The 144,179-nt window shown below is 43.9% G+C and overlaps 1 long non-coding RNA gene across 1 annotated transcript; it reads right to left on the reverse strand.

Annotated features, from left to right (window-relative positions):
- Positions 1-42,298: 42,298 nt before the first annotated feature.
- LOC137570698 (uncharacterized) lies at positions 42,299-99,323 on the reverse strand. Its single transcript, XR_011031145.1, has 4 exons — positions 99,137-99,323; positions 70,857-70,924; positions 57,923-58,036; positions 42,299-42,365 (listed from the first exon to the last, which is right to left on the reverse strand). It is a non-coding gene; the product is annotated as an uncharacterized lncRNA (long non-coding RNA).
- Between the last annotated feature and the right edge of the window lie 44,856 nt (positions 99,324-144,179).

Raw genomic sequence — 144,179 nt, forward strand, 5'->3', positions numbered from 1 at the left:
TAGAGGAGGACACAAAGGGGCATAGAGGAGGAAAAAAGGGAGACACAAAGGGGCATAAAGGAAGACACAAGGGGGCATAGAGGAGGACAGAGGCTGACACATGGGGGACACAGGAGGACACAAGGGGGACAGGGACAGACAGAGGAGGACACAAGAGGGACAGAGGAGGACACAGGGAGACACAAGAGATACAAGAAGGCATGAGGTACAAAGGGGACATAAGTAATCTCAGAATGGTCTTTGCGCTCAACACAAACGTCCTTCAATGTTTTGCTTCAAAGTCCCACAAATACAATTGCAATGAACCAATTGCAGTAAATTTTATCTTCATTCACCAATCCAACAATCACATAAACAAATTGCGCTCACCAGAGTTCCAGGCTAACCATGTACAAATTAGCAAATGCACATTTGGCCAAGCCATTGTGATCCTCCCTTCTTCAGCAATGCAGAATCTTCACAAACTCAAAGGGGGAATAAGAAGAACATCTATGATGTAGTATGTTCACATAGGCTTAAAACACCTCCAGTGCTCCTGCACACTCCTCACCCCTTGTGTGAACCCTTACCAGGGAAGAATACAATCATCTCACCAGATTGTCTGGCTGAGCCAGCACAGACCAGCAGATTGCGCTTTTTCTTTCAATATACATTCCTATATCTTAATTGTATACCAGCTTGCAATCTTACCTTCAAAACTCAAAGTTAAGTTTAAATGTAATGCACTTACATTGTCCACAATAAATTGTGCATATAGTAAAAATCTCCATGTGTAATCAGCATCTCCCTTCCTGCTAGGCTAGGCTGACTAGTTTTGTCAATTATGTTTTTATGCAGGTAAGTAGTTAGTTCCATTTACAAGTAATATCATTAACCTGTTCTATTTAGATTTGCATTCTTTAAAAAAATGATCCCATTGACTTGCATAAAAATCAATCAATTTTCAAAAAATCCTGATTGTGATGATTTTCCCATGAGTTTAATGCAAGTCAATGGGAGTGTTTTATGAAAAATGTGGACACATCGTTGACAGTCAGCAAAGCACTCTGCAGCATGTCTCAGTCCTTAAAGGAATACTTAAGTCTAAAAAAAAAAAAAGATATTTACTAACCCGGGGCATCCCAGCCGCTATACCACCCTCTATGCTGCTATAGCGTATAACATATACGCTATAGCAGCATAGAGGGTGGTATAGCGTCTGGGAACGCGGAAAATCACTCGCGTTCCCAGCCTGTCGGCGGCTGTCGCCGAACCCGGAAGTGTCCGCCGGCGGGGACAGGACGATCGGAGCGGGGCTGCAAGGGCACCATCCAGCTTCAGGGGGCTGAGGGATGCCCCGGGTGAGTAAATATTATTTTTTTTTAGACTTAAGTATTCCTTTAAGGACTATGCTACAAGCAAATATTAGTGGGGAGATGCCATACACTAACTTTGCTTTCTAGAATGGGAGAAAGTGCCAGTTCCTCTGTAATGAATGAATTAAATCCTTAAAGGGAACCTAAACTGAGAGGGATATGGATGTTTCCTTTTAAACCTTACCAGTTGCCTGAAAGCTCTGCTGATGTCTTTGGCGGCAGTAGTGGCTGAATCACACCTCTGAAACAAGCATGCAGCTAATCCCATCTGACTTCAGTCAGAGCACATGATCTACATGCTTGTTCAGGGGCTGTGGCTAAAAGTAATGGAGACACAGGATCAGCAAGAGAGTCAGGCAACTGGTATTATTTTAAAAGGGAAAATCCATATCGTTCTCAGTTTAGGTTACCTTTAAGCCCTTACTTGGTCACCTTTTCTTCTTAGTTTTCTCATAGGAAATATTTTCATGCCTTATTTGAGCCACTGAGCACATCCAGACTGGTGCTGCTGCTCTCCAAGGCTGCTCCAGAAAAGTGCGTGAGAGAAAAGCGCTATATAAATGTTATTGTTGTTATTGTTATCAATAAAATACCTTATACATCCCCCACCAGCAAGAAAAAATGTCTAAATCAAGTTCGATAATACTTTATTAACTTTGTTTTAGTACTGGATTCTGAAATGTAATTAGGTGGATTCGATGAAAAATTATCTCCTGGGAGAAAAGTTAATTGAATCAGGGTGTTACCTCATTCAGCAACAACTGTTCTAGAAACGTCTACTAGAACTTCATTCCAGTTCTTCAGAAGTCAGGTAAACCCAAGTCCACCGACCAGTGCCATAAAGACTTCAAAGTTTTTCTTCCTGCAGATGATTTCCAACAGTTAATAAAGGGTGACAGTCTTTTAATTTAAGCAGGTGAATCAAGACAGCTTCAGACCTCGGGAAGAGTAAGCCATCAGGCTGTATCTGTCAAATCTTTAAGTACATATTGAACTGGTTAAATTACTTTTTTTGATCTTCAAATTTCAGAAGATGGCCATTATGTATTAAATAAGAGATACTCTTGATATTAAAATGTGTCCAGATTTGAGAGTCTTCTTTATTCAATAAGATGTGCAAAAAAACTGTTATGTGCATCATTTTTACCTATTTTCACAGAACCTTATTTACATGTGTACCATGTATAAAAGATTAGCATGTGCATAAAGCTTCTGCACATGAAAGTATCAGTAGTAGAGCCTTTTGAGGTGAAAGGTTTCTGACTTATTTGAGTAACCATTGAATACAGGGTGGCTCAATGATAACTTTGCTACAAGGTTCATGAAAACTGGACTGGTGGTTGTTTATTTTAACCACTTGAGGACCCACCCTTTACCCCCCCCCCCCCCCTTAAGGACAAGGACCAGTGCTGTTTTAGCTGATCTGTGCTGGGTGGGCTGTGCAGCCCCCAGCACAGATCAGGGTGCAGGCAGAGTGACCAGATCGCCCCCCTTTTTTCCCCACTAGGGGGATGATGTGATGGGGGGGTCTGATCACTCCTGCCTGCCTGGGTGTTGCGGGGGGGGGGGGGGGCACCTCAAAGCCCCCCTCCCCGGCGAAATTCCCCCCTCCCTCTCATCCCTGTCCCCCCTGGCAATCTGGGCTGCACAGGATGCTATCCATCCTGTGCAGCCAGTGACAGGCTGTCCCCTGTCACATGGCGGCGATCCCCGGCCGCTGATTGGCCGGGGATCGCCGATCTGCCTTACGGCGCTGCTGCGCAGCAGCGCCGTACAATGTAAACAAAGCGGATTATTTCCGCTTGTGTTTACATTTAGCCTGCGAGCCGCGATCGGCGGCCCGCAGGCTATTCACGGAGCCCCCCGCCGTGAATTGACAGGAAGCAGCCGCTCGCGCGAGCGGCTGCTTCCTGATTAATTAGCCTGAAGCCGGCGATGCAGAACTGCATCGCTGGTCCTGCAGCTGCCACTTTGCCGACGCGCGGTATGAGTGCGCGGTCGGCAAGTGGTTAATATGTTTTTGCAGTTATTTTGTCCAGGTGCATCTTATGTTTCCTATGCTACATTTGCAAAACTTTTAAATAGAAAAATAATAATAGTTGCTAAATAAAATCATGAAGTTATCACCTATCCAAAGAAGTGGGGATAAGTTGTACTTATTGGCTGCTAGTTGGTACAATGATACATACAGTGCTGAATGTTTTTGAAAGTTGCACGTGTTAAGAAACACAAGATGCACATGGTGAGACTTTTTTTTGGCAAATCATTTGTAAAGAAATGAACACAACTATAACTTCTTGTATATAAGCATAATTAAGTTATCACCTTTTCTAGTTAGTAGGAATCTCCACCTTTACTGTCTTGCTCAAGGTCTTACGGAGCCAATGCTAAGAATCCTTTCCAGGTTCATCTCATGTTTTGTATCGAGCGCAACAAGATAAACAGAATGTTAGGTACACACTATCCTTTTTGTGTCTTTTTTTCTACACATCATTCCCCCCCCCCCCCCCCCCGTCCCTCACCTCTGGCTTTCCCCTCTGTGCTCTCCTCCAGCTTCAATAGCTATACTAGTGCAGCGGAGCGGCGGGCAGCGGCACTGGCTCTACTGTCTATGTGTTCCATAAGACACACAGATGTTACCCCCACCAAAGAAAATACAAACATTTTATGTATTGTCTTTAAAATGTTTCCTCTGACTAAAATTAAAATTTTTGCAGCGAAACTGGTTTCAGAATTTTTGTAGCCACATCTCTATAATAATGTTAACAGTTGTATAGCACTTTCCTCCTGTCAGACTCAAAGCACTTGAGAAATGCAGACACTAAGGGCACCCTGGATAGTTGTGAGGGAGTCTTGCTTGTGTCAAAGGTGGTGCCTTTAACCAGTACACTATCCAGCCACCCTCTCTTCAATGGTGTTCAAGAATATGGCCAAAGAGACAGAGAATGCAGATCCTCTACAGTAAATATTACACTGCTTATTACCATACAGGAAGTCTCCAACTTATGAACGCCCGACTTACAAATGACCCACCGATATGAGCAGCATTTATTCTGTGTTTCCATGGGAACAAGTAAAAAAAATTCAAATTGGACTTTTAACCACTTGAGGACCGCCCCCAGCCGATGGGCGGCGGCAAAGTCCGGGCCCAAACGACCGCAATACGCCCATCGGCGGGGGCGGCTGCGGGAGTGGCTATGCGGCGATCGCGTCATTCGTGACGCGATCAGCCGCCGGGGACTGGCTCCGCCCACCGTTCGCTGTAACCCGCCGGCCGTTCGGAAGCGCCGGCGGGTTACTAGCAAACGGATCGCCGCTACACGCATGTATAATAGGCTTTGTAATGTATACAAAGCCAATTATACTGGCTGCCTCCTGCCCTGGTGGTCCCAGTGTCCGAGGGACCACCAGGGCAGGCTGCAGCCACCCTAGTCTGCACCCAAGCACACTGATTTCCCCCCCCCTGCCCCCTGATCGCCCACAGCACCCCTCAGACCCCCCCCTGCCCACCCCCCAGACCACTGTTTGCACCCAGTCACCCCCCTAATCACCCATCAATCACTCCCTGTCACTATCTGTCAACGCTATTTTTTTTTTTAGTCCCTAATCTGCCCCCTACTCCCTCCTGATCACCCCCCCACCCCTCAGATTCTCCCCAGACCCCCCCCCGTGTACTGTATGCATCTATCCCCCCTGATCACCTGTCAATCACCTGTCAATCACCCGTCAATCACCCGTCAATCACCCCCTGTCACTGCTACCCATCAATCAGCCCCTAACCTGCCCCTTGCGGGCAATCTGATCACCCACCCACACCAATAGATCGCCCGCAGATCCGACATCAGATCACCTCCCAAGTGCAGTGTTTACATCTCTTCTCTCCTCTAAACACCCACTAATTACCCATCAATCACCCATCAATCACCCCCTATCACCACCTGTCACTGTTACCCATCAGATTAGACCCTAATCTGCCCCTTGCGGGCGCCCAATCACCCGCCCACATGCTCAGATTGCCCTCAGACCCCCCCTTATCAATTCGCCAGTGCAATATTTACATCTGTTATTCCCTGTAATAACCCACTGATCACCTGTCAATCACCTATCAATCACCCCCTGTCACTGCCACCCATCAATCACCCCCTGTCACTGCCACCCATCAATAAGCCCCTAACCTGCCCCTTGCGGGCAATCTGATCACCCACCCACACCAATAGATCGCCCGCAGATCCGACATCAGATCACCTCCCAAGTGCAGTGTTTACATCTCTTCTCTCCTCTAAACACCCACTAATTACCCATCAATCACCCCCTATCACCACCTGTCACTGTTACCCATCAGATTAGACCCTAATCTGCCCCTTGCAGGCACCCAATCACCCGCCCACACCTCAGAACGCCCTCAGACCCCAGCCCTGATCACCTCGCTAGTGCATTGCTTGCATCTATTTCCCCCCTCTAATCACACCCTGAGACACCCATCAATCACCTCCTGTCACCCCCCTAGCACTCCTATCCATCAGATCAGGCCCAAAACATCCTGTCATCTAAGAGGCCACCCTGCTTATGACCGGTTCCACAAAATGTGCCCCCTCATAGACCACCTGTCATCAAAATGTGCAGATGCTTATACCCCTGAACAGTCATTTTGAGAAATTTGGTTTCCAGACTACTCACAGTTTTGGGCCCTTTAAAATGCCAGGGCAGTATAGGAACCCCACAAGTGACTCCATTTTAGAAAGAAGACACCCCAAGGTATTCTGTTAGGTGTATGATGAGTTCATAGAAGATTTTATTTTTTGTCAAAAGTTAGCGGAAATTGGATTTTTATTGTTTTTTTCACAAAGTGTCATTTTTCACTAACTTGTGACAAAAAAATAAAATCTTCTATGAACTCACCATACCCCTAACGGAATACCTTGGGGTGTCTTCTTTCTAAAATGGAGTCACTTGTGGGGTTCCTATACTGCCCTGGCATTTTAGGGGCCCTAAACCGTGAGGAGTAGTCTAGAAAACAAATGCCTCAAAATGACCTGTAAATAGGACGTTGGGCCCCTTAGCGCACCTAGGCTGCAAAAAAGTGTCACACATGTGGTATCGCCATACTCAGGAGAAGTAGTATAATGTGTTTTGTGGTGTATTTTTACACATACCCATGCTGGGTGGGAGAAATCTCTCTGTAAATGGACAATTGTGTGTAAAAAAAAATCAAAAATGTGTCATTTACAGAGATATTTCTCCCACCCAGCATGGTTATATGTAAAAATACACCACAAAACACATTATACTACTTCTTCTGAGTACGGCGATACCACATGTGTGACACTTTTTTGCAGCCTAACTGTGCTAAGGGGCCCAAAGTCCAATGAGTACCTTTAGGATTTCACAGGTCATTTTGAGACATTTGGGTTCAAGACTACTCCTCACGGTTTAGGGCCCCTAAAATGCCAGGGCAGTATAGGAAAATCACAAGTGACCCCATTTTAGAAAGAAGACACCCCAAGGTATTCTGTTAGGTGTATGATGAGTTCATAGAAGATTTTATTTTTTGTCACAAGTTAGCGGAAATTGATATGTATTGTTTTTTTTTTCACAAAGTGTCATTTTCCGCTAACTTGTGACAAAAAAAAAATCTTCTATGAACTCACCATACTCCTAACAGAATACCTTGGGGTGTCTTCTTTCTAAAATGGGGTCACTTGTGGGGTTCCTATACTGCCCTGGCATTTTAGGGGCCCTAAACCGTGAGCAGTAGTCTAGAATCCAAATGCCTCAAAATGACCTGTGAATAGGACGTTAGGCCCCTTAGCGCACCTAGGTTGCAAAAAAGTGTCACACATGTGGTATCGCCGTACTCAGAAGAAGTAGTATATTGTGAACTCACCCTCCTTCTAACGGAATACCTTGGGGTATCTTCTTTCTAAAATGGGGTAATTTGTGGGGTTCCTATACTGTCCTGGCATTTTAGGGGCCCTAAACCGTGAGGAGTAGTCTTGAAACGAAATTTCTCAAAATGACCTGTGAAATCCTAAAGGTACTCATTGAACTTTGGGCCCCTTAGCGCAGTTAGGGTGCAAAAAAGTGCCACACATGTGGTATCGCCGTACTCAGGAGAAGTAGTATAATGTGTTTTGGGGTGTATTTTTCCACATACCCATGCTGAGTGTGAGAAATATCTCTATAAATAGACAATTGTGTGTAAAAAAAAATAAAACAATTGTCATTTACGGAGATATTTCTCCCACCCAGCATGAGTATGTGTAAAAATACACCCCAAAACACATTATACTACTTCTCCTGAGTACGGCAATACCACATGTGTGGCACTTTTTTGCAGCCTAACTGCGCTAAGGGGCCCAAAGTCCAATGAGCATCTTTAGGCTTTACAGGGGCGCTTACAAAATGCCAGGACAGTGAACACACCCCACAAATGACCCCATTTTGGAAAGTAGACACTTCAAGGTATTCAGAGAGGAGCATAGTGAGTCCGTGGCAGATTTAATTTTTTTTTGTCGCAAGTTAGAAGAAATGGAAACTTTTTTTTTTTTTTTTTTGTCACAAAGTGTCATTTTCCGCTAACTTGTGACAAAAAATAAAATCTTCTATGAACTCACCATGCCTCTCACTGAATACTTTGGGATGTCTTCTTTCCAAAATGGGGTCATTTGGGGGGTATTTGTACTATCCTGGAATTTTAGCCCCTCATGAAACCTGACAGGTGCGCAGAAAAGTCAGAGATGCTTGAAAATGGGAAAATTCACTTTTGGCACCATAGTTTGTAAACGCTATAACTTTTACCCAATCCAATAAATATACACTGAATGGTTTTTTTTTTATCAAAGACATGTAGCAGAATAACTTTCGTGCTCAAATGTATAGGAAATTTTACTTTATTTAAAAAATGTCAGCACAGCAAGTTAAAAAAAGTCATTTTTTTGCCAAAATTCATGTCTTTTTTGATGAATATAATAAAAACTAAAACTCGCAGCAGCAATCAAACAGCACCAAAAGAAAGCTGTATTAGTGACAAGAAAAGTAGGTAAAATTCCTTTAGGTGGTAGGTTGTATGACCGAGCAATAAACCGTGAAAGCTGCAGTGGTCTGAATGGAGAAAAAGGCTCTGGTCCTTAAGGGGCGAAAAGACTGTGGTCCTTAAGTGGTTAAACTTGTATAAGCTGGTGCAGAGGGCAGAGAGGTGACACAGAGGGGGACACTGGAGGCACAGGGAGGCACAGAGGAGGTACAGCGGACAGGGCACAATATTCCGACTTAAGAACAGATTCAGGTTAAAAACGAACCTACAGTCCCTATCTTGTTTGTTAACCTGGGGACTACCTGTATATGTCCCTGTTATCATAACTTCAGTCAAATTAACTGAATAAATCTCTAGCACACAGATCAAAAACAACCACCTATGTATACTATTGGAAACTGGTCATAGACAAACTCCCTGACTCCACTGACAACTGCAATGTGTCAAAAGAAATATTTACCCATCAACATGATCAGAAAATGTGTAACACTATTATGTACAAAGTGGATCTATTAAAATCCAGAGTCTGTATTTCAAGTACTTTTATTACACTGTAAATCAAAAGAAGCCTGGCCTCTTAATGCCAATGTAGTGCTGGTGGGTCATTCTTATTTATGTTACGTAACTCAAAACATTATAAATAAAAAGAGAACAAAGGCAGATTAGGTAATCCCATACTTCCATTTTGGATGATGATCAGGCAGATTGCTGGCCAAGCAGATTTTTTAAAAGTTCACTCATCTTTTCCTGCCATCCTTTAACATTTAAAGACACAGCAGTCAGTCTCTTCTGAACCTTTTAAGCAATATAGGTTGTAATGCAATGCACAGCAAAAATTAACAAAATGTCAGCTATTATACATCTCCAAAAAGAGGAATTTAACATTCATATTTATGAAATTTTCCACTGCATCTTTTGGATGATATACATTTTATTTTTCCCTAGAACAGGGATTGTATTTCCACAGTCTATGAATTAAACTAAAATGCCAATTCTCACCAGGGGCAATGAGCATCTCTTTCCATGCTGAACCTCCCAGAGGGTGTCCAGGAAAAGGTTCTTAATTTTCCTTTACAGTATTCTGTATACTGGCCTTACTCACATGAAAGGAATGGAGTTTACTACAATGGTTTATGTGTGCTGTAAGTTCATTGCAGACTGGATTATTATAATAAATTTATATAACACCACTTCTTCTGCATTGCAATATTCTGCATTGCATTACAGAGTACATTGAATAATGTGTGTCATTAACTGCTCCTCAATAAAGCCATTAAAGGGGACTATGGCGAAAAATTGTAAAATTTAAAATATATGTAAACATATACAAATACGAAGTACATTTTTTCCAGAGTAAAATGAGCCATAAATTACTTTTCTCCTATGTTGCAGTCACTTACAGTAGGTAGTAGAAATCTGACAGAAGTGACAGGTTTTGGACTAGTCCATCTCTTCATAGGAGATTCTCAGGGATTTCATTTTTTTCAAAAGCACTCAGTGAATGACAGTTGGTCCATCCAATTGCCAAAAACTGTGTAGCGAGCAGGGAAGCTGGCCAGCATCATGGTTTAAATCCTTTTTAGTGAATATCTTTATAAAGGCCATGCTGAGAATCCCCTATGAAGAGATGGACTAGTCCAAAACCTGTTGCTTTTGTCAGATTTCTACTACCTACTGTAAGTGACAGCAACATAGGAGAAAAGTAATTTATGGCTCATTTTACTCTGGAAAAAATGTGTTTCTTATTTATCTATGTTTACACATATTTTAAATTTTACAATTTTTCACCATAGTGCCCTTTAACCCCTTTGGCGGTATTGTTCTTTCCAGATTTTAGGGTCTAAAAGCGGTGCAATTTTGTTTCACCCTTTTAGACCTTAAAACCTGGAAACATTCATGCTGCCAGGGAGATCTGCAGCATTTCTGCAGTTATGCCTCCATCCTCCAGGTGGTGCTGCAACTTTAAAGTGAAATTGCCGGCTGTTGTCATGACAATAACCGGTGATCTCACCAGCAGGAAGCAGAGCCCCGGAGGAGAGGAACAAGAATGGCGGCCGATGTTGGGATCCCCAGGGGAGGTATGTAAAACCGCCCGCTGCGTGCTATACTCTGCACAGACCTCCCGGCAGCTACCCCGAGTAGACGTTAGGATTATCACTCTTAGCTGTGGTTTTCCACCCTAACCCTAGCTCGGGATTACCACCAAGGAGGTTAAATAAACTAACATCCCCAGTTTCTTAAATACCAGTCCTCAGATAGAAGCTGTCAAAATGTAATTACCATTAGTAATACTGCAGAAAGCCACTAGAGGGCATCGTCTTTCTTAAACCCTCTCCTCCAACACACATGTAAACACAATCAGTTCAATAGGAACTAATGTAAATACACTATGATCAATGTATTGCATTAAAGTTAAGCTGCAGGAAGCATTCTTCACTGAACTATCTATGGAACGTTTTTTATTCTAAAATAGTAAATATGGCTTGCCCTGTCACTAAGGATGATGAATGAGATGCACATAATTCAAAGCTCATGCAGATTGTATGCACATTTTTATGCAAATGTATGCAGCTTGGAAATGGACCAGGTTATTAAGCTGCATATATTTGCATACACATTTTCATACATTTAGCATCAATTCATAATTGTTTGCATATTCATTGACCATTCATACCTGTCCCCTTCTTTACAATATATGGGACTGTGGCCTTTTTCCTGCCAAGCCATATCACCATACATAGCTGTTGGCATATCAGGTGCTTTGTAAAGTCAAAGGACAATTGAAAAATTTTCAAACCCCTTATTTTTTCACAATAGGTAAAAGTATCACAGATGTACCTACAGTGTTTAAATATGCTTTCGTTTGATAAATCAAACACAAGTTTTAAAATTAACATTGATTTCAAGCAATCCAGTGGCAACCCCATCATCCAGTTATGTAAATACATCATCGACCACAAAGTCTCCATTCTTGATGCGGAGATATTTCCTAACAGTATTTATTTGTTCCATTCTTGATGCTCAATTACAGAAATCCTGGTTCAGGCTTATCAAAAAAGCTGGCACTAAGGTCTCTGTCATTAAACAGCAAAAAGTGGAAAGAGAGTCTCGACTGTCTCCACAGCAGGTTAGCTGGAATTTCTGAGGGTGCAAGTGCTATGTTCACCCCCCACCTTTTTATATAATGCCATTTTACATTTTTACCAATTGGTCAGGGAAAACACCTAATGTAAAACCAGCCAGCTGATATTAAGCTCAGAAATGCTGCAATTTTTATAAAATGTAGCATGGTCTCCATTCCAATGGCATCTATTATAGAAGTTGCTGGTGACCAAAAATGATCTTGCTATCCTGTAAAAAGAGTCTTCATTCCTTACTTGGACTCTATCAGATTATAGTAAGGGTTGCTCAAAGAAAAAATGACCTTAGTGTAATAAGCAGCCAGCCATATCAACATAACACTGGATATTGGATGAAGGGGTTTATGACTTGCCAGTTGTCTTTTTTCCTTTTTAAGGTCTGTAGATTTTCTTTTTTTTTCTTAAACAAATCATTTTATTGATTTATAATAACGGCTGTAGGGTCAAATACAACATTAACTTACCAACTGTAACTGTAAATTGATGTTAATAATCATGGATATACCAATAATGTATGAATTTGAGTCATCAGGTAATGATAGTGTCATCCCACTCTGTAGAATAAGAGGTTAAGAATTAAGAGGTAGAGTATAGTAAGGAAAAGGGTAAAGGGAAGAAGAAGGAAGGTAGGGAAAAACAAGGGAAGGGTTCCAGACCAACTCCTCAACCCCCCATATCATTCAGCTAAATATTGTCTCTAGTAGACAGTTTATGATGGAAGGATACATTCTTTGGTGTAGAGTGCCATCTACAAAATAGGTATGTAGGCATGAAGTCTAATCAGGGTTTTCCAAGGTTAATTCTGGATGGTTAAGCCAAGGGTACCATACTTTATCAAATTTTGTAGGGCAATTCATAATCATATAGATCATTTTACATAGCGGGATGATTTTGTTTACGTTTCATTTCCAGTGATTGACAAGGTCTGTAGATTTTCTAATTAATGTTATCATTCTTTCAGGGGGGGAATAGGAAGTATGTGGCTCTATTTGTCCTGCTTCCAATTATCATTTTACAGTGCTGAAAGAAGATATGCAATTCAAAAGATTAAAAAAAAATATATCACACCAAATCTGTTATGATCCAAGATGATTTCCAATTCTGGGATGTCTTAAACCAGACTTTATCTCTTCCTCATTTTAATGACGTACAGACTAACCAGCAAGCTAATGGTGAACCAGAACAATGGTTAATTTGCATATATTCAGCAGTGTTGCACTGGGAGACATCTCAAGCTCACTCCAACCTGAATTATCGCAAATTCTTTCTGTTTTAAGAAAGCAAACTTTTGTTTTTCATTTTAATGAGAAAGCTAATTTATGTAATCAATAATGTATCTGTTTAAATGATTTGTAAATCACCTCGTCTATTTAACCCAAGCTACCTGAGATTGCTGCATCCATCTGTTTCAATAAGTACACTCTGGGATTTGCTGTAAATCACTAAATGTGAGCAATTTCCCAGACATAGCTTCTTAATTTCAGAATGTCATAGACCGCAAAGTACAATTTACAAGTTTCATGAATGAGATTTAGCATTCCTTCTCAGAGAAGTTTAATTTGCTGTAAGCAAATACGGGAGTAAATGATTTGGTTGGGGCATGCATAGGAATAAAATGTAATCAACTCAACAGCAGACATGGGATACTTCAACATTTAGAAATCGTGCCAGCAAATCTGTCAAAATATTTTTCAATGTCTTTTCCTTGTGGACCTCTATAATAAATGTGTGATAGGCAGAAAACAGATTATGATTCATTGGTACGATTTCCACTTATTTACCCATCAGAACAGATTAATAAAAGTGATTTCAGTAATGTTCCCAGACAGTATGGAGTATGGCAGAGGCCCAGAAAATGTTGCTTTGTGGATACTTGCCCGCACCTCCTTCATAATGGGAACCAGATTGAAACTAGTTCTATATTCATATGTTCGCCTTTGTGCTATATTATGTTGATAAAGCAAAAATGGCTTTTTTACATGATGAAAAGATATCAAAGTTAAAGGGTTTCTGGAGCAAAAACAGAAAAAGGCTTTACACATTATCATCCATATCAAAACTGGACTCAAATAAGGGCAGTGAGCAGATACTTGCTGAGGTTCCCCTTTTTCAGGTTCCCATTGTCTGGCTTAGTGTGCTGAAAAGAAATATTTCAAACTCCCCTTTGGTTGTCAGAATGCTTTCATACACTCAGTTTTACAGAGATCTTGATTAAGCCATGGAAAACCAGGGCAACCATGATTTTGTAATGGAGGTAAATTAATCTAATATATATATATATATATATATATATATATATATATATATATATATATATATATATATATATATATATACAGTATATATATGTTGTTATTCAGCTCTATAAGACAGTAACTCCTATGATGCCTCAATGAGTGAATATGCAAATCAGTAATTTAGGTTCCTCAAAGCCAGATAGACATCCACCTGATCAGCTGGTAACCAGAACATCTACAGTCTCTTAATTTTACACAGTGGCGTACCTAGGGCATTTGACACCGAGTGCTGAGTATTATAAGACACCCCCCAATAAAAAAAGTAAAGGAGGGAGTGCAGCATACCTATCGCGCCCCAGCCAGGTATAGGTGCTCCAGTTTAAATAATATAGTTGCCCCAGTATAGGTAGTATAGTTTCCCCAGTATATGTAATAAACTTGCCCCAGTATAGGTAGCTAGTATAGTCGCCCCAGTATAGGTGGCTATTATAGTTGCCTCCAGTACAGGTATTATAGTTGTCCGTAGTATAGTTGCCCCAGTATACTAGTATAGTTGCCCCCAGTATCGTTAGTATAGTTGCCCGTAGTATAGTTGCCCCAGTATAGGTAGTATAGTTGCCCCAGTATAGGTAGTATAGTTGCCCCAGTATAGGTAGTATAGTTGCCCCCAGTTTAGGTAGTATAGTTGCCCCCAGTGTAGCTAGTACAGTTGCCCCAGTATAGATAGTATAGTTGCCCCAGTATAGATAGTATAGTTGCACCGAGTGTAGGTAGTATAGTTGCCCCAGTGTAGCTAGTATAGTTGCCCCCAGTATAGCTAGTATAGTTGCCCCCAGTGTAGCTAGTATAGTTGCCCCCAGTGTAGCTAGTATATTTGCTCCAGGAGGGGGAAGCAGCGCAAGAAGGAGGGGCAGCGGAGACAGCAGCCAGATAGACATCCACCCCCAGAACCCCCTCCCTCACCTGGTTCCCCTTCTTCTGCTCTCTCCCCCTCTAGGCGGGTGGCAAGCAGGCATGGCAGGCGGAGAATTACTCCCCTGACTTTTGTGTTCCAAGCGCTAGAGAGCAGTGTCAACTTCACCACGTCTCCGCCTTCAATGTGCTCACTGTGCTTCTGCTAATCAGGAAGCACAGTGGGCGCCATTGAAGGCAGAAACGCTGTAATTCAAAACCGATGAATGCCACATTTGCGCTGATAACAGATTAATACACAGTGGATTCAGGGAATCATACGGACACCAAGAATCCTGAGTCTAGCCCAAGTGGTTGCACCAAAATTAATAACTCTGCTTAGGAATTGGCTACGAACTCCCACGATCACTTAAAACGTGCGCAATTTCAACTGTGCCTAAATGTGTTATTTTAGTAGAGATAGTCAGTGGCATTCTGCTACAATCTTACCAAAAAATGACTGGCTATATTTTCACTTTGGGCTGTCCATACGACAAAGTCCTGCTTTGTTGCTGCCGTTCTTTCTATGGGACTGCAGTTTCTGAATAGGACCCCTACTGTGGGTTTTCCTTACTATTCCTGTGTATGCTGTCATTCACAGGTAACTGCGAGGAGCTTAATTACCTGGCCAGAGCTGTGACAGGTATGTGTGAACTGTCTTCTGGGCTCCATGCATTCTAAAGTAGGCTAGGCCACATGGGGCTTGATTCACAAAGCCGTGCAAACTGTTTAGCACGGGTGTGCTAAACAGTTAGCACGTGAAGTGCAGTTTGCGGACTTTTGCACGCGCAAAGTGCCACGATTCGTGCGATCCCGGACTTTTGCGCTCGCAATTTGCCGCGAATCATGCGAATCGCGGGAAATTGCGCGCGCAAAAGTCTGCAATCGCGCGAGTCGCGGCACTTTGCGCGCGCAAAAGTCCATGGACGGCACTTCACGTGCTAACTGTTTAGCACACCCGTGCTAAACAGTTTGCACGGATTTGTGAATCAAGCCCCTGGTATCCTTTTCAAATGGCAAGCTCACACTTAGCTGTGATCTGTCTGTGACAGGAAATCCTTTGTTCCTTGCTAATTAAACAAAACCTTGGGACAGTCGCAGACAACAGGCTTCATGAAAAGGCTTCCTCTAGCAGCTATGAAAGCTAGATTTCCAAAAGAAGACCCCCTAGACATCAAATCTTGATCTGGCAATGCAAAGAATCGGTTCAGGAAACTGATTGCGATTGCATTTTCTGGTCTCATGGCTCTTCCGTGACACCTCCCCCAAGGATAGAGGCCTGAGCCATGCATCCACAAGATGTGTGGAATTGCCGTTAGCCTGCGATATCTGGTCTAGTTCCCCATTGCAACGGTATAACTCATTGGGGCCTGCGGCTTGGGTCACCTGGACAGGTCGCTGTCTGCTACCCTCAGATTTGACCCGACATGGACCTTTCTGGACAAGGCGTTTGCGCCACCGCGTTCGGATGTGTCGTCTGCCAGGACTGCGGACAACAGGCAATAGGTCGGGCAGGTCAACAGCCAGCCCATGCAAGGGTTCCTTGCTAAGTGGCTGTGGACCTAAGGGAACCCTGCGGGAATCCCTGTACCTTACCAGCTCCTGACAGATGGCACATGCCTTGCAGCATCTGGCTACATCCCTGTTCATCCTGGGCCAATAAAACAGTTTTTGAATACAGGCAAGTGTCTTGCGGACTTCCAAGTGCCTGGCCAGTGGGCTGTCATGTGCAGAGTGCAGCACATGGCCCCTGAATGCTCTCGGTACCACAAGCCACTTGGTATTCACCTGTGGCTTACCTGTAGTGGGCTGCACAGCCTCGCTGTACAGTCTTCCACTTTTCCAATATACCTTGAAAGCGGCCCCGTCTGCGAGGGGCTCAGAGGCTTTCTGCCTGAGCGCCCCCAGGCTTGGGTCACTTTGTAGCACTGCTGTGGATGCAGCACTGTCAGTTTCAGCCAGTTGGCTCATGTCACATGAAGTCAGCGGCTGAAGGCTCTCACTTCTGGGGTCAGCACTGAACGAAGAGTCCAGCACTGAGCCCACAACCCTTGCAGCACTTTCAGTTTCAGCCAGCTGGCTCATGCCACTATCACAAGCCCTCTAGTGTCCGGACCGCACAATGCCTTCCAATCGGTTTCAGCACACAGACCATGCAATCTGTGGCCACAATCGATGCACAGAAACCGATTTGGATTTTGGCAGCAGATCGACTAGAAGGGAGCTTGTGAGTTACGGTAATACAATTTACACACTATTTCAGGGTATAACTGCCACCATCCTACAGAAGGGTAGGAGTCCTAACTATACTGAGACTAATACCTGCAAATAAAAACGGTTAAACACACTCTAATTTATCTAGCTATCTATAATATAATTACTTTCTTTTTTTTTCAGGAAGTCGGTGGCAGCCGAGGATATAGTGCTGTCCCCCATAAGTGAACAGAGTTGAGAGTAATATAATAGTGCTCTCTCCTCTCTTCATTTTTCTGAGGATGTTCTCCTCCCTATTGATCTTTAATTATGCTAACTATGTTATTGGGCCACGTTGGCCATTTTTTTTGTTGTTGTTCTTTAAATGTCAGTTATATATGCAGGAATATACGATGCTGGTCGGCCTGGGAGGGTGGGCGGTGGCACCTGGGTGGGGGGAGATAGCGGGACTACTAGAACTTGTGGAGGCTAATAAGGGCAACCCAACCTGCTTAATAATATGACCCAGGTCAATATAATATCTCATAATGCAAAGGGGCTAAATTCCCCGTCTAAAAAAAGAAAGGCCTTTTTGGACTATCAAAAGTGCAGTCCTGATGTGATATGTATTCAGGAAACACATTTTTCAAAAACCTCATTCCCTAAATACTTTCATACGCAATACCAACGACATTTTGCATCGTCAGCCACTACTAAGCACAGAGGAGTCCTCACGCTCCTTAAAAACACGTTCCCCCTTGTCCTTGAGAACACGATTACAGATGACGAGGGTTGCTATACTATGCTAATGGGCACCATCCAAGCGCAAAAAATATGCATAATTAATCTTTACGCCCCCCCCCGGAAGCTCCGATGACTCCAATCAATGCAATTCTTAAACAAATTGAAAAACTCCCAACCCATTCTATTATATGGGCAGGTGATTTCAATATTGCCCCTAACCCCATTGTGGATAGATCACAGCAGCCCCCGTCATCAAGACAAAAGCAACTCTCCAGATCCCTGAATAGAGTTTACACGGATTTTCACCTCGTTGATTCGTGGAGAGAACATAACCCAGCCCTACGAAGTTATACCTTTTTCTCCACGGCACATCATAGCTACTCTAGAATCGACACAATTTTATTATCAGCAACTTTAATACCTAAATTAATCTTTGCAAGACATATGATTAGTTCATGGTCAGATCACGACATAGTATGGACGGCATGTTCATCCTTAACTACACCTATCGCTAGACCACCCTGGAGGCTTAATGAAAGCCTGCTGGCGGATGGAGAGGTAGTCCTAGAGGTCGAGGAGCAGCTCAATAATTACTTCCAGAGCAATGATACTGAACAAATCAGGCCTGACATACTATGGATGGCCCACAAACCAACCATTAGAGGGCAACTTATAAAAATTGCCTCGCAAAGGAAAAAACTCAAAAATGAAAGGCAGCTCAATCTTGAGCATAAGCTGTCTCTGCTTCAGATGGTGCATGCCTCCTCCCCCTCGGGATACCTCTATAAGCAAATCCAGGATATTCAAAACCAGATTAATGTCCTCCTTTCAGCTCGGACAGAAAAGGCCATTAGATGGACAAGATCTAAAGTCTATGCACAATATAATAAACCAAATACTTGGCTTGCTAGAAAACTTAGGCAAACCCACTCCTCTAACAAAATCCTACAAATAAGAACCAAAAAAGGCGAGATTACCTCGGACCCACTTAAAATTCATTCAGCATTTGCAAACTACTATAAAACTCTATATGCTCCTAAATCTACAGAAGCACCTGCCGCTGTGAATAATGATTTTTTTCATAATCTAGGACGCCAGTCCTCCTCCCGAACAAAGCCTCGGCTTTGAACAACCCAATTTCAGACCTTGAAATCTTCCTCGCCATCAAAAGGTTAAAAAATGGAAAGGACCCTGACCCAGATGGCTTCTCAGCCATCTATTATAAAAAATTTAAGAAAATACTCATACCTTACCTCAAAAGGATATTTAATTTTATCTTAGAAGGTAAAACCCCGGCACCTGAATTCCTCCAGTCCACAATAGTAGTGATCCCAAAGCCTAAACGAGACCCATTAGACATTAAAAATTATAGACCTATATCCCTCTTAAACCTCGACTACAAAATTTTAACAGCAATTCTAGTGGCCCAGTTGAACAAGGTCTTAGGTCCACTCACTCATAGAGACCAGGTAGGTTTTGTACCCCATCGCCAAGCCCCCGATAATCTTAGAAAAGTGATTAATATACTGCACATAGTTAAATCCTCCAGAACCCCATTTGCCTTGCTATCCCTCGACATGGAAAAGGCGTTTGACACAATAGACTGGTCCTTTATGCACGCCACCTTGTCGAGGGCTGGAATAAGCGGTTCCTTTCTAAATGCTGTCACCTCTTTATACTCTAACCCAGTGGCACACCTAAAGCTCCCCACTGATTCCCCTGCTCTAATACCTATCCGAAGAGGCACTAGGCAAAGCTGCCCCCTATCCCCAGCCCTATTCGCGTTAATAATCGAGCCCCTAGCGAATAAAATTAGGTCATCCCCTGACATTCAGGGCATAAAAATTAAGAACTCTGAATACAAAGCCAATCTCTTCGCAGAGGACTTACTTTTAACTCTCTCTTCCCCACATACATCTATCCCAAATTTACTTCAAACAGTCAAACAATTTGGGCAGCTCTCCGGTCTTATCTTGAATATCAATAAATCAGAGGTACTTTTTGCAAATCTCCATAAACGCAGTGCAGAGGCTCTGGCTTCTAAACTTGGCCTATCCCTCCAACCCAAGTATATTACATATTTAGGCATAAAAATTTCTACCGAACCATCCGACCTATTTGCATTAAATTATAAACCGATCCTGTCTGAGCTGAAGAAGGATATGCTGAGGTGGAATTCATCCTCGATTTCATGGTCTGGACGCATTCAATCAATACGTATGAACCTTTTGCCACGAATCCTGTACCTATTTAGATCGCTCCCGATACAGGTAACTAAAGCCTCCTTAAAAGACCTCCAAACTTCAATTTTTAAGTTCATCTCGAATAATAAAAAGAATAGAATAAGACAATCAGTTATGTATCTTAATAGGGAGAGGGGGGGTTGGGGGTCCCTGATCTTTTCAGTTACTATAGAGCGGCTCAAATAGCCCAGATGGCACAGATACATGCTACCCATAACAGGCCACTCTGGGCTGAAATAGAAGATGATCTATTATCACCAATTAGCCTAGCGGCCCTTCAGTGGTCTCCACGCCTATCTCCGGTAAAATACAAAAAACAATCACCCCTATCAGCCCATTCACTCTCTATTTGGCAAAGGCTGAGATTTAATAAAAAAACTGCAATCTGTAATTCCTACCCAAATGCCAGTGTTTGGCAATCCGGATTTCCCGCCTGGATGGGACCCACGTCCATTCCATTGGTGGGTCTCCCATAACTTCCTCACACTGGCAAATTTTCTTATCAACGAAAAATTTCCAGATTGGTCTACATTCTGCTCGCACACTACGTTTCCACCTACTGAAAGCTTTAGAGCTGTTCAGATTTACCATTATCTAAAAGCTCTCATACAATCGAACTCTATTCCTACAACGCGCACTATATATGAGCACTGGTGTGGTCGGAGACCGCTGGAGGGCGGACTTATATCTTATCTATATTCCATCATATCCCAACCTCTGGAAATATACAAACTTCCATCTATGATAGCCTGGGAGGAGGATCTGGGACAGGAACTTAATTTAAAACAATGGTCCAAATGTTGTCTTACACTAGCCAGGGGAAGTAATTACTTCACACACATTGAGACCAATTATAAAATTTTACATCGAACCTATATAACCCCTCAGAAACTGCATATTATATCCAAGGAAAACTCCCGCTTATGCTTTAGAGGGTGTGGACAGGTAGGCGATTTTGCGCATATATGGTGGTTCTGCCCAACAGCAAAGAACAGTGGTGCTCAGCAGAGCTCGAATATTCGAGTAGCTCGAATATTCGAGCTCTTTTTCAGCTATCCGAGCTCGGTATTCGAGCTCCGAATAGCTGTAGCTATTCGAATGGGCTATCCGAGTACACTCGAATAGCCCATTCACTATTCGAGCTATTCGAGCAAACGGCGCTATTCGAGCTCGGTACCGAGCTCGAATAGCGTCATAGCCCAGATTGATGTCCTTAGAGCCAATCAGAGGGCTCCCAGGCCCTCTGACGGCAGCCAATCACAGAGGGGGACCCTGGCCAGCCCCTACCCTATAAATAGCGGCCGCCATGTTCCGTTTCTCCATGCTTGCCTGAGACTTGTACAGAGAGAGAGTTGCTCCTTTGTGCTTTGGCTTAGCAAGTGCTCTATTGTGATCATTTACCTAGCGTTTTTGCTCACCTACACCTGCCATATACACCTATATTGTTGTTAGTTAGATAGACATTGTATTTTAGTTAGTAGCTTGTGTGTTACATTAGAGACAGGCAGCTGCTGCAAGCTTACAGGTTTAGGCCTCAGGGGGGCCTTGCCTCTGTGGGCAGCTGTCCTCTGTTTATTTCTCTCATCTATACCAGTATTTCTGCTGTCCTTTACTAATAGTATTGTAGTTATACTGTACTAGGAGTAGGACACTCACTGACTGTCCCTGTTTATAGGCTACTAGCTAGCTCCTGCGTGTGTGCACTCACTCACTGTCTGTGTGTACACACACTCTATTTCCTTCTGATTACTGATAGATTATTGTTAGTTAGTTGTACTTACTGTTACTACTTACTCTTACTGTACTAGGAGTCTAGGACACTCAGTCAGACAGTCACTGTGTTCATAGGCTACTAGCTCCTGCGTGCGGTCACTCACTGTCTGAGTGTACACACACCACCCACACTCCATTTCCTTCTGATCGCTGATTGATTATTGTAATTAGTTAGTTCTACTTACTGTTACTACTTACTCTTACTGTACTAGGAGTCTAGGACACTCAGTCACTGTGTGTTCATAGGCTACTAGCTCCTGCGTGCGGTCACTCACTGTCTGAGTGTACACACACCACCCACACTCCATTTCCTTCTGATCGCTGATTGATTATTGTAATTAGTTAGTTCTACTTACTGTTACTACTTACTCTTACTGTACTAGGAGTCTAGGACACTCAGTCACTGTGTTCATAGGCTACTAGCTCCTGCGTGCGGGCACTCACTGTCTGAGTGTACACACACCACCCACACTCCATTTCCTTCTGATCGCTGATTGATTATTGTAATTAGTTAGTTCTACTTACTGTTACTACTTACTCTTACTGTACTAGGAGTCTAGGACACTCAGTCACTGTGTGTTCATAGGCTACTAGCTCCTGCGTGCGGTCACTCACTGTCTGAGTGTACACACACCACCCACACTCCATTTCCTTCTGATCGCTGATTGATTATTGTAATTAGTTAGTTCTACTTACTGTTACTACTTACTCTTACTGTACTAGGAGTCTAGGACACTCAGTCACTGTGTTCATAGGCTACTAGCTCCTGCGTGCGGTCACTCACTGTCTGAGTGTACACACACCACCCACACTCCATTTCCTTCTGATCGCTGATTGATTATTGTAATTAGTTAGTTCTACTTACTGTTACTACTTACTCTTACTGTACTAGGAGTCTAGGACACTCAGTCACTGTGTTCATAGGCTACTAGCTCCTGCGTGCGGGCACTCACTGTCTGAGTGTACACACACCACCCACACTCCATTTCCTTCTGATCGCTGATTGATTATTAGTTAGTTCTACTTACTGTTACTACTTACTCTTACTGTACTAGGAGTCTAGGACACTCAGTCACTGTGTTCATAGGCTACTAGCTCCTGCGTGCGGTCACTCACTGTCTGAGTGTACACACACCACCCACACTCCATTTCCTTCTGATCGCTGATTGATTATTAGTTAGTTCTACTTACTGTTACTACTTACTCTTACTGTACTAGGAGTCTAGGACACTCAGTCACTGTGTGTTCATAGGCTACTAGCTCCTGCGTGCGGTCACTCACTGTCTGAGTGTACACACACCACCCACACTCCATTTCCTTCTGATCGCTGATTGATTATTGTAATTAGTTAGTTCTACTTACTGTTACTACTTACTCTTACTGTACTAGGAGTCTAGGACACTCAGTCACTGTGTTCATAGGCTACTAGCTCCTGCGTGCGGGCACTCACTGTCTGAGTGTACACACACCACCCACACTCCATTTCCTTCTGATCGCTGATTGATTATTGTAATTAGTTAGTTCTACTTACTGTTACTACTTACTCTTACTGTACTAGGAGTCTAGGACACTCAGTCACTGTGTGTTCATAGGCTACTAGCTCCTGCGTGCGGTCACTCACTGTCTGAGTGTACACACACCACCCACACTCCATTTCCTTCTGATCGCTGATTGATTATTGTAATTAGTTAGTTCTACTTACTGTTACTACTTACTCTTACTGTACTAGGAGTCTAGGACACTCAGTCACTGTGTTCATAGGCTACTAGCTCCTGCGTGCGGTCACTCACTGTCTGAGTGTACACACACCACCCACACTCCATTTCCTTCTGATCGCTGATTGATTATTGTAATTAGTTAGTTCTACTTACTGTTACTACTTACTCTTACTGTACTAGGAGTCTAGGACACTCAGTCACTGTGTTCATAGGCTACTAGCTCCTGCGTGCGGGCACTCACTGTCTGAGTGTACACACACCACCCACACTCCATTTCCTTCTGATCGCTGATTGATTATTAGTTAGTTCTACTTACTGTTACTACTTACTCTTACTGTACTAGGAGTCTAGGACACTCAGTCACTGTGTTCATAGGCTACTAGCTCCTGCGTGCGGTCACTCACTGTCTGAGTGTACACACACCACCCACACTCCATTTCCTTCTGATCGCTGATTGATTATTAGTTAGTTCTACTTACTGTTACTACTTACTCTTACTGTACTAGGAGTCTAGGACACTCAGTCACTGTGTGTTCATAGGCTACTAGCTCCTGCGTGCGGTCACTCACTGTCTGAGTGTACACACACCACCCACACTCCATTTCCTTCTGATCGCTGATTGATTATTGTAATTAGTTAGTTCTACTTACTGTTACTACTTACTCTTACTGTACTAGGAGTCTAGGACACTCAGTCACTGTGTTCATAGGCTACTAGCTCCTGCGTGCGGGCACTCACTGTCTGAGTGTACACACACTAAATTTACTTGTGATTACTACTGATTATTGTAACTGCTAGTTGTACTTCCTGACTGTTACTACTTACTTACTGTACTAGGGGACACTCACTCAGTCACCTCACCAACCAACCCACTCCATTAAAGTACCCCACTTTTCACCCGCCCTTTTAAAAAACTTTTGTCTATACGCCCAAAACATTGAAGATGTCTGGAAGTGGCAGCCAGCGCGGTTTGGGCAAGGGGAAGGGCAGCAAGGGAATCAGGAGGAGAGGGAGCAGCATTGTGGCAAGCCGCGGCCGCGGGCGCGCCACCATGCACAGTTCCGCAGCAGCAGCAGCAGCGTCAGTGGCTAACATTCCTCCCATAGCCACTGGCCGTGGACGCCTTGGGCGCCGCCCAGCAGGAGCATCTGCAACTCACGCTGCAGAGACACAGCAGCAGCAGCGTGTAGCACCTGCTCCCATTTTCCTCCAGCCGGGTCGGAAACGTCCCATTGAGGAAAAGGATGCAGACACTGTGGTGCAACTCATGACGGAGGATGAGCAGCCCGCCATCAGCTCTGCATCCGAGGCCTCCACCCTCACCACCACCACCACCCCTGTTCGCAGCAGCCGCCCAGCAGGGTCTGGGGAGGAGGCCAGTTCACCGTCACTCGCCGACCTGTCATTCAGCAGTCTTTTGACCCCAGGCATCATGAGTAAATTGTCTGCTGTTGTTGGCGATCTTGAGGAGGAGATGCTGATGGGCACTTTGGGGGATGAGGGATTGGACAGCAAGACTGTGGCGACAGTCAAGCAGCCCATCCATGCATCAGGAGAGGAGTTTGGGGGGTCCTCATCCCAGCAGGACATGTTTCAGGAGGGGGAGGATGATGATGACCCGGTGACAGACAGAGACTGGGTGCCACCACCTCCAGGGGATGTCGTCCTCAGCAGCTCTGAGGAGGAGGAGGAGGATGCGCTTGTGGGCCTTGCAAGGAGGCGCATCATTGCAAGCATTGGCAGCGTCCCACACCCTGCTGGTGTCTCAGGCTCAGCAGCAGCAGCATCAGCCAGTACCACCACCAGCACCCAAGCCCCCCCCCCAACCACCACAGGGAGACAGGCAGCAGCGCTTCCATGCCGTAGGGGGATGTTTCTGTCACCAATCTGGCGCTTTTTCACCATGCCCACTGTGTACAGCAAGTACGCCACTTGCAACCACTGTCAGCGGAAGTTGAGCAGAGGTGCAGACCCCTTAAAGTTCAGCACCAGCTCGCTCATCAACCACCTTGCGGCTAAACATTTCCACCAGCATGAGGAGTTCCAGAGGCTGAAGGCATCTGGTGCTGGCAGTGGCACCACACCCATCACTGCACAGCCTTCAGCAGCAGCAGCAGCAACAGCAGCCACCCGCCCTCCTGCTCCTCCAGCAGCACCAGCAGGAGTGCGGAAACGCACTGCTCCTCCCCCCTCTGCAACTCCTGCCGCCGACACTGAGGCCTGTTCTGGCAGCCAGTCCTCAGTGGCCTCCTCTGCTGTGTCTGCTGATTCCCGTGTCAGCAAAAGGCCACGCCAGAGCCTTTTGAGCGAGTCCTTCCAGGGGGTGGTTAGGGCTCTGCCTCCCAGCAGCCGTCGCGTGCGGCAGCTGAACGGCTTGCTGGCACGGGCCATGTGCTCCCAACTCCTGCCGTACACGCTCGTGCAGGAGGGGAGCGACATTCGTGCGCTGCTTGCTTGCGCAGCCCCAGACTGGCAGCTCCCCAGCAGACACTTTTTCTCCCGCAAGGCCATTCCTGCACTGCACCGCTTTGTGATGGCCAATGTGGAGCGAGGGCTGGAGCACGCGGTTGGTGAAAGGGTCCACGTCACCATGGACTCCTGGAGCAGCCGCTTCGGGACAGGCCGCTACCTGTCCTTCACTGTCCACTGGGTCAGCTTGGTGGAAGGGGGTGAGGATGGGAGAGCAGCAGCGGGCACAGCAGCAGCAGCAACACAGTGGGTGGTGCCACCCCGCAGGCTCAGGGGAACTGCAGCAGGTTCCTCCGATCCTCTGCCATCCTCCGGCACACCTGGCCAAACCCCCCGCCTCAGCAGCAGCGTGAAGGCCCGCCACTGCCAAGCGCTGCTGCACTTGGTCAGCCTTGGGAAGACCAAGCTGACGGCAACCCATGTGTTGGCCAAACTCCAGGAGCAGGAGAGGATTTGGCTGACCCCCAGAGGCCTCAGAGTCGGAGAGGTGGTGGCCGACAATGGGGCCAATCTGGTTGCCGCAATACACAGGGGAAACCTGACCCACATCCCCTGTCTTGCCCACGTGCTGAACCTGGTGGTGCAGAAGTTCCTGCGCACCTACCAGGGGATGGGCGAACTGCTGGAAACGGCAAGGAATGTTGTGCGTCACTTCCGGCGCTCGGCTGCAGCCTGTGCGAGCCTGGAAGACGTGCAAAAGGAGCTGGATCTGCCACGCCATCGGCTGATCCTTGACGTTCCGACTCGCTGGAACTCCACCCTGGCGATGTTGGAGCGTCTGGTTGAACAGAGGCACGCTGTCAAACAGTACCTTGCCCTGGCCACTGTTTCCGCAGCTCTGAGAAGGGACAAGACCAGCAACTTCCCGTCCATCGTCCCCGATGATGACTGGAGGCACATGCAGCAGGTGTGCTTAGTGCTGGCTCCCTTCCTGCAGGCCACAAACATGGTGAGCAGGGACCATGCTATGGTCTGCGAGTGGGTGCCCCTGGTTTCTCTGCTGAACAGGGCCCTCGATGCTTTGCTGGAACAGGGAGCGGCAGCCTTGGACCAGCAGGAGCGGCAACCAGCTGCGCAGTCCACCTCTGAGGGGGAGGAGGAGGAGGACTTGGTGGAGGTCCCTGACCTGGCTGCTGATGAGGGGGATCAGCACAGCGCAGCTGAGTTGGTGCGGGGGTGGAGAGAGGATGAGGCGGCAGAGGAGGAGGATGAGGACAGCACTGACGTCGATGTGCCAGCAGACGTGGCCCGCCTCTTCCCAATGGCAGCGCACATGCTGACGTGCCTGCGCAGGGACCCCAGGGTGATCCAGATGAAGCAGAGGGAGGACATCTGGATCAGCATGATGTTGGACCCACGCCTCAAGGGGAAGTTGAGCCAGTTCCTGCCGCCTGCAGGAGGAGACCCAGCGCAACAAATAAGGAGCTTGCAGCAGGCCCTTGTTGAGCGCTTGGAGGAAGCCTTCCCCCAGCCTTCCACCCCCACTGTCCAGCAGCCAGCACAGAGGCAGCAGCAGGTGCCTGCATCCAGCAGCAGCAAGCGCCCCACAGACCTGCTGTCTCTCAGCCACGAGCTTTACAGGACTGTAGAGGCTCCGGCAGCAGTGACTAGAGAGGAGATGCATGCAGCAGCATCCTCCTCCGGTCACAGCCAGCGCCTGACCCGCATGGTGGCTGACTACATGGGGTCGTACAGCGGGCTTGACAGCGATGCCCCTGTTGATCCCATGGAGTATTGGGTCAAGCGCATGGAGATCTGGAGCGAGCTGGCGCAGTACGCCCTGGAAGTGCTGTCCTGCCCCCCTTCCAGCGTGCTGTCCGAGCGCTGCTTCAGTGCAGCTGGTGGCGTGGTCACCGAGAAACGCTCACGTCTGTCTCACAAGTCTGTGGACAGACTGACGTTTCTCAAGATGAACCAGGCGTGGGTGGAAGGCGAGTTCCTGGCCCCTGTTGTCGGCGAGAGGGGGACATGAACTGGCTGCCGGAACCATCGTTAATGTGCCTTACCACCCTTTACCACCTCCTGGCTCCTGCTCACTAAGCCAGCCTGGTTCACTTTGACTATTACGTCGCCTGCAGCCACACATTTTACACCTACAGTGGGCTGCTGTGTACTGCCCTTCTGCTGTCTGTCTGTGTTTCCCACTGCCAGGGTATACAGATGATTTACCTTCTGCTGCCACTCTGCCACCAGCTATTACGTCAAACAATGGCTATATTGGTTGCAAAACCAAAAACCAAAAAACCATAAAAAAAAAAAAAAAGGTTTAATTTTTCTGAGGTGCCCGGGTTGAAAACTGTGTTGTCCCAGTTGTGTATTGGACACAATGTGGGCTGCACGACCGCTGTCTGGGACCTCCTGTTGTGTTTATTTACAGCCCTGGTATCACCGCTAGGTACCAGGGCTATTATGTCACGCTGCCTACCTGCTGCCACACTCACACTGCTCCTCCATACCTCCTCCTGCTGCTGCTGCTGCTGCTGTCTGTCTGTGTTTCCCACTGCCAGGGTAAACAGATGATTTACCTACTGCTGCCACTCTGCCACCAGCTATTACGTCAAACAATAGCTGCTCGCCTACTCCTCCATTCCTCCTCCTGCTGCTGCTGTCTGTCTGTGTTTCCCACTGCCAGGGTACACAGATGATTTACCTTCTGCTGCCACTCTGCCACCAGCTATTACGTCAAACAATAGCTATATTGGTTGCAAAACCAAAAACCAAAAAACCATAAAAAAAAAAAAAAGGTTTAATTTTTCTGAGGTGCCCGGGTTGAAAACTGTGTTGTCCCAGTTGTGTATTGGACACAATGTGGGCTGCACGACCGCTGTCTGGGACCTCCTGTTGTGTTTATTTACAGCCCTGGTATCACCGCTAGGTACCAGGGCTATTATGTCACGCTGCCTACCTGCTGCCACACTCACACTGCTCCTCCATACCTCCTCCTGCTGCTGCTGCTGCTGTCTGTCTGTGTTTCCCACTGCCAGGGTACACAGATGATTTACCTTCTGCTGCCACTCTGCCACCAGCTATTACGTCAAACAATAGCTGCTCGCCTACTCCTCCATTCCTCCTCCTGCTGCTGCTGTCTGTCTGTGTTTCCCACTGCCAGGGTACACAGATGATTTACCTTCTGCTGCCACTCTGCCACCAGCTATTACGTCAAACAATAGCTATATTGGTTGCAAAACCAAAAACCAAAAAACCATAAAAAAAAAAAAAAGGTTTAATTTTTCTGAGGTGCCCGGGTTGAAAACTGTGTTGTCCCAGTTGTGTATTGGACACAATGTGGGCTGCACGACCGCTGTCTGGGACCTCCTGTTGTGTTTATTTACAGCCCTGGTATCACCGCTAGGTACCAGGGCTATTATGTCACGGCGAGCTGCCTGCCTCATTGACTGCCTGCTGCCACACACTCATCCTCCTCCTCCTGCTGCTGAATTTACCTCCTGCTGTCTTTGTGTTTCCACTGCCAGGGAGCACATACAATGGCGCTTCCAACATGCGTGCGCCCACCAGCTATTTGTTACGCTCAAAAATAGCTGCATTTCTTTAAAAAAAAATTGAAAAGAGAAATACGTGAAGAAGACGATATTGAAAAGGAAGGAGAAGATGAAGAAGAAGAAGAAGAAGAAGAAGAAGATGAAGAAGAAGAAGATGAAGAAGAAGAAGATGAAGAAGAAGAAGAAGAAGAAGAAGAAGAAGAAGAAGAAGAAGATGAAGAAGAAGAAGATGAAGAAGAAGAAGATGAAGAAGAAGAAGATGAAGAAGAAGAAGATGAAGAAGAAGAAGATGAAGAAGAAGAAGATGAAGAAGAAGAAGAAGAAGAAGAAGAAGAAGAAGAAGAAGAAGAAGAAGAAGAAGAAGAAGAAGAAGAAGAAGAAGAAGAAGAAGAAGAAGAAGAAGAAGAAGAAGAAGAAGAAGAAGAAGAAGAAGAAGAAGAAGAAGAAGAAGAAGAAGAAGAAGAAGAAGAAGAAAAAGAAGAAGAAGAAGAAGATATAGAAGAAGAAGAAGAAGAAGATATAGAAGAAGACGATATAGAAGAAGATATAGAAGAAGATATAGAAGAAGACGATATAGAAGAAGATATAGAAGAAGACGATATAGAAGAAGACGATATAGAAGAAGACGATATAGAAGAAGACGATATAGAAGAAGAAGATATAGAAGAAGACGATATAGAAGAAGAAGAAGAAAGATAAAGAAGAAGAAGAACAAGTATATACAGTAACACTACTGAACAAAATTAAGGACACAACTTCTCTTTCCACATTTTCTTTTAAAGGAACATCCCCACATAATCACTTGCTGTTGTTACTTGGAAAAAAAGAGGTTTCTTGCATCATTCACCCTCAAAACAAGTGTTGGAAGCTATTTAAGGCCAATTCGAATAGTCAGCTCGAATAGTTAGCTCGAATACCGACTCGAATAGTGAGCTCGAAGTCCGAGGTCGAATCGAATAGTAAAAATTATTCGACTCGAATATTCGAATGACCTCGAATAATTTACTATTCGAATTCGACCAAACTCGAATTTTAAAAAGGGGTATTTGAGCACCACTAGCAAAGAAGTATTGGGCCCAGGTGGCTTCAGCCATAGGCACAGCTCTTGAGATATCCATACCTCCAGATCCCCTCCAATTATTATTAGGACATAAACCCCAGAGATGGAAATACCCACAGCACAGATTGGCTCAGCATGTGGCAAAGGCGCCTCGTCTGCACGTAGCTCGCCAGTGGTTAAAACCCAATCTTTCATTCGAAATGACGGATGCCATCATTATGGATATACTTATATCTGAAAGATTGCTAGCAATAATAAATGATACAACGTTATCCTTTACACGCACGTGGCAACCATGGCTCTCAGCCTCTGGGTCTCTGGGACTGAGGTCCTGTGCTCTCACCTTCTAGGGGCTATGCCCGCCCTTGCGGTTATCCTGCATTGTTAGATAACAAACTGACCTGCATACTATTTTTTGTTTGTTTATATGTTTGTATGTTATGTTGTTAAACTGAAAGATACCCTTTGCTAAGGGAAAAAACTAAAAGCTGTAAGTTTTCTATTGAATTTCTTAATAAAATTCTTTGAAACTAAAAAAATAAAAATAAATTATCTAGCTATCAACAATAGTAGCGACTCTTCAGAAGTTAGAGTTCAGTTTGTGCAGCTGAATAGCAGGTGTAGCTGAACAAATAAAATGACTTTTTATAAAGTCTTTATTATAAATGCAATATAAATAATTAATATATACAGAAAATCATTAAAATCAACAATTATAGAAACATTAGTAGCGCAGTAATAAAAAAATAAAAGGAAAGAAAATACAGATACTTAAAGCCGGGTGAAATATGTCCTCTCTGGGAAATCTGAGCACATGGAAAATGTCCTTTCAGTTCAGGCAAAATGGCCACCAGCCACATGGTCCTGTGGCTGGCTTGATGATCAGGTGATGGTACACAGGGGAGGACTGCCCCTCCTTGTATGCATCCTGGTTTTATGGAAGCTAGTTTTGGGGTGGGACCAAGCCCGCCCCTCTTGTTGACAAACCAATCACAGTTTAAGTCCTTGGAGAAAGATTTAGGTTTAAACTTATGAAACGCTATAATTCAAAACCGATAAATGTCACATTTGCGCTGATAACAGATTAATACACAGTGGATTCAGGGAATCATACGGATACCAAGAATCTTGAGTCTAGCCCAAGTGGTTGCACCAAAATTAATAACTCTGCTTAGGAATTGGCTACGAACTCCCACGATCTCTTAAAATGTGCGCAATTACAACTGCGCCTAAATGTGTTATTTTAGTAGAGATAGTCAGTGGCATTCTGCTACAATCTTACCAAAAAATGACTGGCTATATTTTCACTTTGGGCTGTCCATACGACAAAGTCCTGCTGTGTTGCTGCCATTCTGTCTATGGGACTGCAGTTTCTGAATAGGACCCCTACTGTGGGTTTTCCTGACTATTCCTGTGTATGCTGTCATTCACAGGTAACTGTGAGGAAGTTAACCTCTTTGCCGGTTATCCCGAGCGCAGCTCGGGGTAACCTGCGCAGCAGGATTTCTCAGGCCCCGCTGGGCCGATTTGCATAATTTTTTTTCCCTACACGCAGCTAGCACTTTGCTAGCTGCGTGTAGTACGCGATCGCCGCCGCTCGCCGCCGATTCGCCGCTACCCGCCGCGCCGAGCTGCCCCCCCCCCCCGCCCCAGACCCCTGCGCAGCCTGGCCAATCAGTGTCAGGCAGCGCTAAGGGGCGGATCGGGGTTCCCTCTGACGTCACGACGTCTATGACGTCGGTGACGTCATCCCGCCCGGTCGCCATGGCGACCGGGGAAGCCCTGCAGGAAATCCCGTTCTCAACTGGATTCCCTGCATACTCTGATCGCCGAAGGCGATCGGAGTGGGTGGGGGGATGCCGCCGCTTAGCGGCTATCATGTAGCGAGCCCTGGGCTCGCTACATGATTTTAAAAAAAAAAATTAAAAAAAAGTGCGGCGCTGCCTCCTTGCCGGATTTTTTAGACTGGCAAGGAGGTTAATTACCTGGCCAGAGCTGTGACAGGTACGTGTGAACTGTCTTCTGGGCTCCATGCATCCTAAAGTAGGCTAGGCCACATGGTATTCTTTTTAAATGGCAAGCTGACACTTAGCTGTGATCTGCCTGTGACAGGAAATCCTTTGTTCCTTGCTAATTAAACAAAACCTTGGGACAGTCACAGACAACAGGCTTCATGAAAAGGCTTCCTCTAGCAGCTATGAAAGCTAGATTTCATAAAGAAGACCCCCCAGACATCAAATCTTGATCTGGCAACGCAGCGACAATCGGTTCAGGAAACCGATTGCGATTACATTTTCTGGTCTCACGGCTCTTCCGTGACACACCCCCAGGCATTCAGCAGCTGCTGATCTGTGAGGTATAGTGATAGTGTTTGTGTGTGCAAGCAGGGGGGAAGTGAACTGTGAAGCAGAAGCAGCATAGAGCAGGGACAGGTCTTAGTGAGTCTGTGTTACTCAATGCACTGGGAAAGGGGGGTTGATGGAGGGAAACATGCTGTGTCTGTGTGTGCTGACAAGGCTGTAAGCAGCCAGGAACACGGACACATCTCAGTGAGTCTAACTCACTGTGCATTGCATCTTATCTTTCAGTCAGCCTGCAGATGTCCCCTGATCTCCTGGGAGAGGGGGCTGAGGGATAGAGACATGCTGTGACTGTGTGCAAGAAAAGGTGAATGGGGTGGTGGGAGACATAATGTTGAACTGTTTTAATAATAATTTAAAAAAATGGAGGGAGTGGGGTTGTGGACTGAGGAGGAAGAATTTTAGTGCAGCCTGCATATTAAAAGTGGAAGGGGCCATGATGCTTAAGCACTGTTTTTAAAGTACCCCCGAACTGAGAAAATCTATTGAATGAAACCCATGGTGGGCTAGATTACCTTTTGAGTGTTGTGACGCAGGTTGTTGTCCCTGGGGTGCCCCTCTTTCCCAGTTCTCTTACCTCTACAGCCTTATGGCAATTGCTCTGAGTGGTGCAGAGTGATTTTAAACTGCGCAGATATGAGTTTCAGACTGCCCCTGCACAGTGATAGAAAGCACTCATGGACGAGCGCTTGCTTTCGCTGTGCACTCACGGCTCCCAACTGCACCTGCGCGGTTCTCAATCGTGCGTCAGTACTTGAGGGAACTTCCTGACTAAGTATTGGACTGGAGGATCCTATTGAATACTCAGGGCCCGTTTCCACTTGAGCGGTTTTCGCTCCAAATCTGCAGAGTTTCCCCGCAGGCAAATCACACAGGGAAACTCTGCTATAGAGAACAATGGCACCACCGGCCGAATCACTTGCGTTAGTGATTATGCCAGCATTTCCATCTGAATTTGTGCAAATCCCATAGCCGTGCATGGCACAGCTGATCGGATTCGTCAGCGTATCCGCAGACTTGGAAGTACAGCTGTGCGTCTTGCAGACGCATGCGGCTCAAGTTGAAACGGGCACTTAGAGGAACGGGGCACCCCGAGGGCCACGAGCAGCATTAGGATAGTATAGATAGTGTTTATGGTGGTGGTGTGTGTGGGGAGTGTGGACACAGAGTCTCTTGCCTGGGTGTCAAATAAGGTAGAAACAGTCCTGCTCCCTGAGGCCAGTGCACATGTAGCTGCAGATGAATCACTCACCTGTCCCAGTGCTGGGCCACTGTCTGGGCTGTCTTCAGACACACTGTTTGCTTCTCCTCTGTGACCCAGCACGTTTCACATAACACACCGGATGGAAAAGAGGCAGGCAGTGTGGTTCAAAACAGCCCAGACAGTGGAGCAGCCCCAGGACAGGTGAGTGATTCATCTGCAGCTACATGTGCACTGGCCCAGTGAGCAGTGGGGGTAGCAACTTGGCCAGGTCTCATGGTGCGGAGCCCCTGCAGTGGTCAGGAGGAGACTGTAGGAGGGCCCCACAGATTTTGTTTGCCCTGGGGCCCCAGGGCCCCATAAACCGGCCCTGCTGGCTTACAGTATTTGCTCAACTTAGTCATAAAGACTTGTAAAAGTAGAATTACTCTTTAATGCAACAAAAATCTACACCTTTTATCTTGTTTATTATTTACTAGGATCATTTTTAATTTGACTACTTAGGGAAAATATCAGCTGGGTGTTCGCATTTCAAGTACATAAAACAATATGGAGCGATATGGTGCTATTTATGTTCTCTGGGAGCGTTTTTAAGGGTATCAAACTGTGTCTTATGTGTTTATGGTTATCACTGCTTATTTTAATTAACAAGCCAATTATTAATATGAACTATTGGATGTCTCTTTTACGGTATCCCCTATTGATATACATATGAATATGGAAAGCACCATTAACCTGGTAAAAGCTTGCAGAGTACTAACTATATTCAAAATGACAATTCATGTAATTAATAAAGGAATATCTGATTGTTATGTTAAATGAGACATAAAATACAGTTGTGGAACCAACAAATAACTGAACCTGTCGTTCGTAGAGAACCTTCCCATGACAGTTTTTATTTTAAATCTACACAACAATAAGCCATTCTGTGTATCATGGTGCATTGATTGCAATATCATTACTCATTTCAGGAAGTTATTCCGCTCTTCAGTTCAATTACATAGATTAAGCCGATGACGGTGTCAGCCACATCAATCACATTTTGAAAGGCTTGTAACTAATATTGTACTGATGAGAAAAACAATATGTTACATCATGCTTGATATCTATTCCATAAAGATAGATAAAAAGATAAACAGACAGACATGTAGTGGTCAAAATAACCACAGTTTTGCTTCTCTTCAGAAGTAAGTTCAATAACAAGCATATTGAAGAACTGGGAAGAGGAGTTTACATGCAGTTAATAATCCTGTCTCTGCTTAGTCCAGAATTCTGCTGACCTTTTCTTTAATTCCACTGTGCTGTGCATATTTTATTTATTTATTGTATTTATAAAGCGCCAACATATTACGCAGCGCTGATATGTAGGAACACTGTCTCTTTAATAGATATGAAACACAGTAAGTGGATGTAAGATTTAGAGCAGTACATGTTTCTTAGTGTCGGGTTCAAGCACTCACTATTGATGTTTTAGGGGTTAGTTGGCAAAGAAGTGATCACCTACATTTGGACTTCAACAGTTGCTCTCCCACAAGAATGTCACAAATAAGTAGCATGCTTAGTGCTCATTACCAAGCAGCACCTGGCTTATAAATGACTGCAGAAAAAGCCTCTCGGGAAATTTAAGTGCACAGCATGTGCAATTACATCTGCAGTACCAGAAACTTAACACATAAGCATTTTTATGTGACATGGTCATCGCCAGAGTCAATATCCCATCCTTTGCATGGTACATGTATTAAATCTGATTGTGCAATGTTTTGTGGACAAGTACCCCGGATTCCAGGATGTCATGATGCAGGCCAAGAAAGTGGCTTCCCATTTCCGCCAATCCTACATGGCCATGGCTCGCCTTCCTGAGATTTAGCAGTATAAAATGCCTGTGAAAAACAGAAAAAAGAAAAGAGAGGAGCGCTCTCTGGTGTATTAACCTTTTAATAATGCTTCTTAGCGCAAGGTGATAAAATAACACTTACAATGTGCATATAAAATCAAAGCTCATCACATAAGTGAAGTACGTCACCACGTCCTGATGTAAATTCAACCGCCTGGTTCGCCTCCACACTATGGCCAGTAATGCGGGGATCCTACGCGTTTCTGCGTTCCACGCCTTCGTCAGATCTGAGTGGTGCAGAGTGATTTTAAACTGCGCAGATCTGACGAAGGCGTGGAACACTGAAATGCGTCATGATGCAATAGACGCAGGGCAGCTGCCGAGTCTCCGTGTCCCAGATCCCGCTGGGGCTTTTCGATCCTAGCATTCCCCGCATTACTGGCCATAGTATGGAGGCGAACCAGGCGGTTGAATTTACATCAGGACGTGGTGACGTACTTCACTTATGTGATGAGCTTTGATTTTATATGCACATTGTAAGTGTTATCTTATCACCTTGCGCTAAGAAGCATTATTAAAAGGTTAATACACCAGAGAGCGCTCCTCTCTTTTCTTTTTTCTGTTTTTTACCAGTCTTTTTACTCTACTCCCTGAGTAATATTGGAGCAACACTCAAGTGTGGACATCGTGATAGATTGAGCGCAGTGGAGCTGTGTACTTTGCTTGTTTTTGTAAAATGCCTGTGAGATGCCTTATTTGCGACAGCCCACCAGATGGAATTCAACCTTGCTTATGTTGGATCGGCTGTACCAGCAACGTGCTGTTAGCCATCTGTAAAAGCAAGATTCAAAACGTATTGCTTGTGCTGTTAATGAGTACTTGTGTGCACAAGCTAGTAGGACAATCTCTGGGGAGATGGTTATTTTTACCAAGGGAATGGGTGCTCATACTCGATGCCTGCAGACTGATTCATCCTTTTTAGGAGACCACTAATCTGCTAATCTGCACAGCGAAGGCATCATCAGTGACATCATGCCTTACATCTTTTTTTTTTTTCTGGAGAATGCCATACAACGTGTCCTAGACCAATCCATGGATGAGCTGGAGTTTGAAGCAGATGAGGATATCTGTTGCCAATTGGAGATGGGCCAATGAATCCGCTGTACATGGGCAGAGGAAGGAGTCTGAAAATAAGACAGAGGAAGAAGATGATGGCTGTGGTGGTGAGGGAAACGCTTTATGGGGGCTTTTTACCTTTCTGGGGACCTGGTCTTGTCCAAGGCTAGGAAGAATAAAAACATGGTGGGGGATGTTGCCCTGGATGAGGAACAGCAGCTGGAGTCCTCTGCCTCAATGCTCATTAGAATGGGGAAGTTCATGCTGATGTGTCTGAGGAAAGACCCCTGTATCAAAACCATGAAAGAGATGGACCTGTATTGGGTGGCAACTTTATTAGACCCTTGGTACAAACAGAAAATTGCGGAGATGCTACCAGACTCAATGAGGGTGGCCAAAATGCAGCACTTCCACACCAAGCTGAGACAGATGCTGTATTCTGCTTTTTAAAGGTGGCAACACAGGAAGAGCAATTTCCAGCCAAAGCGGTGCCAGTAACCCTCCCCCACCAGCAAGAATAGGGTGATTTCATGCTGATGGTGATGTGGCACTCATATCCGATATGAGGTCCTTCCTCTGTACAATGCCTCAAAAGGGTGCTTCAGGATTTACCCTCAGGGAACCCCCCCACCCAACAGGTATCTGACTACCTTGGGTTAATGATCACTGTGGACACTCTGAGGAGAGAGAAACCTCTGGACTTCTTGTTGCGCAGGGTTGACCTTTGGCCAGAGCTGTCTCAATTTGCCATGGAGTTTTTGGCTTGTCCCACCTTAAGTGTCCTGTCAGAAAGAACATTCAGTGCAGCTGGAAGGATCATGACAGACAAGCGCAGTCACCTAGCACACAGCAGAGGGTTACAGCATGCACATGTAAAATGGTTATTTATTTATTTTTTTGCTTAAACATCCATGATTGGACACATATTTTATGGGATAAAAAGTTTAAGATCAGACTCACCTGAGGTTACCTGCAGAGCCATGGGCCCCTAACCTCATGGGGTACAGTCAGACATGTGGGAGGGGTACTACCAACAAAATGTCCCATGCCACTGCAATAAATTAAATGATGTGTACTAAGCTTTCTCAATCAAACATTTTGAATGTAATTTAACCTTCCTGGCGGTAAGCCCGAGCTGAGCTCGGGCTATGCCGCGCAGGAGGATTTCGCAGGCCCTGCTGGGCCGATTTGCATAATTTTTTTTTTTGGGTACACGCAGCTAGCACTTTGCCGACGGGGAAAGCCCTAATGGAAATCCCATTCAGAACGGGATTTCTGGACAGGCTTGATCGCCGGAGGCGATCGAAGAGGGTGGGGGATGCCGCGGCACAGCGGCTGTCATGTAGCTAGCGCTAGGCTAGCTACATAATTTAAAAAATAAATAAATAAAAATAGTGCTGCGCTGCCCCCTGGTGGTTTTAATTGACCGCCAGGAGGGTTAAAAAAAAGTGTTGGCTGGTGCCTTACTTTCTACAGAATGTGTACCTTTACTACATGTTTTAAAAAATGAAAAATATAAATATGATTTACTTTTATCATTGCATATGAATACATGAATTCATTTTCTATATTCTTACTGTTCTTGTCTCAAACTAATTAAACATATTTATTTTTTAGCTGTTTTTTTTATTTTTATTTTTTTTATATAGCTAGTTAGCTACCAATTGCTGAAAAAAAGCATTATTGGTATTTATTAACATAAATGCTGAATAAAAAACATCATATTTTCCTGTGACTTCCGCTTCACCGTAAGAGAAAGAGAGAACTTGAAGGATGGGATTAGAAATGTCTTTACTCCTTTTAAGGAGGATTACGTTTGCTGACAATATGTGCTGATACATTCCCTCATTTACCACTGATATCTCTTTGAACTTTCCATGCATGTAAGATATTTATAAACAGCCTGCAGAAAGGCAATACAATCGAACCCCTTTAATAGTCTCAAAGCAATTAAATTTTCATGAAGGTGGATTATGCTGCTTTGAGTAAATGGCTTTATTTAGCAGACTTTTTGTAGATTATGCATTATTTTAATTTATATTATCAGGAGATAGAACATATTGTCATCATTCCTTTACCACCTACAGACCACACAAATCAGTTTGGGAATGAAATAGATGTTTAAAATCCCTTTGAAGGATTGTAAGAGGTATTTGTTTTCAGAAATGCCTATAACAGCTATGGGAAGTTAGCTATGCTATTGTTATCCGAAACTAAACATTGTTTGTTAATCTATAGACTGTTTCGTTGCTTAGGCTAGCTTATTTCTTTCCCTGCTGTTAGCAGTTTAGTGTTTTCCAAAGGACAAGTGCATTTTTTGCAGATACTGGGTTCTCTAAAATTATTAAGAGTGAAACCTATTACTTGAATATACTGACTATGACTACCACTTTAGAATGGGAGGGGGCAGTGGAAATATGAACTGATACCGCAATTTTTAGATGCTGTAGCACACATTGGTCTGGCACAGATCTTTTATCTGTGAACATCATAAATAAAAGAGTTGGGTCTTCTGACCTAAGTTGTCAATGCTCCAGTCTATTGTAGTCACATGAAAATAAGTATGATAGTGTAAAACCAAAAGGCTTAATTCTTTTAGATGGGTATTCACTTGGCCAAAAGAGACATGTAGTAGCTGAGTAATGTTAGTAGTTTTGGTGCAGTTATTTCTGGCGTGCTGTCTCACTAATGGCCTGGTCTTGATTATAAACTTTCTCATTAGGTGATGGAGTCAAGCCTGTAATGGAAAAATGGACAATCTTGCTGCAAGTGACTTTAAGGTTGTGTGCTCCAACTAAACAGCTGGACCTGAAAGGAGGATGAGTCAAGTGAACTTAGGTCACAAACCAGAGGATCACCGAATTAAAACCAGAGTGATTACCTGGGACAGTATCAGAGGGGCAGCAGCAGCAAGTTACAGGATCCATAAAGAAGACCATGTGGCATGAGCGTCAGGGCTTTTGGCCAATTTAAATCTGGTGTGCATGCCAATGTTGTGAACATTAAGTGAGCCTACAAACTGTGCCAGCACATGAATGTGTTGTTAGCGTGTGTATGCTTTGAGCACCCACTCATGCACTAATGAGTAAGAACAACTAGACTTTCAAGGCACTTAACCAGAAAAATATTGGGTTGTCAGGCTTCTTTGGCTACTTGCTATAGGTCAGACTGTATGCTCATATGACTGACCTATAACCCAGCCCTAACACCTGTGTACACTCCTGCCTAACAACAAACTACACAACCCTGCAGGTAGATGTAACATACAACCTGGCACATAGCATTCACCAAACACAGCAAGGTAATGCATACACAGAATACTTGAATAGTCACCTGAGGCCTATAGGCTGAGGCAATCCAGACGAAAATATAATCACAATACAGATGCGTAGTCAAACAGGGGGGGGGGGGTCAGGGCAGGCAGCATTCATGCAAGGTCCTTTAACAATCCGAGGTTTGGCAAGAGGGAATCCCATAGATGCAAGGTCAGGTACAAGCTGGGTCGATAACAGATGATCAGAAGAAACGTAGTCAGGTACAATCCAGGTCGGCAACAAGGTATCAGATCTGCGAGAAGCTTGGTCAAGAGACAGACAGAATCTGCAGCAAGACAAGGCACTTGGTGTGAGCACACTCTCAGTTATAAGCCCAGCATAGGTTATCATGGGCGAAGACTGAGGGCGCTCACCTTTCTCTTATATTAGAACTAACCAATCAAAAAGCAATGGAATCCAAAGCAACCAATCATTCTGCGGCATCAGCAAGTCAGCTGACAGTAATGCTGCTATTGTTTACAGCGGCAGAGCACATACTGCCATGCGCTCCACTGACATCAGAGCTTTGCTGAGACCCAGAGACTTGCGCCTCAGCTTGGTTCTCGGCGTTCCGCTGCCATATGCGGTGAGGTTTTAAATGGTTAGTATAAATTAGTATAAATTGCTCTAAAACATTAATTAATTATGTATACAAATGCAGATCATGTTGGTTTCATTAAAATTCTAAACCATTTCATTAAACAAGTCTGTCTATAATGCAATCAGAGCATGTGTACAGAATGGGGGCCATACAGAATGAGTCCCTCCCCATTCCAAAAATAGAAAATTTTTCAAATTCCAATTCCAATTTGCCAACACTCAAGGTAGAAGAGAAAAGAATGATTAAAAGTTGTTTCGATTCAAATAATTGTCAGTGAAATTAATACAAAAAAATAGGGTTAATCACCATGTGTGTGCCACACACAAACCAAACCTAAACTTCCCTTTTATGGAAAAAAAGAAATATCTGGATCATTTGTAAAAAAAAAAAAAAAAATACATAGTTCAGTTGACAAGAATAGGTCAATGGTTCTATTCCACAAAAGATCAGGAACAAATACCCCAAGTGTTTATATCAACGTAGTATCTAAGTTTTTTTTTTTTTTAGAGAGAATTTTTATTGTTTTTTGCTCAAAAGAGCTAAAAGAACAGACATCACAAATAGACACATCCCCAACAAGTAAAGCTAATTGTACAATTCAACAAATGGTACAATGACAGTACATCAAAAACAGTTCTGTATTACATAATTAAAGGGAAGGTTCAGGGAGGGGAGTGAAAAAATAAAAATCAATTTCCACTTACCTGGGGCTTCCTCCAGCCCGTGGCAGGCAGGAGGTGCCCTCGGCGCCGCTCCGCAGGCTCCCGGTGGTCTCCGGTGGCCGACCCGACCTGGCCAGGCCGGCTGCCAGGTCGGGCTCTTCTGCGCTCCAAGGCCCGGCACTTCTGCGTCCCACGCAGCCGCGCTGACGTCATCGGACGTCCGCCGGGCTGTACTGCGCAGGCGCAGTAGTTATGCGCCTGCGCAGTAGAGCCCGGCGGACGTCCGATGATGTCAGCGCGGCTGCGTGGGACGCAGAAGTGCCGGGCCTTGGAGCGCAGAAGAGCCCGACCTGGCAGCCGGCCTGGCCAGGTCGGGTCGGCCACTGGAGACCACCGGGAGCCTGCGGAGCGGCGCCGAGGGCGCCTCCTGCCTGCCGCGGGCTGGAGGAAGCCCCAGGTAAGTGGAAATTGATTTTTATTTTTTCACTCCCCTCCCTGAACCTTCCCTTTAACTATAAAAAGAAGTTAGACATAACCCAATATTATGACAGTATTAAACACATAGGTCAAGTGCACAGTTAGAGGAAAGATTATATTATCAAAGATGCAGATCTGGTATTACCACATTAATGTCTAGATTAGCTATCGTAGTTGAGGAGTCCTCAACCCACCTTCCCCAAATTTTCTCAAAGACAGCTGGGTGGCCTCTCACCTGATATGTTGGTTTATATAGAGGTAAATTCGAATTTATCAAATTGTTCCACTCACCAAGAGAAGGGATCACTGGTAGCTTCCATTTTAATAGTAACATGTTCCTGGCATATAAGAATAATCCAATAAATTGCTTCTTATGCTTTTCCCCTGACATCAGATAAAGATACAGTAAGATGGAGATTAGTTTACAAGAAGTGAACCACAGATTTCCAATATCCCTGCACCTGAGGTTAAATCCACATGCAATGCATGAAATCTGCTCCCTCCATTCTACATTCAAAACTTTTGGTGTCATGCAGAGGGCTAAACTTAGCTAATTTCATTGGTGCTAGATAGGTCTGATGCAACCATTTAACCTGCCTTCTTTTGTCCTAAGATGCAATAACCATCTTATGGTTAGGGATGGTCGGAATGCCAAATTTCCGATTCCACGGTAAATCCGCATTCTGCCATTGCCAATTACCGATTCCGCTTTCCGCTACCAATTTCCGCATTCCAATGCGGAATTTCCGCCGGAAATCGCGGAAATTCCGCCTGACTTTAACATTGATTTTCTCAAACATTATAAGGTCTTTTTGAAAACTTTTTTTGCATCTTGTTCAGAAGATTCTTTTTAATAAATCCTGAAAATTTGGTGTTTCTAGGACTTACGAGGGCTTTGCTATTAACCGCTAAAGTCGGCGGATTTTTACTGTAATGTAAAACAAAGGCAGATGCAGATTTTCTGCATTTTACATTACAGTAAAAATCCACCGAATTTAGCGGTTAATAGCAAAGCCCCCCGTAAGTCCTAGAAACACCAAATTTCCAAGGTTTATTAACCTGAATCTTGTGAACAAGATGCAAAAAAGTTTTTAAAAAGACCTCATAGTTTTTGAGAAAATCGATGTTAAAGTCGGGCGAAATTTCCACGAATTCCGCATTACCGATTTCCGCATTCCGATGCGGAAATGCAATTTCCGATCGGAATGTCGGAAATTGCATTTCCGCGGAATCCGAATGAGCATCCCTACTTATGGTACCTCTCAGTCAACTTCTTCTATTCCTCATCTGTCAGAGATACCTCCTCAGTACTCCATTTGGCGCATATAAACTCCGTCTTGTCTCTTAAAGTATATTGCAGTTGAAAACTATGATAGCATGTGATCTGTTTTTCAGTATTCTTATTAAGCAGCAGAAGTTCTATATAAGATAGAGCTATATTAACATTGGAAAGGCCCATTTGCTTACTTATAGCATGCTGAAGTTGGAAGTATCTAAACAAGGAACTTTGTGGAATATAGTATGCAATATAATAGCGAAAGTTCACCACCAGGGATGGTTCTCTTTGCTCTTATTTGTTTGTCATAGCAACATCCACACATATCACTAATATTACAATGAAGAGGAAACTGAAGCCAGTATTCGGGGCTCTGGCCGTCCAGACTCCCACCCACGTACCCTCTCTCCCAAGCCCCCGTAAAAAAAACCCTCAGCTGCTGAAGAATTGATTCTTTCAAACACCTGATGGGCTTCTCATTTCATGTTGGTGCATTTCAGAGCTGCTGTTGCGCTCCATCAGAATTTTGCTTATTGACTTCAGTAATGTTTCAAATTAGGTACCTTGCAATTCTTGAACATTTTTATCGATTTTGTCAAACAAAACTTGAAATGTGCACTGCTGAATTAAGTCAACACAAAAGATGGCCAATATCATTACTCCCCACCCAAGCACAAGCAGCATCTAACCTGCCACTCAGATATCTCAATAAAGTGCCTAATGAATATTTTAGAAACAGAGTTTTCTGCCCCATAAAGATGAAAGGGGCACTATGACGTGTTTATATCAGGGCTAGATAAAATTAAGCACGCATATGAGAGAAGTAGCTGTGAAAAAGAATTGATTTACAAAAACCACCAGAGCTGAACTTCACGCACATAATCTTCTGACATCCCAGCTGAAGTGATGTACTGGCCAATCAGCCCATTATGTTATGGGGAACAGCTGGTGTAACTGTTTATTTTTCTCAGATGTGCCCCTTCCTTCATGCCTACATTATAGCTTCCTCCACTCTCGTGCCCCTGTGGACAGTGATAAATCTAGCTAGGCTGCTCTTACTAGTTGTGTATTGTGTCAGGACCCTGGCAGTCATCAAGCTTCTCTCACATGCATGCTTAATTTTATCTAGCCCTGCTATAAACACTGATTCACCATAGTACCCCTTTAACAGGTTTCTGCCACATTCTTCCCCTCCATCAAGCAGCAGCACTTTATTTGCTTACATCACCCATCAAGTGCAGCATCTTCCACCCAAAGCAGATTCCCTATAAAATAGCAGGCATTACTTCAGTTAACATAGCCCTCAAGTATGATTGAAGATGTAGGGTATGGTATAGTATATAGTGGCACACTGGATAGATTCTAAGGATCACAATGATGCAAATCTGGGGAGAAAAAAATTATGCTGAGACATCTATTGAGACGATTGCTCTGAGAAAGAAGTCCTGGGTAAGCATTTCTATGGAGCAGTGTTGAAAATTCTCTTAGGGCCTCAAGTAATCCAATATTTGCTAATGTTCTAACAGCAGCCAATACAGACTGAAACTGAACACTGAGGCAGGAGAACAGCAATTCTGAATGCACTTTGTATTAATAGTAAAAAAAATATATGTATATTAAAAAAGTTGGCCATATTTCTTGCTTTAAGGGAAGACTTTTAATCTAGAATGTATATGTGGGAGCTGCAAATAGAACTGTTAGTCCAATAGCTGACAGCAAATTTCTTTGAAAGCACAAGGGAACAGTAACTATAGACTAAAATGATTCTCTAAAAATATTTACAGTACCTTTAAACACTTAAGTTATTGGAAACCTTCGTATTTACTGTTTGCCATTAAGTGAGTGGAACAGTAAATATATTCTTACAGCTGCAGTTATATGTTACCCAAAGCATAACACTTTGTTCTTTATTTCCATGCTAGTGGGTTTATTCAAAAAACAATATGCAGCTATATCCACAATTTAAAAACCTTGAAGTGTGAGGTCATGAGTGAAGGAGTTTTGACTTCCATTATTTCTGAAATAGACTGAGAGCTATATTAAATACCAGCAGACATTTGATGCACAGCAGATGCAATTTTCGGTCAATAAAAGAGAACAGAGTTAATCAAAGGATGGAAGGGGAAACATTTTATCTATTGGCGAGCACATGTAAGCTAAGTCAAAATAAGATTCAGGAAAACTGAATGAAAGCATACAATGTATGCTGACAATAGCTTATCAAATAAATTATAAAAGGTGATAGTTGTAGAACAGGCTATGTAATGTATGGAAATATTATGAATACATGCAAAATTAAAGCCATAATTGGCTAAGGAATATATGTTAATGTCCTCCATAACATTTGTTTTTTTCCCTTTCACCAACACAAAAGATTTCCATTGCTAAGACCATAATCAAAATCATATGCCTTTTGGTATTTGGACTTGGAGACATGTTTAAAGTTTAAAACCATCTAATCTAGGCTCCTTATTGGAGGCAAGCACAAAGAAAAAAAAATCCATTCTCTTATTTATTTTAATGATGCAATTTTGTCTTCTGCGTGGGCCATAAGTCTCCACCCAGCAGTTACTGGAAGCCATCTGTTTTGGGAAATGCTTCCTCACATTGGTTTTTATTACAGTGGAGGGTAAGTGGCAGTCCAAGCCAAACTCTTCAAACACTGGCCGAAGAAGAAGGTACCAGGGAAATAAATCACACACTAGAGTCTAAAAAGACATGCCCTATTGGTACATACAAAGTGGGGTACACCTTGAATATAATAACCAAACGTTTAATGTGGACCCCACATAGTGTAGGGTCTGAAGTGAACTCCCTTAATAGGGAAAATCTACCCAGTATATATCCCTGTGAGGGTCCTGGCTGACCCACTATATAGTGCAGTAGTGGGGTGTAGCTATTCCACAGGGGGTAGAAAAGAAGTTCACCGGGCAGTGGGTGAGGGTTGCAAAGCAATGATAGGAGACTACCTCTGGCAAAATGTATGCCAGTCGAGCTGACACAGCCAGGGTAGAGATCAGAGTGCTACCTCACACCCCTTCACCCCAAGTAACAGGGATGAGAACAGGGAGGAGTGTTAACAAACGTGCATAGTGTTATACAGACTAAAACCTTGATATGAACATATTTCACCCTAATGGGCTTCCTCAGAAGTTGCTGTACACTATAATACAATGCTATCTAAACATAAAGTACAAATATTTACAAAAAGCCCCCCATTATCATCCCCTACAGCTTAAGTCATAGCTGAAAACGCCAAGTTTGGCGTGTGTTTCAATACCTAATGGGACAGGAAACAGGTGGTGACCGGAGGGCGGGGACTTAGCTCCGCCTCCTCTCGAAAAAGTGCCGACAGTGTAGTTGTCGTGCTTATGCCATATACATTCTTGTCCCCGATGTGTATGTGCAGATGTCCCAAGTAGGGCCGCTTATCAGCGCATGCCGATGCCCCGTGGATTGCGGGGATCGACATGTTCGGGCGGCTTGAAGCATAGCGGGGCAGGCAGATATGTAATTTCCGCCTACGTTGTGTGTGGGCATCAGGCGTTGCCGTAGTGACAGCCCAGCGGTGGCGTCATCTCGGCCCAAAGGCACATTGTCATATGACAGGACGTCGTCACTCGTGAGTGGCCCGCTGGTTAGAGGGGCGTGTCTGAGGCGTGTGCTGTGTGTTGGCACCGCAACAAGGTAATACTTGCTACAATGGGACGTCTACAAAGGGGAGAGACGTACTGGCAGTATATGTAGTATACTAGTATTCTGTATGCCCACCTAATGGCAGAATGTGGAGAGCAGGATATGTAGTTACGCCAGGTACTCTCAAATATGTATGTGTATATGCACCCCACAAGATAAGAGGGTGTCGTACTGATGCATGAAAACATACACATTTGCTGCATGTCACACAGGCTGTCAAATATGTATGTATGTATATATACACCCTACGAGGTAAAGGGGTGTCATACTCATGCATGAAAACATACATGCCTGCTAAATATCACACAGGCTGTCAAAATGCAATCCGTATATGGTAATACAGGTGAGTAACCACCATATCAAGTCCCTAAGGTATACAGGATATAAATGGAGAGAAATAGGGGTGACACAGGCACATATTGAATCTTTAATTAGATAGAGCGGGGAAAAGAAGACTGAATCACAATAAGTTATAGAAGCAATATTAGAGGAAACATGCCAAATTAAAATCTTCATTGAGACCTTTAGGGGCAATGGTATCTAAACGGATAATCCATTCGGATTTGATTTGTGTGAGTTTACGGTCGAAGTTACCGCCCCTCTTATCCATCTTCCAGCACTGTATTCCCCAAAAGGAAATGTCAAAGCGGATGCTGCTGTGACATTCATTCATGTGTCTCACAACTGGGGTGTTCTTTTTATGTTTGATATTGCCGATATGTTTAAGTACCCTTTCTTCAAGACAAACTCTTCATAAGAAATTGCGTGAAGCAAAGAGTCTCTGCTTTTCTAACATGGTGTGCAATACACTACCAACAGAAAAGATTACTTAGAAAGTTATATGAATGCAAGGTGAAAATTAACCACTTCAGCCTACAGGTGTTTTTACCTTCAGTACGCAAGCAATTTTCCCCGTTAGTGTTCCTCCCATTCACTTGCCAATAACTTTATCACTAATTATCACATGTAAATGATCTACCGTACTTTTTAGACTGTAAGACGCTCCGGACTATAAGACACACCTAAATTTAGAGGACAAAAGCCAAGGGATTTTTTTTTTACTAAAACTGGTGCGTCCATGGTGCAGGAGCATCTTATGGACCTTCTCCCTGATTACGTCCCCCCTTGTGCCTTTCTTGTACCTCTTGTGTTCACCTCTGTCCAGTGTCCCCCTGTGTCCAGGTGACTTCCTTTGTCCAGTGTCCCCCTGTGTCCAGTGTCCCCTGTGTCCAGTGTCCCCCTGTGTTCAGTGCCCCCTGGGTCTAGTGTCCCCCTGTGTCCAGTGACCCCTGTGTTCAGTGCCCCCTGGGTCTAGTGTCCCCCTGTGTTCAGTGACCCCTGTGTTCAGTGCCCCCTGGGTCTAGTGTCCTCCTGTGTCCAGTGACCCATGTCCAGTGCCCCCTGTGTCCAGTGCCCCCTGTGTCCAGTGCCCCCTGTGTCCAGTGCCCCCTGAGTCCAGTGCCCCCTGGGTCCAGTGTCCCCCTGGGTCCAGTGACCCCTGTGTCCAGTGTTCCCTGTGTTCAATGCCCCCTGGGTCCAGTGTCCCCCTGAATCCAGTGACCCGTGTCCAGTGACCCCTGTGTTCAGTGTCCCCCTGTGTCCAGTGACCCCTGTGTCCAGTGTTCCCTGTGTTCAGTGCCCCCTGGGTCTAGTGTCCCTCTGTGTCCAGTGACCCCTGTGTCCAGTGACCCCTTTGTCCAGTGCCCCTGTGTTCAGTGTCCCCATGTTCAATGCCTCCAGTGCCCCCCCCCATCCTCTTTCCCCGTGTCCTTCAAAGTCCTGTTCCTATGGCCGGTCCTTGTCTCATGCACATACTTCACTTGCCGGCAGACCTTTATGAGGCAGAACGGTTTGGATGCCCTGCCTGGACCCACTGCAAAGCCTCTTTCCACATGCTCGCCCGCTCTGGCTCAAAGTTCCCCATTCTCCCCACTGTCCAGCCTGCCTGGAAATTAAGAGACGCCCGCACAAATCACACAGTTACACTGACAATGTATTTGCAGTACAACTACCAATCAGGTGGGGGGCGCTGCCCCAGACCGCCTATCACAGCGCTCACTACTCACTACCAATCAGGCTCAGATGCTGTGCAGTGATTGGCCCGAATGGTCCCACCCGTGAGACCAATGCTGCCTGTTATAAAACAAACAGGGAGCAGTGAGCCCTGTGATAGACAGTCTGGGGCAGTGCCCCCTGCCTGAATAATAGTTGTACTCCGAATACATCAGCATTTTGACGGTTCGTTCATGCTGGCGTCTCATAATTTCCGGGAAGTCAGGACAGTGGGGAGAACGGAGAATTTCGGCCTGGAGTGGGCAAGCATGTGGAAAGCGATTTTGTGGTGGAGGTGTCAGAGCTTTTCTGCCTCACAAAGATCTGCTGGTTCAATGCGCTCAGAGGGTCCTGAAGCGTCTCCGGCTGCAGTGTGGACTGTCTGCGCAGATTCACCACATTTGGCTTCCTGTATGGTACACTGCGGGGAGCCTGCGGGCATAGACATTGGTACATTCGGACTATAAGACGCAGGTACTTTTTCTCCCTACTTTTTGGTGAGAAAAAGCGCGTCTTATAGTCCGAAAAATATAGTATATATTATTTTTTTCACCACAAAATTAAGCTTTTTGTGAGCGATACTTGTTTTCAGTAATTACTTTATTTTCTACGCATTTTATAGGTAAATACACATGTAAAAAAAAAAAGAAAAATACACTATTTCTTCAATTCCACCCCCTATAGTTTTAAAATAAGCAATGCTACTATAAATAAAACCCACCCAATTTATTTGCCCGGGACGGCTATCATAACATTTAAAGTATGTTCCTAGTACAATGTATGGTGATAATATATTATTTGAAAATAAAGGTGTATTTTTGTGCTTCATCAATTGTAAGCCCATGACATTTATGTTAAAAAAAAGCTTCATCAATTGTAAGCTCATGACATTTATGTTAAAAAAAAAGCTAAATCCCTAAGGCAACTATTTTGGATTTTTTTGCCTTTAGCTGCGCCTATCTGGACAAGAATACTGGTTCAGATAGGCTTAAGGGGTTACAATTAACTTATTTAAGAGAACTTGTAAATCATTCTTAAAGCAGTAGGATAAGCCATACTATGCCAGGGAAACAAACACATATATAAGTAGATAAATACTTGATCTACTTACATAACACATGTATTGTACTGTCCACGTTTTGATTTCAGTGAATGTTATATAGTAAATGACGAGAATTCTGTTAGTGGTGGGGGGCATGTCTTTTGCCCACAGTAAAGGCTAACTTGTGATGTCATTTCTGCCCTTTACTTTTTTTCTTGTCTCCTCCAATCGCTGGGTCGCCTCAGCCTTGCTTGTAAACACAAGTGAGTAGGGAATTAGGTTTCAGATAAGCAGCTGGCAGGGAAATAAAGGAAAGAGGAGGAATACATTATAGATAAAAAGAACCCCCAGTAAGCAATTCTTTGGCACCGACTACTAAAGGGCCAGTGCTCCTTAAGTATGTGATAACTCCAAATCATAACAGCAGAACAAGTTTTGAAAGTTTTGAATGCAGGATTAGCATCTTTATAACTTAATACACTCAGACCAGTTGCTGTTGAAATTTGATTTTTATGGTGATGATACCGCTTTAACATTGGTAAGTTCCAGCGTCCGGGGAACAAATGTGAGAAGGTGCCACATTTGTTCTAACATGGCTTTTATAAATTATATTATTTCAGGGTGAGTGTAAGAATAAAGTCTAGATTGGAGTTCTTAGATCTCAGCCCTGCTCCCCTTTCAGGATGATGGTAAAAAAAACCCAAAACAAAATAAAAAAAAACAAAAAACTAAATTTTAACCAGATGCTTACACCAATACTTAAAAGTGTTCAGTGACAGGCCTCTGGTATAAAGTAGCAAGTCCTGTCCTTGAACGAGGAGGTCTTCCACCTCTTCATTATTATCAGTATTCAGCATGTAGGGGAGGCCCGGCACAATACGGGACCACACAGTGTCTGGGGACCTTACAGATTATGCAGGTATGCACAACTTTGGAATTTTTTTACATCCCAGTTGCACTTTAAATAGAGCCAACACATTTTACACAGCACTTTAGAAAGTATACCAAAAAGTTTATATCACTGACTCTCTCTCAGCAGGGCTCATAATCCAATGTTCCAACAACAGTTTAGGACCAATTTTGGGAAAGCCATTTGACTTAGCAGTATGTTTTTGAGGTTTTGGAATAAAACTGCAGCATTTGCAGCAGACCTGTTCAAAGATGGAGAAAAAGTTTAAACTGTATGCATGCCATGTCCTGACAACAATTACAACTTAATTCAAACCTAAGTCTCTAGAGCTGCAAACTAAGACTGATAACCACTCAGCAACTATGCCACACTCATCTGTTCTTTCAAAAGCCATAGATTTACAATAAAAGCAAGTTCTGAGTGGCAGACATTAAAATATGTCTGCTTATTGGCCAGACCTTCTATCCAAAAACCAAAAATGTATTTTAGGGCTTTGTTTTTGTTGGTTACAACGATGTTAGTTATTATTTAAAACAATTAGGAATGCAATATCACCCTGCCTCAAAGTAGCAAACCCAAGGCAAACTGAGCCAAAGAATTACAGCATCTGATCTTTTGGCTTAGTAAATTATGATTTTAGCAAAATAAAACATTGTCCATTAACAGTGTAGGTATGCACAGACCGAGCACAGATCTCTTCTTTGATTCTAAAACCAAAATATAAACAAAACTAAAATTAATTGCAGTTGTTATAACCAAATGAAATCAAACATAAAATTCTACCCAGTTAAAACATACTTCTGGCAATAAGCATTCTGAATGATAACACTTATATTTAGTCAAAGCCCTCTGTAAAGTTTGGTTCAGGTAAAAAACAGGACATACCTTAGTGGTTAGTAGAGAATCACATCAAAATTTCTATCGGGTCACCATCTTGCTGATTCTTTTTAATTTCTCTTTAGCATTTTGCCCTCCATTTCATGAAAGTGAGCTTATAAAGTATGTGATACCTCACTGGGATGGCCTCCAGCAGAGGGGAGAACATCACTGACTGCTAAGTAAGGCTAGGAGAGAGAAAAGGTCATTTCTCTTTCATCACAGGGGTGGAGCTAACATAGCACTGTGCAAACTATGGCCCACGTGCGCTGTACTTCCGACCCCCCCCCCCCCCCCCCCCACCTATCTGCAGTGTCACAAGCGGGCGATTAGCGGGGGTTAAAACTCACCTACTCACCGCTTCCTGCATTGTGCCTCCATGGCAACAGGGCATCACATGACAGGCCATTAGGATGTGCCAGCGTATTACACGCTTGCTGCCAATGTGTGATACGCTGGTGTGTCATGTGATGCGTATCACATGATGGCCTGTTGCCATGGAAACACGATGCAGGAAGCAGTGAGTAGATGAAATTTAACCCTGCAAATTGCTGCTCTGCAGGGAAGGATGGGTTCAAAGAGAGAGGAGGAGGCCAGAAATGTTAGGAATGTAATCTGCGGTCCTCAGAATGCAGCCCGGGCTGCGCAAAGTTTGCCCAGGCCTGATCCTATAGAAGGAAACAGGCTGTAACATGACACAAGTAAGAGAAAAAAATGATTATAACTTGTAAATGGCCAGAAGTATGCAAGAAACCTTAGGTTAGAGGGATATGGAGGCTTACATGTTTATTTCTTTTTAAACAATTGAAATTGCCTGGATGTCTTTGTGTTGCCACTAATACTTCTAGTCCTAGACCCTGAACAAGCATTCAGAACAGATGTTTCTTACTGAAGTCTGACTGGATAAGCCACATGTTTGCTTTAGATGTCTGATCCAGACACAACTGATGTTAGGAATATTAGTAGGATTACCAGGCAACTTGTATTAATTAAAGCACACCTAAACTGAGAGGGATATGGAGGCTGACAAATGTATTTTCTCTTAAACAATACCACATGCCTGGCATCCCGCTGATTACTTTGGCTGCTGTAGTATTTAGATCCCACACCTGAAAAAAAGCAAGCAGGTAATCCAGTCAGACTTAAGTAAGAAACATCTGCTCTGCAAGCTTGTGCAGGCTTTATGGCTAAACATATTAGAGGCAGATGATCAGCAGAACAGCCAGGCAACTGGTATTGCTTAAAAGGAAATAACCATAACAGCCTCCATTTGCCATTCACGTCAGGTGTCGTTTAAAAAGAAAAAAAAATGGCAGCCTCCATATGCCTCTCATTTCAGATTCCATTTAAATTGTTTGAGATTATTGAAAGCAGAATAATGGAGAAATTAGATGCCATTAAAATGTATGTATGCAAAATGAGCCAATGAATCAAGTAAGGCATTTTTTAATACATAAAAAAATTAGCTTCATGGGCCTGTGAGCAAATAAAAGTTTTTTTTAAAGAAAAATTAGTGTGCTCAAAATTGTATATCACCCTTAGAATTTAGATGAAATTGCCTCTAAACTTAGCAACAAAGATAACACTGCAGGAGATGTGCAACTATGCAGACACAGACCAAATATGAATAATAAAAGTTTTTAATAAAGTACATGAAAGTGCAGAGAGAAATATCTGTGCAACCTTTATGTAGAACAAAAATGGGAAATGTCTTTACTGGGCACAGCAGAAAAATTACACTGTATGAAAATGTAGGCCTCCGCACAATGTGAGCCAGTAAAATTAATACAAATTTTCTAAAAAGTACATACAAATGGAAATGCACACAGTGTTCTGAGTAATGCCTAATGCAGAGATGCCATACATGATTAAAAAGAATCATTTTCAGCACACAGAAGTCACTAGAATACAGAAAAAAATCATCAGTGCATGGTGACCATCACTAATACAGAGATATAAACCCTGATTTGCTTAAATCGATTTCTTCAACTGTAATCTCATGAGGAGCATTTTAGTCTCAGTGATAAATTAATGCAAGGTGTAAAATAAATTCAGTATGGCAAATGTTTGATTTGCTTTCCTAAAGCAGAATTATTTCACTTAAGTTAAAAATACACAAGTCTGTTTAGTTTACAAACAAAACAATTAAAATATGTTATAGCTTTCTCATTGTGAAACAAAATAAGGACCTTAAGCAGACATCTGTTGCTAAAACAACAAAAATATACATTTAAAGTTATTTGTGTTATTTTTGTCCTCAGTTTTTACAAATCAGGTGGCTAAGCAATATGTTCTACTATTGCTTACATTTTTAGAGCCAAACTGATTACAACTAAATATGCTCCAGCAGAAAAATGATCGCAAGGGAAAAAAAACAGGAATTACCGTGAATGTGGCCTGCAAAAGAACCAAACCCAGTCTCACTACATCCTTAGGCCACAATTTATTGTGCAACTCCATCCACAAAGGTTTTGAAGATACATTTTCTGTACAGCTTTAGTATAAATATGTGTTGTCTGTTTGATCTGATCAAAAAAAAAAATGTTTAATAGTTGGGTATAACTGAGTGAATGTGAAGATTTTGATTTCGGCACTATCAAAAGGTAGTGCTGGCACCCCCCAAAAATATATTGTATTTAGATTAATGTACAGAGATACAAATGATCTAAAATCTACTTGAATACCCACAAGGATAAAACATGTTTTCTTGGTAAAACAAGGCATGTCCACAGAAGAGACTTTGATCTTCATAGCAAATAAGGTGATGTTAGCATGTTTGGAGACTTTGCAATTTATTTAGGAAATGAGAATTGCAGATTTCAATGTATTTCAGTCAGAAAAGTCAAAAGTCTAAATGCAAGTTGAAATTTGGCGCCGGGAAGTTGGGATAGAATCCAAACTGGATTTTGGCAGTTTTACCCATTTCTGTCAGGCACTATCTGCTTGAACAGGGCATTCACAAGTCAACACAGCCACTGGCATACATTACATGGGACCAGATCATACATATCTGCAGTGTGCTGACAATAAACCTTATTAGTAGCGATGGGCTTAAAATTCTCCAAAAACAGATTTTCCAAAGTTTGAGCTGAATCTTGCTCCATCCATTAAGTGGATTTTTTCAAGCAATTTGACTTTGAAAAAATGTTTTTAATATTTTTGTATGAATGTCTATGGGTTGGCTATCTTGGCAACTTTTCCAAGTTGACTGCACATTAGTGATTACTTTGCAAAAGAGGGGTGGCAAAGCTTTGTACAAACCCTTATTCAGTGTTAGTCACATAAGTCTTACTTCACCTCTGGTGTCGAGAAGAAAGTAGGAGTGATGGTATAGGGGTGCCAATGATGGCTTCTGGTTGCCCCTTTAGTAAAATATGTACCCCCACCAGGGTAATAAGCATAGGATTACCAGATTACACCCTGTTCATAGGGCTGATGAATGGTAGTGTTGTCTGTCGTTAAAAACTGAATGCCTGTAAGGGGATCCTGAATCCACATTCTGGCGGAGTAGACATCACTTATTTGCAAACATTTAATTTATTTATTCTCTAGCATGAAATTTCAAGATGGCACTGTGAGAATAAACAGAAAACTATCAGTTCAGTAGCATTTGAACAGAAGTGAGGATGGGTTCATTATTGAACTCTCCAATCAAGACCATTATGAATTACCATACTTTTTATGTAACAGATCCTTCTAACCTCAACCCACCCTATCTTCTAATACTACCCCTCTGGCCCTCTTACCAATATGATTAATGCCTAACATTATGGGCCATATGCAATTAACTTTTTCACCTGAGTTTTCTCCTAAGAGATAATTTTTCATCTTCAATTTGAATTAATTTTTTAGCACTAATTTGCAATGCAAAGAGTTCCAAAAAGTAGGTGAAAAAGTACTTTCAAAATTATTTTGAGTATTTGTTTGCTTGCTGGGGGTGTAAAAGGCATTGTGAAAATATCACCTAGGAGAAAACTTAGGTGAGAAAGTGAATTGGCCTATGGCCCATATGCAATTCGCCTGAGTTTTCTCCTAGGAGATAATTTTTCATCTTCAAATTTTCTCCTAGGAGATAATTTTTCATCTTCAATTTAAATTAACTTTTTAGCACTTTGCAATGGAAACAGTATCAAAAAGTAGGTGAAAAAGTACTATCAAAAAAATTTTGAGTATTTGTTTGCTTTCTGGTAGTTTAAAAGGCATTTTATTTAGAAGTTGTGAAAATATCACCTAGGAAAAAACTCAGGTGAAAAAGTGAATTGCATTTTTCTCCTGAGTTTTCACCTAGGTGATATTTTCTCACTTTGTCATAAAATGCATTTTAAACCCCCAACAAGCAAGAATATACTCAAAATGATTTTGATAGTGCCTTTCCACCAACATTTGGGTACTTTTTCAACTGTAAAATGTTGAAAAGTTAATTTAAAGAGAAGATAAAAATTATCACCTAGGAGATAACTCAGGTAAAAAAGTGAATTGCATATGGGGCTATGTTTTCTCCTAGGAGATATTTTTCCATCTTCTCTTTAAAATAGCTTTACAGCATTTTGCAATTAAAAAAGTACCAAAATACTAGAAAAAGTACTATCATATTGATTTTGTGTATTTTCTTGCTTGCTGGAAGTTGAAAAGGCATTACAATGACAAAGTGAGAAAATATCAACTTGGAGAAAACGAGGGAGAAAAAGTGAATTGCATATGGGGCTATGGGCCATATGCAATTCACTTTTTCACCTGCATTTTCTCCTAGGTTATATTTTTTAATTTATCAATAAAATGCCTTTTAAGCCACCAGCAAGCAAGAAAATACTCAACATAATTTTGGTAGTACTTTTGCACTTACTTCTCAGTACTTTTTCAGTTGAAAAGTGCTGGAAAATGATTTTAAATAGAAGATGAAAAATTATCTCCTAGGAGAAAACATAGGAGAAAAGTGGAATTGCATATGGGCCTATGGGCCATATGCAATTCACTTTCTCACCTGAGTTTTCTCCTAGGAGATAATTTTTCATCTTCAAATTAAAATAACTTAATAAAATACCAAAAAGTGAATGAAAAAGTACTATCACGATTATTTCGAGCATTTTCTTGCTTTCTGGTGGCTTAAAATGCATTTTATTGACAAATTTAAAAATATCACCCAGGAGAAAACTCAGGAGAAAAAAATAATTGCATATGGGCCTATGTCTCTTACCCATACGCCTAACACTAACCTTCCTAATAATATGCCTAACAGTAACCAAAGTTTTCCACCACTTGCCGAATATTCTTAGCAATACACTGAAAATTTGTGCTGCCTACCTTCACCACTTGTCGCCAACTTGCAGCCAAAAGGCACCACCTCCCAGTTTGCCTCATCACTTGCAACCCTTACAGTTATAGCTGCACCCAAAAAACCCTCCTTGATATCCCATATCTGCAATTACCAATACCATTATGGTCTATGGGATAGCAGAAAAGCGCCAAAATAAACGGCTTTGATCCCTAGGGTCTAGTGCTACATGTATGGGGATTGTTACCCCCCCCCCCATTTTCAGGGGAAGATTACAGTGGGGATGAGACCCTAGTCTATAGGGTTGGATAAGGACATCCTTGATGTGATGGATCACGTGTGTGTGGAGCCCTTTGCATTTTGGGCTCTCAAATCCCAGTGGAATGTGCCCTAAAACATTAAAACATCTGACTCAGGGGATATCTGGGTAATATTATCTACCATAAATGGCTATTTTATAATAAAATACTTTGTCCCCTGGGGTTTGATTGCAGGACATTTAAAATACCAGGAGCCTGGTAATTCAATAAATAGTCAGCAAGATATGAAGATACAAGATACAGATGGAAACTTTGCAAACACCCCAGATGATTGCATAAACCTGAACCCTTCTTAGATTGTATTACAATGATTGGGGCACTAATATACTGATTGGGTTATATTTCTGTCATGTACATTTTCATCGAAGAGCTGAGAGATGATGGCTCCCCAGTAAATGAAGGTAATCTCTAGAAAAACCAAACAGAAACACAAAGACCAGGAGCCAAATAGTGCAGTGTTCCTATACATTGGTAAAAGGATGTCAAAATATACTTACAAAGTTGCAGTGGTTTGGTTGCAATGTTTGCAGCCACTACTTTAGCCTGTGTGGAGATTCATGTCCCCCTTGGTCTTTGGGATACTACAGTTCAGGAACTGAATGATCACACTCCTATATGAGACAGAAGTGTACATGATACTATTGAGGCACCCAAAATAATAAATCAAATAAAAACAGTTTAAAAAAGGAGAGGTAGTGTTGGACAATGATATTCTTATAGGACTTTCACATCTATTGCGGTGCGGTGTTGCAGGTTCTGACGCATGCACAGTATGCTGTGCATTTACAGTGGATGTGAGTCATACTTCCATTGTACCATTGCCTCACTGTATGGTAGCACCACAATTCTACCACATGACTTTTCAGCTCTGATGTGTTGCAATTTGATTGCACTACAACTTAACACAGTGTGAAAGGGCTTTCCAAAATCTTTGAGCACAAGAAAATTTCAGTTAACACAAGAGAAATATAATTTATATCTTTCTGCTTGTTGCTAATTATTATTATTATTATTATTATTATGACTACCAAACCATACATGAAAAATATTCAGTGCTCACTTCAGAACCAGCGGTCTCTGGCCCCTTAAGGACTAGTGACCGCTGGCACCAAAAACCCGGGCTGGCCGACGTTATGCTGCACGGAATGGCCACTGTCAACATTCGTGCCGCTCACCCATCACCTCATCCCACTTGCTCAGCCATTGCTCAGGCGGCAGAGCTCTGTGAGCCATTCAGGAGCTGATTGCATTGGCTCCTGACCCTCGGATCAATTTGAGCCAATGAGATTGGCTCACAGTTTTCACGGGGTCAGGAGCCAATTAAACACAGCTCCTGGCAGACTCACTGAGCTCTGCTGTCATACTGACGGCAGGGTGAATGGGCTGCGGTGAGGGAGAGAGCAGCATGATTGGTGGTAGCGGTGAGACCACATGGCGGCAGTAAGTGAAATGTATGCCTTGGCAGGGATTACAGATCCCAAACAGGGTGCAAATTTCAATTAGCATTGTCTGAATGTGGTTAATTAAAAATCTTCATGAAGAACTTGACCCATTGTTCACTTGGCACCACAGCACCTAGAATGGCACTACACAGCACCCAGCATGGCATTACAGCACTCAGCGTGACCCATAGAGGTGCCATAGCAACCAGCATGGCACCACAGCAATGGGGGGGGGGGTTCTGGGTGCTATGGTGCCGCTATGGGGGCATATTGGGTGCTGTGATGCTATGCTAGGTGCTGTGATGCCTTTATGAGTGTATGCAGGGAACTGTGGTTGTTCTATTTGGGGCATGCTGAGTGTTGTGGTGCCTCAGTGGGAGGTCCATGGAAGCATGTAAGGGGGTCCACTCATTACCACACCCACATGCTGGTGTATGGCCACACCCATTTTTCATCTGGTGTGCCCAAAAGTGCCCCGGATCTCTTAGGATCTTGCAACGCCCCCGTTTAATGGTAGTGGTGTACTGATGTATCCTCAGCCCACACAAGTACCAAATATAGGTGGAGGAGTGTCCAACCAGAGCACTTTACCTTTATGGCTTGGTAGTGGGGCAGATACTTTTTATATTATATGGCTGCATTATGGAAGGCAGTGGTATTTGCACTTAATGTGGAGAATCACTTAAAGTTGTCCAAAAATATATGAAGATTTGAACTTTTAAAAAGTATTTTATTTGGCAGGGGATTTAGTAGGAGTGTTAGGTTCATTGCAGTGAAAATGGAAGAGAAAACAAATATCATTCCTGTAGCTGACAAGGTCTTATTAAAACGTGAAAACTGGCAGCAGATGTTTGCACACTCCTGCACTAATATGGCTGTTATTTCACAAACTAAACAGAAGTGTAGGTTTCAAAGGTACCTAATAGTGAACAATGTTTAATATATGTTCTCAATTCATCGCTTTTCTTCTATTCTTCAACCTTGCAGAACACTAGTAAATAAGAGCCAGATTCAGTATTTACATCACATAATTTGATTGCAGATTACTAGCTGTGGAACCAGTCATTTGCAAGAAATTATTAAGCATTTATCCAAATAAAATTTTTTGTTGTTGTTTTGGCATGGATGTAAAAAATGATTTCTGTAATCAAAAGGAATCACATTTTACTTTGAAAATTTGCGCTTCAAATAGTTTTAGGTATGCTACATTACTCGCCATAAGTTTATCTATTTCTTAGATAGACTGTTCAGCTGTGTTTATTATCGCTGTGCATCTAAATTATATATTATTAGCCTTAGGGAGACATTATATGCGCCCACACTTATCTTGTAAAATGTATGGGCTTTTTTTTTTGCTTTTGGTGAGCACAGCTATATTAAATAAGGTCTGGCCAGAGCAGACTGTGGAATATAAAGCCTGTTACTGTCTGACAACAACTACTGACATTTATAGCACAACTCCTGAGGGCCATAATGACCATAATGTCAAGCTGAATCTACTATTTATGTACCTCACTGGTGAAGATTGAATGTTATGGAGTTTTTTATCCTCACTGAGAAAGCACCATTACTCATGTACCCTTTAAGTACAATTGAGTTATTAGAGGTTATGTAATGGAGGGTAAAATAAAATCAATGTCTGACTGCAAATTATATAGTAAAGATAAGTGAAAACAATATTTATTATATAAATGATGCGTTGTGGAATCCCAGCTCTCTGCTTTCATTGCCTTTTTGTTTTAAAACCAAACTTTAATAACCTTCTAGAGACAAAACCAAAATATTATCTTTGCTGTTAAATGATGAATTTAGTTAATTTGTTGCCTAGTTTCTATAATAAATAGGTAAGATTTGTTCTTGACTCACTTTCACCTTAATTTAATTTAATGAGAATGAAATTGTCACCCTGTTATTAATGTGTGCTGCAAAACCACTCATTTATTTAGTATAACAATGCAATCATAAATATAAAGACAATTATTGTGCACTGTAACATAAACTGGGAAAGTACATAAAATCTACTTTCTAGAAACTGCAGTTTATTTTAAGCAATTTGTTTCATTTAAATTTCAAATAAAGTATTAATGTGGAAAAAGCTAATTTTGACATCATTATCATGATCATCATCATCCATATTTAATTATTCAATTAATAGAGAGCATATTTAGAAGTAATGTTAAAAACAACATTTCTACGAGTGCGCACTAAAGGGATGTATCACCTCTAGGAATGAAATTTTATAGCTGACAAGACCATAGTGAAGGTCACTGTGTTGCACATCTGGCACCAAGATATGTGTTCATTTTGTGACACAAAGGGACTCATTTCCACAGTTGTAGGTAACACCTTGAGTTAAGGCAAACTTAATGTTCTTAATGTTAAATGCACATACATATATAAGGGTTAATAATTAGTAGTTGTCCCTGCCTGTTTTTAATTTTGTCACCTGAAAGGTTTCACAATTCAGATTTTAAATGTGAGGCACAGGAAATCCATCCTTTGGATTTGCCTTACTTAGGCTCTGTTCACATCTAAAATCGAGGAATCAGGAAGTGAACTCTTTGACCCGGAAAATAATAAATACAATGTATTTATTCTTAAAATCACAATTGCCGCTCAAAGCAATTTTGTGAGCGTTAAGTGCTCTTCCTATACCTTCCATTAGAGCAAAATTGCCCCAAAAATGGTTCAGGCACGGCTTTGCGGAGCGCAAAGCAGAAGAAACGTGCTGATATGAACCTTGTCTTAGAGAATCATTGCCCATGCGTTTTGTGGGCGATTTTTGAAAAATGCCTGTGCTTGAAATAAGGCCAAAAATGCCCTTAGTGTGAACAAGCCCTCCTTGTATGAGACAATAAGGCCAGATCCACACTGTAAGCGCTTTTGTGAGCACTTGCGTTTGATTAGCGCTTGCTGAGCGCTTTTTTAAAAATCACTACGGTTCACTTTTATTAAAATAGTGGTAAAAATTGCTGCAATTGCCGCAATCCCGTACGTGGAAAAACGTACGTGGTTGCCGTGGTTTTTACATGATTTTTACTGCAATTTTAATGAAAGTGAAGGGGAGCGATTTTTTAAAAAGCGTTCAGCCAGCGCTAATCAAATGTAAGTGATGACAAAAGCGCTTATAGTGCGGATCCAGCCTAAATGTTGGTTCCTGGTGTCCTGCTTTCAAAAGTCATCTTACAGTAACAATCTGCTAATGATACAGGAAAAATGACCGGTTGCTGAGCATAAATCCCTTCTACAAGGAGGCCTTGGTCTACAGGCTTATTTCTCTATTTTAAGAACTATACTGGGATAATTGAACACTGGCCTTTCATTATTATCACTGGAATAGAGACAACAGTGAGCCAAATCTATAGTTCTTCTTCTTAGTGACATTTTCACATCTTATCAATAAATTCTTTTTAAGACATCGACAAGCAAGGAAATACTTTCTCACCTAAATTTTGGTACTTTTTCAATTGCAGAGTGCTGAAAAGTTATCTTAAAGAGAAGATAAAAATTATCTCCTAGGAGAAAACTTAGGAGAAAGGTTGAATAGGATCAGGCCCAGTAACTGTTGGCCAATGGGAACAGTTTAATGGAGGAGAAAGGTGTGGCAAATGAACACAGGCTCACAGCACCAATCCAGCTGATGTTACATGCTTTCCTTTGCTCTGGAAACATATGAAACACTAAAGGTGGTCAGGTAACTGGCAAGCTGAAGAGCTGGCACTTCAAATCCTTGATTAAATGTCCAGGCCTCAAATAATTATTAAAGGAAAACTGAAGGGAGGGGGATATGTAGGCTGCCATATTTATTTCCCTTTAAGCAATGCCAATTGCCTGGCAGTTCAGCTGATCCTTTGCCCCTAATGCTTATAGCCATAGCCCCTGAACAAGAATGCAGCAGATCAAATGTTTCATCATTGTCAGATCTGACAAGATTAGCTGCATGCTTGTTTCTGGTGTGATTAGGAAGGACACTACTTCAGCCACATATATCAGCAGGGCTGCCAGGCAACTGGTATTGTTTAACAGGAAATAAATATGGCAGCCTCCATATCACTCTCACTTTAGTTGTCCTTTAAAAGGACCCTGAGCAATGCATAGAAATGAAAATCTGCACTTACCTGGTGCTTGCTCCAGCCCCCCATAGCCCCCCATAGTCGTGAGGACCCTCAGCATTCTCTGGGTCTCCTCCGTGTCAGGTGCGTGGATGGGCCATGCAGGCACAGTAGCTCATGACTTTATCCAAAGTCTCCAGCTTAGAGTAGTCACCGGCGGGACCACAGTGGAACCCAGAGGACGCTGACAGACCTTCAGAGGCGGGGGTGGCAGGGGGGCTGGAGGAAGCCAAGGTTAGTCCAGATTTTCATTTCTATGCACTGCTCAGGGTCCCTTTAAGCAGAGAAGGACATAAATCTCTTTCAATATTCAAGTGACAGCAAGCATTTCCTCATCTCAGTAGTAGCACCCGCAAGAGGTCTAGGGATAGGAATGGTCAATGAGATGCAAATAATTTCAAGTTGATACAGCATTATGCAAATGTTGTATGCAGCTTGAAAATGGACCAATCAAATTCTGTTGAGTTAACATTTGATTGGTCCATTTTCAACCTGCATCAATTTGCATAATCCTAAATTAACTTGAAATGATTTGCATCTCATTGACCATGCCTACTAGGGAACATGGGAGAATCATGTTTTGGCAGATATGACACGCAGTAAAAGGGAGTCAATGGTCATTGTTCGCGAGCTCCTCCATATAAGATCTGAAACTGAAAGATACTGCCTTCAGAAGCCTGGTGACTTTACCTACCTGATACATACATTCTCATTTATATTATACATATACTATACATATATTCTCATTTATTTACGGTTTCATTTTTATACCAGTCTAAGTTTTGTAAGTCCTTCTGCTCTTTTGTGCATATGCAGTGATTTTTACTTATTTTATTAAGAAGCTGAATCTCTGTGCTTTAACCTATAAAGCGTTTGATTCCTCTGTACACAGTGTTTGTATTTTGTAGACTGTGTTCAGCAACGGCAATAGTGATGCCTGAAGGGTATAGCACCCTCCATTTTGTACTTAAAGAGGAACTCCAGTGAAAATAATGTAATAAAAAAAGTGCTTAATTTTTACAATAATTATGTATAAATGATTTAGGCAGTGTTTGCTCATTGTAAAATCTTTCCTCTCCCAGATTCACATTCTGACATTTATTACATGGTGACATTGTTACTGTGGGCAGGTTATTTAGCTGTTTCTAGCTGTTAGACAGCTGTAAACAGCCATTTCCTGTCTGTGAACATTGTTACATTGTGGCAGTTTGCCAGGAGTACCGCGGTATTCAGAGCCTCTTGTGGGAGGGGTTTCAGCACAAAATTAGTCACACAGCGCCCCCTGATGGTCTGTTTGTGAAAATCATTCTATTTCTCATGTAAAAGGGGGTATCAGCTACTGATTGGGATAAAGTTCAATTCTTGGTTGGAGTTTCTCTTTAACAGCATCCATCTTGTGAGTTTTATATTCTACATAATATAGTTATATTCTTTATGAGCAGCTGTAAGCAGAAATATCCTGTGTTCCATGTCTGAAGGACATTAGCAAAGGACAGTGGAACATGTTATCTGTATTTCACCTTGGTAAAACCACCTGATGTGGATGTAGCTCTCATTTCTTATCTGTAAAGAAACATACATGCTAACCGCAAACAACAACAGGAACTCATTATTTTGTAGTTTTCAAGTAAAATGTAGCACCTGGGTTCCGGGATACTGTGATACCATATATGTATTCTTGTGATGTATAACTTGTCTTGCACTTACGCAGTTGTGACATTTGACACACCCTATTTTGGCTATATAACCATGACTTTGTAACAATAAACCTCAGACAATTCTTTGATACGATACTCCTTTTGTGTGGGCGTGTCATTCTTAACAAAGAGTTATCTCCAGATGCATCTGCAATTGTAAGGTGAATCACGCTGACTACGTTTGAGTGACTGATACGAGGACCAATTCCTTTCAATACCAACTGTGTTTGGTGGCAGATACTGTGTGGGCAAGGTTTCATGGACTGGTTAACAATGCCCCATGCCATGACATTTCATCACAGTCTGGTGCTGTGATGAAATGTTCCTAGCACACTGTGTGCTAGAAAATCTTTGTGCATGGTAAGGTTAGAGGACAATCTTCTCATATACACAAGCTTTGCAGATTAGCTTTTTGTCCCTAAGCCTGTGCCAATGACTAGGGGACATGATCTGTGCATGGAGGAAAAATATTTTTAGCCATTTATTTTAAAAAGGGTTCTTTACAGGGTTCTTTACAGTAAGTGTGATTAAAATACAAAATGTATTACCATAGAACATAGTTATGGCATATTCTATATCTGCGTTTAGGGGGTGTTTACATGTTTTCCTTGAGTTTAAAGAAATCCATGGCTATAATTACTAGGTAATTCCCAGTGGTGTTCATCCAGGATTTTTATCTCATTACCATTAGAGTTGTCTCGAACCTCCGATTTTAGGTTCGTGAACCTCGAACGCGAACATGCGAAAAAAGTTCACAAACCGGCGAACTTCGCAAACTGCCATAGACTTCAAAGGGCAGGCGAACTTTCAAAACTTCAACACTAACTCTGGCCACAAATGTGATGGAAAAGATGTTTCAAGGGGTCTAATACCTGTAGGGGGGCATGGCGGAGTGGGATACACGCCAAAAGTCCCGGGGAAAAATCCGAATTTGAGGTACAGCAGGGTTTAAGTGCAGTAATCACATTGCATTGCTAAATTGGAGGCCTAAAGTGCTTTAAAACATCTTGCATGTGTATACATCAATCAGGTAGTGTAACTAGTGTACTGCTTCACACTGACAGACTAAACTCACTGTGTAACACACCGCAAACAGCTGTTTGTGTAGTGACGGCCATGTTGGACTGGTGCACACCATGGCGAGAGTGCAGGCGATAGCGGTTTTCAAGCCCATATGGTCGGGCTGAGGTAGCTGAATGACAGAACAACAGTGACTGAGTGTCCAGCTGATCGAACTTGGTCTGTCCAAAATAAAGCAATGACCTTACTATCTTCTTGGGTCAGGTGTCCCCCCAGCCTGAACACACTCATTTAGCTGGTCATTGCTTGATTGTGATACGCAAGCCCCTTCACCGCGGCAAGGTAACGTTCATGAAGGGGAATTGACACACGTACATGCCTTTTGTTTTGTTGTTGCAGCCCCAGTGCAACCAGAAAAATTAGTCAGGCATGTACAAGCACCAGAAAAATTATTATAGCGGCCTCTGCTAGCAGCGCCCTTAAAAATTCAGGAATCCACCTGGAGTCCTGGACCCTGTTGGTGGTGGTGGAGAAGGCAGTCAAGCGTCCTGCAGGCAGAGATGCAGTTTGGGGACCGACTTAGTCTTGGGGCAGGCAGTCACACGGTGTGCAGGCAGAGATGCTGTGTGTGGGGACTATCTTCGGGCAGGCCTGACCGTGCTTTGCAGACCAGGCATCCGTGATCAGATGGACCCTTGACCCAACGCTGTGTGTCAGAGATGAAACCACTTTGCCTTTCAACATCACGGTACAGTTTGGGTATCGCCTTTATGAGAAATAATTGCGTGATGGTAGCTTACACTGCGGTGTGTGGCTTTGCTTTTGTGTGCTGTTTTTTCTCAGGTGGTCATCCCATTGCAGATTGTGCTTTGTAATCATGTGCCTTCGTAAGGTAGTTGTCCCTACATGGGTCTTGGTCTTTCCACAGCTCAATTTTCGGTGGCAGAGAGTACAGATAGCATTGCTCTCATCTGAGGCAGACATACAAAAAAATTTCTCTGGCTCTGCCTCTTGTTTTGTCCATATTGGGGGGATGAAGTGAAAGGTATGCACTGACTTGACTAATACGATGTGCGGTTACACAGGTCAGGTGCAGTGACTGCTGGTACAACAATGTGTGGTCACACAGGTGCAGTGAAAAGGTGACTGCTGGTACAACAATGTGCAGTTACACAGGTGCAGTGAAAGGTATGCACAGACTGGTATATAAAATAGCGTGCGGTCACACAGATGCAGTGAAAGCTATACAGTGACTGCTATGTAAAACAGCGTACGGTCAGACAGGTGCAGTGAAAATACCACACGGACTGATATTACAAACGTGCAACTGTCACACACACAGGTACAGTGAACATGTATGTAGTGACTGGTATATAAAACTGCGTGCTGTTACACAGGTGCAGTGAAAGGTATGCACGGACTGGTATTACAAATGTGAAGCTGTCACACACACAGGTACAGTGAACAGGTATGCAGTGACTGGTATATAAAACTGCGCGCTGTTACACAGGTGCAGTGAAAGATATGCACGACAGTGATGCTCTGATACCCCTTTTCAAAATCCGGATCCGATTCGGATTCGGATACCCAGATATCTGATCCGGGTCGGATATCCGAGTTCAAAATTTTCTGATCCGAATGCAAATCGGATATCCGACCACAGTATCCGGGCTATCCGGGCAAATTCGGATATCCGGATAGAAAAACCGGAAGTGGCCTTTAAATTGCTTTAAAAACGTTTTTATGGTATATGAGGCATGTAGCATCATTATTTTGTAAAGGGGAACACTAATTGATGATGTGTTGACTTAAAATCCCCCCCCCCCCCCAAAAAAAAAATAGCTGTAAATTAACATCAGGCCTAGGTTCCAGACAGCAGTCGTGCAGCCCACATTGGGCTTGATTCACAAAGCGGTGCTAACCTACTTAGCACGTCTAAAGTCTTTAGACGTGCTAACCAGGGTGCTAAGTAGGTTAGCACCAGATTTCTCAATCAGATCACGCACAAAGTTTTGTGCGCAACGTTTTGCGCGCGCAAAGTCCTATGCGCGCGCTAAGTCCCATAGGCTGTAATGGGCACGTCGCGCGGAGCGCCCTGCGCTCTGTGCAGTGCGCACGTAAAGTTTTACGCGCATAAAGTTTTACGCGCGAAAAGCTCATTTAGACGTGCTAATAGGGTTTTCACAGGCGTGCTAACAGTTAGCACCGCTTTGTGAATCAAGCCCATTGTGTCCAAAGTCCAACCGCACAACTGGGACACGACAGTTTTCACCCCAGACACCTCCAAAAAATTATGCAGCAATTGTGTTTTGGGTTAAATATAGGGGGTATCAGTGGCCTGTGGCATCCTGGCGGTGGGAGCTGCACAGGCAGCAGGAGCAGGGCAATGCAGCAGCAGCAGCAGGTGTAACGTGTGCCAGGAGCATGCCGGATGTGGCACGTGCCAAGTGCCAGTCAGACAGCAGAGGAGAAGACACTAGTGCACACTAACTGTCACACTGGCACTGCTCACAGCACAGCAGTTCTGTAGAAAGCTAACACAGTAGTGCTACTACTCTAACAACTACTAGCACTGACTGCAGTACTACATTACTAACTAAACAATAGAAGAATCTAGCTAAACAATAGAACAGGTGTGACTAGATTACAGAGAGCAAATACAGGACAGGTATAGCAGTAATCAACAAGGAGGAAAGCTGGCACATCCAAAATCAATTTTTATTGGTTTCATGCAAAAATATGGCCAACTGCTGCTGCACCCAGACAGATACACATCGCTGATAGCGAGTGCTTTAGAGGAGCCAGACTCTCAAATTCCTATATAGATTTTTTTTGCAGCAACAAACAGATCTTTGCCTCAGAGCAAATATTGCCTTGACAAAGGGGTCTTACGCGGCTCCGAAACGTTGGCCATATTTTTACATGAAACCAATAAAGATTGATTTTGGATGTGCCAGCTTTCCTCCTTGTTGAATACTGCATAGAGGGCGTCATCCCTCTTTTTAGCTGTTGCACTCCCCTTAAAGACTATGGGTTTGATCCATTAGTGAGTGCGAGACAATACTTCCAATGTGAGGTATAGCAATAAAGCTGGGCCTGCTAACTACAAAATAGTACAATAATCTATCTAACACAGAAGTAGTACACTAGAGTAGGACAGGTGAGAGCACAGGTAACTAGAGACTAGAGCACAGAGCAGGGCCGGCTGCCTTGCCTAGGCACAGGGCCTAGCTGCTGGCTGCAGCTGCAGCAGCACCAGTGACAGTCTCCCTCCCTAGTCCCTAATCACACAAACTAAACTGCCTAAAATACAATCTATCTACAATACAAAGCAATATAGGTGAATATCAAGTGTTGGAGTGTAAAAACGCTAGGTGTATTGAACAATAAATGCACTTGCACAGACAAAAAGCACTGGAGCAATCTCTCAGTACAGTCAGTCAGTAAGTCGCAAGCAGGACGAGTGAGGCAACATGGCGCCCGCTATTTATAGAGGGGGGCTTGGCCAGGCTCCCCCTCTGTGATTGGCTGCAGTCAGAGGGCTGGGAGCCCTTTGATTCGCTTGTGAGAACTCGAGGTGACGTGACGCTATCCGAGCGGATGACGCTATCCGAGCTCGGATAGCTAGGATATCTCCGGATAGCTGATTTCTATCCGAGTGCTCTCGGATACCACAGCCCGGATAGCTAATACTATTCGAGCTCGGTATTCGAGCTCGGATAGTGAAAAAAGAGCTAGGATATCCGAGTATCTCGGATATCCGAGCTCGGATGAGCATCACTAATGCACGGACTGGTATTACAAATGTGCAGCTGTCACACACACAGGTGTAGTGAAAAGGTAGGCACTGAATGTGCTGGGCCTGGCACAGTATAGCAATTAGCAAGGGCAAGCTGCGACAGACAGGGCCGTATATGCAAGTGTCAGTGGGCCACACAAAAAAAACACATCACCAGAACATTAGCTCTCAAAAGAGCTGTTTTGGGGTGCTTTTTAGCAATAAGTGTTAGCAAGGAGCAAGCTAACAAGCCTAACAAGAGCCTAACTAAGCGTTCCCTATGTCTCTGCAGCAACCTCTCCCTTTTCTCACTACTACAGCAGCAGACAGAGTGAGATCATGGCCGCTGCTGCCTTATATAAGGGGGGGGGCCTCCAGGAGGGAGTGTAGCCCAATGATGTAGTATAGGGGCTGGTCAAACTCGCCATAAAGTTCACGTTTCAATGCGAACACGAACAAGCGATGTTTGCGCTAATAAGTTCGCGGCCGAACTGTTCGGGGCAACTCTAATTACCATCTGGAGTCAGGACAGAATTTTTTTACTTTATGGGGGCTAATTGGACCATGCCTTATAGGGGTTTTTTACCTTCCTCTGGATCAGCAGGGGTATGTGAGGGTGCAGGCTAGTAATGTGTAATATTTTCTGGTTGAACTTGATGGAAATATGTCTTTTTAAATGCAAATAACTATTTAAATATTTGACAATATAGGATGACCAGCTCAGTGCATTTTTAACTAGCCATAATTACAACTGATGCTCAGTGCGATTCTAACTTGTTTAAAACGGAAGGTTGGGCACAATATGCAACACCATAACATAAAAAAAATCGAATTTCAAACCAACGAGGATTTGCAACGTTGAAGTCATATGTGGAGTGGTCATTAGAAGGCAATATGATGTTTTCTAAACAATTTCTTATATTCACACAGCGCTCACACCAATAGTAATCTAAATATTACAGGCTCCTGTCCCAATAAATACCATCAACTACCAATTTTAAACTACGTAAAAAACAAAAAACATTGACAGTGGGAATTAGTTGATAGTTCTAGTAGGATAGGCCATTGTCTAACAGATTCTAAAAGATTATCTAAAAGCTTTCTAATACAGTAAAGAACTACCAAAAAAAAAAAAAAAGTAACTGAAATGAGCTCTGTAACAAGCCAAAGGCCACTTAGGAGTTTGGCTTGTTACAGGGCTCATTTCAGTTACTCTTTGCCTGATGAAGTGGCGCCTCTATTGTACTACTATTTCGTACAGTGTTCATCCTTGGGGGTGTTGCCCCTTTGTTCGACTCTACAAAGAGTGACATCTTAACCTAAGTGGGTCAGGTTCATGTTCCCCACCTGCCTATACAGTGGTTGCCTGTGTGGTAACCTACCTTTGTGAGTATTACGGTATTTAACACAGAGTTTGTGGGCTCTTGATTTCTTCTTTTATCGTTCTAATCTACAGCAAAAGAAAAAAAAAAGTGAATGTAAGTTGTCACTTCTAGTTTGTGTGTCCAAACAGAACTGCCTAAATGCATCACTTTAAGAAATTTGTCAAAGCCATATAAAGGATTACTTGTCCTCTATTAAAGATGTTCTTTAGCAAAAGTCAGTAAAAAATGGTTTGCTCCTAGCACACCTTCATTGTTGAGTTTTAGGAAAATACCAAGCAATTCTACAATACATCATAATCTGCAGTCTTAAAGGCTAATACACGCAGCGGTTATTCTCTTCCGAAAATAATTCACACCTCTGTGTTCAGCTTATTTTCTCTGTGTCACCCCTGAATAGTTATCAGTTACAACTACAACTTGCAAAAGTCAGCATTTAATTTGCAATTAAATGTCTCTAATTTGCTGATTTCTCACAGCAATTTTTCCTTGCTGAGCTGCGTGTGGTAAATTAATGTTTTGATTTTGATCTCATTGGGTTCGATTTGTTGTTTGAGAAAGTTGATCCAGAAAACCTGCACTGAAATTTTAAAAAGTGTCTGTTGTATGTTGGTACTAGTTCGGGATGTTCATATGCGTCATACCTGAATAAAGTGAGGCTTATGAAAGGTTGGTAATTTAGCAGTTGTATGACTGAAATCTTGTGTGTGCACATGCAGTTAGTTTGTTTTGTTTAAATTAATGTTATGGATTTATGGAAGGTAAATTCTTGCTGTGGGTGTATGCATATAACTTTAGGCAGCGCAGACTCCAGTTCATTAACCTTTCAGCAATTATTACTATATTTTGATATGACTCAGATAAGAATTGCAAACTTTTTCCACGTAATATGAAATAGAAAATAAAATTCAGGTAAGTTTTCTAGGATTCTGTTCTGAAGAAATTATTGTTGTTTCATATCACTGTCACATCTACTTGAATAAAAGGGTGACTGCATAATTAAATGTGTTCATTATCTAACTGTTTTTTTCTTTCACGCTCTCAGAGAAATTAAAGCATCTGATGCAGCCCAGCTAAAAGAACAGGCTTCATCACCACACTTATTAGGCTGGGCTTTGAGTTAGCATCATTGTCTGTTAAATGTAACAAATTAGTATTAATGCTAGTAAATGACTAATGCTAAAGGGTAAAGAAAGCGAGAGAAGGAAAGGAAAAAAAAAAGATAGAAAAAAAGAAGCAAAATCAACCAGCTGCAGATGCTTACAGGTTACAGGTTACTAAAAAGCTAATTGTTGAAAAATGGGGGAAGAAATTAGTGCCCATTTGGGATGAATGTTGGACAGGCTAACTAATCTTTTTGACCGGTGACAAGGCCCTCACAACTCTGTTAGGGACATAAGATGGATGAAATTATAAAATTTTTGGATTTCGATTACAAGAAATAACTGAATAACTATTCAGTTATTTCTTGTAATCGAAATCCAAAAATTGTATAATTTCATCCATCTTATGTCCCTAACAGAGTTGTGAGGGCCTTGTCACCAGTCAAAAAGATTAGTTAGCCTGTCCAACATTCATCCCAAATGGGCACTAATTTCTTCCCCCATTTTTCAACAATTAGCTTTTTAGTAACCGGTGTACATATATACAGAAAGTCTGGGTTAAAGTTGGAAGAAGCAGCTATATCTATCCCAAAGAAAGCCATGCCCCCATCTAAGGAGATATCATTTTTAGTTATAGACCATAAGGAGGCCTCAATGTCTTTCCAAAATTTGTCGAGGAGAGGAGCACCAGATCAACCATTTGAAGAGACCGAGGTTAACTTTGGAGCATGAAACTGACCAGGGATGAGCAGAAACTACGCCAGTTCACATCTACGCATCGTAGTTCATAGGTGAAGTTTCAAAACTACGCTTACAAATTTACATAGCTTACACCCACTATACGTAGTTAACAAGTGTATTGCGTAGTGAACTACGAATGCATTACTCGCATCTAATTTTCCGCGTGCAATTGTAAGCTTACAAATTTAAGCATTGAAAAGGGGAATGTATGCATAGAAGAGTTCCCAGTATAAGCATTTAATGAGGAATTAATTCGTAAAATTTTCTGCATACGTCATAAGCATCCGCATACACTACGCTTCGCACTATGTGTATTTGCATATTTTAACGCGTAGTTTCAAAAATGCATATAAAGTGAATATTTGATTTCAAAGTCGTAGTTTGGAAAAGCGCAATTGTGTAAAACTACGCGTAGTTCGAGCATAGCGAAGTTGGCTGACTACGACCATCCCTGAAACTGACTACCGTCGATGGATGAGAACAAGAGATCCGGGCACCAGCCAAGTAATTCACGTCACCTTTATTGCATCCTCAATACATCAAACAGCGGTTGAGTGTATGGCCTGACAGTCTGTTTCACAGGATAACCTGCTTCTTCTGAGGCAAACAATATACACCTTTACAGGGCACAACCAATACTTACATATCATAAAACAATTAATTACAGGGTTACCGAATCCCTAGAGCCATCCCCACATCCCAGTGTGCACCGAAACTTAGCACTGCCCTGATCCTCCAGGCTGTCTGTATAGACCACACCCCTTCTGTGAACGTCATATTGGATTCCCTGATAGGTCCGCATAACAGCACCAGTGACCAATAGCGTAAGAAGATACGTGAAGACAACCCGTGGTGTTAGTGAGGAATGTTCAAGTATGTGTGTAGTTACCTAGTTAACCCGCTAGTGATGTGGAAAGCCTGCAGAATTAAAACAAACAACATTATCACATGTTAAAATCAAAGGAGGACCATACCAGTAGATAGGAATTCAAAAAGACCTGCATTGTTCCATGCTTCTATACCGTAACGTGGTTACACAACTTATCACAATAAAGACAAACAATTTGCACAGTGGGAGATATGGCAGCGCTTTCAACCAAAACTTATACCTGATTTATCTGCATTGATGTGCAGAGCTCCAATAACTGGACTATATTACACAACTAACACTCACTACAGGCAAAGGGGGGTGTTAGCTTCAGTGATAATGTGTGCACAAATTATGACCTAATAGACTTCCCCACGGTGGTGACGTACCCCCTTGGGGAAGACCTAACACTAATCTAATGATAAAAACATAATAATCCTCGTGCTGCTTATCAAATAAATGGTATGCACATTTCTTAAAACAAATAGACAAAAAGTGACAGTGCTCAAGGATGCACCTGAATTGCAAGCCTACAGAGGCAATGCAGAGCCCCTCTGGAACTAAATACATGCCTTGAATACAAAACAGATGCAAATTGTGTGCTAATTCTAATCTATTTTTTTTTTGAAAGTGGATGTGAAGCAGTGAATGCAGCTAGCCACAGGTATACTTACATTCAATTTGCACAGTGGTAGACATGGCAGCGCTTTCAACCAAAACTTATACCTGAATGATTTATCTGCATTTATGTGCAGAGCTCCAATAACTGGACCATATTACACAACTAGCACTCAACTAGCACTAGCAGAGAGTTTTAGCAGCCCTGGTGGTCTGGCTACAGGATGTATCTCTCTTGCAGAGATGGCTTGAACCTCCAATTTTCGGTTTGTGAACCTCGAACGCGAACATCTGCAAAAAGTTTGGTTCGCGCAAACTTTCACGAATCACAATAGACTTCAATGAGGAGGCGAACTTCGAAAATTAGAAACATTTATGCTGGCCACAAAAGTGATGGAAAAGGTGTTTCGAGGGGCCTAAGATTTGAGTTTTTTCATGGGGGAGTGGGATACACGCCAAAAGTCCCGGGGAAAAATCTGGATTTGACGCACAGCAGCATTTTAAGGGCATAAATCACATTGCATGGTAAATTGGAGGCCTAAAGTGCTTTAAAACATCTTGCATGTGTATACATCAATCAGGGAGTGTAATTAGATTACTGCTTCACACTGACACACCAAACTCACTGTGTAACGCACCGCAAACAGCTGTTTGTGTTGTGATGGCCGCGCTGGACTGGTGCGCACCATGTCGAGATTGCTCTTCCTCAGTGATATCAGGTAATGTCTGACTGCCTTATCAACTTTCGATGGTTCTTTCTCTACCATTGTTAAAGCTTACATCTATTTTTTTAAATACTTGTTCTGCTTGCTGTTCAGTACCTGCAACGAGAATCTGTTATGTAGGGCAAGTCTGCCATTGTGAGTGACCACGGGTAATGGCCGGGGAATCAGGGTTCGGTTCCGGTCCCGAGTGGGAGCCTAAGTAATGGTTACCACCACCACACATCAAAGGAAGGCAGCAGGCATGCTGTGGGCAAAGGAGCAGGAACAGCTACCACACATCTAAGGAAGGCAGCAGGTATGGCATGCACGTCTCGAGGTAGTTACCAAAAATAACAATACAGGAGGACTTTCGAAGCCCTGCTGTATATGACACTGATAGACTTTACTACCTGTAACAAGAATGAGTTATGGAGGGCAAGTCTGCCATCCATTCAAGTGAAAGGTATGCACTGACTGACAGGTATAATACAATGTGCAGTCACAGATGCAATAATAGGTATGCATTGACTAGTATTACAATACAATGTGCAGCTGTCACACAGGTGCAGTTAACAGGTATGCTTGGAGCAGTATATTACACAGCATGCGGTCACACAGGTACTGTGAACAATTATGCAATGACTGGTATTACAAATGTGCACCTGTCACACACAGACAGGTACCGGACAGGCACAGTGACACTTCGTGCGCTCACATAGGTGGGTGGGTGCACTGAAGTGAACAACAGGTAGTAGTAGGTATATGCAGTGATGGGTATTACAAATGTGCACCTGTCAACACAGACAGGTACCGGAAAGGCACAGTGACACTGCGTGCGCTTACGTAGGTGGGTGGGTGCACAGTGAACAACAGGTAGGTATATGCAGTGGGTATTACAATGTGCACCTGTCACACACAGACTGGTATCGAACAGGCACAGTGACACTGCGTGCACTCACGTAGGTGAATGGGTGCACAGTGAACAACAGATAGGTATATGCAGTGGGTATTACAATGTGCACCTGTCACACACACAGGTAGTAGTCACTGAATGTGCTGGACCTGACCGTGGCACACACAGTAGGAATTAGCAAGGTTGTCTATGCAACACAAGTGTCAGTGGGACACACAGAAAAAAAATCGATCACAAGAACAAGTTTAGCTCTCAAAAGAGCTGTTGTGCCGTGCTTTTTTAGCAATAAGAATCAGCAAGGAGCAAGCTAACAAGCCTACAAGAGCCTAACTAAGTTTTCCCTATGAGAGTCTGCAGCAGCTATCCCTTCACTAATTACTGCAGGCACACGAGTGAGTGAAAAGCCTGATGCTGCCTGCCCTTTATAAGGGGGGTGGGGCTCCAGGAGGGAGTGTAGCCTAATTGGCTACAATATGCCTGCTGACTGTGATGTAGAGGGTCAAAGTTGACCCTCATGATGCACTATGGGGGCAAACCGAACTTCCGGAAAAGTTTGCGGTTCTATGCGATCGCGAACCCCTGGTGAACCGTTCGGGCCATCTCTACTATAGATATGTTTTTGTGGTCTTTCTTGCTTGTTGGACTTACAGATTATAAGTAAAGAAACACATGATTTTCTCTTCATAGTGCTACACTCTTCCATGCTGTTTGCTTTCTTCCTCCTCCTCCTCCTTCTCCTCAGCTCCTGTTGGTAAAGATCCATGTGGGCTACCTAATGATGTCTGATGCTGCCTCCCCTAAGCTCTTCCATGTATCTTTCATCATCAGCTAATCATGCTGTTGGGTGAGGACCCTTTTCCCTCACTGGGTAGACATTGCTTTCATGTGTTCTTAGTGTGCAATTATTTAGTCTCTGATCACTCTATAGCCAAAATCTCTTCTAATGTTGTAGGATGTGAGTGCCCAGTCAGCTAGCTTTGATTGTGGATTGACAACCCCCACACATCTCTCTCTTGCTCGCCCATCCTCTGTGATTTTGCAAAAAAAAATTTCACCATTTATTTTTATTTGTTACTACTTATTAGCACACATTTGCAGAGTTTAGTTCGATTAAACCTTAGATCCAAGCATACAATGCAAATACACCAGGTTTCCTCACATTTTAAAATGCACATTTACAAGAACGGCATTTTTGTGGATGGCTGGTAATAGTCTTCCTTTATAACAAATAAGTAGCATCCTAGTCATGTTTATGTTAGGGTGTGCTTAACCACTTGAGGACCGCAGTGTTAACCCCCCTAAAGACCAGGCCATTTTTAGTTAAATAGGCCACTGCAGCTTTAAGGTCAAGCTGCAGCGCCGTAAAACTCAGCACACAAGTGATTCTTCCCCCACCCCTCTTGGTCTGATCGCTCCCCCAATGTTTGTTTGTTTTTATAAATATTTATTTATTTTATTTTTAAATAACATGTTGCTTTTTTATTATTTTGATTACCCTCCCTCCCTCCCCTGGCCAGCCTATCAGCGCTATCGGCTGTGATAGGCTTCAGCCTATAACAGCAGATCACTTCCCTATGTCCCAGGGGGACAGCCATGTAACACGGCTGTCCCCAGTACAGCGCTGCTGCAGATCGCAGCGCTGTACAGCCCTATTAGACAGCGGTTTCGCCGTCTAACAGTCTCCCAAGCAGTGATCGCCGTTCGGAGACTGAAGGCCTTCCAAGCAAGAGATGCGATCTTCTGCTAGCTCCATAGACAGCCGTTCAGGCCAATCTGCATGGAGCGGTCCTGGGACTGCCGCACTGCTCACGCCAATTGGCATGGAGTAGTCGGCAAGTAGTTAAAGGAAAACAGAAGTGAGAGGAACATAGAAGCTGCCATATTTATTTCCTTTTAAGCAATACCAGCTGCCTGGCTATCCTGCTGATCGTCTGCCACTAATACTTTTAGCCATAGACTCTGAACAAGCATTCAGCAAATCAGGTGTTTCTGACATTACAGGATTGTCAGATCTGACAAGATTAGCAGCATGCTTGTTTCTGGTGTTATTCAGACACTACTGCATCCAAATAGATCAGCAGGGCTGCCAGGCAACTGGTATTGTTTAAAAGGCAATAAATATGGCAGACTCCACAGTCTTCTGGCTTCAGTTCTCCTTTATAAGATAAAGCCACTGAAAACTTTAGTATATTTTAGTCAATGGCTGGAAAGCATCCACACAATACCCATGCAAACATAAGGAGAACATAAAAATCTGCATCAGAAACTCTATATATTGCTGTATAGTGGTATGCAGCCCTGCCTTCCCAGTGATGCTTAACCTAGGCTATGATGTCACACAGCCCTCTGCCCCAGAGCACCCTGTGTATTGAGCAGAGATATTATTTGATTTCCAGGGAAAAAAAAATATTCCAGTTTGATGCACCTTGCTAGCAAAATATATGTTGCAATGTATGATAAACTTAAGAATGTAAATCCCGGTGAAAAACAATTTTATAATGTGCAAACATTGAGTAAACAATTTAGAAAGCAATATTGTTAAGAATAAGCAATTTTATTAATTAAGCTATATTCAGGTAAGTTCCTCTTTAAGGTAGCACAGCCGTAGTGTGGAATATAGAGGTAAGGATAAAGCTGTTATCTTCTCAGCTTTTCATGCATAGCAGTGGCATGTCCCTTTCTACTGTATAGCAAATCACTAGAAAGGTGCATTAACTCCAGTTAATGAACAGCACTGCTTATAGTTCACAGTCACCGAGGGATACTTAACTTTTATGCTAGACTCCTGTCTCAGCAGTGAGCACACATTGACTTCACATAATAAAATGAAGGGAAAACATTAACTCTACAATGTATTTAACAATGTAACATTGACAGTTATTTCATTTGTTGATCTGTGTAATTTGCATTGTGTTATATAAATAGGAGATTTAATTATAATTATTTTTGAAAGATTTTTATTGAGAAAGTCCGTGCTTTGGGCAGGCAATACTGATGATGATTAGAGGTGTAGCGAACGGTTCGCCGGCGAACGGTTCCAGGCGAACATTGGTGGTTCGCATTCGCCTGCGCCAGGCGAACTTTTACGGAAGTTCGATTCGCCCCATAATGCACTATGAGGGTCAACTTTGACCCTCTGCATCACAGTCAGCAGGCACATTGTAGCCATTCAGGCTACAGTAAGCCCTGGAGCCCCACCCCCCCTTATATAAGGCAGGCTCCGGCGGCCATTACACTCACTCGTGTGCCTGCTACTAGTGAGAGGAAAGGGACAGCTGCTGCAGACTTGTTCTTCTAGGGACAGATTAGTTAGGTTCTTGGCTGCTTAGTTTGCTCCTTGGCTGATTGTTATTGCTTTATAGCACCCTAGCTTTTGTCAGAGCTCATCCTGTACTTTTTTTTTTTTTTTTTACTGTGTGGCAAACTGACACTTTTGTTGCATGCACAGCCTTGCTAATTGATAGTGTGTGTGTGCCACTGCCAGCAGCCCAGCACATTCAGTGACTGACTGCCTGTGTGTGTGACAGGGAGCTGCACATTGTACTACCCAGTACTGCATATACCCCCAGTACCTGTTGTGTTTACTTAACCCACCTCATCACTGCACATAACTACCTGTAGTGTTGAGTGAACCCAGCTCACTGCATCCTACTACTACCTGTTGTGTTTACTTAACCCACCTCATCACTGCACATAACTACCTGTAGTGTTGAGTGAACCCAGCTCACTGCATACACCTAATACCTGTTGTGTTTACTTAACCCACCTCATCACTGCACATAACTACCTGTAGTGTTGAGTGAACCCAGCTCACTGCATATACCTACTACCTGTTGTGTTGAGTGAACCCAGCTCACTGCATCCTACTACTACCTGTTGTGTTTACTTAACCCACCTCATCACTGCACATAACTACCTGTAGTGTTGAGTGAACACAGCTCACTGCATATACCTACTACCTGTTGTGTTTACTTAACCCACCTCATCACTGCACATAACTACCTGTAGTGTTGAGTGAACCCAGCTCACTGCATATACCTAATACCTGTTGTGTTTACTTAACCCACCTCATCACTGCACATAACTACCTGTAGTGTTGAGTGAACCTAGCTCACTGCATATACCTACTACCTGTTGTGTTGAGTGATCCCAGCTCACTGCATCCTACTACTACCTGTTGTGTTTACTTAACCCACCTCATCACTGCACATAACTACCTGTAGTGTTGAGTGAACCCAGCTCACTGCATGTACCTACTACCTGTTGTGTTGAGTGAACCCAGCTCACTACATCCTACTACTACCTGTTGTGTTTACTTAACCCACCTCATCACTGCACATAACTACCTGTAGTGTTGAGTGAACCCAGCTCACTGCATATACCTACTACCTGTTGTGTTGAGTGAACCCAGCTCACTGCATCCTACTATTACCTGTTGTGTTTACTTTACCCACCTCATCACTGCACATAACTACCTGTAGTGTTGAGTGAACCCAGCTCACTGCATATACCTACTACCTGTTGTGTTGAGTGAACCCAGCTCACTGCAGATACCTACTACTACCTGTTGTGTTTACTTAACCCACCTCATCACTGCACATAACTACCTGTAGTGTTGAGTGAACCCAGCTCACTGCATACACCTAATACCTGTTGTGTTGAGTGAACCCAGCTCACTGCATCCTACTACTACCTGTTGTGTTTACTTAACCCACCTCATCACTGCACATAACTACCTCTAGTGTTCAGTGAACCCAGCTCACTGCATATACCTACTACCTGTAGTGTTGAGTGAACCCAGCTCACTGCAGATACCTACTACATGTTGTGTTGAGTGAACCCACCTCACCGCATCCTAGTACCTTTACTGTTCAGTGAACCCAGCTCACTGCATCCTACTACCTGTTGTGTTGAGTGAACCCACCTCACTGCATCCTAGTACCTTTACTGTTCAGTGAACCCAGCTCACTGCATATACCTAGCATCCCCCCGAGATGGACAAAATGGACAAACCAGGTAGAGGAAGAGGTAGAGGCAGACCCAGAGGAAGGCCACCAGGCACCGGCAGGTCTGTGCGTGGTGGTGTTGCTGTGATTTCGTGCGGACCTGCCCCAAAATACAGTGCTCAGAAGAAGGCATGTGCCATCACTTCCCAAAATCGTGAGGAGGTGATTGAGTATTTAACACAGAACATCTCATCTCCCGCAGCCACCAGCGCTACAACAAGCACCACATCCGCTGCATTTGACACTTCGCAGGAGTTATTTGGTGGTGGTGAAATCACTGATTCACAGCCACTACTGCAACAACAAGAAGAAGGCGCAGGTACACCACCTCCTACGTCTGAGTTAGGTGGCGATAGTATGGACGTAACGTGTGTGGAGGGGGCTGATGAAACACCTGAAGTTGGTGCAGTTGAGGAGGTGTCTGAGGAAAGTGCAGCTGGCCAGGAGGATTATGATAACGATTATACGGATACCACATATGTTCCCGGTAGAGGAGATTACCAGGGGGACAGTTCAGAGGAGGAGTCAGAGAGGACTAGGAGGAGACGGCTCCATGATAGAAGCAGAGGGAGCTCGTCCTCAGAAACAGCTGGGGGCAGTGTCCGGCGCCATGTATCGCCAGCTATGGCCAGACAGCCAACATGCCCTTCAACGTCAGCTGCTGATGTCACCGTAGTGCCATCACCCCAGGGGGGCTCAGCGGTTTGGAAATTTTTTAACGTGTGTGTCTCAGATCGGAGCAAAGCCATCTGTTGTCTCTGCCAGCAAAAATTGAGCCGTGGAAAGGACAACTCTCACGTAGGGACAAGTGCCTTACGAAGGCACCTGGAGAAAAGGCACAAACAGCTATGGCAAGAACACCTGAGGAAAAGCAGCACCCCTCAAAAGACAAGCCACCCTCCTTCTCCTCTTCCTCCTTCAGGTGCATCATCTTCATCCACTTTCTTCCTTGCACCTTCACAGCCACCCTCCTCCACACCGCCTCTTCCCTTGAGCAGTTCCTTCTCCTCTGTCCACAGCAGTACCCAGCTGTCCGTGAAGGAAGTATTTGAGCGGAAGAAGCAAATGTCTGCCAGTCACCCTCTTGCCCGGCGCCTGACAGCTGGCGTGGCAGAACTATTAGCTCGCCAGCTATTACCATACAAGCTGGTGGATTCGGAGGCTTTCCGTAAGTTTGTGGCCATTGGTACACCGCAGTGGAAGATACCCGACCGCAATTATTTTTCACAAAAGGCCATACCCAAACTCTTCCGTGCAGTTGAGAGGCAAGTGGTATCATCTCTGGCACACAGCGTTGGGTCAAGGGTCCACCAGACCACGGATGCCTGGTCTGCCAAGCACGGGCAGGGCAACTACATTACATACACAGCCCATTGGGTCAACCTGGTGACCGATGGCAGCAAACAGGGAGTACGTGGCTGCGCAGAGGACCGACTTGTCACACCTCCACGGCTTGCAGGCAGGCCTCCAGCCACCTCCTCTCCACCTGCTATCACCGCTTCGCTGTCGTCATCCTCCTCCTCCTTGGCTGGTGCCGCCATCTCCTCTCCAGCTACACAGCCCCAGCACCCCAGGGCCTATGCTGCATGCCAGGTGCTACAGTGTCATGCAGTGTTAGACATGTCTTGCCTGAAAGCGGAGAGTCACACTGGAGCAGCTCTCCTGGCTGCTCTTAACAAACAGTTGGCGCAATGGCTGACCCCGCACAAGCTTGAGATCGGCAACGTGGTGTGTGACAACGGCAGCAATCTCATTGCTGCGTTGAATTTGGGAAAGCTGACACACATACCCTGCATGGAACATGTGCTTAATCTGGTCGTGCAAAGATTTGTGTCCAAGTACCCAGGCTTAGAGGACGTCCTGAAGCAGGCCAGGAAGTTGTGTGGGCATTTCAGGCGCTCTTACAAGGCCATGGCACGCTTTGCGGAGATTCAGCGTAGAATCAACTTGCCGGTGAGACGCCTGATTTGCGATAGCCCGACTCGCTGGAATTCCACCCTGCTGATGTTCTCTCGCCTGCTAGACCAGGAGAAAGCCGTCACCAGTACCTGTATCATTACAGTACAAGGACACAATCTGGGAGGATGGGGATGTTGTGTCCCAACAACTGGACACTGATACGAAATGCATGCAGGGTCATGGAGCCCTTTCGGGAGGTGACCAAACTGGTGAGTCGCGATGAGGGCACCATCAGCGACTTGATCCCCTACGTCTACTTCCTGGAGCGTGCCGTGCGTAGAATGGTGGATACAGCTGTGGAGGAGCGTGAACAAGAAGAGTTAGGGCAGCAGGAGTTGTGGGAGCCATTTATACACGAACCCGATGTTTCCACAACACCGGCGGCAGCACAGAGTGGGGAGGAGGAAGAAGAAGAGGAGTCGTGTGGGGAAGGAGAGAAGTCAGACTCTGATGATGGTGATGATGAGGAAGGTGTTTCTGTGGAGGAGGAAGAGGCGGCGGAAGGAGAACAACCGCGGCAGCCATCACAGGGGGCTTCTGCTGCTCCACGTTCCCGTGGTATTGTTCGTGGCTGGGGGGAGGAAGAGGAGTTGCGTCCCGTCACTGAGGAAGAGCAAGAGGAGATGGAGAGTACGTCTGCATCCAGCTTTGTGCAGATGTCCTATTTCATGTTGTCCAGCCTGTTGAGGGATCCCCGTATCAAAAAACTTAAGACGAATGACCTGTACTGGGTGGCCACGCTACTAGACCCTCGGTACAGGCACAAAGTGGCCGACCTGTTACCAACTCAACAAAAGGCGGAAAGGATGCAGCACTTTCAAAACTAGCTGTCGATGATGCTTTACAATTCATTTAAGGGTGATGTGGCTGCACAACGCAATCAAGGTACCACTGGCAGTAACCCTCCTCCTCCCAAGTCCACGCAGGCAAGAACAAGACGCTCCAGCGATCTCAGGGTGATGTCGGACATGCGGACATTCTTTAGTCCAACTCCTCGCCATAGTCCTTCCGGATCCACCCTCCACCAACGCCTGGACCGGCAGGTAGCCGACTACCTGGCCTTGAGTGTGGATGTAGACTCTGCGAAAAGCGACAATGAACCCTTGGACTACTGGTTGCGCAGGCTTGACCTGTGGCCAGAGCTGTCCCAATTTGCCATACAACTTCTCTCTTGCCCTGCCGCAAGCGTCCTGTCAGAAAGGACCTTCAGTGCAGCTGGAGGCATAGTTACTGAGAAGAGAAGTCGCCTTAGTCACGACAGTGTTCAGTACCTGACCTTTATCAAAATAAATGAGGAATGGATCACGGAGGGCTACTGCACGACCGAAGACTAAGTCAGTCCCCACACACAGCATCTCTGCCTGCAGGCCGCTTGACTGCCTTCTCCGCCACCACCAACAGGTTCCAGGACTCTAGGCGGATTCCTGAATTTTTAAGGCCGCTGCTAGCAGCAGCCGCTACACTAATTTTTCTGGTGCGTGTACATGTGCCCATCCCCCTTCGTGATCATTACCTTGCCGCGGTGAAGGGGCTTGCGCATCACAATGAAGCAATGACCACCGGCTATTTGAGTGTCTCGGGTGGGGGTGGCACACAAAAGATAATAAGGTCGTTGCTTCATTGTGGTCAGACCGAATTTGATCAGCTGGACAGTCACTGTTCTGTCATTCAGCTACATCAGCCGGGCGAGCATATGGGCTGAAAAGCCACCATCACCTGCACTCTCGTCATGGTGCCCACCAGTCCAGCACGGCCGTCACTACACAAACGGCTTTTTGCAGTCACTGCATACCTTTCACTGTATCTGTGACTGCACATTATACCTGGCAGTCAGTGCATAACTTGCACTTGCATGGATACACTTTTAAACAATTTAAAAATACAACCATCTAAACTTTCAAACAATTTAAAAATACAACCATCTATCATTTTCAAACAATTTAAAAAAAGGGCAAAAAAACTTTCCCTCCGTAAAACATTCTTGGCAAATGCTCTCGACTTGGTTTGTCTTCCGCTGGCTCAAGGGTCCATCTGACCACAGATGCCTGGTCTGCAAAGCACAGTCAGGGCAGCTACAGCATGGGTCTCAGCAGGCCCCCACTTCGGGCCGCAATCCAACCTTCATTCCCCGCGGTGACAATGGCAGACTTGCCCTCCATAACAGATTTCGCTTTAAAGGATTCAAAGTTAATTCATTTCAATTAGGGCCGCAAAAGGTCCTCCTGAGTCCTGTATTGTTATTTTTGGTCACTACCTCGGGGCGGGCGTGCATGCCTGCCTGCCTCCCTCCTTGCCTGGATGTGTGGTGGTAGCCGTTGTTCAGGCTCCAACTCCGGAACGCAATACCAGAGGGAGCTCGTCCTCAGAAACAGCTGGGGGCAGTGTTCGGCGCCATGTATCGCCCACTATGGCCAGACAGCCAACATGTCCTTCAACGTCAGCTGCTGATGCCACCGTAGCGCCATCAGCCCAGGGGGCTCAGCGGTTTGGAAATTTTTTAACGTGTGTGTCTCAGATCGGAGCAAAGCCATCTAGTGTCTCTGCCAGCAAAAATTGAGCCGTGGAAAGGCCAACTGTCACGTAGGGACAAGTGCATTACGAAGGCACCTGGAGAGAAGGCACAAACCGCTATGGCAAGAACACCTGAGGAAAAGCAGGACCCCTCAAAAGACAAGCCGCGGAGAACAACCGCGGCAGCCGTCACAGGGGGCTTCTGCTGCTCCACGTTCCCATGGTATTGTTCGTGGCTGGGGGGAGGAAGAATGGCTACACTTAAACAATTTAAAAATACAACCATCTAAACGTTCAACCAATTTAAAAATATAACCATCTAAACTTTCAAAAAATTTAAAAATACAACCATCTAAACTTTCAAACTATTTAAAAATACAGACATCTACATTTTCAAACAATTTACAAAAATGCCAACAAAACTTGCCCTCCGTAAAACATTCTTGGCAAATGCTTTCGACTTGGTTTGTCTTCCGCTGGCTCAAGGGTCCATCTGACCACAGATGCCTGGTCTGCAAAGCACGGTCAGGGCAGCTACAGCATGGGTCTCAGCAGGCTCCCACTTCGGGCCGCAATCCAACCTTCATTCCCCGCGGTGAATGATTTAAAGTTTTAAAGTTAATTCATTTCAAATACACAGCAGGGCCTCGAAAGTCCACCTCCTTGTGATGATTTGCTCAGCTGCCTGTGCAGGCAGCCAGCCTTTTGACCATTGTGTAGGTTTGCAACTGCAGGACTCTGGAAAGAAGAGCTTCTGTCAGTTTTGCAGCTTGTGCTTGCAGAGGAATTTGCATACGTTGTCATGCAAATTGCCTAGCCACATTCATTGGAGGCGTGTACTATAAGTACTATGTCTTTCCCACAATGCTTCGCTGTTCATAAGGATTTTGTCCTGTGTAACACTCCTGCCGGGAGTGTCAGCCATGCTCTTTGTTTGAAGATCAGCTTAGAGTAATTCCTGGGACTGCAATTAGGCAGGTCCCTTAGTGCAGTTAGGATTGTATATCTGTTTGCTTGTCTGTTGCGGCTGTCCTGTCCCAGCGGTGGTCGATAGGAAGTCGTTCTGTGTGTCTGGGTGCTAACCGGAACAGTGGTTGTTGCTGGTAGCCCCTTCTGTTCTGTCTCCTGGGATCGCGCTAACCACTTTTTGCTAGCGCTGGGGATCCTTCTGTTCTGTCTTCTGGGATCGCGCTAGCCACTTTTCGCTAGTGCTGGGGATCCTTCTGTTCTGTCTTCTGGGATCGCGCTAGCCACTTTTCGCTAGCGCTGGGAATCCTTCTGTTCTGTCTTCTGGGATCGCGCTAGCCACTTTTCGCTAGCGCTGGGGATCCTTCTGTTCTGCTACTCTGTACCTGGATCGCACTCGCTTCTCGCTAGTGCTGTGGATCCTATCTCTCGCTTGTCCCTGTTTTCGTGTGTCTGTCTTGTCTGCTACGCTTGCTGGAGGCTCGGTGAGTTAACCGTTAAGCAAGCGTACGCGTCCTCTGTTTCATGTTTGTCTGTCAATGGTTAGTTAGGCGTGCTTGTCTCTATTGTGCTTATCACGTGGAGACTGCGCATAACCGCGTGCACTGTTGCGAATGAGTGCGGTGTCCGCGGTTAGCTAGCGTTTGTTATTTTCCTTGTTATTCTCATTGTATTATTTGCTGTGCCTTTGCTAACCTCGTATTCTGTTCTGATCTGCCTTGTGTCACGTCTGGCGATCGCACCTCTCGCGATCGCGTTCCTATTTCATATCTGATGTTGTGTGTGCGCGGTCGCGGGGTGGCGACTAGATTGGCGCACACACATACAATCTGTCCCTTTGCTCGTTCTCATTCGCAATCGCCTCTCTTGCGATTGCGTTCTGCGCTTCGTACAAATTCCTGTCTGGCATTTGTGGAGGTACAGATGATTGGTTCCTCTGCACTCCCCAGCGCCATCTGCCGACAGGAATTTTCCCTCTACGGGTGCGTAGCACCTTTTGGTGAGTGCCTGCAAATATACGCTTGTGGAGGATTTCCGCCGTATCAGCGCACGCGTTGTGCGCTGATCACGGAGAAAGTTCCACAATCGTTACAGTATGAACAGCCCAACCCAAAACTCCAGTGTAGACGGGATTTGTACGATTTTGTCGAGTTTGGGTCTTGTGTCTTTAAGAGCTTTAAAAGGCTAAATTCAGAGACCAAGGCGGAATTTCTTTCTGAATGTGTGAGGTTTTGTCTGAATCCCACCTTTCAGATTACTGATCCGTCCACATCGGCTCTTCTGTTTGCCTATGTGCTCTTAAAAGACAGTTTGTTCACCTGGGCGTATAATCTGTTAAAAATCAATTCTTGGAATGGTAATCTGTATCAGTTGCTTGCAGTGATATTCTCTCACTGGTTTAAACTGCCTGGCTTACCACCTGCTCTGATTGAGTGTGTAGCTGCTGATAAGTCAGCTGATCTTTCCCTTCCATGCAAAACTTTTCAGTATGACAATCAGTTCAATGTGTCTGTTGCCACTACAGGTTTTAAACAGCAGACATGCAAAGTGGCTAAAAAGAGAAAAACTAAAACGCAACTTCGAAACGCAAGCATCGGAATAAAACACTCCCTATTGATGTTTGTAATGATGTTCTTCCGTCTCCGGCTTTTTTGCCCCAATCCAAAGCTCAGGTGGATCCTGCTATAGGTAGGATCGCACACTATATTAAAGCAGTTCAAAAATCTGTTCTTGTTCCTGAACTCCACCCCTATGGAGATTATTTGGATACTGGCCTGTTTGAACCCCCATTTGCTTCCTGGGATATTGGGGCCTTGCTGGAAGAATTCGATTTTGATTGGAAAGCCTTTTGCGATTTTTACATCGCAAAAAGCGAAAATGTCTTGAATGCTTGTCTCGATTCAATGTACCTTCTGATTGATTCCGATGAATGTGACAAGGATGATGTGGATCTGGTGATCTATGTATGGCAAATGATTTTGGATGAGTTGCACACACACCAACCAATTGATTCCAATAAAGAGACATCGTTGTCGGATGATTGTTCCTGCCTTTCTGGGGTAAAGCATGTGAGTCTTGACTTTGTGAAATGAATGAGTGTGCCGCTGTGGTTGATTCCTGTGCGAATCCTGAAGGATTCGCTCCTGACAGTGTGCAGTTTGAATCTGTGCGATCTGATGCCTGTTTCTCGGATGTTCCTGCAGATTGTGATCGGCATGAGTCTGCCGGTTTCCTCAAGGATGTGTGGGATCCTTTGTCATTTAGAAACAGATCTTTGAGATCTTCCGTCTGTGACCCTGCTATGGGGAAAATTTCTCGACTATGCAGCGTCAAAAGTAAAATTATTATGCCTAATAAAGTTTATCCTGTTGATGTCGCTATTTCTTCTGCAAATGAGTCTCTGTCTCACCCTGTTCTCACCTGTGAGGGCCCGTTGCCTGGGGACAGTTGCTCCAGCGTTTCGGTCTTAGATGCCTTGCAGTCTGCTCCGCAGATCGCGGAGGTTTGCTGTAACGATCGGTGTCAGCAACCAGAGAGAGAATCTGATCCTTGGCGATCCGCAGTATCCCCAAGAATACAGATATACCCGATTATTGAGGATCTGCGGAATCGTCAATAATCAGATATGTCTAACCTCTAGACACCAGGGAGAGTGTAAGTGTTTGGTGCAACAGTAACAACTCTGAGTAAAGACCACCAGAGGAGCTGGCGGCCTATACTCCTGAGGAATTCACCCCTGAGCGGTGGGTGATATTCCTGTAGCCTGTGGACCCCTGAGCGAGGGACCAAGGCTGGGACGCAGGAAGCCCTGCTGCTAATATGTAAGGCTTTGCCCTGAACTGGGCTAACGTAACAGTAATAACACAACCTAGTCTGGGTGTGAGGTCCGTATTCACAACACCCTGGAACTAGTCTGGAGTATAACATAAATGATAATACAGTTCCCTAGTCTTGGGTGTGAGGTCTGTATTCACAACACCCTGGAACTAGTCTGGAGCATAACATAAATGACAATACAGTTCCCTAGTCTTGGGTGTGAGGTCCGCATTCACAACACCCTGGAACTAGTCTACAGAATACACAGAAGATACACAGTATTCCTAGTCTGGGGTGTGAGGGCCTTGATCTCAACACCCTGGAACTGGTCTAACAAATAATACAATTCAATAGTACTTTAAGCTATCAAGAATCTGACTCAGTGTGGATTCCCAGCTCCAGCCGGTTCTGGCACACTGTCGGGTCTAGCTAAGGTTTGAGTGCCTTCACGCAAGTGTTAGCAATGGCAGACAACCAGCAACTGACAAGCAGCAGAATATATAGTTGCTGGACTCTGTCGCCCCGCCCGAGCCATTCAGCCAATCATGAGTCCTGCAGGAATCAGCTGATCTTCCTGATCAGCTGACACTTCCCCTGCTGGTATAAAGGTCCTGAGTTCAGGCCCGCGCGCGCATAGCTCTCCATCTGCCTATGTGCACTAACAGACCCAGCCACACCAAGCGCATGCTGCTGCATGCAAACCGCCACGCGGAAACAGTCGCTTTGCTGTCAGGACATGCGGCGGCTTTTCCGCATTCCACCATACTACCAGACGCGTGTCCATGCGTGCAAACCGCCGCTTTGGACGCAGAATCAGCCGCCTCGTTCTTGGCATATGCGGCGGCTTTTCCGCGTTTTCTCACAGTACCCCCCCTCTGAGGAGTGGACTCCGGACATCTCCTTCCTGGATTTCCAGAACGTAAGTTAGAGAATTTTCTTTTTATCTCATACTCAGGCCGGCCATCAAACCACCCAGGGAGGGAGGGAGTGGAATCCACCTGCAGCGCTGACCCGGGCGGGGACACAGAAAATGATTTCTTGTCAGCCTGTTTTTTCGGTGGTAGAATGGTTTTGGGCCAAAAACCCCTGTCTAAAGTGTCTGCTTTGGGGCTTTTGCTATCAGATTTATGCATGAGAGGTAACCGTGAGGAACAGGAACCATTAGAAATATCTGTACACTGTCCTGCCTTTCCTGCGACCTGTATCCTGGTTTCATCCACCTCACCCTTCTTTAAACAGTGCTCATGACAATGAGCTGTCCAGTTCAGTAACTGTCCTGAAGCCCAGTCAATCAGTGGAGAGTGGAGTTGCAACCAGGGCATACCGAGAACAACAGCAGACCCTTTCATCGGCAGGACCAGGAACTGTAAACTCTCTTCATGCACTGCCCCTAAACAACATGACAGTAGGGGGGTTTGGGAAAGAAACTGGGCACTGTGCAATGGAGAGTTGTCCACTGCAGTGACCGAAATCTGCCGGTCGGGTGCAGATAACGGTATCCCCAGACTTTTAGCAAAATCGTAATCGATGAGGTTCGCTGACGAACCCGAGTCCACCATGGCTTCTGCGGACTTGGTCCGACCTTCCCACGTAACCGAACAAGGAAGGATCAGCCGACCATCGTTCAGGGATGAACCCTGCTCACCTATGATTTTGACTAATCCTAGGCGATAGCTTTTGTCTGGCCTAGTGGAACCATGTAAAGCGTTCTTCTTTGGGCTCCTGCGACTCTTTTCCCCCAGACTCAACCTTGTGTACCCAATTTGCATAGGTTCGCCTGGAGGTGAGGGGGACCGAGAAGAGTCGTGTAAGATAGACCTTCTGGCCACTCTACCACGAATCTGTCTCTGGTGGCGCAAACGGCGATCTATCTGTATGGCCAAAGAAAATGCCTCATCCAATGATTCGGGCTCAGGATGGCCTATCATTACCTCATGAATATTATCTGACAATCCGTCCAAAAAACAGTCTAGGAGGGCGAATGCGTCCCATCTAGCCGAGACTGCCCACCTCCTAAACTCTGCAGCATAATTTTCCACCGGACCTTTGCCCTGACGCAGAAGCTTGAGCTTCCGTTCAGAAGTCGAGGCGATGTCTGGGTCATCGTAAATCATAGCCATAGCCTCAAAAAATTCATCGACCGAGGTCAGGGCCTGATGCCCAATAGGAAGACCATATGCCCAGGTCTGGGAATCCCCTGACAACAGAGTCTTAATGAACGTAATTCTCTGTGCCTCGGTTCCAGACGAATTAGGCCTTAACTCAAAGTATGATAACACTCTATTTCTAAAGTTCCGAAAATCAGATCTGTCGCCAGAAAATTTTTCAGGTACAGGCATACGTATGTCTGTGCTAAGAGGAGATCGCACTGATTGAAGTCCTGAAATAGCCCCAAATATCTGACATATCTGGGTCTGTTGGTTCAAAACTGCCGCGGAAAGTTGGTTTACCGCGGTGGTCAGGACTTCAACATGGCTATACAGTGCGTCCATTTGGGTTCGGTCTGCCATTCTGTAACGATCGGTGTCAGCAACCAGAGAGAGAATCTGATCCTTGGCGATCCGCAGTATCCCCAAGAATACAGATATACCCGATTATTGAGGATCTGCGGAATCGTCAATAATCAGATATGTCTAACCTCTAGACACCAGGGAGAGTGTAAGTGTTTGGTGCAACAGTAACAACTCTGAGTAAAGACCACCAGAGGAGCTGGCGGCCTATACTCCTGAGGAATTCACCCCTGAGCGGTGGGTGATATTCCTGTAGCCTGTGGACCCCTGAGCGAGGGACCAAGGCTGGGACGCAGGAAGCCCTGCTGCTAATATGTAAGGCTTTGCCCTGAACTGGGCTAACGTAACAGTAATAACACAACCTAGTCTGGGTGTGAGGTCCGTATTCACAACACCCTGGAACTAGTCTGGAGTATAACATAAATGATAATACAGTTCCCTAGTCTTGGGTGTGAGGTCCGTATTCACAACACCCTGGAACTAGTCTGGAGCATAACATAAATGACAATACAGTTCCCTAGTCTTGGGTGTGAGGTCCGCATTCACAACACCCTGGAACTAGTCTACAGAATACACAGAAGATACACAGTATTCCTAGTCTGGGGTGTGAGGGCCTTGATCTCAACACCCTGGAACTGGTCTAACAAATAATACAATTCAATAGTACTTTAAGCTATCAAGAATCTGACTCAGTGTGGATTCCCAGCTCCAGCCGGTTCTGGCACACTGTCGGGTCTAGCTAAGGTCTGAGTGCCTTCACGCAAGTGTTAGCAATGGCAGACAACCAGCAACTGACAAGCAGCAGAATATATAGTTGCTGGACTCTGTCGCCCCGCCCGAGCCATTCAGCCAATCATGAGTCCTGCAGGAATCAGCTGATCTTCCTGATCAGCTGACACTTCCCCTGCTGGTATAAAGGTCCTGAGTTCAGGCCCGCGCGCGTGTAGCTCTCCATCTGCCTATGTGCACTAACAGACCCAGCCACACCAAGCGCATGCTGCTGCATGCAAACTGCCGCGTTGAACGCGGAAACAGCCGCTTTGCTGTCAGGACATGCGGCGGCTTTTCCGCATTCCACCATACTACCAGACGCGTGTCCATGCGTGCAAACCGCCGCTTTGGACGTGGAATCAGCCGCCTCGTTCTTGGCATATGCGGCGGCTTTTCCGCGTTTTCTCACATTTGCGCTATAGAAGCGTCAGTTTCACAACCTAAAGTGAATTTTGATTCGCAGGTTTTGCGTTCTGATTCCTCGGATTCGACATTGTTAGCCGAATCTAAGAGTGAGACAGCGCTTCGGTTTTGCGAATCTGATGCTGAACCCTCTTTGCCTTATTCAGAGACGCTTTCTCTGAACCTGCCCTGTACCATGAATAAAAACATGTTTTCCTTTCACACTGACGTTTGTGAGCCCCTTTCTTGCTCTGAGGGAGGTTCTGACTCTCCACCCTCTACTCTGGATGAGTCAATATTGCCTTGTACAATATCTCCTGCCCTGCCCCTAGAGGCTCGTCTAGGTATTGCTGCTATTTTTACCTGTTTTTCTGCAGTTTTGGAGTTACAAGCTAGTTTGACTGCCACACAGAATTCTGGGTACAGTGAGAATGAAGTTAGGGAGTCAGTGTGTGTTCTAGTAAATATACCTGTACATTCCCCTCATGATGATGAGATCCAGTCTCAGGTTATGGTGGAACCATTCCTGGGACATCTGCCCTGTCCACAAAATAAAGTTCCAGTTTTGCCCTGTAACATGGATAGTTCAGAATCCTTCTTAGAAAACTTGAAAAATGATGTTCTGGAGGTCTCCGAGTTCCTCCCAAAGGGTGCAGAACTTGTAGGAGATGTCTCCTGCCCCCCAAGTCCTTCTGAGGTGTTGCCCTCTTCCGTAGGCATTGCTGCCTTGCTGGCTACCTTTTCAGCTCTAGTGGAGCTTCAGTCATGTGTAATCAATGATGATATTGCAGTCGCAGAAATTTCCGAATTTGAATCCGAGTCTTCTTTTGAAAGTCCAGTGCTTGAGACCATTGCTCGTGATGATTCTCTGCCCGGTCCTGGTTTTGGTTTCCTCGTGTCGGACTCTAAGGTTGGCAGTTCCCCAACATGTCCTGAGGTTTCTCCTGTGCTGGTGTACCCCAATGTGCTCTGTGACCCAGAAAGCCCAAGTGTGCCTCGGTTACCAGCATACTCAGATGCTTCCTCAGTGGAGACATGTTCTGACTTAGCCTGCCTGCTTGCATGCCCAGAAGTTGTCCCTGAAAGTCTTGATCTTGATGGGTGTCCTCGTAATTCTGAATCCGGAATTGTCATTGGTTCCATGGGGGTTCTTGGTAATTCTCCATGTGAGCCTGGTGATTGTTCTGCCCTCTTGGGATCTCTGTGGAGCTTCAAAATGTTCTGGGAGATTCAGGAGAAATTTTGCTTGGTCCCCTGGATAAGATCAACGGTGGCTTTTGTGTTGTAAGGGACACTTCGAACAGGTATTGTGGCAGGTTTGGTATTTTCGGACGCTCCTTGGAAGGTGGTGAGTATTGTCTGGAGGGTGTCGATGGCTTCTTCTCTGGCGGTCACAGTCCTGATGGGTGTTATACTGAGACTGGTAGTACTGATGGGCATGTTTCGGTGGCTTCTGTTTCAGATGAGGTTGGTTTCGGGTGGACTGACTCTGGAATTGGACCTTGTCGGGCTGCCCCGACCTTCATGAGTCTTCAGTTTGAGTCTGTTGCTAATAGCAGTTTTGAGGGTCGTCTGGAATTCGACCCTGGAGGGGGGGGGGTACTGTGATGATTTGCCCAGCTGCCTGTGCAGGCAGCCAGCCTTTTGACCATTGTGTAGGTTTGCATGCTGCAGGACTCTGGAAAGAAGAGCTTCTGTCAGTTTTGCAGCTTGTGCTTGCAGAGGAATTTGCATACGTTGTCATGCAAATTGCCTGGCCACATTCATTGGAGGCGTGTACTATAAGTACTATGTCTTTCCCACAATGCTTCGCTGTTCATAAGGATTTTGTCCTGTGTAACACTCCTGCCGGGAGTGTCAGCCATGCTCTTTGCTTGAAGATCAGCTTAGAGTAATTCCTGGGACTGCAATTAGGCAGGTCCCTTAGTGCAGTTAGGATTGTATATCTGTTTGCTTGTCTGTTGCGGCTGTCCTGTCCCAGCGGTGGTCGATAGGAAGTCGTTCTGTGTGTCTGGGTGCTAACCGGAACAGTGGTTGTTGCTGGTAGCCCCTTCTGTTCTGTCTCCTGGGATCACGCTAACCACTTTTCGCTAGTGCTGGGGATCCTTCTGTTCTGTCTTCTGGGATCGCGCTAGCCACTTTTCGCTAGCGCTGGAAATCCTTCTGTTCTGTCTTCTGGGATTGCGCTAGCCACTTTTCACTAGCGCTGGGGATCCTTCTGTTCTGCTACTCTGTACCTGGATCGCACTCGCTTCTCGCTAGTGCTGTGGATCCTATCTCTCGCTTGTCCCAGTTTTCGTGTGTCTGTCTTGTCTGCTACGCTTGCTGGAGGCTCGGTAAGTTAACCGTTAAGCAAGCGTACGCGTCCTCTGTTTCATGTTTGTCTGTCAATGGTTAGTTAGGCGTGCTTGTCTCTATTGTGCTTATCATGTGGAGACCGCGCATAACCGCGTGCACTGTTGCGAATGAGTGCGGTGTCCGCGGTTAGCTAGCGTTTGTTATTTTCCTTGTTATTCTCATTGTATTATTTGCTGTGCCTTTGCTAACCTCGTATTCTGTTCTGATCTGCCTTGTGTCACGTCTGGCGATCGCACCTCTCGCGATCGCATTCCTATTTCATATCTGCTGTTGTGTGTGCGCGGTCGCGGGGTGGCGACTAGATTGGCGCACACACATACAATCTGTCCCTTTGCTCGTTCTCATTCGCAATCGCCTCTCTTGCGATTGCGTTCTGCGCTTCGTACAAATTCCTGTCTGGCATTTGTGGAGGTACAGAGGATTGGTTCCTCTGCACTCCCCAGTGCCATCTGCCGACAGGAATTTTCCCTCTACTGGTGCGTAGCACCTTTTGCTGGGTGCCTGCAAATATACGCTTGTGGAGGATTTCCGCCGTATCAGCGCACGCGTTGTGCGCTGATCACGGAGAAAGTTCCACAATCGTTACACTCCTGTATTGTTATTTTTGATCACTACCTCGGGGCGGGCGTGCATGCCTGCCTGCTGCCCTCCTTGGATGTGTAGTGGTAGCCGTTTCTCAGGCTCCACACCGGATTCCATCCCTCATTCCCCGGCCATTACCCGGGGTCACAATGGCAGACTTGCCCCGCCTCCACAGGATTCTCATTGTAGCGGTACTGAACAAGTACACAGCAAGTAGAAAATGTAATTTAAAAACAAGACGTAAGCTTTTTAACAATGCCATGGAAAGTTGAGAAGGAAGTCACACATTACCTGACATCACTGAGTGAGGAAGAGCAATCTCGTCATGTTGCGCAGTAGTCCAGCATGGCCGTCACTACACAAACAGCTGTTTGCGGTGCGTTACACAGTGAGTTTGGTGTGCCAGTGTGAAGCAGTACTGTAATTACACTCCCTGATTGATGTATACACATGCAAGATGTTTTAAAGCACGTTAGGCCTGCAATTTAGCATTCAATGTGATTTCTGACCTTAAAACGCTGCTTTGTGTCACATCCAGATTTTTCCCCTGGACTTTTGGCATGTATCCCACTCCGCCATGCCCCCGTCCAGGTGTTAGACCCCTTGAAACATCTTTTCCATCACTTTTGTGGCCAGTATAATTTTTTCTATTTTTCAAAGTTCGCCTCCCCATTGAAGTCTATTGCGGTTCGCAAACTTTTCCGCGAACCGAACCTTCCATGGAAGTTCGCGAACCCGGTTCGCGAACCGAAAATCGGAGGTTCGCGACATCTCTAATGATGATTTATGTAAAAATATGATTGTTTGTTTTTATTAAATTGTTCACCCTATCTTGAAGGCATCGTGCAAGAGAGCATTAATATATCTCATGGTGATAAAAAGCTGCAGTATGAGGCTGACAATTTTTTATGCAACCAGGACAAAACGGGACTATTCGTTACATTTTGTATTTGTTTTTTTTTCCCTTTAACAGCTTAACACAAACTGCTTGTATATAAGCATTCAGCTTGTGCCCCACTCGCTCAAACAGGACATACGTCAGTTGCGCATTGTGGGACTTTGGGGGGCAGAGGTTGCCCCAGGTGCACAAGGTGAGGGGTGGGACAGAGATTGATGAATGGAAACATGTGTTCCTTGAACCCGATGCTCCAGACAAGTTGACCAGCTGTACGCAGCAGACGTGGTGTGATCGGCGCAGTAAAGAGGCAGAGTGAGTAAGTGACACAGCGTGGGGAATAGGGGGGATCGGGTGGTGGTGGGGGGGTGGTACGTATAGCTGGCTAACCTATACTAGTGCACCTAAAGGTGTCTAACATACTGGAGGCACACAGAGTACTTAAAAACCTCCTAGTCAATATGTCTGACACTGTGTCGGGCATACTTCTTTCAGCTTGTTTTTCCTGCCTGAAACAGTGTCCTGCCTGAAACAGTGTACTGCCCAGGAGGTTAAACAGTATTCCTCATCTAGTTCTTTAACACGGTTTGAGAAAAAATAGGTTTTATAAAAAACAATTATCCTTGAAATAAGGGCGTTTTGAAGTAAGTGTGCAATTCTGGTTAATACGAAAGCACAATCTGAAATTGTCAAGAGAATGCAAAGCATTCACTATCTTTGCTAACCTAGAAATAAGTTGCTAAAAGTAACATAATAGGCTGCATAATGGTCTATGAAATTCTATATGGAATTAGACTTTTCCATTCTTTATGTATTTACATATTAAGATTATATTTAATTGGTAGATGACATGATTTAAGCATAAGAAAGACTGTTGCATTCATAATTAATTTGAAATTAAGAATCTCATTTATAATATATGTCAGAAGCAGTGAAATATAGAACATTCAACTAATGGTGCTCATAAAAAAGGGGTAGGTAAATCAATGTAATACAATTGAAAATATAATATCACTATAAATAAACATATGCATGTAAAGCCAAAGCCATCATTGTTACTTATAATTCTTTGAATAGGTTTATGCTTCGCAATATTGGCAGTGGGGATGGGCACAGCAGATCTAATGTGTCTATCCATTTCCATGTTGGTGTCAATTGCAATGGACATAAAAGGTTACCATTTATATGACATTTGACATGTAGGATGGAACTTTGTGGTTTGCTATCGCAACAAAGACGATGAACATGTTGAAAAAGGATATGCTGGAATGAATCCCAGATAACATATGATCTTTGAACATGTCCATTTGTCCACTGGTCTCCATGCATCTGCAAGACTTGTAGCCTTATTCTGCATTGTGGGCAGCCTCGGCAGACGCCCAAATTTAGCCTCATTGTGGTTATTCTTATGGGCGCCTATGGGGATGGCCAAAAATTGTCTTTTTGTTTTAATTCCAATGGATTGGCGAGGAATGGTGGGAGGCGTGTTCAGGTAAGCCGTGGGGGGGGGGTGAAAGAGGAACTTCAGTCTAAATAAACATGCGGTCATTAAGTTACATTAGTTATATTAATTAAATAGATAGGGAATATAATCTCTTAGCCACCCTGTTTTAAAAGAACAGGCAAATGTTTGTGATTTCATGGGGGTAGCCATCTTTTTGGTTGAAAGGAGGTGACAGGGAGCATGACACATAGTTCTAACTGTCCTGTGTTCTGATCATCCCTCCTAGCTGCACGCGCTAGGCTTCAAATCTTAAATTCAAAATAATAAAAAAAAAAACAAAGTTGCACCAAAACAGCAGAACGTAACAACAACATCAGAAATCACATCATGCTTTGCACAGCCTCAGGGGAAAAATGCCTAGACAGATTTATTTCTGATGGGGCGGAACTTAACTTCTATGCAGCTAAAAATGAGGCTTGGGTAAGAAAGACAAACGTTATGATGCTGTGAAACTGTTAAAGAAGCGCCAGCCTTTTCAGTGCTGCTGAGCAGATTTTTAGTCTGGAGGTTCACTTTAAGGTTAGCCATTGTGAGCATCAGTAGAGGGAGGGTAGAATATCAGTAAATTAATCGATCAGCTTTTCTGGGCACCCAATTTATAGGCGCCCTTTTGTTCATATATGCAAAGGCACTACATTAATGTGTGAGACTTCTTTTACCCATACATTGCTGAGCTTAAAGCAAGCACATCAGTGTAACACCAGAATTAAGGTTTGCACTAGTCATAGCAGCCTCATTATCATTGCAACGCCATAGCATTCTAGGCCTATGCAAATCTTCTTTCCTGTCATGAATCTATAAAAGGAGTCACCTTCCTTATGGTTTTTGATAGGAGGCTAGATAAGTGTACAATAATTGTCCACTCTTCACTTCAGAGATAATGTGGAGATCTTTATACAGACAATATGGCTCAGAATTAGTTCAGATTTGCCATACACTTTTTTTTTACTGTACAGGTCCACCGACTTTTTTTCCCAAGAAGCAGCGGCCTCTTCATCTTTCTTATTGAGAACCCAGGTGGCAACTTAACATACAAAGTGTAACGACTTTACCAGTTGTTGTCTCCAGCGAGTGCTCTGACAGTACTGAGCAGCTGCAGCAGGCTTCCTCTTCCTCTTTGTCCAGCGGCATCCCCAGCTTCCCTGCAGATGTGAGTCAGCATGTTGATCCTGGCAGTGTCCATAGGAGGACTCGTGCAGCTCAGAGCTGCCTTTATAGGCTCAGGAAGCGTGTTTGAGGTGTATCAGCTGACTGCTGACACTTGCTGCAGGGACGTCCCTGATTGGCCTGAATTTCTTGGAGGCTTGGCCTGTGATCTATTCCCTGTATATAAACTCTGGCTTGTCAGTTGCTCCTTGTTCAGTATAACTAACAGTTCATCTGTGTGCTATGGGCCTAGCTAGCTTCTTGTGTTACGTGATATATTGGTTCATTGCCCATATATAGGTATCTTAGTCAGTTGTTTGTTATTTTGCTAGTGTTACATTATATATTGGTTCATTGCCAATATATACTAGTATTATTTATCGTGATTTATTGTGTGTGATCTTTGCTTGTACCTGACTCCGCCTCTCGCCTTATCCTTCTGTACTTTTGCCTATCTGATTCTCGTTGTGACCTTTGCTCATTCCTGACTTTGCTTATTGCTCATCCCTCTTGTACCTCAGACATCTGATTCCTGGTTTGGTCTCGGCCTGTCTCTGACTACTCTTCTCCTGTATTCGCAAGTAATTAGTACTTGCAAAACAGTTCTTAGGTTTAGGGAGCCTCCTTTTATTATTTTCTTGCCATCTTGGTACTGGTCTCACCAGGTGAGAACTAGTCATATTGTTTTGTCTAGCTAGTGATGTTCCACTTAGCATTACACAAAGTTTGTGCTTATAACTAGAGATGGCCCGAACCTCCGATTTTCGGTTCGTGAACCTTTGCCAAACGTTCGATTCGCGCAAACTTTTGCGAACCGCAATAGACTTCAATGGGGAGGCGAACTTTGAAAACTTGAAACATTTATGCTGGCCACAAAAGTGATGGAAAAGATGTTTCAAGGGGTCTAACATCTTGAGGGGTGCATGGCGGAGTGGGATAGATGCCAAGAGTCCCGGGGAAAAATCTGGATTGGACGCAAAGCAGCGTTTTAGGGGCAGAAATCACATTGAATGTTAAATTGCAGACCTAAAGTGCTTTAAAACATCTTGCATGTGTATACATCAATCAAGGAGTGTAATTAGAGTACTGCTTCACACTGACACACCAAACTCACTGTGTAATGCACCACAAACAGCTGTTTGTGTTGTGACGGCCGTGCTGGACTGGTGCGCACCATGACGAAAGTGGAGGTGAGGGCGGCTTTCCAGCCCATATTGTCGCCAGGCTGAGGTAGCTGAATGACAGAACAGTGACTGTCCAGCTGATCAAATTTGGTCTGTCCACAATGAAGCAACAACGTTATTATCTTTGATGTGCCACTCCCCGAGACACTCATATAGCCGGCGGTCATTGCTTCATTGTGATACGCAAGCCCCTTCACCGCAGCAAGGTAATGATCACGAAGGGGAATGGGCACATGTACATGCCTTTTGTTTTCTTGTTGCAGCTGCACTGCAGCCAGAAAAATTAGGCAGGCATGTACACGCACCAGAAAAATTATTATAGCGCCGCTGCTATTGTAGGACTCCGCCTGGAGTCCTGGAACCTGTTGGTAGCGGTGGAGAAGGCAGTCAAGCGGCCTGCGGGCAGAGGTGCTGTGTGGGGAGCGACTTAGTTTTGGTGCAGGCAGCCAGTCACACAGCGTGCAGGCAGTGATGCTGTGTGTGGGAACTGATTTAGTCTTCGGGCGGGCAGTAGCCCTCTGGGATCCATGCCTAATTCATTTTGATAAATGTGAGGTACTGAACACTTTTGTGACTTAGGCGACTTTTCTTCTCAGGGACAATGCCTCCAGCTGCGCTGAAGGTCCTTTCTGACAGGATGCTTTAGGCAGGGCAAGACAGAAGTTGGATGGCAAATTGGGACAGCTCTGGCCATAAGTCAAGCCTGCGCACCCAGTAGTCCAAGGGTTCATCGCTGCTCACAGTGTCTACATCCACACTTAAGGCCAGGTAGTTGGCTACCTGCTGGTCCAGGCGTTGGTGGAGGGTGGATCCGGAAGCACTAAGTCGAGGCGTTGGACTTAAGAATGTTTGCATGTCCGACATAACCATGAAATCGCTGGAGCATCATGTCCTAGCCTGTGTGGACGTGGGAGAAGGATTACTGGCAATGGTACCTTTATTGCATTGTGCTGTGACATCACCCTTAAATGCATTGTAAAGCATAGTTGCCAGCTTGTTCTGCAAGTGCTGCATCCTTTCTGCATTCAGGTGAGTTGGTAACACGTCCGCCACTTTGTGCCTATACCGAGGGTCTAGTAGCGTGGCCACCCAGTAATTGTCATTCCCCTTGAATTTTTTTATACAGGAGTCACTGAACAGGCTGGACAGCATGAAAGACGGCATCTGCACAAAGTTGGATCCAGATGTACTATTCATCTTCTCTTGCTCTTCCTCAGTGACGTCAGCTAGTGTTGGGCAAACACCTGTATGTTTGGGTTCGCGAACGTTCGCCGAACATGGCCACGATGGTTCGGGTGTTCGCGCCGAACTCCGAACATAATGGAAGTCAATGGGGACCCGAACTTTCGCGCTTTGTAAAGCTTCCTTACATGCTACATACCCCAAATTTGCAGGGTATGTGCACCTTGGGAGTGGGTACAAGAGGAAAAAAATATTTGAAAAAGAGCTTATAGTTTTTGAGAAAACGACACAGAGCACAATGCTTTACAGTGGTGGGTGAGCGGTGTACTACTATTCCCAGCAGCGACACAGAGCACAATGCTATACAGTGGTGGGTGAGCGGTGTACTACTATTCCCAGCAGCGACACAGAGCACAATGCTATACAGTGGTGGGTGAGCGGTGTACTACTATTCCCAGCAGCGACACAGAGCACAATGCTATACAGTGGTGGGTGAGCGGTGTACTACTATTCCCAGCAGCGATGCAGAGCACAATGCTATACAGTGGTGGGTGAGCGGTGTACTACTATTCCCAGCAGCGACACAGAGCACAATGCTATACAGTGGTGGGTGAGCGGTGTACTACTATTCCCAGCAGCGACACAGAGCACAATGCTATACAGTGGTGGGTGAGCGGTGTACTACTATTCCCAGCAGCAACACAGAGCACAATGCTATACAGTGGTGGGTGAGCGGTGTACTACTATTCCCAGCAGCGACACAGAGCACAATGCTATACAGTGGTGGGTAAGCGGTGTACTACTGTTCACAGCAGCGACACAGAGCACAATGCTATACAGTGGTGGGTGAGCGGTGTACTACTATTCCCAGCAGTGACACAGAGCACAATGCTATACAGTGGCGGGTGAGCGGTGTACTACTGTTCCCAGCAGAGACACAGAGTGGCAGTAAACACAATGCTATACAGTGGTGGGTGAGCGGTGTACACAGAGTGGCAGTAAACACAATGCTATACAGTGGTGGGTGAGCGGTGTACTACTGTTCCCAGCAGCGACACAATGACTGGGGGGACCCTGGCTAGCCTGGCTGGAGAGAGAACTACCCTGCCTGCCTACCCAAAGCTAAACCCACAGACAAATGGCGGAGAAATGACGTGGATCGGGTATTTATTTACCCAAACCACGTGACCCGTTCGGCCAATCAGAGCGCGTTCGGGTCCGAACCACGTGACCCGTTCGGCCAATCACAGCGCTAGCCGAACGTTCGGGGAACGTTCGGCCATGCGCTCTTAGTTCGGCCATATGGCCGAACGGTTTGGCCGAACACCATCAGGTGTTCGGTCGAACTCGAACATCAACTGAACAGGGTGATGTTCTGCAGAACCCGAACAGTGGCAAACACTGTTCGCCCAACACTAACGTCAGCCACGAACAATACCACGGGAACGTCGAGCAGCACAAGCCCCCTGCAACGCCTGCTGCAGTTTTTTTTCTGCCGCCTCCTCCTCCACAGAAACACCTTCCTCATCATCCGAGTCTGACTTCTCTTCCCCACACGACTCTTCCTCCTCCCCCTCCCCCCCCCCCCCCCTCTGTGCTGCCGCAGGTGTTGAGGAAACATCTGGTACTGATAAAAAATTGCTCCCACAACTGTTCCTCCCGTAACTGTTCCTCTTTACACTCCTCCACAGCTTGATCCACCACTCTACGCATGGCACGCTCCAAAAAGTAAGCGTACGGGATCAAGTCGCTGATAGTGCCTTCACTGCGACTCACCAGGTTGGTCACCTCCTCAAACGGCCGCATGAGCCTGCATGCATTTCTCATCAGTGTCCACTTGTTGGGCCAGAACATCCCCATCTCCCCAGACTGTGTCCTTTTACTGTAATTGTGCAGGTACTGGGTGATGGCTTTCTTCTGTTCTAGCAGGCGAGAGAACATGACCAGGGTCGAATTCCAGTGAGTCGGGCTATCACATATCAAGCGTCTCTACGGCAAGTTGTTTCTCTGCTGAATGTCAGCAAAGCGTGCCATGGCTGTGTAAGACCGCCTGAAATGCCCACACAACTTCCTGGCCTGCTTCAGGACTTCCTCTAAGCCTGGGTACTTTGACACAAATCTTTGAATGACTAGATTCAGCACATGTGCCATGCAGGGTACATGTGTCAGCTTTCCCAAATTCAAAGCGGAAATGAGATTGCTGCCATTGTCACACAGCACGTTGCCGATCTCCGGCTGGTGCGGGGTCAGCCACTGATCCACCTGTTTGTTAAGAGCAGTGAGACCAATGTGACTCTCAGTTTTGAGGCAAGACATGCCTAAGATGGCGTGACACCATCGTACCTGTCATGCAGCATAGGCCCTGGGGAGATGGGGCTGTGTAGCTGGAGAGGAGATCCCAGCACCAGTAGAGTTGAACTGCCATTCAGCCAAGGAGGAGGACGATAGCGAAGAGGATGTAGCAGGAGGAGAAGGAGGGGAGGTGGCAGGAGGCCTGCCTGCAAGATGTGGAGGTGTCACAAGTTGGTCCGCTGCACAGCCACGTACTCCCTGCTTGCCATCGGTCACCAGGTTGACCCAATGGGCTGTGTAAGTAATGTAGCGGCCCTGACCATGCTTGGCAGACCAGGCATCCGTGGTCAGGTGGGCCCTTGACCCAACGCTGTGTGCCAGTGATGACACCACTTGCCTCTCCACTTCACGGTACAATTTGGGTATCGCCTTTTTAGAGAAATAATTGCGGCCTGGTATCTTCCACTGTTGTGTCCCAATGGCCACAAATTTACAGAAGGCCTCAGAGTTCACCAGCTGGTATGGTAACAGCTGGCGAGCTAACAGGTCTGCCAAGCCAGCTGTCAGACGCTGGGCAAGGGGTTGACTGGCAGACATTGGCTTCTTCCACTCAAAGATTTCCTTCACGGACACCTGGCTACTGTGGGCAGAGGAGCAGGAATCGCTCAAGGGCAGAGGCGGAGTGGAGGAGGGTGGCTGTAAACATGGAAGGGAGAAAGCGGCTGAAGATGCTGCACCTGAAGGAGGAAGAGGAGAAGGAGGGTGGCTTTTCTTTTGTGTGCTGATTTTGCTCAGGTGCTCTTCCCATTGCAGTTTGTGCCTTTTCTCCATGTGCCTTCGTAAGGCACTTGTCCCTACGTGGGTGTTGGCCTTTTAACGGCTCAATTTTTGGAGGCAGAGAGAACAGATGGCATTGCTCCGATCTGAGGCAGACACACTAAAAAATTTCCAAACCACTAAGCCCCCCGGGGTGATGGCACTATGGTGGCATCAGCAGCAGACGTTGAAGGGCATGTTGGCTGGCTGTACATAGGTGGCGATACATGGTGTAGGACACTGCCACCAGCTGTTTCTGATGACAAGCTCCCCCTGCTTCTTTCAGGAACTTGTCTCCTCCTACTCATTTCTGACTCCCCCTGTTCATCTCCTCTATTGGGAACATACGTGGGATCCGTATCGTCATCATCATAATCATCCTGCCCAGCTTCGTTTGCCTCAGACACCTCTAAAACTGCACCAACAGCAGGTACTTCATCACCCCCTCCGCACACGTTACGTTTATAATGTCGCCGAACTCAGACATATGAGGTGGTGCAACTTGCTTAGCGCCTTCATCTGGTTGTAACAATAATGGCTGTACATCAGTGATTTCCCCACCAAACAACTCCTGCGAACTGTCAAATGTAGTGGATGTGGTACTTGGAGTAGCGCTGATGGCTGCGGAAAATGAGGTGCTCTGTTAAATAGTCAAACATGTCCTGACAATTTTGGGAGTTGATGGGACGTGCCTTCTTCTGAGCACTGTACTATGGTCCAGGGCCGCACGAAATCACATCATCACGACCTTGCACAGACCTGCCGGGTGGCCTTCCTCTAGGTTTGCCTCTACCTCTGCCTCTACCTGTTTTGTCTGTTTTGTCCATATCGGGGGGATAAAGTGAAAGGTATGCACTGACTTGACTAATACAATGTGCAGTCACACAGGTGCAGTTAACAGGTATGCACGGAGTGGTATATCACACTGCATGCACTCACCTAGGTATGTGGGTGCACTGAACACAACAGGTAGGTATATGCAGTGATGAGGTGGGTGCACTGAACACAACAGGTAGGTATACGCTGTGATGGGTATTACAATGTGCACCTGTCACACACAGACAGGTAGCGGACAGGCACAGTGACACTGCATCCACTGAACTCACGTAGGTAGGTGGGTGGGTGCACTGTGAACAACAGGTAAGTAGGTATATGCAGTAATGGATATTACAATGTGCACCTGTTACACACACAGGTAGTCACTGAATGTGCTGGGCCTGGCAGTGGCACACACAGTATGAATTATCAAGGCTGTCTACGCAACACAAGTGACAGGAAAAAAAATAGATCACAAGAACAAGTTTAGCTCTCAAAAGAGCTGTTGTGGAGTGCTATTTTAGCAATAAGAATCAACAAGGAGCAAGCTAAGAAGCCTACAAGAGCCTAACTAATCTTTCCCTATGGGAGTCTGCTCTGTCTGCAGCAGCTTTTCCTTCTCTATTTACTGCAGGCACATGAGTGAGTAAAATGGCTGGCGCTGCCTGCCTTTTATAAGGGGGGAAGTGGCTCCAGGAGGGAGTGTAGCCTGGCTGGCTACAATGTGCCTGCTGACTGTGATATAGAGGGTCAAAGTTAACCCTAATGGTGCACTATGGGGGCGAATCGAACTTCCGGCAAAGTTCGCGGTTCTCCGCTATCGCGAACCCCCGGAAGTTCCCTTGGAACCGTTCATTGGCAAACCGTTCGGGCCATCTCTACTTATAATTTACTTCTCCATGGCTGGGGACTTGATCATAGAAGACATTGGCAAAAACAACTTCTGTTGTCAGAGCTTATTCATACTTCAATATCTTTGCTAAGCTGATTTGATTTAGTAATCACAGATCCCAAGTACTTCAAGTTTGCAACTCTTATACTTGTCATCATTATAGCTACCTTCTCCTAATCCCTGATGTACTGTATCTTAAACCGATGGGAGAGATCATTGTGCATCTATTTTTTACATCTGGAATCATGGAAAGCCATTTGGAATGAAGTTATTACAGACTTACTGAACTTAAATTCATGAAGCCCCAAGTGATAAGAAAAGGCGAGAATTAATGAATGTGCTCTAGTGAGCAATGCACTGCAATGTGATTGATGTGAAAATAATATAGATAGATACCTAAAGCACTAACAGCAATGATAATTATATTCACCCTCATGTATCAAAGTGCTGAGTCTGTACTTCCACTTCAAAAGGTTGTAACAGGCACTGGGATAAGCATGTCACACCATACACAATCCATCTGGCAGCCCCAGGCTGCTGGGATAGATAACTACAAGAGGTAGTGTATGGCCACTTGGTACCAGTTCAAGGTGCTGTGGAAAGTTCATATCCACAGTATATCCATAATCGATTCAGGAGTTCTAAGCAGGCATCTTTTACACATCACTATCCACCTATTTACTTGTAAGCTATATTGCTATGCCCAGGCATTCAGCTGTACAGGATAACAGATCAAGGCAGCCAGATAACAGATTGCAGCACCTGTCAGTAAAGCTAGGCTAGTAGTGTGCATATCCCCAGTATGAGATTATATATATATTTTTTAGTTGTTACTCTGAGAACGAATTGCAAGATTTTCCATGTAGCCAGTGAATTAGGCTAGAACCAACAGAGATCATATTACACAAAAATATACCACATAAACCCTGTTGCACTTGTCTAGCCCTTTAATAGACATTAAAAAAAACACCAGCGAGTAAGAGGTAATGACCAAACTAAAATTTAAATTCAAAAGGATTTACAACCTTAGTTGTTTTTTTCAAAACATTATTATTTAACAATTAAAAAATATAAGCCATGAATAAACCACCACAACAAATAATAAATCAATTCAATATGAACACCAATGCATCACTAATAATTCATAGTTCAAAGCACAATACACAAATAATCAAAGCCTAATAAAAAAGTTTCAGTGCATAATATTCAAACTTAAAGTGCTTACATGCATATGCACACACACACTTCCATAACACATGATCACGCTTCTTGTCTCAGTGTAATGTGTTTGTGTGTGTGTGTGTGGGGGGGGGGGGTGAGGTGGGGTGCAATAGTCATATAAAAAAAAGGTCTGGAGGATTCATTGAGAATTCTTAATTAAGTGTAAATTGGTTTATATTGTCAAACAATATGAATGTCCCAAATGACAATTGTAATCAGGACCCCGGTGTAAGTAAAACAACCAAATAGAACTGTATTTGGCAAATCGTTTTCCAATATCTGACTCTTTTACACCTTCTTATAAAAGAGCTGAATTATAATATCGTTCCATTTCACTTAACATATTGCTAATGCAGGAATGAAAAGGGACATCAAAAGACATATCATACATGAGCCAGAGCTGTACTTCCTTCCATCCCACTAAACACTATACTAAAAAGAAAATAAATAAATAGCTAAAACTGTTCCAATCCTTCTAAGCTCCACCCTCCAACCTTATATAGAAAAGTTAGAGAACTACATTGATCAATATCATGTTTTGGAATTATTATATTGTTAGTGAGAAACTAGAATATTGTTTTCATCTCTAATCAAATCAAATGGGAAAAAAATCACAGCATGTTTATATGCTTTAAAACAATTTAAAAGGCATATAATATAATTCTGCTAAATTCTTTCTGTTATCCATTACCCTTTGTTGAAATGCAGCTCGGCAATAGCTAAACGTGGGAATTCAGCTTTCCCTGGGAAATCAACCTCATTTATTACTATTGAAGCAAGTCTGTCATGTTATCATTACCCTATGCGCAGCAAGAGGTGAAAGTAGCTGAACTATTAAACTTGGATCATGCAGAACCTCACAGTTTCTCATTTGCATAGTACTGCTTCTACCAATAGAACTAATAATGTGCAAATTGCCCCATAATCTGCAGAACATTAGCCAGCAACAGCTTCATAAATGTATTTATTTTCAGATTTTACTTTCAGAACATCTGCTGTTCTTAAAGGAAATTTGCCACCACGAAAATGCACTTGATGAATTAAAGCATGTTACATATTAAACATTCAGGTTTAGGAAAGGTTCAAACAGCATTACATAATTATTAAGCTTGAATTTCAGACACAGCTAACACACACTAACACACATTAGCTTAACTGTTCAAATGTGGATGTCATTCTTATTACAACACAAACAATCTTAACACAGGACTACTGCAGTTTTTCATAACTCATAACTTTCATAACTTATTTGTGTCATTATTTGAGATATTTTTTTTAAATAAAACTCTTAAGTCTGATGTTTGCTAAATACAAAATAAATGATGGGTAATAGATTTACATGTTAACAGCCTATAGGAATGTTTCCTGGCTGGCCAGTTGTTATCATTTCTATTATCCTCCTCTGCTTGGAAGTATGCCCATGCCCACCATCATGGAGCCATTCTGATGTCACCACCCCCAGAATGTAAAACACTGGATAGACAGCCTCATCAAGTCCATCTGTCCAACTCTCTATGCTTCCTCTGTGGTGACCACTCTGGTACTGTGCGTGTAGAACAGAGATCTGTATGGGTGGGCTGGATGGTACTGCCCATCCATCTCTCTGCTCCCTCAGTGAGGAACAGCCCAAGAAAATGGGTTAGAGGTTCAGATCTCAGCATCCTGGCATGAGCCATATATGGCAGGACTTTCCACATGACCATTGAGTGTGCAGACAGACTACACTGAGTTCCATTGTCTGCAATTGGAACTTCAAAGTCAGACTGAGCTATACATCAATCTTTTAAATACAGGTCCTTCTCAAAAAATTAGCATATTGTGATGAAGTTCATTTTTTTCTGTAATGTACTGATGCACATTAGACTTTCATATATTTTAGATTGATTACACACAACTGAAGTAGTTCAAGCCTTTTATTGTTTTAATATTGATGATTTTGGCATACAGCTCATGAAAATCCAAAATTCCTATCTCAAAAAATTAGCATATCATGAAAAGGTTCTCTAAACGAGCTATTAACCTAATCAACTGAATCAACTAATTAACTCTAAACACCTGCAAAAGATTCCTGAGGCTTTAAAAAACTCCCAGCCTGGTTCATTACTCAAAACCGCAATCATGGGTTAGACTGCTGACCTGACTGCTGTCTAGAAGGCCATCATTGACACCCTCAAGCAAGAGGGTAAGACACAGAAATACATTTCTGAATAAATAGGCTGTTCCCAGAGTGCTGTATCAAGGCACCTCAGTGGGAAGTCTGTGGGAAGGAAGAAGTGTGGCAGAAAACGCTGCACAATGAGAAGAGGTGACCGGACCCTGAGGAAGATTGTGGAGAAGGACCGATTCCAGACCTTGGGGGACCTGCGAAAGCAGTGGACTGAGTCTGGAGTAGAAACATCCAGAGCCACTGTGTACAGGCGTGTGCAGGAAATGGGCTATAGGTGCCGCATTCCCCAGGTGAAGCCACTTTTGAACCAGAAACAGCGGCAGAAGCGCCTGACCTGGGCTACAGAGAAGCAGCACTGGACTGTTGCTCAGTGGTCCAAAGTACTTTTTTCGGATGAAAGCAACTTTTGCATGTCATTCGGAAATCAAGGTGCCAGAGTCTCGAAGAAGACTGGGGAGAGGGAAATGTCAAAATGCCTGAAGTCCGGTGTCAAGTACCCACAGTGATGATCTGGGGTGCCATGTCAGCTGCTGGTGTTGGTCCACTGTGTTTTATCAAGGGCAGGGTCAATGCAGCTAGCTAGCAGGAGATTTTGGAGCACTTCATGCTGCCATCTGCTGAAAAGCTTTATGGAGATGAATTTTTCAGCACAACCTGGCACCTGCTCACAGTGTCAAAACCACTGGTAAATAGTTTACTGACCATGGTATTACTGTGCTCAATTGGCCTGCCAACTCTCCTGACCTGAACCCCATAGAGAATTTGTGGGATATTGTGAAGAGAAAGTTGAGAGACGCAAGACCCAACACTTTGAATGAGCTTAAGGCTGCTATCGAAGCATCCTGGGCCTCCATAACACCTGAGCAGTGCCACAGGCTGATTGCCTCCATGCCACGCCGCATTGAAGCAGTCATTTCTGCAAAAGGATTCCCGACCAAGTATTGAGTGCATAACTGAACATAATTATTTGAAGGTTGACTTTTTTTGTTTTAAAAACACTTTTTTTTTATTGGTCGGATTAAATATGCTAATTGTTTGAAATAGGAATTTGGGGTTGTCATGAGCTGTATGCCAAAATCATCAATATTAAAACAATAAAAGGCTTGAACTACTTCAGTTGTGTGTAATGAATCTAAAATATATGAAAGTCTAATGTTTATCAGTACATTACAGAAAATAATAAACTTTATCACAATATGCTAATTTTTTTTAGAAGGACCTGTATATTCATATGTTGTGACATCCTTGCTGCTGTGTCTGTGAGAGGGGCACAGAAGTGAACCTACCTGGTTGTCGCTTTTTCAGTCATCATACAGTAACTTTTTTTTTCGTTTAGCCGTTCTGTCTTCCCTGTAAAAGACCCGGATACTTTACTGACTGATTGCATATGACATGTTTGAGGTGGATACAGTTCATCTTGGGGATTCCCCTTCATTGTATGGATCCTAAACTTTCATTGGGTCAGACACATATAGCAGACTGCAGCTTCGGACTTGCCCATGTTTTATGGCACTATGCCTATTAATTTATATATACAGTATATATATATATGTGTATATATATATATATATATATATATATATATATATATATATATATATATATACATACATATATATATATATATATGTGTGTGTGTGTGTGTGTGTGTGTGTGTGTATATATATATATATGTGTATATATATATATATATATATATATATATATATATATATATATATAATATATATATACACAATGTGGGTGGGGGGATTATTTTGTACTATTTTATCTTTTTTGAATTAGATTTGTGTATTAGATTTGGAACAAAGTTTACATTTTGCATGCACCCCAATAGCAATTGTTACAATGGTTCTTCATACATGTTTATGTGTTGGCAGTGTGCATGCAAACTTTAGAGTATTTTGTAATATATTTGAAGTGTAGTTAAGTAAAGAAAGCAGGTTCGTTTAGAGACTGAGCCTTGGAATTTTGTGGGTGTAATTAAAAAATAAACACCAAGTAGAACACAATAAGTAGCAAGACTTTTTTTTACAACACATATATACACTAAACCATGTTTGTCCGACCCTGACGCTTACATTTAAAGTATACCAGATGTCAAAATCCTAAGAGAAATGGGGGGAGTAGGCATACACTATCACCTGTCCTGATGCCTGTTGTGCCCCCACTCTTCTTTCTGGCCCCCGGAAACCTTCTTCTGGGTTACTGGAGTCAGGTATCACTGCACACGTGCTGACTGGGCTGCGTTCATCCTACAACGATCACCTGTGGCCAAGAGCGATCTGAGCATGCGTATGATATCATGCGCATGACATCCTATGCATGCGCAGAGTGCTCCTGGCCATGGACGAGCACTGTAGGATGAGCGCAGCCCGGCCAACGTGTGCGCAGTAAAGCCTGACTCCGGCAACCCAAATTAGCTATAATGCAAGGGGGCAGAAATGAGAATGGTAGGAGCAACAGGCATCAGGACAGGTGATAGTATATGCCCGTTCCCTCTGTTTTTCTTAGAATTTTGACATCTGGTATCCTTTAATAAAGGCACCTGTTGAAAATGGCGCAGGAAATAGCCATTTGTAGAATATCAGTAAATTTGCCGATATTCCACTACTTCACTTATATAGTAAAATATCTGTAATATTTACCAATGTTTTAAGACCTAACCAAACCCTACTCTCACTCAGAACCCTTGCTCTATCGATGCCAAACCCAAAGAGCCCCTGGTGGTGCCTAACCCTAAGACCCCCCGGTAGTGCCTAACCCTAAGACCCCCCTAGTGGTGCCTAACCTTAACCTTAACACCCCCCAGTGGTGTCTAACCTTAACCTACTGCCGCCAATGCTCAACCCTATCACAGCTGCCAATGTCCTGTTGAAAAGGGTACCCAATATAATAGAAAGAGCCGGCCCGCTATTTGTAGCTGCAGTTTGCATAGTCGGCAGCCCTGGCGCCTGCTATTTTTTTCAGTTGCCCTTTTTCAACAGTTCCAACCCTGCTTCGAGTTGTAATACCCTGAAAATGCTGTACAATTAATTGCACACAGCAGTATATAGTTTTTTGCCTCCAAAGATGTCCTATTTTCTGTCTTCTCAGTACAGTAACGCTGTAGCTAGCCATATCTATCAATCTGGCTATCACTATCGACCGGTGAATGGTTGTGAGGAATAAATGCCTGGTATTTCTGGCCCAGTGCACACCAAAACCGCTAGTAGATCCACAAAACGCTAACGGTTTTGAGTGCGGATGACAGAGATTTGGGCCAGTGCACACCGAGCAGATTTGGATGCGATCCGCCTGAGCATCTGCTTGGCTAATGTAATTGAATGGGCTGGTGCACACCGGCGGTTTGAGGTTTTTAGCAAACCGCAAACGTGCAACAAGAGGCACGCTTGCGGTTTGCTAAAAACCTCAAACCACCAGTGTGCACCAGCCCATTCAATTACATTAGCCAAGCGGATTTTCAGGCGGATGCGGCCGGCGGATCCACTTGGTGTGCACTGGGTCTAAGAGCGCTGGGTGACCACATACTTATAATTTTTGATCTTGACAGTGCAGAATAGGGTGTGAAGACTAATGGCTAGAATGTTGGTACAATATTTAGTTTGCAGGTGAAAGTTACTTTTTTGATCTGCTCTGTTGGTCAAAAGGATTGCTGTATTTACAGTTGTAAGTATATATGACCTATAAGAGGGCTATGCTACTGGGACATTTGCTGGATGTGATAGACTATCAAAAAAACATCTGCAAACCTCTCCTCCTCCCTCACATTCCCAACACTTCGAGAGAAAAAACGGCGTGTCGAGAGAAAAAATGGCGTGTCTAATGAACCACTTGTCTGAATGCTAACCTGGTCAAGCATTCACTTAATATTGCTACTATATAAGTTCATTAAATCCAGCGTCTTGCACCAGTTGGAATGTGTAAGCCCAGATGTAATATTTCACACACTTTGAGGTTGTTCTGTTTTACTAAAAGGCACATATAAAAATATATGCCTTGGATAGGTGTTCTTGGGCATATCACATGTGCAATTATGATGTGGACATTACATTTTCTGCTAAAAGTGTTTTAAAACATAGAATGCAGACAGTTGTTTTTGGACCATGATCCAGCCAGCACCTGCAAGTCCTCTCCTCTGTCTCCTCCTCTCCTTCTCCTCCAGCCACTGTAACACTGTAGCTCTGAGTCCTCTCCTCCTTGTCTCTGTTTATAGCTGTGGTAATAACATCCTGCTGCTCTGAATCCCCTGAGCCCTCCGTCCTTCCTGGTTAATGGTGCCTATATGCTGCACTGCATGCATGACCCCTGCACACGTGTGCAGTTAGGTCATGGAGCGAGAGGGTGCCCTCTCACTGTGTTATCTGATGGCGTACATGCACTGGGGTACCACAAGACATGCGGCGCATGGGCACCATTAACCAGGAAGGACGGAGGCCTCAGAAAATTTGGAGCAGTGGGAAGTTAATACCGCAGCTGGAGATGGAGACAAAGAGGAACAGACTTGGAGTGCACCGTCCAGATAGGGAAATGCTTCCACTGCACTCGCTGCTGTTTCGGAACTTTATGCAATATATACTGTACATTTACACTATAAGACACACCTACTTTTTTCCACCACTTTTGCATCTTAAAGTACGAAAAATAAGGTCATCGTTTCCTTTTAGTTTATTTTATGCTATACTGCATGTATTCTACATGCAGTAAAATGAGAGCTCAGAAATGGATCAGAAGCCTGAAAAAGGAAAGACATCCTGCTGTACTGTAAAGGAAACAGGACTAGAGATGAAGCCAGGGAAAAGCTAATTATAAACATCGTAAAACTGGCAAATAAGGCTCTCAAAATTGTAACTGTATTAATAAATTAAAAAGCGATATAAGCATAATGGTAAGTGCATTAAATTAAAGTTTAGGTGCAACAGAAGTGACCCCTAGCAGACAACATCATACATCATAATTCCGTCCTTGTCACCATCTGGGAGGTAGAACTCTAGGGCCATCTCTCGTAGAGAAACAAGCAAATGCATCCTTAAATAAGTCAGGGGCAAGCACATAAAGTTAAAACAGGTTGTTCTATTATGGTTAAAAGCCAGTTTATTTTTTCTCACCCATATTACTGGTCTCTTCAAAGCAGTAAACCACTTTATCTTCTTGACAGAACAAATTGACTGGAAAATTGCATAAACCCATCAGCAGATGTTCTTCTATACATTGTTTGAAAATCCCCCCCATTTGTAGCATGATTTCAAAACCATTTACAGTCTATCTGCTGATTGTTTACTCCAACCTGAAGGTTTCTGCAGATCATCACTTGTTCTCGTGCGTTGCATACCTACATAATGTCTAAAGCAAACAGTCTGTGCCATTGTATGCTTTTATAACTATATTGTACTTCTGTTTTATGTTCTTTAATATGATATGTAAATTGTGTTGAATCAAAGCCAGTTTGTATTTTTTTTTTTTTTTGGTAGCGGCATAAGTCAAAGCAGAGACCTAAAGAATTATGTTTGCCATTATGAATGGCCCTTGGAGTCAAACCTGTCAGGCAACAAATAACAGAAAATAACACTACTCTGCTTTTCCGTGCTCTGCAGTATGTCTGTAGCTGCTCAGAATACTAATACGTACAAATCAGATGGCTTCTTCAAAATTACAATGCACAACAGTGATTTAAGCATCTGTATAACAATAAGGTTTGTCATCCATCATTTAGTGAATAGCATAAGGCAACTTACTGTCATTTAGCACCAAGTAACATTCATCTAGATTGTCTGCTTGTCCACCTAATAAAAAATATCTGCAGTCTCTGATCCATTTCTGAAATTCTCATATATTATAACTTCAGTTAGCTGTTGAAACATAATGAAAAGTAATGTGGAAGACTATCATCCAAATCAAAATCAAAGCACGTGCACCCAACTACTATTGTTTACTGTTTCTACACATCTTAAATATGGAAGATGTAACGATGTAACTACAGTATGTAATACGATGAATGCATGAGTGTACACCAAAATTAATTCATTAGATTTCAAAGTTATGTTTGTATTTGATATGATTTCTAAATGTGGCTGAATAGTCTGAATGCTACAGTAAATATATCCATTTATGTTATCAGACTGAAGCCCCCCCCCCCTTCCCATCCCTTAGAAACAAATAAAGATTAATATATAGATAATGTCATAATGGTGAAGTAATACCTTTTTATTCAACCCTGCAGTTTTTTTATGGATCCACTAATATTCCCCATATACTGTAAAACCACTCAGACATCAGGCAATATAGACACTAACATGGTAACTAGGACTAGGGGACATGGGGTAGATTCATCAAGCTGTGCTGCTAAAGCAGTACAGCTAAATGACAGGAGCGCTAGCTCAGCTAACTCGCTCCTTCTAACTAACGGTCCCTCTACTGAACCTGCCCTGAGCCCCAGCGGGTCCAGTGGCTTTGACGCGATCCCTGCACTTTGATTTGCTCAATGGGCTGCCTGTCAAATGACAAGTAGCCTACTGGGCCAATCAAAGCCACTGGACCCGCCGGGGCCCATGGCGGATTCAGTGGAGCGGCTGTTAGTTAGAAGGAGCTAGCATTAGTTACCAGTGCATGCTACACTGCACTACTGCAGCAAAGCATGCGCTGAGCTTGCGCTCCTGTCATTAATGATTTGGGGTGATGAATCACCCCCATATTCTGTGCATGGAGGAAAATGTTTTAGCCATTTATTTAGGAAAGGGTTCTTCGTTAGAGTGAATAAAATGTGCAATGTATTACCATAAAAAGTAGTCATGGCAAATTCTATATCTGCATCTAAGGGGAGCTTAGGTGCTTTCCTTGCATTGAAAGACACCCATGGTTATCATTACAAAGTAATTCCCAGTGGTTTTGATCCAGGGATTTTATCTAATTGCCATCTGGAGTAAGAAAGATTTTTTCTCCCCTAATTGGCTAATTGGTCCATGCTTTCCTCTGGATCAACTGAGATATGTGCAGGCGCAGGCTAGTGTTGTACCATATATTCTGGTTTAACTCAATGTAATTCGTCAACCCAAATAAATGTAACCATGAAAGTCAACAGTTCTTAGTTAATTAATCCCTCCTGTATAGTGAAGATCTTCATTCCAAAGTAAAAGACCAACTGAGTGAATACATTGTTTATTTCAAATATACTATCATACTCCATATTTGGGTATCATACTGCTTGTACAGGTCATACATATTGAAATGATCTGAATATAATACACGTTGAAGGAGATTGAGATTTACTCTAGTGATATATATTTTTATAAAAACTGGGATATCAGGGTGGAGTTTTATAATAATTCCACCATATGTGTCTTCTGCACATGAGCCTTATTACAGTGATTGCAGGAACTTTTATTGACAGACTTAGAGGACTTTCTTATCTTATTTAATCCAATAATAATGGGTGCCGACTTTAGCGATTAATAGCAAAGCTATTACATGCTAGAATCACCACATTTTCAGAGTATGTAAAGGAGAAGGGTAGGTACTAGTGAATTTTTCTTTCAAAAAGACCTTTTAGTTCTTTAGAAAATTGATTATGAATACTTCAAATAAATATTTAGAATAAAACATTTTGGGGATAAAGGGCATTTCTGCCGCCACAATGTCTTTAAAAAAAAGGTGCACAAAGTGTCCACAAACCTGGACAGTGACATGGCGGGGGGAGGGTCAATGGCGAAATGTTCCTAAAAAAATATGTATTTTACGCATATGCTTTTTTAAATGTACGTGCTAGAATCTCACATAGTGTGCCAACTGCCAAGGAGAACTGTAGGAATAAGACTTTTTTTTTTCAAAAAGACCTTGTAGTTTCTGAGAAAATCAATTTTGAATACTTAAAAAATGTTTTTTAAAGTCAGCAAAATGACATTCTGCAGCAGAATTCAGAATGGCATTGCTCTGGGGCTTGCTATACTTTGTGGAAATGTTCAGACTGTAGGAAATATTTTGGCGATTAAGGAAACCTTACCAAACATGAGAGAACACACACTGGTGAGAAACCGCATTCATTTGCTGAGTGTGGGAAATGTCTTGTACAGAAACTACAGGTTGTCTTTGTATCTCTTCCACCGAGATGGACCACAATGAGGCTGGCAAAGTCCCCACTGGCTCCACTCTGACCAGATTGCTTTGTCTGGGACTAAATGACTGGACAATTTCAGAAATCTGAAAAAAAAGTACAAGCATGGCAACTGGGATGGAAAGAGAGCCCTGGTATTTTCCAATAGCCGGCTTTAACATTATTGTTCATTGAAGTCAGCAAAAGGCAGTCCCACAAAGAGTTAAAAAAGAAATAAAAATGAAAGAACAAAAAAAGTACTTTAGTTCTACCATAAATACTTACCTTTAGTTTATCAAATATGCCAATATCCTCTGTAAACCTTGATTGAAGATAACCATTTAGTGACAAACAGCACCCACAGGGAAGCCCACAATTGGGATGTGGGCGGAAACCAGAGTGCCCAGAGGAAACCCACAAAGACACAGGGAGAAGATACAAACTCCTTGTAGATGTTGACCCAGCTGGGGTTCGAACTGCAGCCGCAGTGCTGCAAGGCAAGAGTGCTAACCACTACGCCGCGGTGCTGCCCAAAGAAAGGTGGATATGCTCTACCAAGAAGAAAAAGACAAACAGAGGTGCCTGGCTCTTCTACTGACCACATATGCTATTGCTCTGTTGTTATTGCCTGATGAAGCGGGATCAAACCTGTGAAACGCGTTGCATATTTGGAGCTCATCATAAATAAAATATATTGACTGTCTTTACTACAGTCGTTGTATGTCTACTTGGAGGAGGTAAGTCCACCACTACTTCCTCTATTTACCAAGAATTTGGTTTTTAAGCTCATTTAGCTTCCTTTTATCCTTTTGGTGCCTCTGTTCTCCTGCATAATAAAGTAGAAAAAAGACAGCTGCTTTGTAAAAATGAGAGGGTAAGACTAAGAAAAAAAAAGGTATATGCTTTGTGAAAAAAACTATGTTTTTTTTTTTTTTTTTTAGAAAATCCATTTTGAAGTTCTGTAGGAAAAATGTATTTTTTAAATTCAGTAAAATGATACACTTTGCTGCATTCCCCATTTCTGAGTTCTGTATATATATTTTACACATTTAATGAAATTGAAAAGCTTGGGGATCCCCCACCTAAGCCTCTTTAACACATTGTCACCTATGTAGGCTAGTATTGCCAGCATTTGTAGCCAAGACTGTGTAGCTTTGCACCCTGAGCTATATTAGCCTGCATGGTCCATGGTATGGGTGGGCTCTGGAAGAAAGGGGTTTCAAAGCTTCCCTCTCTTTCCCAAAGCCCTTGTCATGTCCATGTACAAGGGGCTCATCCCCATCTCTGGTGCCCAGGAGGAAAAGGGTGTAACAGAGCCCATGTCTGTGGATGTAGGCCCTGGGGGGGAGTCCATGGGTGTATCTGGGGGTCCTACTTAACAAGGGGACCCCCAAATGCCCACCCCCTCCCTAGGTGAAATGAGTATAGGGGTACTAGTGTGCCTCTTACCCATTTCCTCAAAAATTACAACGGATAATGCATTTCTACAAAAAGAACAATGTTATAGTTCAGGATGCAGAGCCCCACAGGAACCAGGCTCCAAATTATGGCTATACCAGCCTGCATGGGTAAAAATTAGTTAAAGAGGCTTATGAGTGGGATCAACGATGACAGTTACCATTAAGGCAAAAAAAAAAACTAGAAAGACATAGAGGAGTCCAATCTCCTATGCCCTTTTTTTTTAACTCTTTGTCACCCATGCAGACTGTTATAGCCAGAATACAGAGCCTGGATCGCCTGTGGATGTAGGCCCCCGAGAGGGTTCATGGTGGCATCTGGGATTCCCCTTTAGGAAGAGGACTCCCAGATGCCAGCCCCCTCCCCAGTTAAAATAAGTATAGAAGTATTGGGTGCCCCTTACCCATTTCCACAGAGAGCTGAAGAGAACCAAAAACACAACATACAAAAAGTTATTGTTCTTAATTAACCATAAACACTTACCTTGAAATAATGTCCCCAAGCCAACATACTCGGAAATTATCGCTAATAACTTTGATCCCTTGATTTAAGATCTCTGTACACCCGCTAACCGCCACCACACAAGCCGCTCAACCCTCAAAAGCACAGATCCTTAAAGGACAACTGAAGCGAGGGGCTATGGAGGCTGCCATATTTATTTCCTTTTAAGCAATACCAGTAGCCTGGATAACCTGCTGATCATTTTGCTCTAATACTTTTAGCCATAGACCCAAGCATACAGTCGATCAGCTGCTCTCTGCACAATTGTTCTAATGACTGCATCTGCTCAGCCACTGATAAGGAATCATACAAAGTTTTGTAAAAAAAAAAAAAAAGAGATTTGTAGACAGACCCTATTCAGTGTGCAGAAGGCTCTTTTGTACAGCACCAGAAGCGGGAGGGTGTCCCATCCAAAGTTTTTCAGGGGGGCCCAGTAATTTCTAGTTACGCCCCTGAGAGTCTGCATTCTGGTTGAAGGTATTTTAGACCATTCCTCTTTACAAAACATCTCTAGTTCATTCAGGTTTGATGACTTCCGAGCATGCACAGCTCTCTTTAACTCACACCACAGATTTTCAATTATATTCAGGTCTGGGGACTGCGATGGCCATTCCAGAACGTTGTACTTGTTCCTCTGCATAAATGCCCTAGTGGATTTTGAGCAGTGTTTAGGGTTGTTGTCTTGTTGAAAGATCCAGCCCTGGCACAGCTTCAGCTTTGTCACTGATTCCTGGACATTGGTCTCTAGAATCTGCTTATACTGAGTGGAATCCATGCGTCCCTCAACCTTGACAAGATTCCCAGTCCCTGCACTGGCCACAAAGCCGCACAGCATGATGGAACCACCACCATATTTTACTGTAGGTAGCAAGTGTTTTTCTTGGAATGCAGTGTTCTTTTTCCTCCATGCATAATGCCCCTTGTTATGCCCAAATAACTCAATTTTAGTTTCATCAGTCCACAGCACCTTATTCCAAAATGAAGCTGGCTTATCAAAATGTGCTTCAGCATACCTCAAGCAGCTCTGTTTGTGCTGTGGGGGGAGAAAAGGCTTCCTCTGCATCACTCTCGCATACAGCATCTCCTTGTGTAAAGTGCGCCGAATGGTTGAACGATGCACAGATGATGTTGCAAGATGAAGTTGTAGTTGTTTGGTGCTGGTCTGTAGGTTGACTCTGACTGTTCTCACCATTCATCGCTTCGGTTTATCCGAGATTTTTCTTGGTCTGCCACTTCGAGCCTTACCTTAAACTGATCCTGTGGTCTTCCATTTCCTCAATATGTTCCTAACTGTGGAAACAGGAAGCTGACATCTCTGAGTCAGCATTCTGTATCCTTCCCCTAAACCATGGGGAACAGTCTTTGTCTTCAGGTCATTTGAGAGTTGTTTTAAAACCCCCATGTTGCTACTCTTCAGAGACAATTAAAAGAGGAGATAAACTTACAATTGAGCCCCTTAAATACTCTTTCTCATAATTGTATTCACCTGTGTATGTAGGTCAGGGGTCACTGAGCTTACCAAGCCAATTTGAGTTCCAATAATTAGTTCTAAAGGTTTTGGAATCAAAATGACAACAGTGCCCAAATGTATGCACCTGCCTAACTTTATTTAAACAATTATTGCACACTTTCTGTAAATCCAATAAACTTCATTTCACTTCTCAAATATCACTGTGTGTGTCTCCTACATGATATATTTAACTGACATTTTTTATCGTAACAAACAACAATTTATACAGGAAAATAATGACGATTAACGAGGTTGCCCAAACCTTTGCATCCCATTGTATGTATATACATGTACACACACACACACACACCACACACCACACACCACACACCACACACCACACACACACACACACACACAAATATTTATATATATATATATATATATATACACACACACATACTATACACATATACATGTACATGTACAGTATATATGTGTATGTGTATAAAAAATACCAAGGGGTGAGCAGCACAATCTAACTTTAATGCAATTTTTTTTGCAAAGCATGCACGCAGCAGTGGAAACCCCAATCTCCACAAGAAATATATATAAAATTACTGAGGGGCTGCAGCACCCAACAGGAAAACAGTGACAGGGGCTCTTGGTTACGCTGTAACGCGCTTAAGCTCACCAACTGCGCCAAAGTGTCCCCGATATGGTGAGTCCTACTCTAACCATACAATGCTAATTTTTTTTATCAGCAGTCTAGTGGGAACTAATCCAAAAACCCAAGAGTCAACTAAATGGTAGAAAATGAAATTAAGCCTTTTGGACACTTTGTACATCTTTTTTAACCACTTCAGCCCTCAGTCGTGTTTCACTTTATGCATCCAAGCAATTTTCACCTCCCATTCATTCACTTATAACTTTATCACTACTTATCACAATGAACTGATCTATATCTTGTTTTTTCTGCCATCAATTAGGCTTTCTTTGGGTGGTACATTTTGCTAAGAGCTACTTTACTGTAAATGCATTTTAACAGGAAGAATAAAAAAAAAACTAAAAAATCCATTTTGCATCCATCACTATTTAAAAACTTATAATAAAAAAATAGAAATGTTTCTTTACATGGAAAACGTTTAGACCCTTAGGTAAATATTTACGTTTTTTTATTGTAATTTTGTTTATTAAACATTATATTTGGGTATTTTTGGGAGGGTGGGATGTGAATAGTAATTTTTTATGTAAATATGTGTTTGTTTGTTTTTTAAATGTAGATGTAGTTTTACTATTTGGCCACAAGATGGCAATGATGAGTAACATGTATGCTTAGAGGGACGTAAGAGGCAGAAAGAGCGAGGTTTCCGAGAGAAGCCATCGCTTTTTCTGCCGGGGAAAGGGATCAATGATCGGACACCATGTCCCAATTCATTGTTTCCTTGGCTAACAAACCACAGCCCAGGAGCACACGCGCGTGAGCAGCCGCAGGAGCGTGCGGGAGCGCATATGCGGCCTTTTGTATATTATATGTCCAAAAGGCCAAAGTAGTTAAAGAAATTGTGGCTGCAGAGATGCCTTGAAGGTCTTAGAAGCTTGTCTGCCATTAAAATCAATGGAGCTTGCCGCGGGTGATTGGTTTGCAAATTTTCATGGATCCCTACTTATAAGCTCTATCTAGACTATCTATCTATCTATCTATCTATCTATCTATCTATCTATCATATAATTATGTCATACAGGTTATGTAAGACAGAGATGGATAGCTTGATAATAAAACTTTGCAAAGCCAAGATGTGAACTTCTGTAAAACTCATTGTTTTCTTTTTATTTTATTTAAGCTGCACATATTATTTTTGTTTTTGTAAAGTTCAGTTGTATTATCCACTAGTTAAATCAAAGGACCTGTTGTATTTATTATGAGAAGTATTCCCAACTCCCCGTGAAAGGAAAACTGCTTGTAATAGGATTCATTAATCTTTGTAGTGAAGTCAGGGTTTCATAAGACAGGTAACAATAGATAATAGAAGTTGGCAATGAGACCTTTTGGATTAAGGTTACAAGTTTAATACAAAAAAAATGCCTCATACCCACAGAACATGTTTATTTTTAGCATATCCCATGACACAGTTAAATCAGTTCTACCTTTTCCATCTTTGGTTATATTTAAATGTAACCTAAAACTAATTTTATATTTAGAGATAAGCATTTGACAGTGAATCTCTGTTCTGCCCAATTTGGAACAGAAATATAGCATTTCAACTTGCAGGCCATGATGGGAGAGGGGATTAACTCACCCTTGCCGCTGCCTTTGGCTGTGCTCCATGTTGGGTTCCATCGCCTCAATACTTTTTCCTTCTGGCTGTGAAGGAGGAAGCATCGAAGAGATGGAAACGCGACATGGAGCACTATGGTCAGGGGCAGCGACAAGGGTGAATCAACCCCCTCTGCCATGGACTGCAAATTCAAATGCTCTGTTTCCAAAACAGAAATCAGAAAGAACAGATATTCTCTTTCAAACACTCATCCCAATCTGTCCGAGGCCATTTACTGAACTATCAATGCTTCCAACTATCTATACATGAAATACATAATTTCTGTTTCATTCACAATTTTACAACTCCAGCAACCTCCCCCCATATTCTGTGTCTACCCCTTATTCCCTTAGACTGTAAGCTCTTGTGGGCAGGGCTCTCTCTGATAGCGTGCCTAGGCATTGCTATATTTGCATCCATAATGCTGTCATTTGTCTTTTTAACTTGTCTGTAAACTGTTAACTAGGAATGAGTGACTTAAACTTGAGTCATCCAAAAATTCCAGCTTAAAGGGACCCTGAGCAGTGCGAAAAAAAAGAAATCTGGACTTACCTGGGGCTTCTTCCAGCCCCTCCATAGCCTGTGAAGTCCCTCGACATTAACCTACTCCCTTCCGTGGTCCCGCTGGTGGCTCCAGTAATCTGACAACTTGGCTGAAGTCGCACGTGGCGACCCATCGCATCATCGTACCGGTCACAGTAACGTCCTGCGCATGAGAGGTTCAATATTTAGATAACCGCGCATGTGCAGGTTGCTTACGGCGACCGGCATGATGACACAAAGGGTGCGTGAAAAAGTTGAAAAAGTTCACATTTATTTTGTTACTCAGAGCCTGCTTTTCCAGGAAACTTAGAAAGAATGCATTTTGATATTAGAGTAAAAGATCATTTGTGCCAATACTACTTTTTCTCTGCAAAATATTGAATATAAAATAATTTGACTCCCCCAAATCCATGTAAAGTTTTTTTTGTTATTGACTTCTGTAATTCTTTAAAAAAGGCAGATGATAATCATATTGAATATTTAAGTACAGTGATAGTATACTTAGAACAAAATCACAATGATAACTGCAACTCTTCCCAGACCTAATGATGCAAAGTTTGTAAGCAGTGCATATAGTTAAGTCAATACATGCTTAATGGGTCATCTACAGGCTTAATTGCCTGTTATAAATCAAAATCAGTCCTCTATTATAGGAAAAAGGATTTTCTTAAATTAATGTAATGGTCTACACTCAGATTGTAGATAACTGCCTCTGCGCTTGACAGATTTATTGTGCATTTGCAAATAACACCAAATTCTTGAGTTCTATTTATGAACATCAAATCTAAGTCCTACGCACACCTTAATAAGAACATAAAGAAGAAATGAAAACAGAAGGTATTTGCAATTATTCAGGATGGAGTGAACATATGATATCTCCCACAAAGCATCACTGCTGAATATGTGAATCATCCTTTATTGTCCCTCTAAGCTAACCACATCTCCAAAACCGCTGGAATGCAATAATGCATTAGCTTGTTAATTGTACAGAGACACAATAATACAAAATGTATACAGACTGTTTCAGACTGGTTGGTCTTCATCAGTGCATGGCATGGATTAATATGGCCTTTGAGGAAGGACTTAAACCCCCCTTAGTTACGGATTGCCCAGCAAGCTCATGTTGATTGAACCAGAACGTCTTACCTTCTTAAGACGTAATAACACAATTTGTATGCAATATTTGTATTCAAATGTTCAAAATATGATACACATTTTGCCAATGTTACTAAGCAAAGCCGACAATAAGACAAACATATGTACAGTCAAGAGTAACAATTATTCTAAGACATCTAAGCAGTATGTGCAACAACAACAAAAAAAGATAGACACAGTCTGAAATGCATAGATGGTGTCTGTTGTTCCCTAACAAACTAATGTGCCAATTCTTTGAACACAAAATGCATATACAATACAGAGATCAACAAGTAGGGGTTACCCTTAAAGGGAACCTTAACTGGTGGGGAAAAAAATTCACTTACCTGGGGGCTTTCCCAAGCCTCCTGCAGCCGTCCTGTGCCCGCGCCGGTCCTTCGGTGCCCTCCGGTCTCCCTCCGCGGCTAAGTTTCGTTTTCGGACGACTGCCAGTTGTCCTCGGGCAAAGCGTCCTCTTCTTCCTCATTCCCCGTCATAAAGAGCCATGAAGCGCGTCCGCATGACGCGTCTTGCGTCATGCGGACGCGCTTTACGGCTCTTTACCATGGGGAATGAGGAAGAAGAGGACGCTTTGCCCGAGGATGACTGTCAGTCGTCCGAAAACGAAACTTAGCCACGGAGGGAGACCGGAGGGCACCGAAGGACCGGCGTGGGCCCAGGACGGCTGCAGGAGGCATGGGAAAGCCCCCAGGTAAGTGAATTTTTTTTCCCCACCAGTTAAGGTTCCCTTTAAGTACAGGAGATACATAAAACCTCAGATAAGGGCAACATTTCAGGGGACTGTTTCTCAAGGTAGAGCATAATGTCAACAAGTGCTTATGGTAATAACAATTCAAAAATAGAAACAGCTGAAGCGTACATCCAAATTGCTAAAAAATACCATAATTTTTCCATGCAAAACCCATTGGCAACCAACCATATGGGATAGATGGAGATCAGAGCAGAAGGGTCAACAGCTGTTTTGGGTTACATGCAACCCTTTGTCAGGACCTGTATGGTAACATACTTAAAGAGACTCTGAAGCGAGAATAAATCTCGCTTCAGAGCTCATAAATAGCAGGGGCACGTGTGCCCCTGCTAAAACGCCGCTATCCCGCGGCTAAACGGGGGTCCCTTCACCCCCAACCCACCCCCCGCAAAAGTGTGTCGTAGAAAGGTCGCAGAATTTCCCTTCCTGGAGGCAGGGCTAACGGCTGCAGCCCTGCCTCCAGTCGCGTCTGTCAGCGGCGCATCGCCGCCTCTCCCCCGCCCCTCTCAGTGAAGGAAGACTGAGAGGGGCGGGGGAGAGGCGGAGATACGCGCTGACAGACGCGCGTGGGGCAGGGCTGCGGCGGTTAGCCCTGCCCCAACCAGGAAGCGCTCCCCGGGTGTATCGAGGGGGATTTGGGGGTGAAGGGACCCCCGTTAAGCCGCGCTATAGCGGCGTTTTAGCAGGGGCACACGTGCCCCTGCTATTTATGAGGTCTGAAGCGAGATTTATTCTCGCTTCAGACTCTCTTTAAGTGAATCTCAGCTATCTCCTTTTACCAGCTTAATAGCATGTGATCTTGCTGTTCTGATACAGTGTCGGGAATAATTTTATACATTTTTCCAGACATTTTCCATTACAAAGTTTTATGTTGTAAATTATAAAAAAAGACATTCAGGCCCTGTTCACAGTAATCAGTTGCGTTTCAGAAAAATTCTACACTCACTGCCCATACAATTTTATGGGCCTGTTCACAGTACTGATCATGTTATTCTAACTCACTACATGCAGGCTTTGTATAAAAGTCTATGTCCACTCTCCACTGCAATTCACTCTCATAATGCGTGCATTATGCAGCTGACCACTGTGAACCTAGCCTCAAGGGAACAGCTTAAAGGAACACTATCGATTAACATTTTTTTTTTATATTTAGATGAGAATAGTTTGGGAAGTGCTTTTAACTACTGGTGTATACATTTGACAGCTATTCTCTTTGTTTACTGTTATAAAATTCCTTTCACACTTTACACGCCAAATCTGACAGACCAGTGAACCATGAGGGGAGGGGGGATTCCATTGCACTACATCTGTTAACCCTGTGTGTGAGATAAGTCTTACTAGCTTAACTGAAGCTGCCTGGGTCCCTCTCTGAATTAGCTGTCTGCACGAAGAGCAGAGGAAATGTATCTTGTTTGTAATTGTGTGTGAAACCTGACACCAGAGGCTTTTCATGTAACTCTGTATTCTCACATGCAAAGAACAGTGTAATATTTAAGCAGAGACTCACCTTTGCACATGAATCATTCCAATACAGCTAAAATCTACACACAATGAATTAAAGCTTTTGCCTCTTATATTTTACTTGAAAAGTAGGAAAATGTTTATTGCGCAAAAGGTGGATCAGCGCAACACCAGGCCGCCTCTGAAAGGCCTCCATCAGAGATGCACTGAGCCCCCCCAGGAACTACAAACGCACCTTGAACCCAAACAGAAGCTCTGCATATACACCAAAGGCATGGCTGTTAAGTGGGAGCAGCTGACCAAAAACGAATTAAATTAGTACATAGCAAGGAAATGAACAGCGCTACTTAAAAACAGGCAAGTGCCTACATGCAAAAGAGTGCAAGCCCCACTTGTGGGATATAATACACACCGAGCACACACATGACCTGTCTACCACTGGAGGATGTTGGTTTCCTGTAACAGCTTGCATGCAACCTATTAAGTACTCGTCCCTCCCACTGCGAAGAAGTCAATCCTCCAAGGGAGGGCCTAACACTAACTAAATCCTAACCTATGTATATGCATAGCCTGGGTGCGGCTAATCAAGTAAAATCGAAAATTGAAAATTGCGCAAAAGGTGGATCAGCGCAACACCAGGCCGCCTCCGAAAGGCCTCCATCAGAGATGCGCTGAGCCCCCCCAGGAACTAAAAACGCACCTTGAACCCAAACAGAAGCTCTGCATATACACCAAAAGCATGGCTGTTAAGTGGGAGCAGCTTACCAAAAACAAATTAAATTAGTACATAGCAAGGAAATGAACAGCGCTACTTAAAAACAGGCAAGTGCCTACCTGCAAAAGAGTGCAAGCCCCACTTGTGGGATATAATACACACCGAGCATACACATGACCTGTCTACCACTGGAGGATGTTGGTTTCCTGTAACAGCTTGCATGCAACCTATTAAGTACTCGTCCCTCCCACTGCGAAGAAGTCAATCCTCCAAGGGAGGGGCCTTTACACAGCTACTTAGACATTATTTGTACATTGTCCGCTCCGTCATCAGTCTCCCAGCGGCGATCACCGCTAGGGACTGTTAGATGGCGAAACTATTTACTCTGTACAGCGCTGTGATCTACAGCAGCGCTGTCCCCCTGGGTGGCTAACAAGCGATCCGCTGTCATAGGCTGAAGCCCATGACAGCTGATCACGCTGATTGGCTGGTGGGGGGGGGGGGATATTAGAATAATTTAAACAGGGGAAATTTATTATGAAATTAAAGGGGGAGTTTAAGCTTGTGGTCCTTAAGTGGTTAATGTAATGCCAAATTAAGCGGCACTCAGTGACACAGGGATGTAAAAACGCTGGTCTACCTTGCCTGGCATGCCGCCCATGGTAAGCTACCGGGCTGCCACTGCATTTCCCTGTGCCCTTCCCTCCAGCGCACCTGCAGTATCACCATACTATTGCTCACTGAGGCTTGCTGCACTTTCAGACGTTCCAACATTTATGGCTGTTTTAACTTCATGGCCTGGCCACAATGGATATCGGGACATTCCTACAATGAATTTGAATCCGCTGAGTCCACAAATCTGGAGTTGGTGAGATTGTTCTAATGACTGTATTGCAACTGCTATACAAGTGGTTGGCTGCGCTGTTTATCTGCTTATCTATGCTGCTTTGGCTGTCTATACATCACTAACCTTGGCTGCTGCTTGTACAAAGTCTGCTAGACTGGACAATTTGGTCACACATTGGGCTTGATTCACTAAACCTTGATAACTCATATCACGGTCATGCTAGCATTTTTGCGTGCAATCGTGGATTTTTATCCGCGCACAAAAACGCTAGCGCGCCCGTGATATGAGTTATCACGGTTTTGTGAATCAAGCCCATTATCTGTGATAACAACAGCTAACCAGAAGATTGTACAGATATTTTACAATGGTCTTCAGCTTCCAGATCTGACTTTTTGATCCTTAGTGGCTTGTGTTTGGTACACCTGAGTGTGTTGTTTATGGTGGAGTGCATGGCGGGGTGGCCATCCCATGCACTTTTAATTTTATTTTTTAAAGAGACTCTGTAACATCAAAAATATCCCCTGGGGGGTACTCACCTCGGGTGGGGGAAGCCTCTGGATCCTAATGAGGCTTCCCACGACGTCCTCTGTCCCACGGGGGTCTCGCTGCAGCCCTCCGAACAGCCGGCGACAGACCCGACTGTCAGTTCAATATTTACCTTTGCAGGTTCCAGCGGAGGCGCTGTGGCTGCTCTCGGCTCCGAACTACACGGAAATACCCGATCTCAGTCGGGTCCGCTCTACTGCGCAGGCGCCGGAAACTTGCGCCTGCGCAGTACAGCGGACCGGACGGCGATCGGGTATTTCCGCCTACTTCGGAGCCGACAGCCGTCAGAGCGCCTGCGCAGGAGCCGGGAAGGTAAATATTGACGTCATCTTTCTCGGAGGGCTGCAGCGAGACCCCTGAGGGACGGAGGACGGCGTGGGAAGCCTCATTAGGATCCGGAGACTTCCCCCACCCGAGGTGAGTACCCCCCAGGGGATCTTTTGACGTTACAGATCCTCTTTAAGTCGTTTATATTTCAGTATGCTATAATTAATACAATATTGATAATGTTTGATAATCTTGATAGTCTAATTTTGTGGTGTATATTGCAAACCATACCTTCTATATACTGTTTTTATATTACTATCACTTGGCTCCTTGTACACTTGTAAGGGCAAGGCTCTTTCTCCTAGTGTGTCCCAGCATTCTGTGTTAAGTGTGCCTATATTAATATACACTGTTGATTGTAAAGCCCCAATGTATATTCTGATGTCATATAAGTGCAAAATGATAAACATGACATTAAATTGCAAACTGCACGGATACATATCAAGGTGGAATTTCACTTTAACTATTATTGATTGCAACTTTGTACTTAACCACTTCACCACTGAGGGGTTTTACCCCCTGAGCACCAGAGCAATTTTCACCTTTCAGCGCTCCTTCCATTCATTCATCTATAACTTTATCATTACTTATCGCAATGAAATGAACTATATCTTGTTTTTTCCGCCACCAATTAGGCTTTCTTTAGGTGGGACATTATGCCAAGAATTATTTTTTTCTAAATGTGTTTTAATGGGAAAATAGGAAAAATGTGGGGAAAAAAATAATTATTTTTCAGTTTTCGGCCATTATAGTTTTTAAATAATGCATGCTACTGTAATTAAAACCCATGAAACGTATTTGCCCTTTTGTCCCGGTTATAAAACCATTTAAATTATGTCCCTATCACAATGTTTGGCGCCAATATTTTATTTGGAAATAAAGGTGCATTTTTTTCAGTTTTGCGTCCATCCCTAATTACAAGCCCATAGTTTATAAAGTAACAGTGTTATACCCTCTTGACATAAATATTTAAAAAGTTCAGTCCCTAAGGTAACTATTTACGTATTTTTTTTAATTGTAAATTTTTTATTTTTTTTTTAATTACAAAAAAAAAAAAATGGGGAGTGTGGGAGGTAATGAGTTAATTTTATGTGTAAAAGTCATTTATTTGTATGTGAAAAATGTGTAGGGTGTAGTTTACTATTTGGCCACAAGATGGCCACAGTAACTTTTTGTTTTAATGCGACCTCCAAGCTTCCTTCCGGAAGCTTGGAGGAAGTATAAGGAGGCTGGACACGTGAGTTTTTTTTCTCACAATGATCGCGCTGCCCATAGGAGAGCAGCTGATCATTGCGGGGCTTAGATCAACGAACGGGAATGGATTTTCCCGTTCATTGATCTCTGGGCGAGCGGGCAGCGGCGTGTTTACTAGCGGCGGGCGGCGTGTTTACGAGCGGGAGCGCGGGCAGCGTCGGGAACGCGGAAAGTACGTGTTTCTCCGTCCCTGGTTTTTAAAGGATGGAAAAAGGGGCGGAGAAATACGTACGCGCGGGGGTAAAGTGGTTAATAATTGTTTTTAGCTCTTCAAAATGTTCATCTCAGAAGCTATTTACACATAACCGTCATAAATGTGCATCTCCGTTTTATTTATTTGTTATTTAACTTTGAAAAATACTTCAACAATTTATTATTTCCCCACATATTACTTCAGCTTGAAATTAGATTCAGTCATCAGTGTTATTATGTTTTTGCTGCTGAGAGAGGCAAAACTTGTGTTTCACATCTCTCTCTGTTTTATATGTGGCTGTCTAAAATTAAGACTTGAAAATTGTATTCCATTGATTCAGTGTACCAAACACGTCTAAAAATGAATAGACTTGATTAGTGAAATGCAGATATGAAAAAAGCAATAGTCAAGCCAATATCACGGAAATGCACAGATTGTAAAACTGAAGTTTTCGTTTTTGCAGTGGTTCTGAGTTTTCCACTTTATTAAAAAGATAGGATGCTGTGATATACATTATACAGAAAGTAAAATAAAGGTTTGTAACCTATAAATAACCAAAACATTTGGCAAAGGGTTAAATGTTTATATTTCTGGTCATTGCTAAACATTTGCCTGTTCACCAAACAGCAACCAGGAGATTAGCTTGTAAAATAACTACTAGTTAGCGACTTAACAGGCAAAATGGATGGCAATACTGTATGCATTGGCATGTGATTGTTTTGCTCATCACCTACCAGTAAGACAATATGGGCATTTTCTTTCATCCACCTAAAAGCCCATGCACACGTCTGATGGAACTTAGCTGAGGAGGCCAGTAACAACCATCATTAATTAGAATCCAGCATGTGAACAGCAGCCACCTATACTCCCCTGACTGCTCAGTCAGCAATCCATTCTGGCTGATCAACTTGGCCGAGCAACAGGAGATAGCATTTTTCTCTCCCACTTACCCCTATCCCCAGATCTCTCACCTGTGCTGCTCTGCCCCCCCCCCCCCCCCCTCCTCATAGAGCAGAACATGTCGGTAACTTGAAAAGGCAGGGATGCACCTGTACAGCCCCAGCCCTTCAATGTTGCCCGAGAGATCGGTTTATAATCCCATTGACTGACATTGATTGTGAGTGAATTGTTGTTATACATTTATTTCACCATACAATCAGAAGGTTATCTTTCATTAAAAATAAAAAAATAAAAATCGACGCTTGTTGATAGCTATGCTGCAGTACACTGGGCCAGTCTCGGAAGTATCCGGCTGGGGTCATGCCAAGCCGCAGCATGGGGCAACATAGCTTTCAACAAGAGCTGTCAGTTTCACTTTTTCTCCCAATGGAGCTGAGGATGTGAATAGAAGAATCAAACATGTGCTGGCTTCCTCCAGGTGCATGAGATACGTGAGCTCCCCCTCGCCATCCTCTCCAGATGCTCTGTTCACTTGATATCCTCTCCCCCGGTAAAACCTGGCCAGTTGTGTGCTTCTGCACATGTGTGGCTCAGCTGTGTGCGCGCTCCTGCTCCTGTGCCCATACTACTGCACAGGCACAGAACACTGCTGGCTGCAGAAGCATGAAAGGGGGTGTGCATGGGGCAGGCCAGATTACCGCGGGGCATATTAATTGAACGGACCGGCCGGAGAGGATGGCGAGGGAAGCCATGCATCTCATGGGGCTGGAGGAAGCCCCAGGTAAGTATAAATACACCAATTAATGTCTCAGGTTTCCTTTAAGAAATCATCACATTATGAGACAATCCTTGATGCTTTGTGACTGGACCACAGAATGTCCAGAAAAATGCTGCAGAGAGCTGTAGATTAATCAAAAGCCATTGTAATGGGTCCACATGAATATGCTATTAAATAGGCATTGAACACAAGCATTTGACAAATATTTGATATACATTTTTAAAGACTGTGAAATGCTCCTTGAATGTGCTGCCATAGTTTCACACTGAAAACAAAAGGACGGCCTCCATGTGTGTTTCAGCTTTCCTTCTCGTTGATTTTAACATGACATGCTGAGTTACCCTGTGTCAATGCATCCTCAGATGCTCATAGAGAGTCTATTAAGCACTTCCTGAAAGCAATGCCCACATCTTCATGCATTTTTCATGTGTTTTTCTAATTTCTGACAAGTATTTCCCTTGCTTGAAATACTTGTAAATGATACAGGCATTCCAAGCTGCTATTCTGGCTGGGATAAGGTAGTGCAATCGTGTATTATTTTTAATTGAATTTCATTTTAACTGTTTTGTACCAGGACTTTTACCCTAATTGACTACAGTAGTTCTGACATTTTAGCTATGTCCCTATATAATCAGCAATAACCCCTGAGTGATATAAATATATCACTTTTGTTTTTAGGGGCATTTTTTAAAAATTACTTTTTATGCATTTTAAAGGGAATATAGTTTTTCTGTTTTCCTCCATCATTATTCTTCAATGAAAAGTGCTATTGAAGACAAAAAACACAAATCAAATTTGCCTATTTAGCCCATTTATCATACAACTTAAATGCTGTTACTGCTAAAATGCATTGTAGCAATATTCAACTTCGAAATAAAAAAAAAAAAATATATATATATATATATATATATATATATATATATATATATATATATATATATATATATATATATACAGTGGCTTGCAAAAGTATTCGGCCCCCTTGAAGTTTTCCACATTTTGTCACATTACTGCCACAAACATGCATCAATTTTATTGGAATTTCATGTGAAAGACTAATACAAAGTGGTGTACATGTGAGAAGTGGAACGAAAATCATACATGATTCCAAACATTTTTTACCAATACATAAGTGCAAAGTGGGGTGTGCGTAATTATTCAGCCCCCTTTGGTCTGAGTGCAGTCAGATGCCCATAGACATTGCCTGATGAGTGTTAATGACTAAATAGAGTGCACCTGTGTGTAATCTAATGTCAGTACAAATACAGCTGTTCTGTGATGGCCTCAGAGGTTGTCTAAGAGAATCTTGGGAGCTACAACACCATGAAGTCCAAAAGAACACACCAGACAGGTCAGGGATAAAGTTATGGAGAAATTTAAAGCAGGCTTAGGCTACAAAAGATTTCCAAAGCCTTGAACATCCCACGGAGCACTGTTCAAGCAATCATTCAGAAATGGAAGGAGTATGGCACAACTGTAAACCTACCAAGACATGGCCGTCCACCTAAACTCACAGGCCGAACAAGGAGAGCACTAATCAGAAATGCAGTCAAGAGGTGACTCTGGATGAGCTGCAGAGATCTACAGCTCAGGTGGGGGAATCTGTCCATAGGACAACTATTACTCGTGCACTGCACAAAGTTGGCTCTCATGGAAGAGTGACAAGAAGAAAGCCATTGTTAACAGAAAAGCATAAGAAGTCAGAATCAGAATCAGAATCATTTTATTTCACCAAGCATGACGGGGTCATGCCCGGAATTGGGTTTGGCACAATGGAGCGGTACACAGAAGGAAAGGCAGGAAAAACGTTAGAATGACAGTAATACATCATACTCAAATATAGACATACACAATATACAATCAGCATTAGTTATAGATATACATATAGCTCAGTATCCATCTTTCAAAAGTACACTGCTGAAATTCACCACTCTAATGCAGGTGGTAGGGCGCTCCTATGTAGGTGGTAGGGCGCTGATAGAGGGTGGTAGAATTTTAAGGGAGTTCAGGAGGCTAACGGCCATTGGGAAGAAAGAGTTCTTGTGTCTGGTGGTCTTGGTGGGGATGGCCCGGAGTCTCCGACCCAGTGGAAGTGGGGTGAAAAAACAGTGCCCTGGGTGAGAGAGGTCACTTGCAATCCTCAGTGCCCTGGCTCGCAGTCTTGTGTTATACAGGTGGTCAAGTGGGGGCAGAGGTCTCCCAATGGTCCTCTCCGCCGACCTAATGATCCTCTGTAATTTGTTCCTGTCACTGACGGTGGCTCCCGCATACCAGACCAAGATGGCGGAGCAGAGGATAGATTCAATGGTGGCAGTGTAAAAGCATGTTAGAATCTCCTGCGCCATGCCGAACTTCCGCAGTTGGCGAAGGAAGTAGAGTCTCTGCTGGGCTTTCCGTTGGGTTGACGTGATGTTGACTCTCCAACTGAGATCACTGGAGATGGTGGTGCCCAGCAGGTGAGCACAGGGCACTCTGGCCACCTCGGTGCCATCGATGTAGATGGGAGGCGGGGAAGGAGCTGACTTCCTAAAGTCAATTATAAGTTCGACGGTTTTGGCCGTGTTGAGCACCAGGCTGTTCTCCTTGCACCAGTGGCATAGTCTTTCCACCTGCTGCTGGTAATCCTGGATGTTGTCTTTGGTGACGAGGCCGACGATGGTGGTATCGTCGGCAAATTTTATGATTTTGACAGAGTCTACCGTGGATCTGCAGTCGTTTGTGTAAAGGGAGAACAGCAGCGGGGACAGGACGCAGCCCTGGGGTGCCCCTGTGTTGGTCGTCACTTCTTGTGAGTAGATGTCCCCCAGCCTGACAACTTGGGATCTGTTGGAGAGAAAGTCAACGATCCATAGACGTAGGGTGGGGTGGACCCCGAGCGTAGCCAGAACATTCTGGAGGGTGCGTGGGCATAAAGTGTTAAACGCCGAGCTGAAGTCTAATAGCAGTACTCTGGCATACGCATCCTTCCTGTGTAAATGGTTGTGGATGTATTCCAGACAGATGTTTAGAGCGTCATCAGTGGACCTGTTTGCCCTGTAGGTCCCGTTTGCAGTTTGCCACAAGCCATGTGGGGGACACAGCAAACATGTGGAAGAAGGTGCTCTGGTCGGATGAGACCAAAATGGAATGTTTTGTCCAAAATGCAAAACGCTATGTGTGGCTGAAAACTAACACTGCACATCACTCAGAACACACCATGCCCACTGTCAAATATGGTGGTGGCAGCATCATGCTCTGGGGTTGCTTCTCTTCAGCAGGGACAGGGAAGCTGGTCAAAGTTGATAGGAAGATGGATGGAGCCAAATACAGGGCAATCTTGGAAGAAAACCTCTTGGAGTCTGCAAAAGACTTGAGACTGGGGTGAAGGTTCACCTTCCAGCAGGACAACGACCCTAAACATAAAGCCAGGGCAACAATGGAATGGTTTAAAACAAAACACATCCATGTGTTAGAATGGCCCAGTCAAAGTCCAGATCTAAATCCAATCGAGAATCTGTGGCAAGATCTGAAAACTGCTGTTCACAAACGCTGTCCATCTAATCTGACTGAGCTGGAGATGTTTTGCAAAGAAGGATGGGCAAGGATTTCAGTCTCTAGATGTGCAAAGCTGGTAGAGACATACCCTAAAAGACTGGCAGCTGTAATTACAGCAAAAGGTGGTTCTACAAAGTATTGACTCAGGGGGCTGAATAATTACGCAAAACCCACTTTGCAGTTATTGATTCGTAAAAAATGTTTGGAATCATGTATGATTTTTGTTCCACTTCTCACGTGTACACCACTTTGTATTGGTCTTTCACGTGGAATTCCAATAAAATTGATTCATGTTTGTGGCAGTAATGTGACAAAATGTGGAAAACTTCAAGGGGGCCGAATACTTTTGCAAGCCACTATATATATATATATATATATATATATATATATATATATATATATATATATATATATTTATTTGCACTTTTTTTCCTTGTACTGCAATTATAATCAAAGCATTGCTAAAGTTTATAAGGGGCAAAGGTTTAAATAAAGTGTAGTTAGTTGTTTTATTATGCAGGGTGTTTGTTCTCCACAGTGGGCTGTGCTGTAGGAGGTGGCTAACAGTATTTTCAATGTTATAACCTCTCTCTTTCTTATAGCTCATCCTAATGATCTAGTTGTGCCCTTTTATTTATAGCTTTCCCTGGGGTCTGGTGGTCTGCCTCATGTTCACATTTGCCACAGGAAAGTGAAGAGGTGAGATGCCAGGACTGTTTCTAGCCTTTTTGTCATTCCAGGCAAAAAGCCCTGTGTCACTCCCCCCCCCCCTCCAAAAAAAAAAAAAAACACAAAATACACATGCACACTTTAAAGAATATGAACCATGTGGCATGCTCAATATAGGAAGTTCCCAAGGTACAAAGAACCCGCCAATTCATTGCTCACCCCTTTCCTGCACTTTCCCAGCTTAGTGTGTAAATGCAGAGGATCGCGCACCAGTAACTCTGCTCTCATCTCACCACTGGAGTCCAGTGCTGTGCTTCCACCTGTCCGCTCACGGCTCAGCCTAGTGCCCAGCATCTCTTACTGCATGTAGCATGATTACACCCAACATGAGGAGAGTGAGATGCCAGCACAAGAGGAAGCAGGAGACAGACAGGATGGTCGCACAGGCTGCGATATACTCTCCATTTACACATTGGGCTAGGGGAGTGCAGGAGGGGGTCGGGGACAGATAGTGGCAGAGGGGGACAGAGTGAGGCACAAAGAGGGACAAAAGGAGCCTAGGCACAGTGGAACAGTGGAGGTCGGCAGAGGTAGCACATTCAGACAGAAGGAGGCACAATTTAAAAAAACACAAAATCCAGGCTCCTCACCTTGAGCTAGGACATTTAAACACTTGTAGATTTAATGGGGAGGTGCTGGAAGGGGTGTGGCAAGCAAAACAGCAAAACTTTAAAATGAACTTCCACATACTCATGCAAATCCTCATGCGAATCCACTTACAAAAATAATGCAGCAATCAATGCTGTCCCTACAGCTAAGTTAAAAGAAGGAGGCACAAGGCGAGATAAGGAGGCAAAAGTGGACAGAATGAGGCACAAGGGCTGGTTGGAGTCACAAGGGGACTGAAGGATGCACACAGGGGGACAGAAGGAGGCACAGGAGGGCAGAAGGAGGAACAAAGGGGGCTAAAGGAGGAACAGGGCAACCGAAGGAGTCATACGGAGACAGAAGGTGGCAAAGGGAGACAGAAGGTTGCACAGGGGGACAGAAGGAGGCACACAGGGGGACAGAGGGAAGCACAAAAGGGGGACCGAAGAATTCACAACGAGGTACAGAGGTAGGTACAATGGGGTAAAGAATGAGGCAGAGGGGGACTGAAGGAGAAACAGGTGGACACAAAGGGGGCAGAAGGAGGCACAGAGGGACAGAAGGAGGCACAAAGGGGGACTGAAGGAGGAACAGGGGAACAGAGGAAGGCACAGGGAGACAGAAGGAGGCACTGGGAGACAGAAGGAAGCACAGGAGGACAGAAAGAGGCACACAGGGGGACAGAGGGAAGCACATAGGGGTACAGAAGAATTCACAAAGGGGTAAAGAGGGGGGCACAAAGGAGGACAGAAGGAGGCAGAGGGGAATTGAAAGAGGACCAGGTGAAAAGAAGGAGGCACAAAGGGGGCAGAAGGAGGCAGTGGGGGATTGAAGGAGAAACAGGGGGACATAAGGAAGCACAAGAGGCCAGAAGGAGGCACAGGGTGGCTGAAGGAGGCCCATAGGGGCACAGAAGGAGGCAGAAGGGTACTAAAGAAGAACAGGGGTAGAGGTAACACAAGGGGGACAGAAGGAGGCACAAAGGGGGCAGAAGGACAGACAGGGGGCACACACTCAGCAGAAGCAAGTGATATAGCACCCATGGGGCTGGGGCTTAGTCCGGGGGTGGGGCTTTGTTTGGGGGAATTAATCTAAGGGGTGGCACCCCCCCAGGACCAATGGCACTCCAGGCAATGGCCTGGAATGCCTTCACCTAAAAACGTTCCTGGGTGAGAAATACTTGCTCAGCATTACTTCTTGATGCAGACCTCTTCCAAAGGGGGAGGGCAGTGGTGAGAGAGGGGCCAATACCCGAGTGGGATACCCTGGTTAGTCCCTTAAATATTTTAAGACATTTTGGGCCTGATTCACAAAGCGGTGCTAACAGTTAGCACGCTGGTGAAAAGCCCTTTATCACACCTAAACTCAGTTTAGGCATGATAAGTTTAGGTGTGATAAGTTTAGGTGTGATAAGTTTAGGCATGATAAGTTTAGGTGTGTTAAGTTTAGGTGTGATAAGTTTAAGCACCAACTGGGTTAGCACCGCAGTGCACAGCTGATCAAAAGTTTTGCGCTAGCAAAGTCTGGTGCACTTCGAATAGAATTTAATGGCGCTGCTTTGCGTGCGGGACTTTGCGCGCGATCTAAACTTATCTAAACTTATCATGCCTAAACTTATCACACCTAAACTTATCACGACTAAACTGGCTTTTCACCAGCGTGGTGCAATGGTTATCACGCCTAAAGTCTCTAACTGGGTTAGCACCGCTTTGTGAATCGAGCCCTTTGTAGTTGGAATGCCACTCATAAAATGTGTTTGTGATGTTTTATTGTTAACATTTGACCACATTGTAAACAAATATATTTTATGCTAACATCAGAATATCAGAGATAATAAGGGAAGCAGAGTAGCTAGTTAAGTAGGTGAAGTTTAGTCAGAATGTTCTTTCAAATTGGATTAAAAAGATCTGGAAATGACAAAATGAGAGATCGATCAGGAGGCACTTGTATGAAAATAGATCAACAATCATCGAAAATCAGCAAAGAGACCAAACGTAACACGATGCCTAAGAAACCATGTTCCCTATTCAGTTAACTTTTCTCCTGAGTGGGAAAGAGCTTGCCATTCCAAATGCTTCAACACTGAACTCGAACATTTACACGTGCGGGCCGCAGCGCTAAGATTAGCAGTATAGAATTTAAAAACATATGTAACAGTACTTTGTCTAAATATCTATACTGTATATTATTTCTGCCAATTCCTATGTCCATAACACTTCCTACTGTGCACAACTCTTTCATAATGGACACAATACAAAGGGATGATTAAAGCATTCCCACCCATGTACTTTAAGCTATGATTTTAAACCCGTTTGTGAATGTGTGTTGGATGATTAAAGGATACCTTAGCTCTCATAAATGTTAAAAAGGGGGGGAGAAGGTATGTGTAGCAAGCAGTCCCCATGTCCACTGCTTCCTCCATTCTTCTCTGCCCCTCTCTGTCGTGTTCTAAAGGCCCCCTGAAGCTGCATCCGGGTCAACCAGGTCGGTGAGCAGGGCGCAGACGCTGCCTGGCGAGGCTCAGCCTTTATTGCACGCAAGTGGCCCGGGAGTGCTCTGCGCATGTGCACTACATAGTCATGATGTTACGACTTAACTCAAAACAGATTTAGGCAAATTCTAACAGTGTTTCAAATGATAGACATTGATAGGTAAACAGCAAAAAGAAGCAAAATGGATGACAGTATAGCTGTTTCATGGACAAAATGTGCTTGCCACTACAGTACAATTTAATTCCTCTACTCTTAGTATACAGTTGGTGGGTGTGTCAATGATTTGTGATACGACACTTAAATTACCAAGACCAATAGACAGAGGCAGGACACAGTGCTCCAGCACCAAAGACTGAGACACCAAATTGCGCCCCTCCATCCCTCCCACCCCAGTTGTCACACACTGATTGCTATTAGACTAAGAGGCACCCCAGGGCCCCCAACCCCACAACACCGTAATCCCTAGTTATCTGGCTTGCAGTCACTGCCATGCATCCCATTTTCTTATTTCTCTCTGCTTCAAACACAATAGGAGAATGATAGCTGAGTAAGTTGTGTACCCCCTCCTACACTGTGCCCTGAGGCTGGAGCCTCTCTCACCTCTGCCTCGGCCCAGCCAATAGATACCAGATTATTTTTCTGAGCACCCCTGCACTGCAGTAGAAACTTTCTGTCTACATGAGGATGTGAGTCTTGTAGTTCACATGAATAATTTGTTGAGACGTTGTAAGATCTCAGACTGGTAAAAGGAAACTACTCAAGCAATAGAGGTCTTAACGTGAACCTGATGCGATCAAATAAAAAGTTTTATACATACCTGGGGCTTTCTCCAGTCCCCCGTTGTGCTGATTAGTCATTCGCCATCCTCCTCCACTGCCTGGAGCCGACGCAATCTGGCCCAGTAACTGAGTGAGTCGGCTTACTGTGCATATGCAGCCCAGCCGCACGCGCTCCCCAATTGCGCTCCCATCGCCGGTGGAGTTTTGTGCCTGCACAGTACTACTGCATAGGTGCAGAACACTCTCAGCCCTCAGCCATGGGAGCGAGACAGGGAGCACGCTTGGCCACACTGCACCTGCGCAGACTGGCACCGAATTGACGAATTACCGGGCCAGATTGCGGATGCTGCAGGCAGCAAAGGAAGGTGAGGAGGGAGCAATCAAGCCAAAGGAGGCTGGAGGAAGCTATAAAACTTTTTCCTTTGTCTCAGGTACACTTTAAGCCTGTATGGATAGGTGCACAGCAGTAAGCCAACAGGCAATTTGAGTTCCAAACGTATTACTTATCGTTTTATTATATATTTTACTGATAATCAATATGATTACTTTGAGAATTTGTCTTGTTTGATTGTTAGGTTTAATTTGGTTGTAAAGATAACACGCATTTCATTTGTAAATAAAAGTATTGCAGGCTAGCTTTAATTTCTTTAGTAAGTGTCACCTTTAGAAAACCTACTTACATTTTTTTTTAATTTACAATGTCTTTCAAAAGTTCCCTTGTCGTAAAACATGGCTGATAAGTGAATATATTTGTTCTTATCTAGTATTTATTAACAATATGGTGTCCTCGCATGATTGCCTTATATGATTTACGTTTAAAAAGAAACACAAATACAGAAAATAAGGCATTTAATATTTTCAGTGTCAGCTAAGCAGTAATGTAATTGGCTGTAAATATATTGCCTTGTAGTTACATGACAGTGTCGCCTTCATTGTTCATAGGGTTGTGACACATAGTTAAGTTCTGGAAAGAATTTCATTTCACTGAACCATGAAACATGCCAATTACACTTCTATAACTGCTTTAAAATATTGTTACAATGAATGTCAGCAGTAGGTGACAGGAACTACAGCTACATACTGAACTAGAGTAAAAAGACAAAAACAATGGCAGGAGAAAGGCAGTGGGAGACAGAGAACTTTTTAGGAAGAAATGTCTATAAAAGAATTTAAACGTTAGCAACTTGTTTGAAGTTTTTAGAAGTACGTGGGTGTTATTTACTTCCTTGGAACTTTAGCAAAGGGTGCTCAAGCTGTGCTTAAAGTGCATGCTGTCAAAATGAAAACATGCGGGTTACAACTTTGCATTGTGCAATATGCGTGTGTGGGCTAAGGTGATAGGAATAGATCAGCTGCTAGGAGAGGTAGCAAGTGACAAGACATCTGTCTTCTAATGATTTCTTAATTTTCAGATCTATTTCTAGCTATTGAGCCACAGAAGTCTACATTTTCATTGCAAGCATGATATTGTGCTTTTTAGTTCATAGAATGCATCATTATACTTTAAATATCTGATGTTTTCTGAACAGTTGCTAGAGGTATACACTAAACTAGATGTTTCAACTGTTATGTGTGATCTAGAAGCACAAGATGCCCTGTATTGTTTGGCAGCAGTAGCAATTGGCAAATAATAATAAAATAGCCTCTAATACAACTTTTATCCCATTCTAATACATTGTAAATAGAATGGCCATGATTTATTACAGCTCTTCAGGATTAGAGATCATTGGTGAACATCATTGGATCTGAAAACCTGATCCTGAAAAAAATGTTCTAGGTAGTTTGCTACTGGATCATGTCAGACCAGAGACCACTTGTAGAATTGTGCTCCAGCACATAAAAGATTAAAGGGACTCCGAGCTCAAATTAAATCATAAAATAGTACTCACCTGGGGATTTCTGCAGCCCAGTGTAGGTTGAGACGTCCCACGGCGGCCTCCTGGCTCCTCTCCCAATGTCTGTCCATATATGGCTGGCCGGTGTAATGTCAGAATGGGCAGCCCGAGAGCAACCCAGCACGCTGAAGGGAAACGTCATCACATACTAGAGCATCGGGATTATACGTCATCAGAACGTGACAATGTGATACGCATGCCCGTGTTTCTGCTGCTGCTGTCTTCGCCCACCACCAGCACTGTCATCAGCATAATAGCTTCCTACTGCCCTCCCCGATATCCTCCGCATCATTTTCTGCATTGAATTAGAGAGGTGCTGATTGTGTGTTATCCTTGTATTGCCTGATAGAGGATGGTGGGAGGGGGGATGTGCTGTTGCTGCGCTCAACCAACTATTTTAATTCAGCGGCGAGGGGCGGAGCAGAGCAGCACTAAAATTGTGCTCTTTACCTAAGTTTCTTCACGCTGCAGCAAGGGGGATGACGCCGCACGCACGTACTACATCCGCATGCGCAGAACCAACAGAGCTGCCCAATCTGCGAGGCTGTCCATTCTGACATTACACCGGCGGCTCTCCCGTGACACTGGGCCGAGTGTCGGGCTCCTTCTTCCATATATGTCATTTGCTGACATCACACGCCGGCTGCCTCGTGTCATCACGGCGACCGGCGTGATGATGCGAGGCGGCTGGCATGTGACGTCAGCAAATGACATATACGGAAGAAGGAGCCCGACACTCGACCCAGTGTCGTGGGGGAGCCGCTGGCCAGCCATATATGGACAGGCATTGGGAGAAGAGCCAGGAGGCCGCCGTGGGACGTCCCGACCTACACTGGACTGCAGAAAGCCCCAGGTGAGTACTATTTTATTATTTAATTTGAGCTCGGAGTCCCTTTAAGGATGTGTGAAAGTGTATTAATTTCATGATTAGTAGACATTTGGCAGGGGTTTCACTGTCATAAAAAAAAGAAGACGATAACTGTGATAACTCGACTCTCATCACAGCAACAGCATAGGAGATAGAACTTCTTAGACGTCGTCAAAGTTTCAGAAGTTTATTCAGTAAACAGGTATACAGATGC

The sequence above is a fragment of the Hyperolius riggenbachi genome, chromosome 4 (assembly GCF_040937935.1).
Source record: "Hyperolius riggenbachi isolate aHypRig1 chromosome 4, aHypRig1.pri, whole genome shotgun sequence".
Taxonomy (NCBI): Eukaryota; Metazoa; Chordata; class Amphibia; order Anura; family Hyperoliidae; genus Hyperolius; species Hyperolius riggenbachi.